This window comes from Microtus pennsylvanicus, chromosome 5, assembly GCF_037038515.1.
Source record: "Microtus pennsylvanicus isolate mMicPen1 chromosome 5, mMicPen1.hap1, whole genome shotgun sequence".
NCBI classification, from domain to species: Eukaryota; Metazoa; Chordata; class Mammalia; order Rodentia; family Cricetidae; genus Microtus; species Microtus pennsylvanicus.
The window spans coordinates 86342408-86444925 of record NC_134583.1 but is presented as its reverse complement, the minus strand read 5'-3'; the positions used below and the strand labels follow the sequence as shown (position 1 = coordinate 86444925).

The window sequence follows — 102518 nt, the reverse complement described above, 5'->3', positions numbered from 1 at the left end:
CGCGGCATATATGCATCGGCATATGAATTTCTCTACACGCCTGCAGTTCATGCCCCGGACCTTTTTTTTTTTTTTAAACCCACCAAACAAACAAAAACAAGACAGGAGCTTGGCGGGGAATAGTTTGCTATCGCGGAGTGAAGAAGCCCAAGTCCCAAGCCTGAGTGATAGATGTTTCTCATCCTAGAGCAGATTGGCTCCAGAGGCCAACACACTCATAGGTTACCTGGAATAAAATCATCTGGGTTAAAAAAAAAAATCTCATCTATGGGACAATTAGGATCTGGGCTTATGGTGTGGTGCATGCCTGTCCTGTGTAAGGTCCTCGATTTTCAGCAGCAAAAAGTAATAGAATAGAACTACTCTTTGGACACCTACAACTAATAGGTGCCAGGCCAGAAGTGATTGGAACCTGGTGCGGAGTGGCCTCTGCGGAGGGACCGCCTGGCAGCACTTAGGGGCGAAGGTTGCAGGGTGCGCTGCAGCTGGGAGAAGTCTGGCCAGCCCCGGCAGGGAGCTCTACCCGCCAGGTGGGGCGCCCTCCCAGGCTGCAGATTCAGGCCCGGCATATAGCAACCGCTCTATAAATACACTGAAGAAGAAAGATTGAAGAAAAGCACTCCTGGTCATGGAAGACTGGTTTTCCTCCATCTTTCCCTCTGTTACCACGGAAAGGTTCAGCAGAGAAAATGAAAGTTCCCCTTTGATCCCGCCCCCAACTGTGGTTAACCGTTGCTGTGTCTCAGCGCGCCCCCATCCCCATTGTTTTAAGAGTTCTGGAGATTGTTGTGTGTAACTTTACGGGTTTTGATTAGTTTATGTGAAGTGACTCGAAGCTAATCGGGGTATTTCATTTGGCCGCACAGTTCTGCTGTGACTTAACTGAACCGGCCTCCAAAGGACATTTCGGGACACCCCACACCCACATGCCATGGGCCTTCTTAAACACCCTTCTCTGAACACCTGTTTCTGGGCGTGAAAGCAGATGTCAAGTGTGACATGTGGGGGGCACCTACTGAGGTGCTATCTGGAAACACTTTCTTCCATCCACCTGGCCTAAAGTGGTGAAGGGGGAAGAACTTCTTATTTTCTTCGGCATTATTCTCACTATCATTATTGTTGTTGAGGCTTGCTGGAGAAGGCGCTCTTCTCCGCCCTAGAAGGCAGGTGTCTAGGCCCTTCACTGCAATCTGCTGCATCTGCCCTTGTGGCTCTAGACACCTCCTGCTGCTCCCTTCTTAAAGCTCCTTTACCGCGCACAGACTGTCACACTCACCTTAAATGCCCTTCCTCCTCTCCCTAGAACCCCAGCGCTAACCGGTCCCCTCCCCAAGGACACTTCCTCCCTTTTCGGCGTCCTGCTTTGCGTCTGTCTGGATTGGCCCTGTGCCCTGTCTGTCCGGAAGGCTCTACGGCCTTGACCGTGGGCCCCGGTGCCACCTGCAGGCCGGGCGGGGCAGGAACAGGGGCGGGGACTTGGTCAGTAGGAGCGCCTTGGCGCCTCTTACTTCGCGTACCTGTGCCCAGGGGAGGTACGGTAACGAGTCAGAATCGCCTGCAACTGGTTTATGCTATGGGAACCTCCTTTTCCTTTAACTCTGTCCCCACTAGACTCTGCTCCGGGGACTGTAGTTCCCGAGGTGGCTATTAATAAAGAGCTTAAAGAACACCCCCCCACACACCCTACCCCACCCCCACGTGCGCGCGCCCGGGGGGGGGGCGGGGAAGCTTCGGCCCTAACCTAAACTCCCTGAGCGCTGAAAATATCTCAGGAACTGGCCGCAAAGCTAGAATAACTTTTCTCAAGCTCTTCTGGTTATGTTCCACATTCTTAGTTTTAGACTGTGCCAGCTGTCCAGGACAGATGTTTGCCCTCTGTGGTGGCTCGCATCTATAATCCCAGCACTTGGGAGACTGCGACAGAAGAATCACGTATGAATTGGAGGTCAGCCTGGGCTACAGTATGAACCTGTGGAAAACAAACAAAAACAGGGTTGGAGAAAGTGACTCAGCTGCTAAGAGTGAGCACTGCTCTTGTCTAGGACCAAAGTTTGGTTCCCAGCGCCCAGTGTGGAGAGGATCACAAACACTGATAACTCCAGTTTCTGGAGCTCTGAGGCCCTCTTCTGGCTTCCTCAGGCACCTGCATTTATGTGTACATACCCTCCCGCACATGTAATTAAAAAAAAAATCTAAAGAAACAAACAAACCAGAGCCAGGGATGTAGCTCGGGGTTAGAGTACCAGTCTAGCTTGCACAAAGTCCTGGGCTCCATCCCCTGAGTCACATGAAGCAGGTATGGTGACTCCAGCGGGAAGCTCAAGGTTATCATTGGCAGTAACAAGTTTGAGGACAATGAAAAGAAGTTAAGCTGATAAGTGCATGCTAGGCAGGTGAGCTGCCACAGCCCTCGTATTGTGTTATTTATTTTTTTGCAGTACCAGGGCTGAAAGACAAGGTCTTACACAGAGTAGGCCAAGCCACATCCCAACCCTAATTATCTCACTTAATACAAACTACAGGGAATTCTCATAGGCCCCACTGACCGCTCCATGGTCAGTCTCCCCAGCTTCCTTTTCCGTTGGCAGCCCTCAGTAGGTTTCCATTTAAGTGTGTAAGGTTTTTGGGAACTTGGCTCTGCGACAGTTTTGAGGTAACTCTATCCCATAATAAAGAATGTTGTAATCCCAGTACTCAGTGATTTCCCCACATCCTCAGAGTCCCCCTGAATTTGAACTTTGAGCCGCTGTACACGTTTTGAGTCAACAGCGGAGGTAGTATTTGTTTAGCCAACGTCACCAGGTCCAATAAGGACAGTGACGATGTCACAAGGATAACAAACCCAGGGCTGCCAATAAATGTGGCGAAAGAAACTTGAAATCCATGAGACTTTTCCTGTTACCCAGTGCTCCTGCCAGAGAGTGCAACTGTCCTGTGAAGATACCCTTCCCTGCTGGCCACCTTCAGGTCAATGGCTTCACTCTGCTTTCCTCTGGCCCTTCCCCCCAGCACCCAGCAAAGGGAAGGTTAGTAGTGATTGCTGTCCCAGAGAAACATGTGAAGACATAGAGCAGAGGCTAGGAGTGTCAGTGTGGGCCCCAGAAGTCATTTGGTAGCTCATGGGCTCTTGTAATTTCAGTTCCACAGGATCTGACGCCCTCTTCTGGCCTCTCTGGTCACCAAACACACACACACAGTGCACATACACACATGTAGACACTCATTTTTTAAAAAGTAATAACCAAAATAAAAAGTGATGAGCTGCCGGGCGGTGGTGGCGCACGCCTTTAATCCCAGCACTCGGGAGGCAGAGGCAGGCGGATCTCTGCGAGTTCGAGACCAGCCCGGTCTACAAGAGCTAGTTCCAGGACAGGCTCCAAAACCACAGAGAAACCCTGTCTCGAAAAACCAAAAAAAAAAAAAGTGATGAGCTATGGCTTCTACAGAGAGCAGGTTATCACCCACAGGCCCTTGGAATTTAGTGGTAGAGATGGAGGATACACACCGACATGGTACGGTGGCATAGTTGTAGGTAGCAGTTTTAACATCTGTGGAGAAAATCAAGACAGGGTAATGGACTGGAGGGAGATGAGCAGAGTGGGTGGGTAAGGAAGACCCCTCTGCAGAGCCTCAGTGACAGGTCTCAGTATTCGGGGAAGTGAGCAAGGGGAATGGCAGAAAATTACAGCAAGCCACTGGGGAGAGACAGGAGAGAGAGAGAGAGAGAGAGAGAGAGAGAGAGAGAGAGAGAGAGAGAGAGACAGAGAGACAGAGACACAGAGAGAGACAGAGACACAGAGAGAGACAGAGACAGAGAGAGACAGAGAGACAGAGACAGAGAGAGACAGAGAGACAGAGACAGAGAGAGACAGACAGAGAGAGAGACAGAGAGACAGAGAGACAGAGAGAGACAGAGAGAGAGAGACAGACAGACAGACAGACAGACAGAGAGAGAGAAACATACTAAGCCAGGCATGGTGATGCACAACTTTAGTCCCAGCACTAGGGAGGCAGAGGCAGGCAGATCTCTGAGTTCAAGACCAGCCTGGTTCACAGAGCAAGTTCCAGGACAGCAAAGGCTCCATAGAGAAACCCTGTCTTGAAAAACAAAACCAAGATATACTGTTAGGTGAATGGCTTATAGACAATTCAGCAGAGAAAAGTGCTTAATACCAAGCGTGACAATCTAAGTTCTACCCCCAGGACCCACATGGTAGAAAGACAGAGCCAATAATCCATAGTTGTCCTCTGACCTACAATATACAACACACACACACATGCACGTGCGCAGACACACACAATGTAATTGAAAGTTGATTTCAAGCTGGGGATGATGGCACACAATTTTAACCTTAGTTCTTGGCAGGGAGAGGCAGGAGGATTGCTACAAGTCCAAAGTTAGCCTGGTCTACATAGCAAGTTCCAGGTCAGCTAAGGCTATACACCAAGACTGTATCTCTAAAGGATATCAGAGAGAGAGAAAGAGAGAGAGAGAGAGAGAGAGAGAGAGAGAGAGAGAGAGAGAGAGAGATATTTCTTTTTATTCCTTTTTTTTTTTTTTGAGATTGTGTTTCTCTGTGTACCCCTGGTGTCCTGGAACTCACTCAGTAGACCAGGCTGGCTTTGAACTCAGAGATCCTCCTGCCTCTGCTTCTGGGATTAAAGGTGTGCACCACCACTGCCCAGCAGAGAATTTCAACAGAGTGACAGCAGCCCCCTGTATGACTGGCTTCAGGTGGCATCTTTGTGAGCTGGTGCTGCTCTAGGGCCTGGACCTCTTCCCAGGCTGTGTCCCCACATCTGCTGAGCTCTGCTATGCCTGCCCTCAGGGCCTCACTCCACACCCTGACTCTGAGCATTCCTTCCTTCTGTTCCCTCCACTCAAGCGTCTTCTGGTCTCCTCTTCCTGTCTTTGTGGGCAGTTATGCATTAGAGACCTGAAGGGAAGGTAGGGCCCAACCAGACTAGTCCTGGCCCTCTAGAGAAGACAAACTCGAGTGGGCAGACTCTGGTCCACCTGCCATGCTGGACCAGCAGGGCCCAACACAGAGGCTACAGCGTCAGCCTCCTTGGAGGCAAATGGGGTGACAGTGAGACTTCTTACCACGCAGTGGCTGTGCGCAGCTCCGCTTAGCTCTTTGTGCTCATCTTTGTTGTATATTAGTATTCTTTTTTTAAATATTTTTTTAATATTTATTTATTATGTATCCAATATTCTGTCTGTGTGTATGCCTGCAGGCCAGAAAAGGGCACCAAACCTCATCACAGATGGTTGTGAGCCACCATATGGTTGCTGGGAATTGAACTCAGGACCTTTGGAAGAGCAGGCAATGCTCTTAACCTCTGAGCCATCTCTCCAGCCCTTATATTAGTAGTCTATAAATGTAAGGCCTCAGTTTTCAAGCCTTCAATGACGTGACTCGTATCATAAGAAGTCATTTGGAGACACACAATCCAGTGGTTTGGGATATACAAACAGGGTGCTATAATCCTTGTCAAAATCCTAGTCCAGAATGTTCTCTCTAAATCTTTTCCATTCAAAAAATCACTAGTCCCCCAACTCCCAGTCCCTGGCAGCCACTAGTCCCCAGATCCCAATCCTGGGAAGCCACTAATCTATTTTGTGTTGAACTGAAAAATAAGGATTTATCTCTTCTGGACATTTCATGTAAGTGGGACCCTATAACGTGATTTTTTTTGTGTGTTGTGGTACATGTCCTTCTTACGGCTGAGTAAAATTCCATCTGAATGGGCATACCACATTTAATTTTTCCATTCATCAGTTGAGTAACCACAGCTCCTGATCAGCCTGCGTGAGCTGTGCTGTTGGTGGGAGTCCCTCTCACTATGACTGGATTGCTGTAGTCTTTCCCAGATGGGAAATAGTCACCAAAGTCCAACCTTGAGGTCACATGTTTCATCTCTTAGGACCCCCCCCCCCAGATAGACTGATGACCCTAGCTTCCTGGTTTCCTTGAAGCCTCTATGGGACTGGCAGCATTCTCCGCCCCAGGATGTATCTTGAACCTTACTGAGGCCTCGGGCCCTTTGACCCCACAGAACTTGTGGGAGAGGGAGCTGGCCAGGAGCTAATTGGCCTCCAGATAAGCTAATCATTTCCCCAGAAGATGGGACCAGCCCTAGCACCACAGAGGGAGGTGAGAGCTGGGGTGACTGTTCCCTGTGGCCCATGGAAGTGAGAGTGGCCTGGAGCTGCCCAGACCACGCTCCACCCAGGTTAAATTAGAGACACCTGTTTGCCTTGTCCCTTAAATGCATTTCCCTTGCAAGCCACTTAATGGGAATCCAGACGACCTGTGCTGGGGGAGGGGGAGAGAAGGTAGGCCAAGCCAGATAGCTGGGGCCTGTGGGGGTGGGGGGTGTATGGGGTGTCAGTAGCCCAGGGGTCAAGGTCAACCAGACTGCTGAAGGAACCAGCCACCTGGGTGTTTACCCCGCAGAGAGTGAGAAGGCTCCCTAGCCCTGTGTGGAACTCAGGGGGTCCCAATGCAGTTCCAAACCCACCCAATGTGCCGCATTGAGACCCCCTGAGTTGAGTTTCTAGCAAGGCAGTGTGCACTCCCTGATTCCTGCTCAGGGTCAGTCTATACCCAGCCTCAGCAGCACTAATCGCCAGCGTCCTGCCCTGAGCTTATGCTATCTATTAAAGACAAAGTGTTTCTATTTCTGTAGCTCAGGCTGGCCTTATGCTATTTGTCAAAGACAAAGTGTTTCTATTTATGTAGCCCAGGCTGGCCTTCAGCTTGCAGCACTTCTCCAGCCTCGCCTCTAGGAATTCTCGAGTCACACGCTTGGTCTGCCAAGCTTCTTTATCAGAATTTTAAATTGTAAAATGAAGTACTCATTGTAGGGGAAGAAAAGCCCAAAATTGAAAACAGAAAAGAAATAAGTAAATGGCTGTGTTTCATTGTCTTTAATTTTTTAGTTTAATAAATTAATTTATTTTTGAGGCAGGGTCTTGCAACTCTCTATGAAGATCAAGCTGGCCTTGAACTCAGAGATTAGCCTGCCTCTACCTCCAGAGCACTGGGATTACAGGTGAGCATATACCACCATACCTAGCCAAAATCATAGAATCTAGAAATGGTTTCTTGTCCTGAGCTGGCTGGCTCCCACTTTCATCTTGAATATACTTGCAGATCTCGAAACCTCTTCCCTTTAGTAAACACAGCTTCCTGTCATTCAGCTTGATACTGGTTTCCAAGAGTGTTCCCTACTATGGCTTTATTTTTCCACAGTTGACTTGTTCCCCACAGCAGGAGGGTCTTCACCTCAGGCCCCTGGGTACCATGGACTCTCAGGCTATGTGCAGAAGAACGTGTCTACCAAGTTATCCTCTTTCTTAGACTGTCGGAAGAGGCCAGCCTAAAAGGAGATGTGGGTGCACGGAGGTGCTGGTGTATGCGTGCTTGCCAATAGGTGTGGGTGTGCAGCTGGTGCGTGCCTGTGACTCGATGAGACCGCCAGACACCCAGATGCAGGTGCCATAATTGCCTCTGAGGGGCTTGAGAGTCAGGCAGGGAGATGTTGCAGTGTGAATCCAAAGACAAGGACAGTCACTCTCCAGGGTCAAGGCAGATAGGCAAGAGGAGGCCCCTCTCATCTGAAGAAAGACCAGTGTCTGTGTCCTGTGTAGGCCTCTGACTTATTGAATGTGGTCCCTTAGTGACTGCCAGCTGGAGGCTGGGGCGATGGCTCCCTCTGTAAAGGACAGGCTGTGTCAGTGCGCGAGCCCCAGCACCAAGGCACCAAGGCACCAAGGCAGAGAGCCAGATGTGGTGGTGTGCTCATATAACCCCAGCACCCGTGAGAAGGAAGAGGATCCCAGGCTTGCCAGCCAGCCAGCCTAGCCTCATTGGTGAGCTCCTGGCCAGCAAGAGACCCTGTCTTCAAAAAGAAGGTGGCCAGCTCCTGAAGTTGACCTCTGACCTCTACATGCACGTAAGTGGGGAGGGAGAGAGAACACGCCATCTGCCCCACATGTTCTGTTCATTCTCGTATTGAGCTTAGCTGCAGCCTTAGAGATGATGCCTGACCCTCTTTGTGTGTACCTGTGAAGGATGCAGGAAGTTAGCCGTTGACTCTCTGTGGCGACTGGCCCTTTTCTGATCCCCTGAAGCCAGATATGAGAGTACAGTCTCAGAAAGGATGGGTACCAAGGGACTGGGTGGCTCCGTGGTGGAATGTTGGTGAAGCACGTACAAGGCAGTTGGTTCCATTCCCAGCATTCCTAGCAAAATATAGCAGGTGCCCAAATGTTCTGAGGAATGAATAACAGACCTTGGGGTCTTTTTGTTTTGACACTATGCCCTGCTTATAGCCCAGGCTAGCCTTAAACTCACTATCCCCCTGTTTCAGCTTCCCAAATGCTGGAACTATAGGCATATGATGCTATGGACAGTTTTAATTTGCGTTTCAATTAGTTATTCATTCATGTGCTTATGGTACTAGGGAGGAACCCAGAGTCCTGTGCTTGCTGAGCAAGTGGCCTGCCTCTGAGCCAGGCCCAGGCCCTTAATTCACATTTCTTTTTCCAGTGCTGAGAGTTTCGCATTTCCTTTTTCTCTCACCTGCCCCATCACTCTGCCTGGTCTTCTATTAGGCTGTTAGTCTTTTTATAGATTAAGCTTAAGAAAGTTTACCGGAACATCTTCAAAACCAAAAAGCCAGGCTGGTGAGTTGGCTCAGGGAGTAAAGGTACCTGTGGCCAAGCCTGACCACCTGAGTTTGGTCCCTGAGGTTTGCATGGTGGAAGAAAAGAACCAGCTCCTGCAAGCTGCCCTCTGACCGCCTCAGGCCTGCTGTGGCGCTCTTGGGCACACAAATAAATAGAAGTAAGAAGAAAATGTAGGGCTTGGTGATGCATGCTTGTAATCCCAAAAGGCAGGAGGCAGAGGCAGGAAGATTGCAGCAAGTTCCAGGCCAGCATGACCCACATAGCAAGTTCGAGGCCCGCCAGAGAGATCCCGTTTCAAAAGAACCACAAAACAAAATGAATAAACAGGAACAAAACCAAGCCAAAGAAGCAGCTGGCCTCGGCCACCTTGTGATCAGCACCTGACACAACCCGTGCATCGACGGCTGGGATTTGCGATATTTGATGAGCCATCAGCTCCACCCCCTTCAGAAACATTCGCTACTGGACAGGAAACTCCTGCCATCAGCAGTCACTCCCACATTCTGTCCTCTGTCGGCTCCAGGTGACCGTTGGTCCATTTTCTGTCCCTGTGGACTCGCCTGTTCTGGACATTCCATAGAACGGACTTCATAGAAATGAAGTCACACAATCTGTGGCATTTGTGTCTGGCCTCTCCTCCTCTGCACAGTTTCTGTACTGTAAGAGCGACGGTGAGCCTATCCTCCAGTGCCTGTTTCCCAGGTGCCAGCATCACAGGCATGTGGGGCTACCGTGTTCAGCAGCAACACGCTTGCATGTGGGAGGAACTGTGTGGGAGGAGATGCACATGCGTGTGTATATGCATGTGGAGGCAGAGGACTACCTCCTCAGGAGCTGCCCACTTTGCTTTTGTGAGACAGGATCTCTCAAGGCTCCTGGAACTTTCTGGCAAGTGAAGCTAGTGGGCCAGTGAGCCCCAGGGATCCACCTGTCTCTACTACTGAGATTACAGGTATGTGCTTCCGTGATTGGATTTTTGTGTGGGTTCTGGGGAGTTGATTAGGGGTCTTTATATAGCAGGTATTAACCCAGTGAGCTATCACCCTAGTACAGGTTTGGGGCTTTTAGTTTTTAGTTTTTGAGATAGGGAAGGGTCTCTCTCCCCCCCCCCTTGTTGTTCTTTTTAGAGACAAGGTTTCTCTGTGTAGCCTTGGCTGTCCTGGAACTCACTCTGCAGGCCTGAAACTCACAAAGATCAGCCTGCCTCTGCCTTCCAACTACTGAGATTAAAGGCATGAGCCACCACCACCAGGCTAGAGACAGGGTCTTTCTATGTAACCCTGGCTGGCCTGAAATTGTACATACAGACCAGGCTGGCCTCTAACAGAGATCTGCAAGCTTTTGCCTCCTGAGTGCTTGGATTAAAGGAGCATGCCACCATGCCCAGATTCTATGTGTTTTTTTGATCCAGGACCTCACTCTGTAGCCCAGGTTGGCTAGATTTCTCTATGTAGCCCAGACTTGTGAGATTTCTCTGTGTAGCCCAGGATGGTCTCAAACTCATGGAAATCCTCTTACTTCATCTTCCTGAGGGCTGGGATTACAAGATCCAGCCCATGCCTGGTTTCCAACCAGTGTCTACTGAGAGCCCATCGCAGGCTGGGGCCTGGGCCCCAGGGGAAGCAAGAAAGCCTCTGGACTCAGTTTGCTGTGTCCCCTGGGTGCTACAAGCAGCTTGTCATTGTATGTGGGCCTGAGACCTCCACCCAGGCACTGCCTGACACAAAAACCAGATGGACATAGGTAAACTCATGAGCGTCCAAGCCTATGTTGGTTCTGACCACAGGGACAGTCCAACCCATGTCCCATTTGAGGGACAGCCATTTCTTTGGCCACCTGGTGTTTCCTCTCTACCGCCCACAAGGACCTTCAATAGGGAGCCCTTTCCAGTCTGCAGCCTCAGAGTGTTCCGCCTCTTGTTTCCTCTGCCTGAGTGTTTCTCCCCACCTCCTCCTGCCATCCTCCAGGTGTCAGCATCCCTACTGCTGTGAGGTAGGAGGGCTGCCTGGCCTGCCATCGTACTCAGGAGGGTCACCTCCCTGTTCCTCCTGGCACTGTTGGAATATGCCGTAATGATCTTCTCATTAACTTGGTCACTGGTTCTGCCAGCTCCAATAAAAATGAAAGCCACTTACAAACCGCGGGTGCTTGGGAGTTAGCTTGGGGTGAAGCACTTGCTGTGGAAGCTTGAGGCCCTGGATTTGGATCCCTGCACCCAAGCAAAAGCTGGGCAGGGCAGTGTGGGCCTATAATCCCAGCATTGGGTGGGAGAGGGAGGTGGATCTCAGAGGCTCATTGGTTAGTGAGAGACAACTGAGGATGACACCCCCGCATCAATCTCTGGCCTCTACATACACCCATCTAGGGGAATGTATCCCCTACACACATGTGTACACACACACACACACCCCACTTTGTTATTTGAGGCAGGATGTCATGCAGACAAGGTTGCCCTCAAAACTTCCTATGTAGCTGAGAGCGACCTTGAACTCCTGATCCTTGGGTCTCCACTTCTCAAATTCTGCGATGATGATGTGAGCTATCACACCCAGGTAGCTAATGCAGTGCCGGGGTTGGGGCCCAGGTGTCGTGCATTCTAGTCAAGTGCTTTACAGACCAAGGAGCATCCTCAGCCTGCAGGAGGGAATTTTAGAAAGTTCACTTCAAGCTGGGTTGGTGGTGGCACACTACTTTAATTCCAGCACTTGGGAGGCAGAGACAGGTGGATCTCTCAGTTTGAGGCCAACCTGACCTACAGAGCAAGTTCCAGGATGGCCATGGCTACACAGAAAAACTCCACCTTGAAAAAAACAAAACAAACAAACACGTTCACTTCAGATATTCTTGGGAGCCACAACACTCCCAGAGCCTTGGAGAATCAATCTTTTCTGAAACAGAGCTTGAAGCGCTGGGCCTGGGGTGGTGTGTGCAGAGGGTAAGAGGGTCGGAAGCCCTCTGCTTCCTGCTGGCCTTGGGCCAGCCCTCCAGGATGATGCGTGCTCTTTGGTTCCATCAAAGAGTTCAAATAGTCGAAATAACAGTGTTTACTCCAGACACAGGCTTGCTTCTGCCTCTCAGCCATCTCTCATGTGTGTTTATTGTCTGTCTGTCTGTCTGTCTGTCTGTCTGTCTGTCTATCATCAGTTTATATCTACAGTCTATCTACTTGTCTACCCACAATCTATAATCTAACACCTATCAATCTATTACTATCAATCATCTACTCACTTTCCACCTGTCTATCTCTCCATCATCTATTATATATCATCAGTTTTTCTATCATCTGACTACCTAGCTATCTGTCCATCTGTCATCTGCCTATCTCCATCCTTCCATTTGTCATCTATATGACCACCTATCTATTTATCCATCCATATATTTATCTATCATCTATCCATTCATCCATTATATATCTACTTATCTACCATCTGTCTACCAATCTACCCATTTATCCAGCTATTATCTATTAATCTGTCATCTGTCTACTTATCATTGTCTACCTATCTATCCATCTACTTATTATCAACCTATCTGTCATCTGTTCTTTTATCTATCTGTGTCTGAAAAAATATTCCTAGAGATTTTCCAGCTCTCTCCTCTGCCTAGAAGTGACCTGCCACTTACATGGAAGATGGAGGGAGAAAGACCAGGAGTTCAAGACCACTCTCAGTTTTATAGTGAGTTTTAGGTGCAATGGGCTACATGAGCTCCATCCTGTTTCATAAAAACAAAACCTTAGAACACTTGTCCCATCAGAGGACCCGGGTTCAATTCCCAGCACTCACATGGCGTTCACACAGCCATAAGTCCAGTCCCTGGGGATCTGACTCCCTCTTCTGACCTCCCAGGACACCAAGCACACTTGCGGTGCACAGACATAAATGGGAACAAAACACACATACACATATATTAAAATAAACAAGTCTTTTAAAAATTAAAAACAGCCGGGTGGTGGTAGCGCACGCCTTTAATCCCAGCACTCAGGAGGCAGAGGCAGGCGGATCTCTGTGAGTTTGAGGCCAGTCTGGTCTACAAAAGCTCGTATCAGGACAGGCACCAAAGCTACACAGAGAACTCTGTCTTGAAAAAATTAAATTAAATTAAAAATTAAAAGCAAAATAAACAAACAAAAAGGAATCATCAATTCAGTCTGTGAGTGTATCGGGCATGTTTCCTGAGAGGATCACCTGCAGTTACAGGCCTCTGTTGGATTTTATCAGGTTCCAAAGACCGTCTTGGGTCCCTCCATACATGACCTTCACCTTCTGAAGAATCTGGCAGGAAAGAGCTAAAAAGTTCTTTTATGTTTTGTAAAAATTATTACATTTGCTGTCTGTCTGCATATGGACATGCACATGGCATGGTGCACTTGTGGAGGTCAGAGGCCAACTCCCAGGAGTCAGTTCTCTCCTTCTACCGTGTGGGTCTTGGGGGTTAAATCAAGGTCATCAGTCTAGGGAGCAAGTGCCTTTCCTCCCTGAGCCATCCTCAAGGCCTTTACATAAGAGTGGACGCCCCTATGTACATGCCCAATTCTATTTCTTTACCCTGAGCTGTGATTCTTCACCCCATGTGACCCAACTTTTCCAACCACGCAGAGGGACATCAAGTTTGGCCACTGTGCTCGACCAGGTGGCAGGCGGGCAGCACTGGTTGACCAGGCCTCCTTGACCAATAGGCACCCCATCTTCATTCAGCTGCATTTAGCCCTGCACCCCCAAGGCTCTCAGCTGGGAGAGGACAACACGCGCTGTGAGGGCCTCTGGAATTCTGATGTATCGGAAGTTTAACAGAAAAGCCATGGGCCTGGAGAGGTGGCTCTTCCAGAGGACCCAAGCTTGGTTCCCAAAAGCCACACCCAGCAACACACGATTCCTGGGGATCAGACAGCTTCTCTTAGAGCACGCATGCACGTGCGCCCACGCGCGCACACACAAACAGAAATAAAACTTAAAAGTAATTTTTTTTTAAAAAAATTTATTTATTATGTATACAATGTTCTGTCTGTGTGTATGCCTACAGGCCAGAAGGGGGCACCAGACCCCATTACAGATGGTTGTGAGCCACCATGTGGTTGCTGGGAATTGAACTCAGGACCTTTGGAAGAGCAGGCAATGCTCTTAACCGCTGAGCCATCTTTCCAGCCCCAGTAATTTTTTTTTTTAAGACAGGGTTTCTCTGTGTAGTCCTGGCTGTCCTGAAGTTCACCGAGATTCCTCTGCTTTTGCCTCCCATGTGCTGGGATTAAACGTGTGCACCACCACACCTTAGATATTTTTTTAAAGAATGCCAGCCATCATATGTGTGTCTGTCTCTTTTTCAGGGGCAGGGCAATGCTTACTGACATTTTCTACCCCAGAGACTGAAGCTGAACACTATCCCCTTGCATTACAGCCATCACCATTTCCATCAGAGCAGCTGTGACTGCAGCTAGAGACCCTCAATGAAGGCAGGCCTGGAGCTGGAGCGATGGCTCCGTTAAGAGCATTGACTGCTCTTAAAGAGGACCAGAGTTTAGTCCCCAGCACCCACATCTGATGACTCATAACTACTTAAAACTTTAGTTCCAAGGGATCGGACATGGTGTTCTGGCCTCTGTGGGCACCGGGTGTGTACATGATGCACATACACTCAGGCAGGCGTGTACACGATGCACATATACACTCATACAGGCATCTACACAATGCACATACACTCATGTAGACAAGTACATGGTACACACACACTCGTGCAGGCATGTACATGGTGTACATACATTCATGCAGGTGTGTACACAATGCAATACATTCATGCAGACACAACACTCACACACATAAATAAATACATTTTAATACTTTAGATTTAGCTTTTTGAGTGTTTGCCTATACGTATGTATGTGCACAACACTCATGACTGGTGTCTGTGGAGGCCAGAAGAAGGCATCAGATCCCCCGGGACCAGGCCTCAGCAGGATAGTCTGTGGCAGAGGAGGTAACGCCCTTCCCAGAACTGAGGAGAAAATGTGAAAGCAGAGGAGAGAAGCCAGAGAGATGGAAAGGCAGGTTTCTCCTCCTCAGCTGTCATTGTCAAGATTTGGAACCAACCACATAGGAGACACACCTCCTCCTTAGGTGAGGAGACCTGCCCTGAGCTGGGATTCCACACCAAAGAAAAGAAAATGAGCTGAGCATCGGCAGTCACCTCTCTCTGCCTCCCGACCGAGGGTGCCATGTGACCAGCCACCTTCTTCTCCTGCCACTGTGACTCCGGGCCATGATGGGCTTTGTCCCTTAAACCCTGGGCTGAAAGAAATCCTTGTATGAGATTCTGTCACAGTAACTAACTGATGTGACCCCCATCCAGGGCACTAGCTTCCTCCTGCCAGGCCCCACCTAAGAGTGCCACCACCGTAGGGCCCAAACCTTTAGTCCATGGGCCTTTAGGGGACATGGAAGAGTCAAACCAGAAAGCTGCTGAATGACGACAGAAAGAAATAAAAGGAAGGGAAGGGACTTGACTTCTAGGTATGGTGAAGAGAGAGGTTATTGCAGATACATGGGAGAGCATAGTCAGGGCAGGGGCATCTGGAGTCCAGAGTGGACATGGTCAGACTGAGCTGGGCCATGTGGGGAGGTGCGGCGTGGAGGGGGGGCGGGACATAAGATGTAACCAGGTGCAGCAACCAAGAGGACAAAAGGTACAAAAGGGAGGGGGTAGCCAAAATGTCTCCATTATATAGGGAAGAGCCTTTGGGAAAAGGGCAGTCCAGCCCCTGGGTAGAGGGTGAGGTACGCCAGCTATAACCTGCAGCAGGTAGGGACTGAGGGATGCTGGGAGAACCTGGAGCCCAGGTCCACTTTGATATGTTAAACAGCTGCTAGTGTTTTACACTATAACCAGGGGACACTGCAGCTCCAAAAGCACGCCTTCACCTGTGAGCCAACTGGCCAGACGCACCTGCTCTGCAGGCTACCGCTGGATTCCAGGGTTTCTGCTTCAGGGTTTGACTTTACAGCACTAGGTGGGGGAAGTGCTCAGCCAGTCAGCTTCTCTTCCCAGAAACACCCAGGTGAAAGAGACAAAGCTTTCCTGCGGGTTTGTTTACACATTCCGGCTTGCACAGCCAGTCCCTCCCAGCCTGGCTTCACGCAGGCTTTGAAGCAGTGGCTGGCAGCTCTTGCCAAAGACTCCTGAGAACTTGTTAGGTAGCCTCTTTATAAAAGGTGTGTGTGTGTGTGTGTGTGTGTGTGTGTGTGTGTGTGTGATATGCGCACGCATGCCTGTGCTTTCACAGAACTGTGTGTGTGAGAGAGATTTGCACATGCATGCCTGCATTTTCATAGAACTTAATCCAATCCTGCTCTTGCCAAAGACTCTTATCCTTGGTCCTGGCCCATTCCACCCAATGAAGCCCCTCAACACCATAAACTCAGGTGTGGCCAAAGGCAGTGCACACACCTACAGCCCCAACACTGGACCGGCTGAGAAGAGAAGACTGATGTGAGGCCAGCCTGGGATATGGAGCAAGACCCCATATCACACAAAACCCAAACAACAGCAGGCTCATTGCAGATTGCAAAAGACAATCCCATCTTTCTGGAAAGGATGGTTTAGGGGCTCTAGGGCCAGAAACAGGAGGAAGAGCCATGTATACCACCTGCCCTGGAAGACGTACAGTAGTCACAGTGGCTGAGGGACAGGGTTTGGAGGGGAAGCCAGGGGTGAGGTGGGCTGGAGCCTTTGGCACAGTCTGTCCATGTGGGCAGGCAGACGGGCAGTGCTCAGCTCAGAGCTGGAGGGAAGTGAGTCCGATGGACCAGCATCTGCTTGCTGTCTGGTCCCCAGCCTCAAATGCGGAATGTGTTCTGATAAGACCAGGATTCCCAGGAGATGGAGGGAAAGCCCCCACAGTGCCCAGGGGTCTCCTGAGCCTGGGCACTGCCCTTTGTGTACTAGGGTGGCATCTTGCTGGTCTTCTGTTGTCTCTTGGTGTGCATGGTGGCCTCACCACAGTGTGATGTCTTATTTTGTATGTGTTCTGTGTGTGGTATATGATTGTGCATGTTCATGATGTCTGATTTTGTATGAGTTCTGTGTGTGGTGTATGATTGTGCATGTTCATGTAGGTGTGCATGTGCCACATGTTGGTGTGAAGGTTGGAAGAAACAATAGAATCTGTTCTCTCCTACCTTCTGTGGGTTCCAGGAATCGAACCCAGGTCTTTGGGCTTGCACAGTCAGGGCCACTGAGTAATCTCACTGGTCTACCCATTTTGGTTTTATTTTTTAGCAGGTTTCATGATACATTTTTGTTTTGTAGCCTTGGCTGGCTTCCATCTCATAGGAATCTATCTACCTCTGCACCCCAAGTGTTGGATTTAAAGGTGGGGCCAACAAGCCTGGATTTCTGCTTCTGCTCCCCACCCATCACCTTTTGAGACAGGGTATCACTATGTAGAAGGCTGTGGCTGACCTTGGAGCTCTCTATATAGACCAGGTTGGCTTTGAACTTAGAGATCCATCTGTATCTGCCTTCCGGGTATGCATCACCACACCCAGCTCTCTGCCTTATTATTTTATTATTTTATTTTGATAAAAGGTCTCCTACTGAATCTGGAGCACACACATTCAGCTAGATAGGCTGTGAACCTTGAGGATCCTCCTGTCTCTGCACCCTGAGTTGTAGGTGAACTTTTCTGCCCACCAGTTCCCAAATACTGACACAGAAGCTCAATATTAATTATAAATGCTAGACCAATAGCCCAGGCTTATTACTCACTAGCTCTTACAACTTAAATAACCCATAATTCTTATCTGAGTTCTACCACGTGGCTTATGGCTAGTTACCTCAGTTTGTGCACATCCTGCTTCCTCTGTATCTGAATTGAGACTCCTCAGACTCTGCCTTTCTTCCTCCCAGCATTCTCTCTGTCCTGGAAATCCTGGCTAGCTATTGGCTAATCAGCTTTTTATTAGTAATGAGAACAACACATTTTCAGTGTACAGAGGAGTTATTCCACAACAAGCGCTGAGATTACTGATATGCTCTCTTGCCAAGCTCTTTAAAAAATTACATCCATCCATTTATCTACCTACTTATTTAGAGAGTGAGTGTGTGCATGTATGTGTGGTGGGCACACGTGTGACAGGGCATGTTTGTGGAGGTCAGCAAACAACCTGGGGAAATCAATTCTCTCTACTATGTGGGTCCTGGAGATAAAACTCAGGTTGTTGGGGCAGTACCCGACTTTTTCATGTAGATGTTAGAGATGTATTATGTAGATGATGTTCAATCAGACCCTTATGGTTGTATGACAGCCAGGGTACTAACTAAGCCATGTCCCTAGCCCCATGCTTTTACTTTAAAAGGACACAATGACCTTTGCTCAGAAATCATTTCCTGAGACAATGTGGTAAGCATTCACCAGCAGCTTGGTCGGAGGTACCCATACCTGTGTTCTTGGATCTCCAGGACCCCAGTGGAGAACTGTCTCCCTGAAGCCATCACCTGGATGGGAGAAGAGGAAGCCGATGTATTGCCAAGTCAGCTGTGCCTCTGCATCATCTCCCATCTCTGCACTTGGAGCTGCTGAGCCATCAAGATACAGGATGGGGCTTACCCAGGATCTGTGTCAAAGGGCACGGCACCTTCTAATGTCCTGTTATCTTGAGGAGCTGCTGTAGGCCTGGGGTGTGGGCACAGTACCTGCTGGAGTGAAGGCTGGCCAGTCATTTTCTCCAGGTTTGCTGTTATTGCTCAGGGTGATGGCCGTTCAAACACAGCGGATGTCCAGCAATAATCAGGTACAAACTGGCTCAGTTTCCTACAAAATACTTTTATTTGTTTTTATTATCAGACAGGGTCTTGTGTAGCTCAGCCTGCTCTGGAACCTGTGATTTCCCTGCTTCAGCATCCTGAGTGCAGACCCGAGGTTATTTTCATGCTTCTTAGATATCCGCTCTGTGGTCACAGCAAACGAGGTGCAATCTCTATGGTGTTAATCCGGAGGATGGTCTGTGGGTTCACGATGACTGAAAGAGAGAACCTTGTCACAGGCTGGGCCTCATCTCCTTCGCAGACAGCTGGTCCCAGCTCACTTCAACAGTGCATGCTGTCTGCCTCCTGGCCATGTCCTCTCCCCCAGTCTTTATTTGATGTATACTGACCACCTCACTCACCCCAGGGGCTCCACCTACAGTTGCAGATGTTGGAACCCCAGCAGCCTGAGGTCTAGCTAGGGTCTGCTCCTCTAGCTGCACTGGCCTTAAAGTTTTGAGGGGAGGATGGACCAACTCACTCTGAGGGCCAAGAATGGGCAAGGCTCCCTCCCTCTTTACACAGACTATGGCACTCCTGACTGGGGTGGATACACGAGACAACATCCCACTGCCTAGGACAGCTTCGCATCTGCCACTCTTACTATTTTGGGGGTGATGTAGGGAGGAAGCTGATTAAGAAAATTTTTTATTATTGCGTTTATTGTGTATGTGCATGCAGGTTGCCACTGTGTGTGTGTGTGTGTAAGTCAACATGGGTAAAATCTCTTCTATGTGGGTTCCGGGGTTGGCGAGTGTCTTTAGTTGCAAGCCATCTCACTGGTCCTGGGCTTGGTTTAAGACAGGACCTTGCTGTGTTGCCCCGGCTGGCTGGGCACTCTGCCTCAGCCTTCTTAGTGCTGGGAACCCAGGTTGAGCACTGTGTCTGGTCATAACCTCTGCTGTGCCACCCCACAGACAGACTCTGCAGCCACTCTGATCCTGGGCCCTGCCCTCGGGGCACCTCTGCCTTGCAGGGATTGGTGTTCTGTGTCCCTCTGTCATGCTTTGAGAACAATATCAAATGTCTACATGAGATCAAAGCAGGTAACAGGATGGGTCACACCTATTAGAGCCTAATAACCAGGTGCTCCCTCAGGGAAGAGGGGCAGTGGCATCTGCACTGAGGGTTCCCTGTGCTTCCCCTCAGGAACTCCCCTTACTCCAGAAAAGAGAGAACGACTGGAGGGCAAGAGGCACTAGTGCTCCCTCTGCCCTGCACGGTTCAGCTGGCCTCAGCCCCACATACCCAAGCCCACTGTGCCATGGAGTGTCAACTATACCCGGCGCATGTGGGAGCCGCTTCCGGTTTTCCAAAACCACCCAAAATACCACTGCTGTCCCCCAGTGTCTCAAGGTGGGTGCCATACTGGGTTCACATCTGCTATGTTGCATTGGGGTAATGTGAGTAGTACTGGGGTCCTCACCCCACAAACACTGGCATGACATCACCCTGGCTTTGCCCAGTTACCTGGCAGGGAACATAGGCTACAACCATTTGTGCTGGGAGGACAGGGCCCCAAAACACTCGCTGTCTTGCACTTACTTTTTTTCTTCCTGAAGTTTTTCCTTTTCCTAAACTTCATGTTAATTCTGGGCCATGATTCTGTCTTTTCAATGACCGTGGCTTCAACACGCACGAGATCCTTTCTAGAAAAGAGGAAGGAAAGGACAACTGGGCGGTGGTCGGAGAGTGCCCCTCCTGGGCAGCGTCAGCCTTACTGGCACCCTGGTGGGCCCCACAGAACTCCGGGTTCTGCAAAGGTCTCACGCAGCCCAGACCGACCTTGAACTCCCCTTACATCCAGGGAGTGACTCTGACTTTCTGATCCTCCTGCCTTTGCTTCCTGTGCAGGGACAGCAGACATGTGTGCTACATATGGTTTGTTCAGTGTAAACATCGTGAAAATAGTAAGAAAGCATAATGTATTTAAAAAGTCTTTTAGTCAGGTATGGCCTCCCACTACTTGGGAGGCAGAGGCAGGAGGATGGCCACAAATTCAAGGTCAGTTTAGTATACATTGTGAGTTCAGTCTAACCAGGGCTATACAGTTAAACTCAAAAAGACAACAAAAAAACCTTTATTTTATTTTTTTAAATTTTGTTTGTGGCGCTGAGACATAAACCCAGGGTCTCAAGCTTAACAGGCAGGCACTCTCCCCTTGAGCTGAACCACAAGCCCTTCAGACAATCTGAAAGACTACATGGCTGCCGGCTATGGTGGCACAGGCTTTAATCTCACAGCCGTGAGGTAGAGGCAGGTGCATCTCTGTGAAAGTGACTTCCAGAACAGCCACAGCGGGCACAGAGAAAGACCCTATCTTGACAAACCAAAATAAAATAAATGAAAGAGAAGCTGCACTGTGATGGACGGCTGGATGCCTCTGGGTCAGCAAGCACCCTCCAGAATGGAACAGGATATTGCATTAGCTCTCACAGTGATGTGCAGTAATCCCCACTGGGCCCCACCACACTGTGTCCAGTCTGTCAATCAGCCCAGGCCCTGCCTAAGCCCAGTGTTTAGTAGCTCATTACCCGAGGAGTGGCTTGCCGAGGAGTGTGAAGTTGTCTGCCCCGACCAGCAGAACCTGAGAGGATAAAATGTAGCATGTTTAATGGCTGGCTCCTCACCAAGGTCACAGAAACCACTGGGAGCAGGGAGTGGGTGATGCCCACAGGCTGAAACTGGATAGGGAACTGAAAATACAGAGAGGCCCAGGGCCCACAGTGCAGGGAGATAAATGACCTCTGCAAGCTGATCTCTGACCCCACCACCCCTGGAGAGGTGGATGCTAAAGGATCAGGAGTAGTCTTGTCCTCACAGCAAGTTTGAGGCTAGCCTGAGATACAGGAGACCTTGTCTCAAATAAAAACTAAATGATCACACTAAGCTGTTGGGGAATATGATTTTAATGTGTGTTACTTTTGTTTCTGCTGCATTTGTCTAACTCTGTGAAGCTGTGATTCATTGCCTGTCTAAAACACCTGCTGGTCTAATAAAGAGCTGAACGGCCAACAGTGAGGAGGAGCAAGGACAGGCAGCGGTAGCAGGCAGAGAGGACAAACAGGATGAGAGAGTATAAATAGACATGAGGAAGAGGAGGAGCAACAAGAGAACAAGGGAAGGAGGACGGCAGGGGCCAGTTACCCAGTCAGCCACAGAGTAAGACTGGAACATTTGATGGTCTAATACAGAGCTGAATGGCCCAACAGCAAGGCAGGAGCAAAGTTAGGTGGGGTGGCAGGCAGAGAGTATAGCTAGAAGGAGAAATCTGGAAGAGAAGGAGGAGCAATGAGAGGACAAGGAGAGGACAAGGAGAGGACGGTAGGATGCTAGGGGCCAGCCAGCCATGGGGTGAGAGTGAAAGTGAGATATACAAAAGGGAAGGAAAAAGCCCAGAGACAAAAGGCAGTCGGGTTAATTTAAGTTAAAAAAAAATAAAGCTGGCAATAAACAAGCCAAGCTGAGGCTGGGCATTTATAACTAAGAATAAGCCTCTGTGTGTGTTTATTTGGGAGCTGGGTGGTGGACTCCCAAAAGAGTAAAGAATAAAACAACAACACTAAGCGGCTCTGGCTGCCATCGTTGCTGCCCACACAGCATCCTGCTGGAACTTCCCGGCCTCCCTGCAACAGCAGATGCTGGAAAGCTTGTTCTGAGCTCCAGTGGCGGTTTTACACTGGTGACTGAAATTCTATGGAGGCGCACTTGGCCTGCTCACCCTCCACCAGCCCTGGTTTCCCCTTTGCTCTGCCCTGCACTGATTCTATTCCCCATCCACCGTGACCGGACTCCTGTTTCTCAGCGATGCACACTTGGTGCCCGAGTCCCTGAATCCACCAAACAACCTGCACCTCACCTTCTCCAGCCGGATCCTTTCTCCACACTGGATGTCCAACTCGTTTTCAATTAGAATCAGGTCCTCAGAGGTCACCTTCCATTGGTGGCTGGCAAAGTGCACAACAGCAAAGAGCCGGCCGTACTGGCCCGTGGCGATCAGCTCGTTCACCTTCCTCACAACCTCTGCAGGACAGCAGATGGCAGTCATTCCCTGGACAGGCCCTGGCCATCCACTTGTGAGGGGTGCTCCTTGCAGCTTGTCAGCCCTGCTTACCCACCCAGTGGGCAGGTTCAGGGTTAGGCTGGTGCTCTCAGGAGTGCAGTTCTGAGGCAGAACCCTCACTTTGTTTTGCTTTTTTTTTTTTAAATCAATTAAGAACAGTGGGCAAGCTGAACATGAATGGCACATGCCTATAATCCCAGTATTTGGGAGGCTGAAGCAGGAGGATTGTAGTGGTTTGAGTCTAGCCACAGCTACACCCCAGGGTGACGATGTATGCAGTCTGAAAAGTGAAAGGACAGTCTTTCTGCAGCTAAGGAGCCAGAATTCTGTCTCTCTGAGCTGACAGCTCTCCCCACTTCATCTTCTCTGCTCCTATTATCACCCTCTGGCTCAAGTCCCCTAGCCCTCAACTTTGCCATGAAAGGCACCAACTGAGCACTGAGACCCCACCCTAGGCCAAGGGCTGGACACATAGGATGGACATGACAATTCCTGTCCTGGAGACAGGCTAAGGCCAGAAGCAGCTCCTCACATTACTGGTGAAGGCTCAACGAGGAAGAGCCTTCAGTGTCCTTGGGCTCAACAGTCACAGAACTGGCCAAACACAGATCAAAAATACTCAGAAAACAACAAAAACATCAAAACCAAATGGGTGCACACACCAAACACACGCAGCCCTCTCCTGGTGGTGGTGCCCTGAACAGTGCAGTAGAGTGAGCACATAGGTCAGCGACAGACATGCTGCACACAAACACTTTGCTGTTCTACACCAGGGTGACATGCATGGATTCTGATAGCTGTCGAAAGTCCTTGCACCAAGTCCACAAGAGCCCTAAGCAGGAATGTATTTATCTTGAAGAGTATCTCAAACAATATTTTAAATGCCAGAAGATTGTCCGCAACAATGGGCACTTCTAACTCTGGGAAACGCAGCTGTGACTACAGCTGGCACAGCTGGGCTGCCTTTCCTGACACATAGCCCAGGATGGACATAAACTTGTGATCCTGAGCGCTGGGATGCCAGGCGTGCACCAACACATGACATAGCTGGAGATGGAGTTGCACCCACTCCCCACTCCCATCACGACTGCCTCGCGCAGATGCCAGAGGACTATTTATCAAATGAGCGTGCACCTTAAATGTTGGGCTCACATGTGCTGTGGTTCAGAGCACTCAGAAACCCGCTACCTTGCTCTATGGCAATGATTAACTCAGTGGCTCATGAGAGTGGACACTAGGTGCTACCCATTCATTTCCCTTTTTGTTCTGGCTTTTGAAATATAGTATAGGCTGGCTTCGAATACTCAGTAATCCTCCTGCCTGGGTCTCCCAAGTGCAAGGACTATAAAGGCCATTCTGCCCGGCCCCTGCAAAGTCTTACCTGCGTGGTGTCTGGTCTCTTCAGCACGGTCTGGCAGAACCACTTCTTCCCAGGGTGGTGAACTCAGGGAGGTCTTAGGGACGTTTCTGAAAAGCCATTTCATAAACTCACATCACACACACATGAAAGGCAGCTTCAAGTGCCCAAGAAACAGTTGTGTGGTGTCAGAATGGTGTGTGAGCACATGCTGCTATGGAGGGGTATGAGACCCACAACACTAATGCTGGCTCTAGATGACCAACGCAGGAGTTCCAGCTGTTCTGTCCCCTGGGGAATGTGCAGACTTCAGACCTAAGCCTTGTCTGTCTATGCTACTCACAACCACACAGAATATTTCGGTGCACATCTGCACAATGAATGGACACTTTCCCACCATACCTGTTCTCAGAGTCTCTAGGAATATGAATTCCATGGTCTGTGGCCAGGCAGTGACCTTGGGGGACCAGGACTAGCTGGAAGGAGCTGTTCTCTAAGAGTCTCTGTTTGGGTGCCATTAGATTCAGTGACTGTGCAGGACAGAGCCAGATGAAGAATACAGAAAGAGGGAGCTGGGAAGATGGAGTTGGCAGGAGGGCTAGACCTGTCACAGGAGAACTGGAAGAAGAGGCCGCTCAGTGAAATACCACTTGGGGGTTCTTCATGTTTTTGGGCTGTTTTGTAATTTGTCCTTCTAACAATCAAAGAAGCTTCTGCTGCTGAGAATATTCACATAGCAGGTTTCCTTACAGTTTTGGCCAAATCTGTATGTCAGATGCTGTTCTGGGAGTATGCATATATGTAACTTATGCATGCATTTATGCATTATTTGTTTGGGATCAAACTCTACGTGTGTGTGTGTGTGTGTGTGTATGCACATTTGTGCTGGAGGTGGAACCCAAGGCCTCAACTATGTTGGACAAACATACTATCACTGAGCTATAGTCCTCACAACCCCATCAAAATGTAGAGAATTTTTTTGTTGTTGTTTTCTTTAATTTTAAAGACAGGGTCTCTCTATTATGTAGCTCTAGCTGTTCTGGAACTTGCTATGTAGATCAGGTTGGTCTCAAACTCACAGAGATCCATCTGCCTCTGCCTCCAAAGTGCTGCGATTAAAAGCATGTGCTAACAGATTACCATTACACCCAGCCTCAAATTTAGAGAAGCATTTTGGTTTGTTTTCTTGTTTTATTTTTCATAGGGTTTTCCTATGTAGCCTTGGCTATTCTGGAACTTGCTCTGTAGACCAGGCTGGCCTAGAACCCATAGACCTGTCTGCCTTTGCCTCTTGACTGCTGGGATTAAAGGCATTTGCCACTACTGCCCGGCTTGAGAAGTTTTAACTTGAAAGTAACATTTCTACAGATGAATAGAAAACCCATCAAACCCACATATTGGTGTTATTACCCTTGTTGATACAAAGTGCTCTGTGAATTGAACCTTCGAGAAGCAGACCAGAGGGAGGCTGTAAGAACAAGAGAAACATGGTGGGTAGTTACTGTGATGAAATACACAGATCTGTTGGTCATGTCTGGTCTGACCTACTGTATCACAACCTGCCTCTGAAAACGTCCAGGTGAGGACTGGTGATGGCTTGCTGGATAAAGTGCCTGCTATATAGTGGGGGAACCTGAGTTGGGATCACCAGCATTAAAATAAAAACCCAGGCACAGCACCACCTGCTTGTTATCCCAGCACTCAGGAGTAGAGACAAAGGGATCTCGGGGGCTTGTTAACTAACCAAGTCAGCCAAAAGAGCCAGCTCCAGGATTAGTAAGGAACCTTCAGAAATAAGGTGGGGAGGGGATGGAGAGATGGGTCAGTGGTTAAGAGCACTGGCTGCTCTTGGAGAGGACAAAGTTGAGTTCCTAGAACCTACATGGCAGCTCACAATCGGCTGTAACTCCAGTTCCAGGGGATCTGTGATAGAATCGGCCTGACTCCATCTTAGGCGTGAAATCCATCTTATGGTCTTAATAATAAAATCCCAGAGTCAAATATAGGGAGAAGTAGAGTGGCCAGCCACTAGAGTTCTTACCTCTGCCAATGCTCAGACCAAAGGGGCGATCCTGTCTCTATAAATCCTCTCTACGAAACCTCAGACTGAATGCTGTCTCTCAGACTGAATCCTCAGACTGCATCCGTCTCCACGAATCCTCAGAAAGCACCTGAGCTTGTCTTCTTCCACCTTATACTCCTCTCTCCACTCGGCCATATTACTCCTGTGCTGCGATTAAAGGCATGGGATCCCAAGTGCTGAGTTCACCTTTGTGCGAGCTCTATTTCTCTTTTAGACAGATTTAATCTATAAGAACCCTTATCTCACCCATGCCTGAACGCTGACCTCTTGAACCCTGCCTTGGGGAAAGCATGAATAAAAAAGTTTGCTTTAATTAATTTGTCCATGATGATCTGGGTTAGTAGTTTTTCTCCTCAAATCTATGGGATTAATATCTGATCTCTTTTAGACTCCACAAGCACCTTTACTAAAACACATCTATAAGACACCCCCCACAAAAATAAACATCAAAATAAGTCGCTTTTTAAAAAAAGAAAAGGTAGAAGACAAACAGTGGTCACCTCACATTGTCATCCGGTCTCCACAATGGCATGTGCAGCCACTTGCACACATACATGCACACAACACATACTCCAAGCTAAAAGCATGGCCAACAAAACTAAAGACACACCACTTAGGTACTAGTTCTGTTTCAAGATGGTTCATCCATGGTCTAAGATCCTAACATCAAAACCACTCACTCCTTCCTTCGACGTCATTTTTTCTGATCCGAGGGTGGCTAGCAGCCCGAGGACAAATGTCCACGTTCAGGCATCAAAACCCTCCACATATAGCGGCTTCTGAATCGCTTCTCTCTTAAGTCCCCTCTATATGACCCTGGGTGGTACTTCTCTGAGCCTGTTTGTATCTTTGTAATATAAGACCTACACACAAGCTTAATAGCGTTTTTCATTATTAAACAACGAATTGAAGCAATCGCGTTCTCATCCCAGGTTCTCGTATTCCAAATCCGATGCACTATTCACCACGCACGCAACCAACACACACCTGGCACCAAGGCGGACTCAGACACAAGTGCGGCAGACGGCGGGCGCACCGCTTCTGTTTTCTCCCTCCCCAGGACTCCCTGGTCTCACCAGCTCCGGGTCCCGAGGGTGCCAGGATGCTGCGGCTACATACAGACACCAGCCGCCCGAAAGCTCCTGGTAACGCCGCGGCCGCTATGGACGCTGCCATTTTTTTTCCACAGTCCCAACCGGAAGCGGAAGTCGCACGAACTCGTGCGTCGACTCACTACCCCGGTGGGGAACACCTGTAAGAGGGGAACACGGGTCCTGCTGGAATCACTGGCTTAGCAGGGGAACACAGGAAACGAGTCCGTCGGGATTCACTGCCCCGACAGGGAGTACAAGTCCGTTGGGTACACTGGCCCGGTGGGGGACAGGGTCTGGCGGGAATACGGGTCCCACGAGATTAACTGGCCGAGCAAGAAACACCGATCTGGGGCTGCACCACCGAGGAGATGGCTTCGTCCACCGTGGAGAGTTTCGTGGCCCAGCAGCTAGAGCTGCTGGAGCTGGAGAGGGACGCCGAGGTGGAGGAGCGCAGGTAAGTGCAGCCTCGGGTCCCTGGGCCTCGCAGCTCTCCTTCATGGTCTCTCGGAGCCAGTCTGGTGTTGGCGGCGGGCTAGGCCGGACCAGTGGGCAGCAAGAGGTGTCAGGGCCGCAAGCTTGCGGTCCCATCTCTCCGGGACTAGAGGCAGGAGGATCGTTTAAGGTCACCTTTGGCAACATTGCCAATTTGCCAAACCTGTGCTACCGGAGACCCTTTGCCACTACTCTTCCCCCTCCCCGCCCCGAGGGGGGGGTGGGAGAACGAAAACATCACACGATCCCCTTTGGGGTTTGGGGGTTGATCCAAGCTAAATGGAGTTGGACAGATTTCTCCGGGAACCGGAGAGGAGAGTGTTCCATGAGCACAGCCTACTAGAGGAAAGTGGATGCAGCCCGTGTTATGGTGTCTGAGGCATTCCTGAAGAGCCGGCTTGTTTCTGGAGAACGTCTACAGGCCTGCAGTAGGCAGAGCCTGCACTTCTGTACCTCACAGTGCCATCCTCGCAGTGCATTGCCTAAGGAAAGACAAAGGCTGGCGAAATAACTGGCCCAGGGTAACCTACATGGAGGCAGGACCTGAAGCCAGGCTGTTTGAGTGCAGATGCGATCATTGGTTGAGAGTCAGCCAGTCGTCATGAGTAAGAAGGTCTTTTGCTGCTCTGGCTGCGTGACTATGGAATTATGTACCCGCCTTTCCCCTACTTCATCTGTAGAAGAGTGAAATTCCCACACCATGTGTTTACTGTGAGACCGAAGTGATTTACTGAAAGTCAAGCTAGAACCTTGAGCCACAGTTAGGGTGTTGGGGGTAAGAGGCAGAGAGGGAGTAAGGTATAGGGGGAGGCCCTGCAGGACTTGCTGAAAGATTGAGTATAGTCAGGGAAGACTGTGTTGGTACGCAGGGAGCAGGTTAGGCAGTACCAGTCCTGGGAGCTGTGGGAAGAACAGGGCTGGAGCGGAGCAAATTCCGAGTTCCTCTGGGGCCTATTTGATGCCTGTAAGCGGCACTCTTTCCTTGCTTACTTTTCCTGCACAAGTGAAAATAGGAAAGGGTGCAGGCACAAACGGTGAAACTGCTATCCTGGCTGTCTTCTAGGTCCTGGCAGGAGCACAGTTCTCTGAAAGAGCTCCAGAGCCGAGGGGTGTGTTTGCTGAAACTGCAGGTATCCAGCCAGTGCACCGGGCTGTACGGGCAGCGACTGGTCACCTTTGAGCCCAGGAAATTCGGGCCTGTGGTGGTGCTTCCCAGCAACAGCTTCACTTCTGGTAGGTGTCTGATGAAGGCCCGAATTGGCCATTGCTGGTGTTCAGATTAAGGCCTGTTCTCTCCCAAAGGCTGGAGAACAGACCCAGATGGAATATGAAGCTCTACAATGAAAATTTCCTACTTAAAAATCTGACAGTTAGCATGGCTGGTATTGTTGTTTGCTGATGGGGTCTGAAATTAATTGTGCCTCCAAGAATGACTTTGAGCCTTGAACTCCTGATCTTCCTGCCTCTCCCTCCCAAGTGCTGAGATTACAGGCCTACACCATTATGCCTGACGTTTGTTGGTTTTTGGAGGCAGGAACGTGATTCACTTTGTACCCCTGGTCCATCTGGAACTTTCTGTGTAGACCAGACTGTATTAGAAGTTGCGGTGAGCTTTCTGTGTCTGCCTACTGAGTTCTGGAATCGCAAGTATGCACTGCCACGTTTGACTGTTAATACACTGCTTTTTGGCTGCCCAGATTGGCAGCTTTCTCTTCGAAGTGCCTGGGATGGAACCCAAGGCCTCTGGCATGCTGAGTCAGCATGCTGCCATTGCATTGCACTCTGGAGTTTTTTGACCACACACCAGGGATGCTAAGTTGTCCTCAGCCCTGAAAACTGAGAACCAGCAGTGCTGCCTGTGTTGTCCTGGTTTGTTTTGTTTTGTTTTTTATGTGCTTTGGTGCTTTGCCTGCATGTATGTCCGTGTGAGGATGGTGGATCCCCAGGAGCCGGAGTTACAGATACAGACAGTTGTGAGCTGCCATGTGGATGCTGGGAATTGAGCCCATGTCCTCTGGAAGAGCAGCCAGTGCTCTTAACTCTGGAGTCATCTCTTCAGCCCTGTGCTGTCCTGTTTTGAGTGGCAGCCTTTGACTTTATAGACTTGTCCCAAGAGTTTTCAATTCCCCTGCTGGGTTTGAAGAAGGTAAGATGAGGGGAATGGGAAAGCAGTGAAGGAACCTGCTGATGGGTGTGAGACCAAGCAGAACTTGAGATCTTGACCTTGTTAAGGGAGCTACATCTAGTCTGCCCCCTTGGAAGATGGGAGCAAGAGTGCCTGCTCAGCCAGCAAGAGTTTAGGCATGAAGAAGTGGGATGGAGCATGTCCACTGCCCTCCCTGAAGCCGTGTGGAGTGACTGGTGTCGTGGGTGGTGGGAATGGGAACTGGGCCTCTGTGTGGAACACCAGCAAGCTGGAGTACTGCTGTGTGGACATTGCTGTTGGCCAAATTCAGGGGATATGGCTATTGTCCGTCTTCTGAGGGGCAGTCTGAAGTCTCAGTCACTTGGAAGTAGCAATCTTGAGATGAGGGGTTCTGCACAGGGTGGGGTATAGGGAGTCTGACACCCAGCTCAGCTTCCACCCCAAGAGCATCCTTGTCATATTCCTCTTGTCTTTCTAAAGTCAGGGAGGAGATGAGTAAGATTCAAGGCACAGGGGAAACTCACACATGGGAGAAAGGTGCTTGAATTCAGTCCCCAGGATTTACATGACAGAAGAGGGAACCAACTGCCTCAAGCTGTCTTCTGACCTGCATATAAGGACCATGACACCCACAGATGAATAAATGCAGGATGATATATATTGTTTGAGATCATATATATTTATTTGAAATATACTGGAAAGGATCACATACCATAATATTTAGCTGGGTTTGTTTTCACAGGTGATATTGTGGGTCTATATGATGCTAATGAAAGCAGCCAGCTAGCCACTGGGGTTCTGACCCGCATCACCCAAAAGTCAGTCACAGTGGCCTTTGATGAGTCCCATGATTTCCAGTTGAACCTGGACCGAGAGAATACCTATAGACTACTGAAGCTCGCCAACGATGTCACTTACAAGCGACTGAAAAAGTGAGTGTTCCAGGTTGAAGATCAGACGGGTGTTTTCTTCGGATGCTACTCATGAGTGCCCTTATCTGTGTTGAGGGAGGGAGTGGCCTGTCTCCTGAGTGCTCTCAGGTGATGCTGTCCCTGAACTGCGGTCCCTGAGAGCTCCTCATTTTGGCTGTGGTTCCTCACAGAGCGCTGATGACACTGAAGAAGTACCACTCTGGGCCAGCATCCTCACTCATAGATGTCCTTTTGGGTGGCTCCACCCCAAGTCCTACCGCTGAAATATGTAAGGAGTTTTTAATTTATTTTTTAAGATTTATTTGTGTGTGTGTGTGTGAGAGAGAGAGAGAACATGTGTGTGCATGTACGTGTGTGTGTGTGTGTGTGTGTGTGTGTGTGTGTGTGTGTGCATGCAGTGCTTGGGGAACTCAGAAAGCCATTGGATCACCTGGAGTTGGAATTGGGGGTGGTTGTGAATTGATCAGCATGGTTTCTGAGAGCCAACCATGGGTCCTTTGCAAGAGCAGTGCATGCTCTTAACTACTGGGTCAACTCTCCAGCCCCAACTTTTTAATTTCTTACCTGAAGTTATGTAGGACGGTGTGTCCTTGGGCTGTTAGCAAGAATTTACATTGAGTTTGAGATCTCTGCCTTGCCATCTTTGGATGCTATTTCCCTGAGTGACTTGGAGACTCTAGGCCAACTTCCCAGAATGCAATACTGAAGAAGTTCTCATTGCAGAACTTGCTGCATAGCCGAGACTGTCCTTCAGCATGTGATCCTCCTGCCTCTGTCTCCTGAGTGCTGTGGCTATAGATGTGCGCCAACACACTGTGTGTGTTATATGTGTGCACGTGTTTGTATGAGTGTGCATCTGGGTGTTACGGGCAGAGGTTGCTATAAGGTATCTTCCTCAATTCCTTTCCACCTGATTTTTCTCTATTTATGATTGTGTGTTGTGTATGCATGTGGAGATCAGACAACACGTCTCCTTCCTGCTTTACATGGTCCTAGAGATTAAACTCAGATTGTCAGTTTATATGACAGTGCCATTACCCGCTCAACTGTCACTGACCCCAGCTTATGTTTGAGTTTCTTTTTTTTTCTTTTTTTTTTGGTTTTTCGAGACAGGGTTTCTCTGTGGCTTTGGAGCCTGTCCTGGAACTAGCTTTGTAGACCAGGCTGGTCTCGAACTCACAGAGGTCCGCCTACCTCTGCCTCCCGAGTGCTGGGATTAAAGGCGTGCACCACCATCGCCCGGCTATGTTTGAGTTTTTAAGGGAGGGCCTCCCACTGAGCTTGAAGCTCCCTGACTAGCTAGGTTGACTGCCCAATGAGTCCCAGGACCCCCCTGTGTCCTCTTCCCAGTGCTGGCCCTGTAGATGCTCTTCACTGTGCCCAGCGTTTACATGGTGATGGAGACCTGAACACAGTTCATGGTTGTGTGGCAAAGCACTGTGCCTACTGAGCAGTCTCCCCAGCACCACACCACATTTTAAAAATGATACTTTTATCTTCTTATTTGTTTGTTTGTATAGGTCTTGTGTAGCCCCAGCTGGTTTTAGTATCAAACTTACTATATGGCCAAGAATGACCTTGAACTCCTGACATGCTCCCACCTCCTGAGTGCTAGGATTATGGGCTTATGTCACGATACCCACCTCAAAAATATATTAGCTTTCTTTAAAGACTGGTGTGTCTTGATGGCAACTGTTATCTAATTGACAAGAATTAGATAGAATGTAGAATGTGCCAGAAACTTGGAGTTTGATAGTGCGTGCTTTGTCTCTCATCCTGCTCTTCTGACGGTTTATAGGCTTGTTGCTGCTCACAGGTTCAGGTCAGCACCCTTTCCATGAGAGCTTGGTGCACTCGTCTGTCGGGTGTCTCTGGTGGACACTGGAATGGAGCTGAGCACAAGAGGCCTTTTGGGTTGGGGTGCCTCAGTGGATCAAGTGCCTGCTGGTGAGGGGGAGAGTCTGTGTTCAGGTCCGCGGAACCCAGATGGTCATCCTGTGTAATCCTAGCGCTCCTCTGAGAAGGGGCTAGAGACTAAGTCCCTGGGCGTGCACGGGCCAGCTGACCCGGCTGCGCAGTGCTGGACAGCAGGCTGTGACCAAGAAGGTGGAAGATGACCCCTGAGGTTGTCCTCCGACCTCCACAAGGATACTGTCTCACATGCACACACACATAACACACACACAGACATGCACACACACAAATGCACATACATGCATGTGTGCACATATATACACGCTTTTTAAGAAAGCATCATTAGTTATGTGAGTCTTCCATTATCCAAAATAAAGGCAGCATCCTTTGTCTCTGCCGTTTTCTGGTCACTTAAGAGAGATAAAGCGATGGAAATGAGTACGCCCCGAGAAACAGAAACGCTTCCTTCGCGTCTGTTGGCAAAGTTCATAAGAAGCAGATTGTCACATCTAAACTCTAGAGCCGTATGATCTCTTTTGTAACTCACTCTGCTGTGGCACCCAGCCGCCATTGACTGGATTATGGCATGGCACTTTCTCATAAAATGAGGGAAAATCAACAGTAGACTGGGTGTTGAATCTTGTTTCTGTAGAAATCTTGCTTTGAAAAGTAGAGGTTGGGGCGGTAGCTCAGTTGATAGACTGCTTGCCTGGGTTCCATCTCTAGCACCACTAACCAGATGTGGTGGTGTAGCCTGTGTCCAGCATCCCAGCACTCAGGGAGTAGAAGCAGGAGATCAGAATGTCAGGGCCATCTTCGCCAACTTAGAGAGTTTGAGGCTAGCCTGGGTGATAGGAGACCTTGGGTTATTTGTTTTGTTTTGTTTTTTTCTTTTCTTTCTTTTTCTCTTTTAAAAAAAAAAAAAACCTCAGGCCTCTGAGTTTTGAGGCTGGCTTGATCAACATAGTGAATCCCAAATAAGCCAAGGTTTCATAGTGAGATCTTGCTTCAAAAAATGAGAAAAAGCAGATCAGCCTGGGGTCCAGCCTGCTCTGTGCACTCCGTATTCCTGATTGCTGACAATGGTGCTTCTCCCACAGCCCCACTCACTTTCTACAACACGGCCCTGGATCCTTCCCAGCAGGAAGCTGTGTCTTTTGCACTGGCCCAGAAAGAACTTGCCATCATCCACGGGCCTCCTGGCACTGGGAAGACTACAACCGTGGTGGAAATAATCCTCCAAGCTGTGAAGCAAGGCTTAAAGGTGGGCAAAGGGCCTTCCCTCCTCATCCAGCCCTGAGCTCTGGGGTGCTGTGCTTGTCACTCATCAGGGTCCCCTCACAGTCCAGCGTGGCTGGTCAGGGCTGGGACAGGGCATTTGCGGGTTGAGTGTTGGGCTGCTGCAGGAGTGCCTGTCTGGAGGCACAGGGAAGCTTTGGGAGCCCTTAAGATGGCTCAGCCTTAGTTGTCAGCCCAGGCTCCCTTGATTTCCATGCTTGCTGTGCTCTTGCTCAGAGTCTAGGTTCACAATGGTACTGTGGAATTGGCCAGGGCCCTTTGAGAGCCCTGCGGCAGATAGTGGGTCAATCAGATGTGCAGTTAACCCACAAGATCCATGTGCACCACGCATGCTCTCCTGCCTTTAGGAGCCATGAAGCACCGTCGTATGCTACTGTTTGCACACATCAGTACGGGGTGCCCTGGTCCTCCAGGCATTCCAGTGTATGCAGCCAGTAACCCCACAGACACCCGAGTTCTGGGGACCAGTAGACCCACTGTGTAGAAAAGGTAACCGGGAAATAGAGCCTGCCTAGTTGTACAACAGTGACTGCATGAGCCAAAAGGTGATTGGCAGGGCCACCTCTCAGAGCTGCAGGGTGACCTCCACAGTCTGTGCCTGTGAGTGTTTCCGCCAGTGTCTTTGTGGATGTTTGGAACCAGCAGGAAAAGCTGACTTCTTGATGGAAAGCAGGTGGGGTGGTTTTAGCTGGTGCCTTCCAGTTCAGTGTGCACTGGTGTTCACAGGGGGTACACCAGGACTGTGGAGTGGCAGTGGAGATGGCAGAACATGTGGGGTAGGAGTTGGATCGATGGGCTCTGCACTCAACAGCTGCAGCTACAAAGGCAAGATGGAGCCCACCAGGGAGATCCCCCATGTTTATGTCAGACAAGAAACTGGTGTGTTTGGTGCTGTGGACAGTGCCCTGAGCCCTGATTACATGCTGGATTTTTTTTTTTTAAGTAAAAAGGGTTTATTTAGTTTTGTTGGAGCTCAGGAAAGAAATACATGGCCAACCATTGCCTTGCCCAAGGCAATGTACAGTGTATAGAAAAGGGACAGGAATGCTGGGCAGTGGTGGACCTTTAATCCCAGCACTCGGGAGACAGACAGGTAGATCTCTGTGGGTTCAAGGCCAGCCTGGTATACAGAGTGAGTTCCAGAACAGGCTCCAAAGCAATAGAGAAACCCTGTCTTGAAAAAACCAAAAATAAGTAAGTAAATAAGTAAATAAATAAATAAATAAATAAATAAATAAATAAAATAATTAAAATGGTGTAATAGGAGCGGAGGGGCTGCGTCCCCAGCACCCCCGCCGCCTGGCTAGCTTATGCCCGAAATAACAACACACAAACTGTATTCATTTAAACACTGCTTGGCCCATTTCTATTTAGCCTCTTCTAGGCTAACTCTCGCACCTAGACTAGCCCATTTCTAATAATCTGTGTAGCCCACGAGGTGGCTTACCAGGGAGATTCTAGCCTACGTCCATCCTGGGTCGGAGCTTCATCGCATGTGCCTCAGAGAACAGAGCTATCGCCTCTGTCCAGGAGAGGGGAGCATGGCGTCTCTCTGAGCTCACTTCCTCTTCCTCCCAGCATTCTGTTCTGTTTACTCCTCCCACCTGTTTTAACCTATCAGGGCCAAGCAGTTTCTTTATTGCTTAACCAATGAAATCAACAGATTGATATATGATACTCCCACATCATTAAAAGGGGCAGGAAGCCGAGCTATGCTTGTACTTGCTCACAGGGAGCTGTCGCAGGAATGCTGGAGTTAGCCCTGTGGGTGCTGCTCCTGTTTTGGACAACTTCCTCACCTCAGAGTGAAGCATCTGATCCCAGATTATGATGCTGGGTAAGTCCTCGACTGTCCTCAGGGTTCCAGTTCTCAGGTCCCAGTAGGGAGCCGTCCGCACCCAACTGCTTCTTCTGACCTCCCAGGACAGGTCCCGTGCTTCTTATGGACTGGTTAGGTCCCAGTCGGGAGCCGCCAGTACCCAGCTGCTTCTTCTGACTCCCAGGACAGGTCCCGTGCTTCTTACAGCCTGGCTGTGACTTTAAACAGCTGACAAGGACTCTCTATGTCAACGCACTGCGATCTCACTTGTACTGTGTAAGCAAGGTAGACAGACAAGGTACAGAAGCCAGAAGTTACCAGTGTATCAGTACACTGCGATCTCACTTGTACTGTGTAAGCAAGGTAGACAGACAAGCTACAGAAGCCAGAAGTTGCCAGCGAGGTGTGCCTCATGGGCTGCCAACTCCAAAAGTTGGGACAGGAGAGTCCATACTGTTGACTGGCTGTAAGTGTAGGGTCCCTTTCCAAAAAACCACCTGCCGCTGGGAGAGGGACTCTTATCTGAAGGCTTGCCAAAACTGACTGAACTCAGTGCTGTTAGTGGCCATTTTACCAAAACACTGGCGGACAAGAGCTGGTAAAGGAAATGGCTTAATTCTGGCCAAAACTGAGGAGGGACAGTTCCCTGGCTTCTCTGACCTTCCTCCACTTGAATCTTTCTCTCCCACTTTCCCCTCTTCCCTTCCCTTTTCCCCTTTCTCTGTCTCCCCTCACTGTATAGCCCAGGCTGGCTTTGAACCCACATTGACTTCCTGCCTCAGCCTCCTGAACACTGGGGTCACAGGTCTGTGCTGCTGCACTAGCAACTTTAGAGTCTTCTGTGCAGTCACGAGTCAGCTGACAGTGTCAGCGCTTGGGGACGCAGAGATGGTGGCTATCTAGGGTCTAGTTATCCAGCTGTGCCTGGGTTGAACACCACGGTATTTACTCTCTCACCTTAGTGCCTACTTTCTGTCCTTTAGGAGTTAATGTTTTGTTTAGTGGGTTGGTAGGTGGGTTTTTTGTTTGTTTGTTTGTTGTTGGTTTTTGTTCTTTTGGTTTGGTTTTTTGCAACAGGGTTTCTCTATGTATCTCTGGCTGCTCTGGAACTCACTTTGTAGACCAGGATGGCCTCCAACTCACAGAGATCTGTCTGCCTCTGCCTCTAGTGCTGGGATTAAAGGTGCGTGCCACCACCACCCAGTTGGTACGTGGTTTTAATAAGGAAGGAAGTTGGTAGAAGCCTCACTGTATGCTTCACCTCCCCAGGTTCTGTGCTGTGCTCCCTCCAACATTGCTGTGGACAATCTGGTGGAGCGGCTGGCCTTGTGTAAGAAGCGGATTCTGCGCCTGGGGCACCCCGCCCGCCTCCTGGAGTCTGCCCAGCAGCACTCACTGGACGCAGTGCTAGCGCGCAGTGACAATGCCCAGATTGTTGCTGACATCAGAAGGGACATCGACCAGGTCTTTGTAGGTATCGTGGAGCCAGTGTCCTTGTCATAAGCTTGTTTGAGCTTCATTCTTAAAGAGTGGCTGTTCTTTCTGCCCAGGTTCCTTCTCCTAATCTGTCTGCTCACTTAGTATTTTATTTTATTTTATTTTTTTTGATTTTTCGAGACAGGGTTTCTCCGTAGCTTTTGGTTCCTGTCCTGAAACTAGCTCTTGTAGACCAGGCTGGCCTCGAACTCACAGAGATCCGCCTGCCTCTGCCTCCCGAGTGCTGGGATTAAAGGCGTGCGCCACCACTGCCCGGCTCACTTAGTATTTTATAATCCAGGGCCGTGGGCGTGGCTCAGGGTGCCTCCCTAGCTGGCACAAACCCTAGGTTCAATGTCAGCACCACATAAAATTGAGCGTGGTTGTTCAGGCCTTTCATCCCAGCTCTTGGGAGGTAGAGTCTGGAGGATTAGAAGTTCACAGTCATCCTGGGTTGCCTAGGGAGTTCAAGACCAGTCTGGGCCACCTGAGACAAACTGGACCACTCTTTAGTGTTGAGCCTCTCTTTAGTTTGGACGGCTTGCTGTGGTGGAGAAGTGCACGGAGCATTTAGTAGGGATCCAGCTGCTTTGGGAGTGTGGAGTAGGTGAGAAATTGGCCTGAAGAAAGTGTTCCCTGGCCTTGGGGGTGGCGCAGGGCAGAGCAGGTGCCAGCGTGTGCACAGCCCTCGCTTTCCTCTCTGGCCCTGGAAGAAAAAGCAACCAAAACAAACATTTCCTGGTGCCTTCCCAGTGCTAGGAAGGTGGGCTGGCTAATACTGGCCAGAAAATACTCAGAAAAGTAAGTCCCTTCTGGAATCGTTGGTCCATGTCACCTCTCATACCAGGGGCACCAGGGCTTGGAGAGCAACGTGGCAGTGGGCTCCAGGGGAGTGGCTCTACTCCAGGATCTCTTATTTCAGTTTTCTGGGATGGGCTGTGTCTTCCCATCAGCAATCCCCCTGCCTCATCTTGGTTCTCCTTGGTGACCTCACCACTGGGGAATGATGGCAGCAGAGAGGATGTCAGGGCAGGAGTCCTCCTACTTTTTGGGAGATTGGAGACTGTATGATGCAGATCTAGGTGTCAGCCTGGGGTCAGATGGTGCACATGGAGGTGGACAAGGATGAGTGTGCTGTAGGGCTCAGGCAGTGCAGGCGTCACCCCTGCCCACGTGTGACAGCGGTGAGTGTGCTGCGCGGGGCTCAGGCAGTGCACGCGTCACCCCTGCCCACGTGTGACGGCGGTGAGTGTGCTGCGCGGGGCTCAGGCAGTGCAGGTGTCACCCCTGCCCACGTGTGACGGCGGTGAGTGTGCTGCGCGGGGCTCAGGCGGTGCAGGCGTCACCCCTGCCCACGTGTGACGGCGGTGAGTGTGCTGCGCAGGGCTCAGGCAGTGCAGGTGTCACCCCTGCCCACATGTGACAGCGGTGAGTGTGCTGCGCGGGGCTCAGGCAGTGCAGGCGTCACCCCTGCCCACGTGTGACAGCGGTGAGTGTGCTGCGCAGGGCTCAGGCAGTGCAGGTATCACCCCTGCCCACGTGTGACGGCGGTGAGTGTGCTGCGCGGGGCTCAGGCAGTGCAGGTATCACCCCTGCCCACGTGTGACGGCGGTGAGTGTGCTGCGCGGGGCTCAGGCAGTGCAGGTATCACCCCTGCCCACGTGTGACGGCGGTGAGTGTGCTGCGCGGGGCTCAGGCAGTGCACGCGTCACCCCTGCCCACGTGTGATGGCGGTGAGTGTGCTGCGCAGGGCTCAGGCAGTGCAGGTGTCACCCCTGCCCACATGTGACAGCGGTGAGTGTGCTGCGCGGGGCTCAGGCAGTGCAGGCGTCACCCCTGCCCACGTGTGACGGCAGTGAGTGTGCTGCGCGGGGCTCAGGCAGTGCAGGTGTCACCCCTGCCCACATGTGATGGCGGAGAGTGTGCTGCGCAGGGCTCAGGCGGTGCAGGCGTCACCCCTGACCACGTGTGACGGCGGTGAGTGTGCTGCGCGGGGCTCAGGCAGTGCACGCGTCACCCCTGTCCACATGTGACAGTGGTGAGTTTAGCCTCTGACTGAAGTTCCCACCCAAGTCCGGCCTGACACTTTCTTGTCGGAGCACCAGCTGTCTGTTGTCATGGTCACAATTTTAGCAGCTAACTGTCCCTTCATGCCCTTTGGTGGGGACTGGCCTCCGGCAGGTGGACTATGTGCTTCCTTCATGAAGATCCGGCTGTTTAGCCCCGCCCCAGGAATTTGCTGAGCTGCATCTCTGACTGCCCGAGAGCGCACAGAAAAGAAATGCAGAGTCTTGTTGGAATAATTAGCGATTTTTCTCCTAGGGCAAGAACAAAAAGACCCAGGATAAGAGAGAGAAAAGTAATTTTCGGAATGAAATTAAACTGCTAAGGAAGGAACTGAAGGAGAGAGAAGGAGCAGCCATAGTCCAGAGCCTCACTGCGGCAGACGTGGTCCTAGCCACCAACACAGGTGAGAGCATGGCCCTCCTGCCACACGGCCTTGGCCAGAGTCTGCGACAGCTGCTGTCCTTCCTGGGCCTCTGGGCTGGGATTTGCTGTGTCTAGTAACTACGAAATCAATGTCTTTCACAGACACAGGCTATTCTGGGCATCTTCTCTTTGTGTGTGTGTGTGTGTGTGTGTGTGTGTGTGTGTGTGTGTGTGTGTGCACACATGGGTATGCATGCCCAAGCACAGGCCAGAGGAAGATGTCAGATGTCCTGCTCTGTTGCTTTCTGCATTGTATCTGAGACAGCATTTCACACGAACCTGGAGCTAGGCTCACAACCAGCAAGCCCTAGCAGTGGTCCTGCCTGCACCCCTGGCAGTGTTGGGCTATAGGCTCTTGTGGGCCACTCCCTGCTGTCTATATGAGCATTGGGCAGTTGAATCAGGTTCTTGTGCTTATGCAGCAAGTGTTCTTACCCACTGAACCATCTTCTGTAGACAGAAGTTTCTGTCCTGCCCGGTCCTGCAGTCGTTCAGTCCCAAAGAAACACACAGAGGCTTATGTTAATTATAAATTGTTTGGTCTATTACCTCAGGCTTATTATTAACTGGCCTTACAACTTAAATTAACCCATAATTCTTGTCTGTATTTAGCCACATGGTTTGGTGCCTTTTCTCAGTAAGGAATTCTCATCTTGCTTCCTCTGTGGCTGACTAGTGACTGTGTCTCTGCCTTTCCTCTTTCCAGAATTCTAGTCTGATCACCCCAGCTATACTTCCTGCCTGGCTACTGGCCAATCAGCATTTTATTAAACCAATACGAGTGACAAATATTTCCAGTGTGCAAGAGCATTGTCCCACAGCAATGTTCTCTGACCCTCTTCCTACTTATTTAGAAGAGGCAACAGAAGGTCTCACTCTGAAGCCCGGTCTGGCCTGGAGCTCACTGTGTAGCTCAGACTGACCCCAAACTCTGAGTGATGCTCCTGCCCCAGTGAAGCTTGAGTCTGTGAGTGCTGGGTTGTAGGTGTGTGCCATCACACTAGCTTCCTTCTCACTCCTGAGTTGCTTTTTGTTGTTGGAGAGAGGGGGTGTCATGAAATCTTGGTTTCTGTTTTGACTCTGTTATTTAGCAGTGTTTTGTCCTTTCTAAATAGTCGGGGGTTCCTGCACTACCTTCCTGAATCTGGCTTTCAGTTTGGCTCCTTGTGTATGATATCCAATTCCAGGTGATGCCTTGCCTTGATTGGTCTATTGAGACACTTGCTTCGTGGTCCAGAGCATGATCAGTCATCTGAAATGTTCTGTGTGTACTTCATGGGAAAGAGAGCTGTAGTTATGAATGTCAGTCAGGGTATTGATCACCTGTTCTGTTGGCTCAGTCACAGAGAGACAGTGTTGCAGATTCAGAGTGTACAACTGTGTGCTTCTCCAAGCTCTCAGCTCTTGCTTTGAATCCACCTTCAGAGATGTGAATGACAGGTCCCATCTCCTTGATTAATTACCCAGTTTACCATCACAAAGAGGTTTTATTTATTTGTTTGGGGATTTGATTTTTTTAAAAAAGTTTTATTTTAATTGTGTGTGGGGTGGGTGTGTTTTTTGTGTGTATGCATGCACAGAACCCCTGGACTGGGGTTACAGAGTTTCAGTTGTGAGCCACCTCATGTGGGTGCCAGGAACCGAACTCAGGTCCTCTGCAAGAGCAGTACAGCACATGCTCATAACTGCTGACTCATCCTCCAACCCCCAACTTTCTGGTGCGTTTTGAGACTGGGTCTCATGTGGCTCCAGACTGCCTCAAACCTGATTTGTCTGGAGATGACCCCGAATTCCTTATCTTCCCGCCTCCGCTTCCCAAGGGCGGGATCACAGGTGTGCACCACCGTTCTTGTGTGGATGTGTGTTCTTCCACTTTAATGTCTGCTAGTATTGTTTTCTTCTTCCTTTTAAATTTTAGTTGAAATCCTAAATAAGATATTTTTATTTACTTATTTTATGTACGTGTGTGTATTTGTTTTTTTTAAATATTTATTTATTTATTATGTATACAATATTCTATCTGTGTGTATGACTGCAGGCCAGAAGAGGGCACCAGATCCCATTACAGATGGTTGTGAGCCATCATGTGGTTGCTGGGAATTGAACTCAGGACCTTTGGAAGAGCAGGCAATGCTCTTAACCTCTGAGCCATCTCTCCAGCCCACGTGTGTGTATTTGTGGGAGTGGACATGTGTGGAGGTTGAAAGACATTTTGCAGAAGTCAGTTCTCTCCTTCCAGCATGTGGGTCTCAGGGTTTGAACTCAGGTCGTTAGGCTTGGCAGCAAGCTTCTTTCTCCACTGAGCCTTCTCTGAGGCCTTGTACATAGTAGTTGTAGGTCATGAAGCAAAAATGAATGAGCCAGCTTGGTTCCCTTTCCTTTTAGGGGCATCGTCCGATGGCCCTCTGAAGTTGCTGCCTGAGAACCACTTTGATGTGGTGGTGGTGGACGAGTGTGCCCAGGCCCTGGAAGCCAGCTGTTGGATCCCCCTGCTGAAGGCCCCAAAGTGCATCCTAGCCGGAGACCATAAACAGCTGCCACCTACCACCGTCTCTCACAAGTAAGACACTTGTCCGCCTGCACTGCAGGCCCCTTAACTCCTTACTGTCCCACAGGACCAGCCTCCAAGCCCAAGCTCTCCATGAGGTCTGGGTGTTCCTCTGTCATATGGCCCTCACCTGTATCTCCTCCCTGTGCTGAACTGGGGTGTCTGCACAGCTGATCAGCTGGAGTGTGTGCTGTGTGAGGGTGAGGGCTGGGTCACCCTCGTCTTTGTGGCCTCGGGTCCTAGCGTGGAGCTGGCTTGTTCCTGTGTTCACTGGAGGCTTGTTGCTCTGAGAGCCTGTGAAGGATGGGCAGGCCTAATGGTGGAGCTAGGAAAACCCCTCTGGGCTGGGCATGCTGGCCTGCGGCAGTTAGCTCCCAGCCTGCTGTGGGCTCTGCAGTGTGCATGTTAGGTACCTTCACCAGGACTGGTGGAGTGGCTCGGCTCAGCCTCTCCTGGTTGGAGGAAGTGATGCTGGCCAGCCCTTCACGTCGTCTACCCTCTCATCCCACTCACTGTTCTGGCCACGCTGCCTTCCCAGATCTCAATGTGCCCCTTGCCTCACTGTCCCCTCTGTCTGGACCACTGCATCCCTGGGCATTGGGTGGCTTTACCCTCCATTCGATGAATCCTATGTGGTTTACTGTGTCCACTCAACTCAGCTGGTACTGTCAGTCCCTTTCACGGTTCGTGTGGTTTCTCTCAGCTTGAATCCTGCCAGTCTCTTATGATTATCTGTCTTATCTGCTTGGCATCCCATCTAGAAAGCCCACTGTGGGCCTGTGTGCAGGATCTGACATATGAGTAATCACTAGCAGACGGGTCTGCTTCCAGAAGCCAGGGCCTTCAGCCCCACTGTGGCCTCCCTGCAGTGGAGGAGGCTTTGCCCCAGTTCCTGGTGCAGTTGAAATAGTCTCTTTTCTGTATGTGTTCTGAGGTCCTGGTGCAGCTGGAACTCTGGTGGAGGAGGGATTGCTTGGAAAGGTGCTGTGGGAACCTCCCAGGGGTGGGTGACCCTAGGTGGGGTGCTCAGGCAAGGGTCTTTTGAAGAAAAGCACCTACAGCTGTCCCTCAGGACCAGGCTTGGTGGAGGAACTTTGATGGGGTAGAGTGGAGGATTCTGGGGAGCCTGAAAGTCCTGATGGGAAGAGCAGGGGTCTGAGCAGGAGTGAGAAGGCTCAGGGTGTGTGCCTGGTAGCTTCTCAGAGTGTGACAGCAGGTGACCCTGTCCTCTAGGGAACTGAGGGTAGATTCTGGGCTGTTCCTGTGAAAATATGGACCGTGTGTGTCCCTTAGAAAAGTTGGGTGATGTCAGTGGCTGTACTGTGCACTTCTGGTTTATAGGGGTATGACAGGCATATGCCCTGCCTTTGGCCTGTAGGGAGACTTTTCTGTCCTGCCAGCCAGCTCCCAAATTGTCACACAGAGACTTGTTAATAGCTTAGACTTGTCTCTAACTAACTCTTAAAACATAAATTAACCCATTTTTATTAATCTGTGTGCTGCCCGGAGGCTCGTTTACCTCATCTGCATACTTCCCATCCTGCTCGCTCTGCATCTCATGGCATCTCCTCCCTTCTTCCCAGAGTTATCTCTGTCTGACTCTCTCACTCATGTACCTCCCCATGCCTAGCTATTGGCCATTTAGCTCTTTATTAAACCAATCAGAGCAACACATCTTCACAGTGTACAAAAAGATTATTTCACATTGACCTTAGTTACCTAGGTAACAGTGGTCCTTAAGAATCAATTGAATCACAGGCCGGAGAGACGGCTCAGTGATTAAGAGAACTGGCTACTCTTTCAGAGGACCCAGGTTTGGTTCCCAATGGCTACATGGAGGCTCATAACTGTCTGTAACTTCAGTTCCCAAGGATCCAATGCCCTCTTCTGGCTTCTGCAGGCACATGTGGGCTACAAAGACAGCAAAAAGTGCAGGCAAAACACCTATACACATAAAATTTAAAAATACATATTTAAAAGTATCAGTTGATTCTCAACTTGAAGGACCACGTGAATTCCTAGGGGCACACTAAGACGGAATGGGGGAGCTTTCACATGGTCTTGAACATTTTAATGTGGAGAGAGGCACTGTGCCAGTCTCCGTAGGTGGGCAGCCTCAGACTGTACCTAAGCTCTAGGTCTCACGCTCCTTTGGATAAAGTAGAAATGGATCAGCTGTAAAGAATGAGTGTGTTTATCCCCAGACAGTGTGGGCCTGGGGAACGCATTTGAATTTGATTGTTTGTTTGTTTTGGGACATGTAGCTCAGGCTGGCCTTGGGCTCACTATGTATGTAGCTGAAGGTGGTTTGAACTCATGACCTCCCGAGTGCTGGATCCAGGCATACTTACTTCACAGCACTGGGACTTCAGTTCTGAAAGGGGCTGCATGGACTCCAGGCTTCAGGGAGGACCCGTATCTGCCTTATCTGCCCTTCAAGGCCACTGCAGGTGGTGGCTCAGGGTTCTTCTCCCATCATCTGAGCAGCACAGAGCCCTCAGATCTGCTTGGACCCTGTCTCCCTCTTGTGTCTTTGCCACCTGCCGAGTCCTGCTGCTCTGAGGGGTGGATGTGCTCGTAGGTGGTGGTGGGTATGTTGAATACTGTAGCCCAGTCCAGCCTTCCCTCCCATCATGTGGAAAGCTGGGGAGGTCCTGGGTCCTGAGATTGAGGACAGTTTTCCCTGCCCTCCCACGGTGTCACGTCTGCACTCAGCACTCTTTTGTTTTTGTTTTTCCTTCTTGGGCACAGGGCAGCACTGGCTGGGCTGTCCCGCAGCCTGATGGAGCGCCTGGCAGAGAAGCATGGTTCTGCTGTGGTAAGGATGCTGACTGTACAGTATCGAATGCACCAGGCCATCACACGCTGGGCCTCGGAGGCCATGTACCACGGGCAGCTTACTGCCCATCCCTCTGTGGCGGGACACCTCCTGAAGTGAGTGATCTGGCCTCTTGCTTCCCCTGATCTTTCAGCCCCAGTTGTCCCTCTGTGGGAGGGAAGTGTGTCTGTCCTGTTAGGGGATTGGGGTGGCAGAGGCTGCTGACACTCACCTTCTAGATATTGCCTGGGTCTCCCTGGCATTGGACCCATTGGGCAACCGTTCTGGTCTTTTTGGTGGGAAGGACCAGTGTTCTTGTGAAGGAGGTTGGTCCTACTTTCTCCCTACCCCTGTGCCAGGGACCTCCCAGGTGTGGCTAACACAGAGGAGACAAGTGTCCCCCTGCTGCTCATAGACACGGCCGGCTGTGGGCTGTTGGAGCTGGACGAGGGGGACAGCCAGTCCAAGGGAAACCCAGGTGAGTCACCAGCCGGGATCCCTGGTCCTTCTCACTCCATGGGCTGGAAATGCGGCTTAGCAGTTAAAAGCATTGCTTCTCTTTCGGAGGACCCAAGGTCAGTTCCCAGCACCCTTATCAGACAGCTCACAATTGCCTTTAACTCCAGCTCAACATAGCTAATGGCCTCTTCTGGCCCTGCAGGCACCCAGGCACGTGTGGTCACGCTTTCAGACATACACATCTACGCATAAGTGAAAATACGTATTTAAAAATGAAGTAAAATGGGTCACTCCGGGTGTCTGCTTTAGCGAGACAGTGGTGGCAGAGATGAGGACAGGCTCCCGATGAACTGTGGGCCTGTCTGGACTCCAAGGGCTAGGGCAGCATCCGTGTGCTCTTCCTGGGCATAGCTGATGCCTGGGCTCCTGGGCCTGGTAGCCTTTCCCACAGTCCTCTGAACACCAACCTGGCTGCTTGGTTCATTTCCCTAAGCCAGCAGCAGTACCCAGGTCCTGTGAAGCTCATCTGCCAGCCTGCTCACCCTCTGGTCAGCTGGCCAGCACCCAGGATGCTCCCTGCTCGTGGCCCAGCATAAGATCTGCTCATAACAACAGAAAGTGTTTCCCACAGCTCAGTAATGGAGGCTGGATAGCATGGCCCTCACTGAACGCTGCTGTCTCTCCTCCCCAGGCGAAGTTCGCCTCGTCACTTTGCACGTCCAAGCGCTGGTGGATGCTGGGGTCCATGCAAGTGACATTGCTGTCATCGCACCCTACAACCTTCAGGTGTGAAGGACCCCTTTGTTTCTTTGTGCCATTGGACTCAGCTGACTAGAGGCTGAGAGGACAGTGTAGTTTGTGGGCATCTGTGACTGCAAAGTCCAGGGCTAGAGTGGACCTCCCTGTGACCAGGTCTAGGGCCCAGAGGACACCGGAAAGAGACTGTGTTTATGCACCTCATATTGCTACAAGCTTGACCTCAGCCTGGTTCCCCGCTGTGACCTTCCTTGAGGCCAGCATTCTCAGGTGGACATAGTCCTAGCGGCCATGCTGATGGATCAGCCTAGCCCAAGTTGTACCCCTGCTCCTGTCTGCTTTGGTAGGAGAAGCTTGCTGCCTGTATAGTGCAAGGTCTTCGTAAACAGTGTCACCCCATTCTGGTTCATAGGAGACCATCAGAGGCAAGGAGATGTCGTAACTCAGAGAGTGCTACCACCCTCTCAGCATATAGCTTAGTGGAGACCCTTTCCCAGCTCAGTCTCCACTGCTCTGTTCGCATGTCTTCCCAGGATGCTCCCTGCCTGCCTGGGCTCTGCTGACCTGGAGGGGTCAATACCACGCTCCTTGGTCTGAACACTGGTGCTGCCCATGCGGGGAGTTCCACATGTCTTCACATCAGCACTCACTCCCAGGCTAAGAAGAGAAATAGGCTAAGGCCTCCGGGACACACAGTTTGCTGCTGTTGTCACTGAAGGGTGCCCACGGCGGTGTGATGGGGTCCCTGACTTGGCCATGAGATCTCAGTCCTGCCTTCTGTTTCAGGTGGATCTGCTCAGGCAGAGCCTCTCCAGCAAGCACCCTGAGCTCGAGATTAAGTCTGTTGATGGCTTCCAAGGCCGAGAGAAGGAGGCCGTGATCCTGACCTTCGTCAGGTCCAACAGGAAAGGTACGTGGCGTAGCCCCCATGGAGCCCTGGGCACAGCCTGGGCACATCCTTGGAGTGAGTGCTGATGGTGAAGACATGTGGAACTCCCCACATGGGCAGCATCAGTGTTCAGAGCATGGTATTGAGCCCTGGCGGGCAGGGAGCATCCTGGGAAGACAGCCTAGTGTCGGGAGGGGAGGGCATGGTGTTCTCAGCAGAGGGAATGGACTCAGTCTGATCAGGGAGCTGGTGACTTGGGAGGCAGACTGGGCCATAGTAGGCCCCAGGTGACGTGGTCACCCTGTCCAGGAGGAACCCCCCTCTTTTGCCCTAGAGCCTGTCTTTTAGGCTTGAGGGATGATTTGATTTTTGTGTGTCTGTAGATTGCCATGCGGTGAGAAGCTGCACCCAGGCACTAGACAGTGAGCTTGAGAGTGGCTTTGGTAGCAGGCTGGGGATGGAGGAGGAGGGAAATGGCTTGGGCACAGAGCTCTGTCCTGTGTCCACAGCAGCTGTTCATGGAGTCCTGAGTCCAGGTGTAGGGAGGAAGCTGTACTTGCCAGGCAGTGGTACATTCTCAGTTCCCACACTGCCTGGACTGCGCAGGTCAGCAGCGGGGCAAGCATCAGAGCAGATGTGCTGACCGCCCTGGCAATGGCAGGCCAGGTAGTGTGTGCAGGGAATGCAGGGGCGGCTGGAGACTGCTGTAGCTCTGACGATGTGACCCGTGTGACTGTCACTGACAAGCGTCCTGTTCCCTGCCTTGGATCTGTCTCTCTCACTTCTGGCCTGTTTTCAGGTGAAGTTGGTTTTCTGGCTGAGGATAGGCGGATCAATGTCGCTGTCACCCGTGCCCGGCGCCACGTGGCAGTCATCTGTGACTCCCGCACTGTCAACAACCATGCCTTTTTGAAGACCCTGGTGAATTATTTCACAGAGCACGGGGAGGTACGCACAGCCTTTGAGTACCTGGACGACATCGTCCCTGAGAACTATACCCATGAGGGTGCCCAGGGCCATGGCCGCACCCCCAAGCCCAGGGACCCTGCCACCTCCATCAAGAAGCCTGCCAGTGAGCAGGAGAGGGGCCAAGAGGCCAGAGCAACCGCCGGACAGGGCCGCAGGAAGCCAAGTGAGAGGCAGCCGGGCTCTCAAGTCCACTCCCAGCCTAGCTCCAGTGCAGGAGGCTCTGACAGAACTGGAGGCCCAGACCACATAGAGCACTTTAGGGCTGTGATCGAGAAGTTTGTGGCCAGCAAGGAGTCCCAGTTGGAGTTCCCTGCATCCCTGAGCTCCCATGACAGGATGCGAGTTCACCAGATAGCTGAGGAGTTTGGGCTGAGGCACGACAGCTCCGGGGAGGGGAAGGCACGGCACATCACAGTGAGTAGGAAGAGCCCTGCGGGTTCTGGTGGTGTAGCCCCACAGCCTCCCTCACCCCCCAGCCCCGCGCAGGCTGAGTCTGAGCCACTGGCAGAACAGCCCCTTGGGCAGTCACATGACCCCGCACAGCTGGATCTGAAGACCCTGCATCTGGAGAGGCTGCAGAGACAGCAGGGCGGCCAAGCGCAGCCAGTCAGGGCTCAGCCAGATGTGGGTTCGAGACCACAGAAGGCTCCACAGAAGAAAAAGAAAAAAGAAACAAAAGGTGAGCCACAGCTTCTCTCAAGGTCACGGTGCCACTGGTTCCTGTCTCCTGCCACCTGCCACCCCTCCACTCAGGAGCCAGTTAGACTCTTGTCTATGTGGATTTTGCTTTTCCCATGACTCCTGTCTCCCTGGCCTGGCCTCTCCTGGGGTAGTAACAGGCAGGTCAACTGTGGGTCCCCAGAACCCTGTAGGAGCAGGAGAAAGAAGCACTGGCATGCTTAGTGCTGCTGTCCCAAGGGGGAAAGGAGGCAGTTGGGGCCCTCTGGGGCAGGGCATGTTCTGACTGGCAGCACAGGGGCAGGTCTGAGAGCTGCAGGCCTGCTGAGCCCACTGTTCTTTTGCCCCGTGCCAGGGCCCAGGAGACTGTGCTCTGCACGCAGCCTGCGCTGGGCCTGCTGTCCCCTGAGTGACCCCAGCCCCCGAGTTGGCACACATGCTCCATCACAGTGAGGGCAGACCTGGTGGGCATGGTACAGGTGCTCTGAACACTGAAGTGGGCCCCTGCCAGCAGGACCACAGGTCAGCTCCCTTTGGGGCATTGTTCCGGTGAGTGCCATTCTCGGCTTCAGAACCAGCTGCAGGGTTGTGGTACTGCTCCATGCATGCCATAGCACTTGTACAATGGCTCCTGTAGTCAGGCCATGTGCTGGCGACCCCAAGATGACCCCTGCCTCAAACAGAAAAGCACTGTGTCTGTGCACTGGCAAGCTTGGACCTACCCACGTCTGCTTTTCCTGCCACCAGGCCTAGGTGGCCTGGGAGCCCCATCTACTCCTGGGGTTCTAGGATTACCTCAGGCCACCATCTTTCAGAGTCCCCAGGACCTGCAAAGGTTCAAGGCCCTGGCCATGGACAGGTAGCTGACAGGAATGATGAGCCGAAGGCAGGAGGGTTGGGTAGCACCCTCCATCAGGTCTGACTGCTCTGCCGGGTCCTAATTTCCTGTCAGTCTCCTGAGCATGCTCACTGAGGACGCTGCCAGCATGGGACGAACCCTTCCCAAGGCCCTCTCTAAGTCACTTGATTCTACTTAGGATGTGGCAGGGACCAGTGACTGGGTGGCTTCATTTTCCCCTTTATACAGTCTGAGAGAGAGAGAGAGAGAGAGAGAGAGAGAGAGAGAGAGAGAGAGAGAGAGAGAGAGAACTGGCAGAGCAGCTATTATTAGATGGGCACAGGTGAGGCAGGGCTTCTGGGAGACCTTGGTCTGGTGTCAGTCACACCTGACCCTAGTGTGCCTAGGTACTGCAGCACCTACCAGCACATGTGTGCATGGAGCCAGGAAGAGACCAGGGCCGCGTCTGCCAGTGCTTGTGTAGGCTCCTCCCAGTACTCTGTCTCCTGTGTTCACGCACATGTGTGTTTTGTGGAGTTCCACAGCGTGTTGCTACTACATCTCTGTGCTCCCGAGCTTTCTCTGTGGCAGAAATGGGGTTTCTTAAATATTGACATTCATACCCCCATCACCCAAGGCTCTTTGTTAGAACTTTTATGTTTATTTATTGTGTATATGTGGGTGCATGTTCCATAGCACACATGGGGGTCAAAGGACAACTTGCAGGAGTCAGTATTCTTCATTCTACAGATGAAACTCAGGCCGCCCGGGTCAGAGGCCAGTGTCCTTAATGAGTGAGCCATCCCACTGCCTTCACCCGAGAAAGTTTTACCTGGCCCTGAGTATGTGGATATATAAAATACAAATCAAACGTTTGCTAGTAAGTCATAACGTTTCATTTTAGTTCTTTGGTGTATGTAGAACTTGAGCATTTGTTAAAAATGAGAACAAATTTGCCTCCAGTCAGTCTAACACAACACAGTTCAAAGATGCAGCATTTGGTAAATTCTGAGACGTGCTGGGCAGAAAGGGCCCCATTGTGTCTGGGGTCTGCAGTTAGAACAAGATGCCTTTGTGAGAACAGGGTCACATACAGTGAAGCAGCCAGCTCCTAACTGTGGCTGGAATCTGCGCAGAGGCTGGCCACTTGTGGTGTGACGTGGCGGCAGTACTAAGCGCGTGTATTGCGTGTTCAGCAGGGGCACCATACAGCACACATTGATTTTGAATAGATTTTTGCTCGTTGTGTGTTCTGGAGCCTTTCACAGGTGCTAGATTTTTCATGGCTCCATCCTGACCCCTGAACACCTACAGTTTAAGTTAGACACTTCATTGTTGAACAATTCCTGCCCCTGGCTAAGAATTTGAGGGGCTTCTACTAGACCCCGAGTTGGGCAGCTTCCTTCCCTGGTGGTACTGCTGTCTGGCCTGGGTTCTGCTTTTGCAGTTGGTGTTTCAGAGAGCTCACCCCAAAAGGATTTTCTGGGTGAAAGGGTGAACTTCTAGGGGCACTCTACACCCTGCCCTCCTCCCTTGAGGCTGGGCAGTGGAGTGGGCAGACTGTCAGCTCTGCGCCATGTCCTCTTCCTTTGAGAATGGACTGTGAGGTGGTCGGTGTATTGGGCAGGCTGTCAGCTTGGTGAGGACTCTGGCTTCCTAGGCTGATGGGGAATCCCACCAAAGACTCTGGGGATGGGGTGTCTGCTGTCTGTAGCGTCTGATCTCCAGCCTTCCCTTTGCCTGAGCACTGCCTCATTCCTCCCCAGGTCCAGCCCCGGCTCTGCCCTGCGAGGAGGACTTTGATGCCCTGGTGTCAGCTGTGGTTAAGGCTGACAACACCTGTAGCTTCACCAAGTGTTCGGCCAGCACCACCACACTGGGCCAGTTCTGCATACACTGTAGCCGCCGCTACTGCCTCAGCCACCACCTGCCCGAGGTGACGGCTCCTCCCAGAGAGTGTGGGGGCATCACACTTGTTGGGGGGAGTAGCCAGACCAGTGAAGCCCTCCCCCAAGCCCATTTTCTGTAAAAGCCAAAGCGGATGCTGCTCATGGTCTTATGGGAACACTCGGGGCACGGGGAGCAAAGTGCGCCTTTGCCAGGGGGCAGGCACAGTGGTGGGAACTCTATGGAGAGGAGCTCTGTCCATCCTGCTCTCTGTAGATCCGCTAACCTAGCTCCAGGCAGAAGCTGGGGAGGGGCTCCGACTTGCAGCCTGAGTGATACCTCTAGAATCCTCAGGATCAGGTATAGGACCTCTGAGGACTTGGGGCAGAGCAAGCTTTGACTACCCCAGGCCACCTGGGCTTGGTGGGCATCTGAGAAAGAGACTGGCATGGAATAGGGGACGCCAACTACTGAGCGCTCCCAGGAGGAAATGCAGGAACCAGGACAGTTTGGGGTTGTTTGGCTGATTCTGACAGGGGTGGGAAGGTGGGCCTGACTGACGGGGAGTACAGGAGTGACAGCAATCTGTCCTTTTAGCGAGCAGAGGTCCCAGCAGAGTCAGCTGGGTTGGGCAGACGGCCTGGGCTGTCAGAGTCGGGTATGAGCAGCACAAGGTGTGCCCAGGGCCGTGGTAGCACCAGACGGGCAGCAGCTTGGGGAGTGGAGCTGGTGGGTAGAAGCAGCTGCAGGGACCATATTGACCACTCTGTTCATACAAGGGGTGCTGTCTCTTATCCACAGTCTCCAGGGCTCCAGCCTCAGGTGTCTGCCACTCACTGGATAGCTATGAAGGATGGACTCGGGGGAGGTGAAAGGCCAGCCTTGGGTCGTCCCTTAGATGTCCATCTGCTGGCTGCAGTCTCCCTTGTCCACAGCTCACCCTGACTACTCTTGTATCTTTTCAGATCCATGGCTGCGGTGAAAAGGCTCGCGCCCATGCCCGGCAGAGGATCAGTCGGGAAGGAGTACTCTATGCAGGCAGTGGGACCAGGGACAGGGCTCTGGACCCAGCCAAGAGGGCCCAGCTGCAGAGGAGGCTGGACAAGAAACTGGGCGAGCTCAGTAGCCAGAGGACAAGCAAGAGGAAGGAGAAGGAGAGGGGAACATGAGGCCATGTCCTCGTACAGGGCTGTGTGGAGCAGAGGGCCAGGCCCTGGGCCCAGCTTCCTCAGAGTCAGCAGTCACAGTCTGGTACTGGCCATTTCTCTGCTCGACCTGGCATGTCCCTGCTCCTCCCATGACAAGAGAGTTGTGTGCAGGGAGACCTGCCTGTTCTTAGACGCCATCAGACTGACTCTGCCCTGACTGGCCAGGCCCCATTATCCTGTTAATCCTGCTCAGATGCATGTCCTGAGGAGTGAGTGCCTTGCTTTGCTAGCTGGCTGTAGCCACCTTCATCCTGTCTTCTTCAGTGACACAGTGGACGTAGAGTCGTAGAGTGTGTGCTCTAGGGATGGGAGGGTGTTACCTCAGGGTTGGGCAGCTCCTAGCCTGTGATTGCCTGGCCTCTGCTGCTTGGTGACTGTGACGGGAAGGAGCTGACCCAGGGCACCTCACTGCTTACCTCAGACTGCGTCCTCTCCAGCGTTCTGTAACAGTTTCTCATGGGAACTCCGACAGATGCATTTTAGCCTCAGGCTCTTGTTTCAAGAGAATATAAATTATTTACAAATTAAAGTGTGCACATGGTGTCTATTCGCTTGTGTCGGAGGTGAGCATCCTTTCCCTCTGACTCAGACCTCACCCTGTGCATGAGGTAATGGGCAGTGGTAGCCCCTCCCCCAGGGCGTCCAAGAGTGATGGTGTGGGTGATGTCTGGCAGCGTGGACAAGGCAAGGTCATTGCTGGGGCAGTTTTGTGATGTGTGGGAGGGAGAGGGTGCCCTCTCAGCTGACTTTCCTAGCAGGGCAGATAGAGTTCCAGATTGGGAGGTTTGGCACCATGTAACTGGACAGTCAACCCAGGCTGCAGGAAGAAGCTGGGAATCCCAAGAATGACTGGGTGGGCTGCTTCCTGGTGGAGCCAGGCTCTGAATCCTCCCTCCATGGGGGTCTTCATGCCCTGCTGTCTGCCAGCTCTCCCTCAGGGTTATTTTTGTTCAAGCAAAGGGAAACATGGCTTTCCTGGCCTGGGGCCTGAGGTTCCCCTCCTGGGAGCCTATTCATGCTAAAGTCACACTGATGTCCCCCAAGTGGCTGCAGACCTTGACCTCTCTGCTATTGCCAGGGTAGGACCATCCTTGCTCTCTGTTGTGTGGCTGTGTCCTGCCTTTGAATGCGATCATGGCCATCTGAAGCAGAGCAGCTGTAATGTGTGCACAAAACCTCAGGAGACTGGGTTCCTTAACAGTCCCCTACCTGAGGTCCCCCAAGACCCTCCCTTTTGAGGGTGTTTAAGAGACAAACAGTTGGCTTGTAGGGGTGCCCTTAGATAATGCAACTGCCCACATACCCCCAAGGGGACTATAGCTGCTCCCGAGTCACCCATGCCCAGGGGACTTCCAGGCAGTACAGAGTCTCCCATTCACTTGGGCTTGGACAGAATCCTTCCTTTGGTCTGCAGTGACCTCCCTCTCTGGGGTGAGATGGTCCATCTCAGAAAAAGTCATGTAATACCGCCTCCCCCTCCGACTCTCATGGTCACCTTCCTTGCTTGCATCCATGCATGGTGTTTGGACGGGATTGTTGGCTGTGGCTGCAGTTACACCCCAGTGCTGTGCTCAGGTAGTGTTGGAACTGCAGGTGGACTGCCATGGGTGCAGTGTCGGGCATTACATGCATCACAAGAAGGGTTAGTTCTGTTCTTCCCAAGATGCAGTGGGAATGCCGTGCCAAATGGAAGTGTCACTCCAGGGCTGTGGGGCTCATCATAGAAGCTGCTTGGCCCCCCTGGCCCATGGGTATGAACCCTGATGGAGCCCCAGGATTGAGCTCAGGAGGCAATTGCCTGGATGACATGGCATCTCCTCAGCCCTGCCAAAATAGGGCAGACTCGGATGGGCCAGAATCCAACAGGACCAACACTTCTGTTCCAGTGCTGATGTGCAGGCCAGAGGAAAGATACTGGCTCTTGTGCTAGAGGCAGTGGCTACCCTGCCTGCCTTCCAGAGCCTGTCTGTAGAAGAAAGGGATCCAAAGAGAGAGGCTGGGGGTTGACCTGGTATTGGAGCCCCTGGCTCTAGCCACCCCTGACCTCTATCCTTCCCTGAATTCTAAACTAATAAGTCCCTCTTGGGTTTCTGTCACTTGCTGTGAAAGGCTTTGCTGGTCCAGCTGTGCCTGCAGCTGTACATCTTTAAACAAAAAATGTTTGTTTGGGAGGTGGGGGAAGAGGGGCGCATGTAGACAGCAGCACGTGTAGGAGTAAGGGCAGCTGCAGGAGGATTCCCTCCTTGTGTGTGTGGTGCACACGCGGATGACAGTACTTGTGGAAGAGTAAGGGCAGCTGCAGGAGTTCCCTCCTTGTGTGTGTGGTGCACACGCTGATGACAGTACTTGTGGAAGAGTAAGGGCAGCTGCAGGAGTTCCCTCCTTGTGTGTGTGGTGCACACGCGGATGACAGTACTTGTGGAAGAGTAAGGGCAGCCGCAGGAGTTCCCTCCTTGTGTGTGTGTGGGGGGGGTGCACACACAGATGACAGTAACATGCCAAAAAAGTAAGTGCAACAGCCGGAGAAGTTCCCTCCTCCCATAATGTGGCTTCCAGAAGCCACTCAGGTCACAGGTTTGGTGGCAGGCCCCATTCCCTTCTGGCTTTTACATTGGTTCTGGAGATCCAAACTCGGGTTCTCATGCCTGAGCAGTAAACAGTTAATCCATGGAACTGTTTTCCTAGCCCAACACATCTGTATCCTACAGGATCTGTGCACTCTGAACATGGTGCTGATCCAGTGTCCCTGTCCACTGAGGAGAGACCAGGTCTTGTATTGCCACTGGGAGCAGCTCCCATGAGTGGCCCTCCTGGAAGGGCTACAGTAGCACAGGCTAAGGCTTGAGATCTGGAGTCCTAGTAATGTCAATACCATCATGCTAGCGTGTAGCTTCTGCAGGTGACTCCCTCCCCCACCTCCATGCACGACGCACACACACACACACACACACACACACACACACACACACACACACACACACACCAAGCCTGTTTACTAAGCAGGGTAGGAGAATGACCATGCCACTCTTGGAAGTGAACAGCCGAGGCTTGGTCCCTGCACGCAGGTCTCCATGCCAGTGCCCACACCAAATCTCCACACCCCACAAAAGCCCTCATGGCTCTTCCTCACCCTGACTGCTGCTCCATTAAAATGCTGGCATCAAAGGTGGCTGAGTTCAAAGTTTCCATGTCTCATCCCAGAGAGCCCTCGTTAGGAAAATGTTTGTGTCTGATTGCTTGAGAAAAAAAAAATGTCTTGTAGCCTCGCTGGGCAAGGTTAGCCCAGGAAATGGAAAAGGCAGCCAGATGTGTTATCCAGCCACTGTGAGCTCTGAGTCGCTGGGACAGCTTCCCAGGAGTGGGTGACTCACACAGGTTTGGATTTGTTAGGAGTGAGAAGTTTCTTGTGGAGGTGCCCAGGTGACCCTGGCTGGCCCTGCTTCCTTGGTGGGCAGGACTTACTTGTCATACTACAGCCCCAGGTTTTCCTGGACTTGTACCTCAGTTTCCTCATTTATAAAATGGGCCATTACAGGGCTGTCTTCATAGGATAGTTGTGAAGGTTAGAGAAAATCTAGTGCAAGCCTCTGGTGACCGCATCTCTGGCTGCCAAACCTCTATGCAGGGGGTTGGGGCAGCCCCAGTTCCAAGATACGATGCTGCCCCTGCTGGCCAAGGATCACCAGTGTGCCTCTGGCATTACCCAGAGGGGTGGCCCAGTCGGCTGCTGGGCACCCAGCTGCTTCAGAAGATTCTGGGCCCAAGTGACAACCTTGGCACTTACAGGGAATTGCAGTCTGTGCCAGGAGCTTGGCAAGAACCGCAGCCTTATTTGGTCTGGAAACTTCTCCGAGTGGAGGAAATACGGAACAGGCTTGTGGACCTCTAGCGGGCAGGCAGAGATGTGGCTTCTTACCAGGACAGGATCTGGACATAGCAGAGTCTCCATCTGACTGCTCACCAGGCCCGACGCTCCTAGCGTCTGAAAGCAGACAAGACTGGACAGACCCTTCCCTGCTTCTGTTGGGCTGGCTGACTTTGCCCTCACCCACTCGATCCCCAGCTCAGCCCTCTCCCTACCCTCTGCTGCCAGGAGTAACTGTCATAAAGCTTCACCAAGGGGTAGTGACCCCAGCACACTGCACCCTTTGAGAGTGCAGGATCCTACAGGAGTTAGTAGATACAGTCCTGGTCACTCCAGCTCATCTCCTCCTCTGCCAAAAGCTCCCTGGAGTGGTCCGTGCTTAATCCCTTTGCCTTCCTCCAGTCCCAGGAACCGTGGATCCACCTTCTGTACTTGAAAGTTGACCTATTCTGGAAACTTCATTCAAGTACACAGACCTTTGCCTCTCAGACATCTTACTTGGCGTCTTGTGTTCGGGGTGTGCCCAGGTTGTGTGCAGCAGTCTTGTCCCTTTTTATTGCCAAATAGCATTTTATTATATGGACATAGCACAGTTTTTTAATTCATCCACCTCTGGGTGGATAGTGGATTACTTCTTCTCCGGAGCTGTCAAGAACCAGAGATGCTCTGAATGTTCACTTTCAAACTCTTATTTTTAATTTTGAGACAGAATCTCATGTAGATAGAGATAGGCCTAGCCTGGACCTTGCTGTGTAGCCCAGGCTGGCCTTCAATTCCTGATCCTTCTGCCTTCCTTCCCGCTTGCTGGAAGTACAGTTGTGTGCCACCATGCCCAGTGGATGAAGGAGTCCACAAAGCCTGTAGCTGCTCCTGAGAAGGAAGGCTCCGTATCCCAGAACTCAGAATCTCAGCTTCGAGGCTGTGGACCCACCCGCATCTGGATCTTGGCACGGCCTAGAGCTGTGGCTCTCCCCTGTGGATAACAGGGCCACGGATGGATGGGGCCATCTGGGAGAAGGAAGAAGCTCAGGTCCCCAGGGTGGAACCAGACACGGGAAGGAAGGTGATGCTGTTACCAGGGCAGCATAACACCATCCCCAGCTGAGCACTGGCCCTAAACACCGTGTTTCATGCTCAGTGGGTAAATGACAGGCATTTTGCCCCAGAGAAGGAAATGTGTCTCTTGTAGCTGCCGTGGGGTCAGGCTGGGCTCAGGTGTGGCTGAGACCATGTCTTTGCCCAGCAGTGCCTGGTGCCCATCCTGATGCCATTTTCCTGGTCAGTCACCCACACAGGCTCTGCTCTGGCCACCAGACCCGAGCCACATACCTCAGCTCACTCTGCTGTCCCAGCCAAGACTTCAAGCTCTCTGTCCTAACCCCCATGTGGCCTCCTCTTCTCCGATTGATCTTCACTCAGCCTCTGACTGACTCTCGCCCATCCCTATCGCCCTCAGTCTCCTAGGCTCTATAATACCACAGTCTGATGCTGCCTTCAATGGTGGAGGTTGATTACTGAGCTTTGTATAGAAGACTGTTTCCTGTGGGCCTCACAGAGAGCAGGAAGGGGAGGAGGAAAGTATGTTTCAGAAAACCCCTGGTGACCACCCTGTGGAGAAGGTTGTCACTCAGGAAGTCCGAGGAAATGACCAGGCCAGATAGATGAGGAGGGCCTTCTGCTGAGTGCTCAGGACTGACAGATCAGCCTCTTGTCCCCATGAGCAGGTGGGGAGGCTGGAAGCTGTGCACCTGTGATTGGGATGGGACTTGCGGTAGGGACTGTATGACTTTTTATGTAGCTCATAACTGCTGCCTGTAAGTCTCAGCCCCAAAGGTGAGTGTGAAGGTTCCAGATTGTTCACTGATGTCAATAAGGTTGATGGCCTTTGGCAATATGGGAGGCTGTGGGCTGGGACAGACAACATGCAGCCTTCCTTGATCTCCCTATCCACCCTGGCTGTTCATGTCTGAAGTGGATTTCCAGGTCCCGACTTAAGTAGAGCCCCTCCTGGTAATTAGTTACAGGAAGCACAGGAAGAGCCGGCACCCTGAGGCTGATTTGGACAAACTCTCACCCTTGGGTTGACATTGGTGTCCTCTAACCCATCCTTGGTAGATGGAACTGGATGTAGTAATGCATGCCTTTAATCGTAGCACTAGCCTACAAAGCGAGTTCCAGGACAGCAGGGCCATTACACAGAGAAACCCTGTCTCGAAAACAAACACAAACAAGGAAGAAGGTGAGGATGGAAGCTGTGCCCACAGGAGGAGCATGCTGAGAAGTAGAAGCAGCAAGTGCAAAGGTCCTGAGGCATGGTGGGTAGGAGGCAGCAGGAAGTGGTAGAAGATGGTACAGGGAGACCATTCAGGCTGCAGACAAGGCCTATGCAGAAGGGACAAGAAAAACCTCAAAGAAGATATTGATATAAATTCACAGGCCATGTGCAAATGGGCCGCAAGCACTCAGGCTTAGCCTGGGAAGGCATCATGTTTACATACTCAAGCACACATGAAATGCCTGCTGTATGCACGGCCTGTGCATGGTGCCAAGTGCCTAGTGGGTTATGGCATATCTCCTGGGAGCCACTGCCCAGCTGCCTTGCTCCTGGTCAGCAGGCATCCTGGTGGGTGGAGCTGGCAGTGCCGTGGCTGGTCCTGATAGAATACATGGGCTGGGAGACCCTCTCTTTTGGCCTCTCCATGCCTTGGCTGTTCCAAAACACAGATCCCATCCTGCCCCTCTCTACTCTCATGCAAGGTAAGTGAAGAGGCCAGCGAAGCCTGTCCACTGCCTGCACAGGCCACTGCCAGTCCCTGTTGTCCCCCTGTGCAGCCATCTGCCCCACTCAGATGACTGAACACAGTGCCAGTTCTTGGCTGCTCTCCTGCGCTGCCGTTTGGCTGATGGTCAGGCCCCGGAGGCCGCAGATGGATGAACCTGCACTGGCCGATACCTAGAGCTCCTCCCCCATTCACTGGTAGATAGCTAGAGCCCCTCACCGATTGCCCTTTCCCAGATACTCTCTCAGGACCACCGAGATCTCTCCATGATCCAGGAACCAAGGGATGAGCATCTCACACAGGGTCCAGCACCTGCGCAGGGATCAGGAAGTCTGGTTGCCAGCTTGTGTGGCTCCCTGGCCATCAGGATATGAAAGCCACCTAAGTACAAAGAGCAGAGGGACCCCAACTGTGTTGTGATCCAGACTCTTCATCATCGGAAGCTTGATGGTCGCTAATGACCTGCCCCCAGCAGACCCTGCTTCGTCTGCAGGTAGCCATAGAGGCCAGAACACACTCGCAGGCATTGTGCTGCCCGGCCCTCAGTGTCCGCATGCCTCTGAACCACCTAGATGCCATGCAAGGCTCCAGGGACTCAGTACACAGAAGGGACTGGAATAACTAGGGGACCTGGAGTAGGTCCATGTAGGCATGGGGACCCTAGGTTCTAGGACATTCTTCACAGACACCGAGTGGGTTCTACTTAGACACCCGGACAAGGCTATGAGGATCTGTGGGACTCTACCCACAGTCGTAAACTCCATGTACAACCCCTTAAGCTGGTCACATAGGCAGGCCTCATGATTCCCTGGTCAAGCATCAAGGAAACTGTCCCTGGTATCCATCTTGGCTGTGGTGTCAATATGAGAGGCCTCTGGGTATCTCCTCAGAAGAAACAGCCCCCCTGGTGCTGCCGTCCCAGTTCAGGATGCCATGGCAGGAGGCTCATGAGTTTGAGGACAGTTGGAGCTACATAGTGATCCCCCAACTCCAAAAGCAGCCATGACAGAAATAGCTGAAGTCCAAAGGAAGGTCATTGCCTTGGAGTCAGAAGAGCCAAGCAGCAGGGTCAGCATGAGACCCAGGTGAGTTCCTTGGAAAAAGTCACTGGCTATATGCTCTGCCTCCCCCTCTTAGCCTGGGGAGCAGAGAGATGGGGGCAGCTTTATTTCTAGGTCAGCGAGGGCCTGAGAAAGTGACAGGAACACAGACAGGGTCAGGGTCAGGCTCACACCAGGGCAAAGCCAAGACTGGGGCAGGCTCTGGTGTGGCACCAGAAATGACAGTGTTCCCGAGGTCACCGTGGGAGGGAAGATGGCCGGGGTGGCTCATTGTCAGTATGTCCAGCAGGAGATCGGAGGACAGAAGGAGCCCTGGGCAGGGATACCCAGGAGAGAGTCCCTGTCTATTGCTTGGCAACTGTATTGGGAGGGTGTGAGCAGGGCTGCTGATTTGGGGTGCAGCCTGAGGCTGGGGTAACTCTGAAGCACTTATGGATCCACCAGAGCCGCTTTGCCAGCCCATCTCCATTGCTGGAATGAAATGCCCAATGCCGGATGCTTTATAAGCAAAGGAGGCACGTCAGCTCACGGGTTTGGAGGATAGTAGCTAAACAGTGTGGTGCAGGATCTGAGGAGGGGATGCTGGGGGGAGTGGTGGGGCCCGAGTCCAGAGGCCGGAGGACCAGGGGCTCTGATGCCGAGAGGAGAAAGCAGACGCTGGGACCCCCAGCTGCAGCTCCAGCAGGAGATGGGGAGAGTTACCCCTCCCTCTGCATAGTGTCCCCACACCCACTGAGGAGGGTGGATCTGCCCTATGTCACTCATCGAGTCTGAAGCTCACCTTGCTCAGAATCCCTCCCAAAAAGGCCCACAGCAATGGCTCACAGGCTACCTTAACCCAACCAGGCCAGCACATGGAACTAACCGCTGCCATCAGCAAAGACCCTTTTTCTATAAAATGTCCTGCACAAAGGTTGGGGCTAGGGGCACTGCTCAGCCAGTGATAGGAGGTAGCAACGCTGAGGAAGGAAGAGAAGTGGGAACATGCTGATGTGAAGTAGGTGGGTAGAGGTGTCTCCCGCCTGTTAATAACATGTCCCAAGGACACCCCTCACCCCACTGAGGGGGTCCCAGCCACACCTGTCCAGCCCAGATCCTCCTCATCCTGCCTCATCCCTGCCCTCATCTGTGTCCCTTCACAGGTGACAGGTGACTAACCTCAAATGTGTGTATGTAACTGGTTGTATGGTGTCCTTCACGATCCAGAGAGTTGGAGGGGCCACAGTGGGCTTGTCTGCCCGGAATGGAGCCTTACACTATTGAGTTAAAGCAACACAGATTGTGGGGTCCCTGCCAAGAGGACCCCTCCCGCCTCAAGCCTCATGACTGACTCTGATGGAATGTTCTCGGCCCCCCACCCATGCTGGCTGGGGGAGCTGGCCTCATGCCTTTCGGTTGTCTTCCAAGATACACAACCACCTCAGAAAGCACACCCCCGACACCCCTCCCCTGGTCAAGGGAGTCCTGCAGCCTGCATTTGTGCTCACAAAGAGCGACGTTTCAAAAGGACAAAGCCTACCTCAAAACAGTTTGGGGCTTTTCCAAGGCTTCCATCTGTTGTTTTGTAATAAAGCAAACAAAGAAAAGTATTATTTTGCCCTTTTGATTTTTTTCTTCCTTCTGTGTGTTTATGTGTGTGTGTTTGAGAGAGCAGCTGGCTATGTAGCCCAGGCTGGCCTGCTCATCACCCTGTCTCGGCTTCGTGGTGCTGAGTCACAGAAGCACAGGACTCCGACAGTGGCTGGGTGTGCACAGGTGCCTGTGGAGGCCAAGGTCGGTGTCAGTGGGTGTCTTCCTTAGTCACTGTGGAGGCCGAGGTCGGTGTCGGGTGGGTGTCTTCCTCAGTCACTGTGGAGGCTGAGGTTGGTGTCAGTGGGTGTCTTCCTCAGTCACTGTGGAGGCTGAGGTGGGTGTCAGTGGGTGTCAGTGGGTGTCTTCCTCAGTCACTGTGGAGGCTGAGGTCGGTGTCGGGTGGGTGTCTTCCTCAGTCACTGTGGAGGCTGAGGTCGGTGTCGGGTGGGTGTCTTCCTCAGTCACTGTGGAGGCTGAGGTTGGTGTCAGTGGGTGTCTTCCTCAGTCACTGTGGAGGCTGAGGTCGGTGTCGGGTGGGTGTCTTCCTCAGTCACTGTGGAGGCTGAGGTCGGTGTCGGGTGGGTGTCTTCCTCAGTCACTGTGGAGGCTGAGGTCGGTGTCGGGTGGGTGTCTTCCTCAGTCACTGTGGAGGCTGAGGTTGGTGTCAGTGGGTGTCTTCCTCAGTCACTGTGGAGGCTGAGGTGGGTGTCAGTGGGTGTCAGTGGGTGTCTTCCTCAGTCACTGTGGAGGCTGAGGTCGGTGTCGGGTGGGTGTCGGGTGGGTGTCTTCCTCAGTCACTGTGGAGGCTGAGGTCGGTGTCGGGTGGGTGTCTTCTTCAGTCACCGCGCACCATTTATGGAGACAGGGACCCTCGGGGAACCTCGCACCTGCTGATTCACATGCGCTGCTGGTCAGCAAACTCTGGGATCCTCCTGTCTCTGTCCCCTCCAGAGCTAAGATTTTGGCATGCACCCTCAGGTCCTCCTTTTTAGCTGACAGGTGTTGTACCCACAAAACTACCTTCCTAGCCTCAGAATGGTTTGCTTTTTAGCACAGGGCAGCTTAGACAGGTGGACTAGGCCTCAGGTACCCAGGCTCCGCTCCTGCTAAGGCCCCTCTCTTGGGCTTGCAGGGCGCTTCCTTTCTCAGATGTCCTTTTACTTGCCTGTATCTTATATCCTCCTCTTTGAAGACCCCAGTGGCTTCAGAGGAGGCTCCTTGGGGCCAGATTAATGTAGCCACCCCACCCTCACTCCAAATGCAATCACATCTTGATGTGCTGGGAGCAGGCAGGGCTTTCAAATGTGAGCTGGGAAAACATTCTTGGCCCATGACAGAGCCTTGATCCTGGGAGCCTCAGGAAAATCCCCCAAGAACAAACCCAGTATCTCCAAGTGACACTGGGATGGATGGGAGGACCTCTCTGCGGGTGTCTTAAGGAACAACTAATTCAATGTCCCCCCTCCGGGGAGTCAGAATCCCTGCTTCATCCTGCAGTTCCAGTAATGGAAGAGGACACAGCTCCTGCCCAAGGAACCAGGTACCACGTGTCTCTTAGGCTGGGGTCTCAGAATGGAGGACAATCAAAGGAGCCCTCGTGGGGATGCACAAATGAACGCTTGACAGAAAACACCTTCCAGTAAATGCAGAGATAGCAGGTTCCAGTCGCATCCACAGCTGGGAACCCCACAGATCAGGGATGGCGGGGCCTCAGGCCTCAGAAAATGAAGGTGACAACTACCACCCAGTCACCACACCCTGAGTAAACAACTGGCTTTAGTCCCAGCTGGCTTGGTGGCAGCTGTGACCTCCGGCTTCTTGTGCCCCCAGGCTTCCCTCCCTCCCCTGTCCTCACACATGGTGCTGTGGTTGGTGTGTGCACAGGCTAGTCACATTCCTTATGCTGCTCAGGAGAGCAGGCTCCGTTCAGCTCCCACAGTGCCTCACCCCAGCAAACAACAGGCCAGCGGTGGGGCTGAGGCAGTGGGAGGAGCAACCCTCTGGGCTCACTTAAGGACCCCGACTCCACTGGGCCTTGGCTGTGACTCAGGAGCTGATGGAATGCAGATTCCCACAAGGAGACTGGCTTTGAAGGGAGCTGGCTGCTAGCCACACCTCAGGCCCAGCCTGCCAAGATCCGTGGCTTCTCCCAAGCAGAGGAGCCCAGGTGTTTTTCAGGGTGGGGGCTGGGGGCCGGGGATGTGGTTCTGACCCCACAGTTGGCTCTGTATAATATGCCTGAGGCTCCCCATCAGCAGATCCCGGTCCCTGGATTTCTTGGTGAGCTTGGGAAAAGTGCATGAGTTTGGTCCAAGTGGACTCTCGTCCAGGTCATCAGCAGCTGTCAGGCCCAGGAGATTCATGGGAAACACGGAAGAGAAGGATCCACCCTTCTCTTGGGGCCCCTGAACTGGTAGAATGGAATCTGAGAAGCAGAAATCCATCATTCCAGCAGAGAGAGAACTCTGTCTGAGAGTCAAATCGTGGGGCAGCTGAGCCCTGGGAAGGAAGCGGTTCCTGAGGACCTGCTCTGGTCACCTGTGTCCTCCTGAGCCTGAAGCCATGTTTGGAGTTTTCAGTAACTGAATAGTAAGTTCCTCTTCCCTCTACGGGACAGTGTCCCTTCCTGTTTCTAGCAGCTCGGCCTCCTAGGAGCAACAGTGGTGTCTGCCTTGGTCATCACTCCGAGCTCCTCCCCTCTCTCTCTGTCCCTGCACACACCTTCTGTAAGGACACCAGCCACTTTCAATTAGCGATCACCCTAATCCACTAGGATCCTGCCTTTGCCAGTTACACCTGCCAAGAGCATAGCAATAAGAACTTCTGGGGGAAGATGGTCTCAAATAGCACAGGCTGCCCTTGAACTTGGCATTTGGGGAGGAAAGACTGGGTTTACTTCCCATCAATTCCTGAGAGGACCAAAGATGTAGTGATGCTTAGAAAGGGATTTGGGGATTGAAGAGATGGCCAGTGGTTAAAAGGGCATCCTGCTTTTTGCAGAGGACCAGCGCTTGGTTCCCGGCGCTCACATTGGGTAACTTATGACAATAGAACTCCAGCTCCAGGGGATCCAACACTGCCCTCTTCTGACCTCTGAGAGCACTGGACACACATAGTACACACAGAGACACACATGCACACAAATAAAAATCATTTTTAAAAGGTGGGAAGCTGGGTAAGCAGGGTGTGGTGAAACACATCTGTACTCCTAGCTGACTTGGAAAGCTGAGGCAGGAGGATTGCTGAACTCACAATTTGAAAGTCAGCCTGGGTAACATAGAAAGACACTTTTTAAAAAGGGAAGGAGAGAGAAAGGAAGGGAAGAAAAAAGGGAGGGAGGGAGGAAAAAAGGGAAGGAGTTAGGAAGGTGCTGTGGCTCAGTTGGTAGAGTGTTTACCCAGCATGCACGAAGCCCTGGTTCTATGCTCAGCTTTACATACAACTAGATACAACTAGGCTTAGTAGTAAAATAAAAGCCTGTAATCCCAACACTTGGGAGATGAAGGCGGGGGGATTAGGAGTTCAAGACTATCCTTAGATATAGTGAGTTCAAGGCCAGCCTGGTCTATAAGAGACCCTGTGTCGAAAAAAAGAAAAATAAGAAAGAAAGGAAAGAAAGAAAGAGGAAGGAAAGAAGGAAGGAAGGAAGGAAGGAAGGAAGGAAGGAAGGAAGGAAGGAAGGAAGGAGCAGAGAAAAGAGGATGTTGGCTGCCAGACCAGGGGAGGACCTAAGTCACTAAGTTGAGGCTTTTTTTTTTCTCTCGCACATATATCTGACACACTCATGTGCTCACAGAGGGTATCTGAGACCATCCTGGTGTTCCCGTGTTGGGTACGGCCTGAGTCTCTCCCTGGCAGAGAGTCTCTGGGTCTCTCTGGACTGTGTGAAGTGGGAGGAAGGAAGAGCCATGCCAAGCTCATTCCTTTCCCCTGATCTCATCTCTTTTTGGCCCAGAGCTCTGCCACAGGAGCCCTGGGCTGAGTGAGCTGGAGACTGGCTAAGTCGCCTGCAAAGCCTCAGGAACACATCTGAGCACCAGGCACGGGAGCTGGGGTGCAGGACCCTGTTCCCTCAAACACTGAACTGTGAAGCCTGCAGCCCTTCTCTCCTCCATCTGGGAGGGAAATTAGTCTCTGCAGAGAGTCCCCTCAGAGGGCAGGGACTCCAGAGTGGATGAGGCAAGGGGGGTTCCTGCAGGCAGGAGCAGCCCGTGGGTGGTTGCACAGGGTCTGCTTGCTGGGGCTGTCATCCCCCCATCCTCTATGTACTTTCCTGGTCTCTTCTTCCCAGAGTAGGCTCTGCAGTGGCTTGGGAGCAAGACCCAGCTCACAGAGAGCACTCAGGGAGGGTTGCTAAGTGAACAGCAGACCTAGGCATTTGAAAACTCAAAAGTTCTCTCTTTCTCCCTGCCTCCCTTCTCCCCACCCCCATTTCTGTGGTACTGGCATCCAACACAGAGCCTCACACATGTTAGGCAAGTTCTCTACCACTGAGTCACCATCTTAGTCCAAAAAATGCTCTAATTTAGCAAACTACAGAAGTGCATTGTGAGGAATTTTTTCTTTCCCCTAGACTAGCCTTTGGGAGTGGGGGTGTCCTTTCAGCTTTGGCTAGGAAGATCCCTTGGGGTTTTAGCTCAGAAATAAGATGAATTAGCGTTTGAGATGTCAGTCTGGCTGCTGGGAGCAGTAGCTGCAGCCTACAGGACCCTCCCCTCCCTGCTATCTGTCCCTGACTGACCTGTGAGTCTGGTGACCAGCTGGAGCTGAAATGGGGGTTCTTGTACCCTGACATTTTGTGTGATCCTAAGCTTCTCAGTTGAGAAGGGAGACATGCTGAGGGAGAGAGTGAAGTCACACAGGTGAAGTCGACTCCAGCTTTGGAGACGAGGGGTGAGATCCTGGCAGGCTGTAGGTTGTGGACAGCAACAGACACTGCGAAGACTCCAGAAAACAGCAAGCTGTGATGTGGTTTTCAATCATTTTAGGCTGTGCATGCTGAGAATTTTCTCATAGATCATCAGTTTTGGTTATTTTCTGACAAGAAAATTGAATTATAATTCAAACTTAAAGGCATGATTGACCCAACTTTGTTCTGTATTATTATTGTTGTTGTTATTGTTTTCTTTTTTTGTTTTTTCGAGACAGGGTTTCTCTGTGGCTTTGGAGCCTGTCCTGGAACTAGTTCTGTAGACCAGGCTGGTCTCGAACTCACAGAGATCCGCCTGCCTCTGCCTTCCGAGTGCTGGGATTAAAGGCGTGCGCCACCAACGCCCGGCTTGTTGTTGTTATTGTTATTTTGATTTTTTGAGGCAGGGTTTCTCTGTGTAACAGCTCTGTCTGTCCTGGAACTCCTTTGTAGTCCAGGTTGGCATTGAACTCATGGAGATCTGCCTGCCTCTGCCTACTCAGTGCTAGGGTTAAAGGTGTGTGTCACCACTGGCCAGCTACTATAATTTTTTAAATTGTTGTTGTTTTTATTTAGGTGCATGTATGTGTTCGTGTCTTTGTGTGTATTAAGTGCAAGCGGTGTCCTCAGAGGCCAAAAGAGGGCATCAGATTCCTTAGACCTAGACTAATGGATGATTGTGAGCTGCCATGTGGGTACTTGGAAGTGAACCTGGATCCTATGCAAGGGCAGCCAGTGTGTTTAACCTCTGAGCTGTCTCTTCATCCTCTTCTCTCTCTCTCTCTCTCTCTCTCTCTCTCTCTCTCTCTCTCTCTCTCTCTCTCTCTCTCTGTGTGTGTGTGTGTGTGTGTGTGTGTGTGTGTGTGGGTACCCACTGAAGCTACAGAATGGCCTTGGATCCCCTGGATCTGAAGTTACAAGCAGTTGTGGCTTTTGTGTGAGGGATGCGCTTGTTGGTGTAGGTGTGTGAATGTGTGGGTGTGAATATGGAGGTCGATATTAGTGTCTTTCTTCCACTAGGCTCCACCGTTGTTTTGGGAAGGCGTCTATTAAGTCTGAACCTCATGCAGGGCTTGCCACACATCAGGGATTGGTTGTCTCCACCCTATCCCTTCTCTGCAGGCCTGGAATCACAGGAATGTGTGACCGCTGTGCCCAGCTTTTTATATGGATCTGGGATCCGAACTCAAGTCTTTGGGATTGTAAGAAGTTGACTGAGCCACCTCCTGGTTCCAAACTTTTTAATACAGGCTTAGCACTAGAGTTAGGAGAAAGAGAGACCCTTGGGAGAAAGTGACATTCACCCGAGATGTGTGTGTGGACTTCTAAAGAGAGTAGCAGATGGAAAGACCAGTGTCCACAGGTGGTCAGAGCACCGCAGGCAGGGAGGGCTATTGTGAAGTCCCAGCGTTAGCTGCACACATTCCTTTGCTGGCTTCAAGTTACATCTTAATGGTTGCTAAGGGCTCTCCTCCACCTTCTCTTTCTCTCTTTCTCTCTCTCTCCCCACCCCCAATGATAAGGGAGATTATAAGGTGACTCTGGTGATGTTTTGAATGGATTAAGCCAGGTAAGGTGAATCTGGAAGCCTGTAGGTTGGCCAGGGGTTTAGGACACATCCTTCTTGTCAACACGGTTTCTGAGAGATTATGAGAAGCTGCAGATTCACAGCTGGGAGGGGAAGGCCTGGACAGTTAGTTTTGGAATCTCCACTTCTTTACTGGCAAGAGGCTTTAACCAGATTCCTGGGTGAGGGTCTTGGTTCCTGTCTTGTATCCTGAAGATTTTTTTTCATTTTTCCATCATACCTCATATTGACCTAAAAGGGATATTATCTGCTGAGCCCCTGCTTCTCCTCTCTAACCTCAGGCACCCAGTCCCTCCGGGTAGCCTCTAGCACTCCTGGACAGCACCCAGCCCTCCAGGAAGACTCCAGCACTCCCAGATAACACCCAGCCCTCCAGGGAGTCTCCTGCACTCCTAGACAGCACCCAGCCCCTCCAGAGAGCCTCCAGCACTCCTGGACAGCATCCAGCCCCTCCAGGAAGACTCCAGCACTTCCAGATAACACCCAGCCCTCCAGGGAGCCTCCAGCACTCCTAGACAGCACCCAGCCCCTCCAGGAAGCCTCCGGCACTCCTGGACAGCATCCAGCCCCTCCAGGAAGACTCCAGCACTCCTAGACAGCACCCAGCCCCTCCAGGGAGTCTCCTGCACTCCTGGACAGCACCCAGCCCCTCCAGGGAGCCTCCAGCACTTCTAGACAGCACCCAGCCCCTCCAGGGAGTCTCCTGCACTCCTGGAGAGCACCCAGCCCCTCCAGGGAGTCTCCTGCACTCCTGGATAGCACCCAGCCCCTCCAGAGAGCCTCCAGCACTTCTAGACAGCACCCAGCCCCTCCAGGGAGTCTCCTGCACTCCTGGAGAGCACCCAGCCCCTCCAGGGAGCCTCCGGCACTCTAGCCTCATCCCTCGCCCTCTGCTCAGCCGTTCCAGTTCCCTGTAGCATCTACTGTACTTAGTGCTGGGAACTTCTGAGAGGTCTGGGCTGTGACTAAAGCTCCCGCTCCCATCTGTCTCGCAGCACTATGTGGCCAGACCCATGCGCCTCTGGCCTCTCCCTTACAGTGTGATGGAAACCACTCAGGCCACTTCTGGACCTGCATCAAGAACAAGTGCAGGCCATCTTGCAATCCCAGCTGCTCTGGAGGCAGAGGCAGGAAGATTATATATGGGGCCCTTTCTGGTATCCCGTTAAATCAAGCTCACTCTACTCAAACTCTGCTAGTCTAGCTACTGTCACCCAAACTAATAGTTTAGAGTTGAAAATCACTAACAGGCACACCTGCCTAATGACCTTCATCCAGAGGTGAACAGATCCTCTGTCTAATAAGCTATAAAACAGGTTTAAAACATAGGGGAAGTCCAACTGTATTTGTTGTTGTTGTCAAACCTAGGCACTAGAGGAACAGAAGCCTTAGCTTACAGCCAGGCTGTGGTGGCACACACCTTTAATCCCAGCACTCAGCAGGCAGAGGCAGGAGGATCTCTGTGAGTTCAAGGTCAGTCTGGTTTACAGAGTGAGTTCCAGGACAGCCAGGGCTATACAGAGACACCCTGTCTAGAAAAACCAAAGAACAAAGACAAGACTGAGCCCCCATGTCAGAGTGTGACCTCCTGGTCGCTCTGTTGGTGGGAGGAAGGCAGCGGCCTGCGCTGGAGTATAAGGCCGATGATTTTGTGCTAGTGTCAGGCTATGCAAAGTCGTGAGGTAAACTTGCCTCTCCGTCTCCACGTTTCTCATGGCTCAAGGCTTGTCTGAACAACAAAGGGAGACCCCATCTTCAACAAAGAGTGAGAAGGAGCTGTAATCCCAGCACTCAGGAGGCTGAAACAGGAGGATTACACAGTTAAGGCTAGCCTGGGCTACATACCAGTCGTCTAGCTGGGGCTACATAGCAAGGCTCGGTCTCAAAACAAAAAGTAAAAAAGAAGGCTGAACCTTCATGATGGCGCACAACCATCTGTAACTCCAGTTCCAGGGGATCTGACGCCCTCTTCTAGCCTCCACAGGCACTGGGCACACCCATGGTACACAGGCATATAGGCAAAAACACCATACACAATAAAATTAAATGATTTTTTTGGAGGGGGTAATCCTTGCTGGAGGGCATTGAGACAGGGTCTCTCTACAGAGTCCTGGTTGTCCTGGAACTCACTGTGTAGACCAGGCCTGCCGAGGATTAAAGGCCTGCAGGGCCCAAATAACCCTTTAAAAAGAAAAGGATGGAGGCTGTGCTCACTGCTGGCGATCAAGCCAGGTATGCAATACCCCTTGATCTGATTCCAAGGGGAATCTTTTTCTCAATTTCAGGGGGAAAACTCAAAAAACTCAAAGCAAACAAACCCCACATGCTAAACAATCCAGGGAGATTCCAGGAAGGGTTCCTAGGCCAATAACTGGGCTGAAGTGGCCACTAAGTTGCCCTTCAATTGGAGGGCAGTGGCTGGAGATTGTTTACTGAATAGTGTGGAAGGCAATACCCAAGATTCAAAGGCTGCAATTAGGTCAGAAACACAGAGGTCTTTTTGTGTCTTTTGTTTTGTTCTTCTTTTCTGTTGTCTTTTATTGTTAATTACACGTAAGAATCATACAGGTTTATGGGGTCCAAGGTGCTATTTCAATGCATATATATATACACAATGGGGTGACCAGCATTTCTGTCACCTCAAACACGGTACACTGGCCTTTGCTAAAGCTTTCCAGATCCTATTGACTCAGGCTCCCTGCTGTCCTTGCCTCCCGCAGAGCTTTGTCTGTTCAGTGACCTCTTTCCATCTTGCCCCTCTTTCCTTCCTCCCAGCCTCTGACTGCCAGGTTCTGTCCTTTGCTGCTATAAGGCCAACCGGTGTAGGCATCTTGAGGAAAAGCCTATGGGCCTGTCAGGGAACTAGGGATACAAGAGGACACCATAGGCCAAGTCAGAGCCTGCGGGTGGGCCAGGGGTCAAGTGGAGGACGAGGGCAGTGAGATGTGGGTCAGAGACGGTGACACAGCTGGCTGACCTGTGGAGTTCTGTTCACTGGTTATCAGTCACAACCATTGCCACCATGACCAAGCAGTTGTAAGCTCCCCCAGAGAACTTCATGAAGAAGCCTGTGGGGGGTCCTCTCAAGAAAAGAGGGTGGGAGAGTCTGAGACTCCTCCCCCTCTTCCTGTGCCTCCCCTCCGCTGGAGATAACCCCATTCCAGCTGCTCTTGGTTTGGGAAAATGCTAGCATGAGGAGGTAGACGGTTAGTAAAGGAGCCCTCCATCTGCACAGCCTCTGAGGGTTGTCATCCATGCTAGGGTGGGACTTTTCAGAGTTGTTGCTGTTTTAGGGTCGCCTACATTTTTATCAGTAACCTCTGATCCACACTTCTGTGAGCCAATAACTCACTGGATCATCAGACTGGGATTGGATGAGATTGTTCCTTGGTCTGTCATCAGTGCCCTGTCTGGGATGTGTAGGTGTGTGTCCATGTCACCCCAGGAAAAGTCACACAATCTGCTGCAGGCACACTCAATGACAAGTGTATCAAAGCTAGCGCTTTGAGCACAGAGTAATGTCACCAGTATACTCCCAAGTCCAAGGTGCTGTGTTATTTAGCTTTAACTGTCAACCCAACACAACCTAGAATCACTTAGGGAGAAAGCCTCAGTGAAGAATTAACTAGATCAGGTTAGCTTGTGGGCATGTCTCTGAGGGATTGTCTTGATTGTTGATTGACACAGGAAGACCCACCCCACTGTGGGCAACACCATTTCCTAGGCAGAGAGTTCTGGACAGACTAAGAGAGAAAAAAGCTAGCTGAGAGTAAGCAAGCAGGGCTGCCTTCAGACTTCATCATTGGTGCACATGGACGGTGTCTCCCTGCCCTCTGGCTCAGGTTCATCCCGAAGTGCCCGCCCCAGCACAGCACCCAGGGAGTCCTGCAGCCGGTGGCTCTTCTGGCTACCCACAAGGAAGTAGATGACTGGGTTGGCGCTGCTGCTCAAGCACGAAGAGAAGCGTGACAAGCAGACATACAGGGAGACCACATTCTGTGGCAGCTCCTCCCAGTAGAGAAAGAACCAGTAGAAGCCCAGGGGCAGCGAGCAGGTGAGGAACACGAAGACAGAAGCCAGGATGACCACAAACAGCCGACGGGGCCGCCGTCTCCGCAGCAGGGTGTTCTTCCGTACCCGGATGAGGAGTATGGTGCTGGACAGGATCATGATGGGCATGAAAACCCCCAGGATAATACCACTGACCACCATGTCCATCATGAAGCACAGCTCCTTACTGGGATGCCAGAACTGGACGCAGAAGAATGAAGCCAGGAAGTTCATCAGCAGGGCCAGTACCCAGAGCACACCACACACTGCCGCTGACAGGTGCTGGGGCTGGTGGCACTTATACCAGATGGGGAAAAGCACGGAGAGGCAGCGCTGGGTGCTGATGGCCGTCAGCAAACTCAGGCCGGTAGTGTAGGCAAAGTACTTGATTCTCCTCACCCCCTCGTAGATTTTGGTGGAGGTGCTGGCTGGGAGCAGGAGCCCTGTTTCCAGGCTGAGCATGGATGCCATGCAGAACAGGAAGAGGAGGTCAGCCACCGCCAGGTTGAGAACATACACACAGAAGGGGGACCTCTGCACACGGAAGCTCAGCAGCCAAATCACCACGCTGTTGCCTGCCATGCCCAAAACACAGGTAACCATGGCAAGAAATGTCACCGAAAAGTAGACCCAGGTCACAGAGTCCATGTTGGGGCTGAAGGTCAGACCTGAGGCCGGGCTGCTGTTGCTAATGTCGTTCATTCATAAGGAAGGAAAAGGGACCTGGGTTACATTCTGTGTTGCTGGACCGTTGGACCTGTGAGAATGCTGAAATTTTCCTTTAGGCATCCCCAGGCTCCCACTGTGGCTGAATCTGGCAAAGGACCAGACAGACACCTGCCTACCTGCTAAATACACTCCTCAGGTTCCACTCCCTCCCGGCCTGAGTGTCTTTTTTTTTGTTGAGACAGGGTCTCATGTAGTCCAAGCTGGCCTCAAACTCCCTGTGTAGCTGAGGAGGAGCTTGAATTCCTGATCCCCCTGCCTCAGCTTCCCAAGTGCTGGCATTAAAACTGTATAGCATCACACCCAGTGTAGTGTCATTGTTTTTTAAAAAGATATTTTCATTTTATGTATGTGGGTGTTTTGCCTGCATGTATGTAGTGTATCACATGAATGCGGTGCCATTGGAGGCCAGAAGGCTATTGGCTCCACCGGAACTGAAGTTATCACGGTGAGTTATCATGTGGGTGCTGAGGACCAAACCCAGTCCTCTGCAAGAACAAGTGCTCTTGACCAGTGAACCATCTCTCCAGCACCTCTTCATCTCCTTTTCCTCATCCTCTCCCTTTTCCTAGTTTGATATGGCTTTCTCCTTCCTCCCTCCCTCCCTCCCTCCCTCCCTCCCTCCCTCCCTCCCTCCCTCCCTCCCTCCCTCCTTCTCTCCCTCCCTCCCTCCTTCTCTCCCTCCCTCCCGCCCTCTTTCTTTCTTTCTTTCTTTCTTTCTTTCTTTCTTTCTTTCTTTCTTTCTTTCTTTCTTTCTTTTTCTGAAACAGGGTATTAAATAACCCAAGCTAGTTTAGGAGTCCTGATTCTCCTGCTTCTGCCTCCCCGTCGCTGGGTAAGGCATGTGTCTCTGCACCTGACCATGACCTGATTCTGTTCCAGGTACCTTTGTCTCCACTCATGGATGAAATTGCCACTCGCTGTGCTCCTGCTTCTGCTTTTGTCTGTCGTTATTGCAATTAAAAAACGGGTTGGAGGTGTGGCTGTTCCTCTGCCTCCAGAGCAGTCTGTGCCCTGCAAGACCTGCTTTCTTTGAAGGCTTGGCAGAAGGCAAAACCATCTGGTCATTTCTGTGTGTGGGACTGGACGTTCAGAGCTCCAAAACGAAGCTCCAGATCCAATTGTTAGTGTATTAGGACTATTCAGGCATCATCTCTGCTTGAGAGCCATTGCTTAGAGTGTGCCATTTGTTAATATCAAAATACTCTTGCCCTTTGGGTTCCCACTTGTCAGTATAAAATTCGCTGTAGTGCTCTCCTAGAGTCTCAGAACATTTTAAGATTTATTTTTCATTTTTATTTTACTTATGTGTATATATCTGAGTGTGTGTAAGACATGTCTGTGGGTGCTCATGAAGACCAGAAGAGGTTGTCAAATCCCCTCACACTGGAGTTACAAATGGATTGTGAGCTCCCTGTCACTCTCAGGTCCTATTCAAGAGCAGGCAGCAGTCTTAACCACAGAGCCATCTCTCCAGCCCCACCCACTATTTTATTTTTTAGATGCATTCTCATTATGTAGCCTTGGCTGGTTTGGAATTTACTATAAATCAGACTGGTCTCAGACTTAAAGGAATCCCCGACTGCTGGGATCAAGGCGTGCACCACCTACCCAGGGACTCAGGATTTTTAAAGCCACAGTTTTCTGCCATTTTTTTTAATTTGCTTGTTTTCTTTCTTACTTTGCCAGAGGTTTGTTTTTCAAGAACTCTTTATAAAACATTTTCTTTTACATTCAGCTGTTTTCTTCTTGTGTGGGGTGGTGTCACGTATTTGGGGGGTCAGAGATGAAACTTCCAGGGGATGTTCTCTCCTTCCACAATGTGGGTTGTCAGGGTCAAGAGGTGGGGGGACTTCCTACCCTTCCTAGAACTCTCTAGACAGAGACAGAGAGACCGAGAAAGACACAAGTGCTTGACTATACGTGCCTCGGCAGGTCTGTGTTGAAGTCTGTTCTTTCCTCTGACCATGTAAATCCTGGGATTGAACTTAAGCTAGCACACTGTGCAGCAAGCCCCTTAACCCTGGAGCCACTCCACTGGCCCAGCCTCAGACTCTCTGAAGCCATTGGGTTTGTGGTCACTGTCACAGCATCACAGGGAGCACCTGCTGCAAAAGCAGAATGCCACGTTTGTCACGGCCACACAGCTGCACTTTCGGAAGTTCCCCCTGAGCTGGGGAGAGGGGAGAATGTGCCCTCACCTGTGAGCCCAGCAGCAGACACAGTGGGGATGTGAGAGGGGTAGAGCCACCCTCAATGGCCTTCCCTTCCTAGGTCTTGGTCAGGGCCTGTGGGTGCCTGTTGGACTCTTGTGGAACCATGGATCATTCAGCTTTTTGGGGGCCTATAGGCTAACTTTGGGGTTCTTCTAAGAACTTTGAACCTGAGGCAGAGCTGAGAACCACCCTGACCCATGCAAGCTGCTGCTCTCCTAGCAGAGGGTGAACATGCTTCCGGGAGACACTCCAGGAAGAATGGGATACTGCTTGTGTTGTGAAAGTGCCACCATGTCCCTGGGATATTTGTCCTTCTGACCTGGGAATGGTCCCTGCTGCCCTGTCCCTTGGCTCTGACAAGCTGATAGCACTGAACTTCCCTTCAGATACGAGTGCCATGTTGTTCATGTGTCTCCATTCCTTAGCTGTTGAGCTTCAAATAAATATTTCTGATTTTTTTCCTGGCCTCTCTCTAATTGCTATTGTTATACACACACAAACACACACACACACACACACACCACACTTACACACACCACACACACATTCACACACACACCACACACACAGTCACACACACTACACAAATTTGCACACCACACATACATCACACACATATTCACATACACACATTCACACACCACATATACTCACACACACTCACACATACATTCATACCATACCACGTTCACACACACCACACAGACACACACACACAATCCGCTGAGCTTGTTCAGTGTTGTTTGCATGTAAGTGATTTGTGGTCTGATCACTTGGTGTCAGACAACCCATCAGTGGGTTCCTCCCTTGGGGAAAGTGTTTTTCTCTCTCAGCATCCCTTAGATGCCTGTAGTTCTTTGTCTAGAGATGGGGCCCCAGAGACTTCCCCTTCCCACGTTAGCATGTCCACTGGTATCTGCCTTGTTCACGTCTTTTTTAGGCAGCCATATGGCTGAGGTATCATGGTTGAAGCGTCCCTAAAAATATGTCTGATTGTAAATTTTTCTGGGCCATAGTAAACAAACAAATAAATAAATTTTGAAAGCATTTTCTTGTGCTGAGGACACGATTCACTGGCAAAGCAATTGCCAGCATGCAGGAAGCTCTGGAGCCATGCTGGAGTGGTAGTGCATGCTTGTAATCCTAAAACTTGTAAGACTGAGACAGGGGGATCACTAGTTTGAGACTAGTGTGGGCTTCTTATAGAGTTCCAGGCTTTGGGCTGGAGAGATGGCTCAGCTGTTAAAGATTAGGCTCACAACCAAAGTCAGAATTCCAGGTCTGGGTTACATAGTCCAGGTCTCAAAGAACAAAATAAAATAAAATAGCAAAGAGAAGGGAAAGAAAGAAGAGAGAAAAGGAAGAAAGAAAAAGTGAGAAGAAAGGAAAGAGCCTGGCATGTAGCTCGGTGGGCGATGTGTTTGCCTGACATGCTCAAAGCCTTGGGTTCCACGCCGGACTTACAAAAGCTGGGTGTGATGGTTCCCAGTTGTCTTCCTAGCACTTAGAAGGTGGAATCAGGAGGATTAGAAGTTCAAGGTCATCCTTTGCTACGTCGGGAGTTTGAGTCTAGCCTGGGCTATATGAGATCTTGTCTCAAAACAAACAACAGTATTTTCTCTGTTCCCAGCCTTATGCTCCAAAATGAGACTGAGTTTAGAGTTCATTTTGACATTGGAATATCTCTCTCTCTCTCTCTCTCTCTCTCTCTCTCTCTCTCTCTCTCTCTCTCTCTCTGTGTGTGTGTGTGTGTGTGTGTGTGTGTGTGTTGGAAGCAGGTGGTCTAGCGGGGGGGGGGGGCGGGTGGAGAGAGCATGGTCAGCTAGCTCTGCCTTCACCTGTTCTTTGTCAACTGAGCATTAAGATTCAGGACTGTCTGTCAGCCTCAGTGTCAGGCTGAGCTCATGGGCTTCCAGGTCTGTCTCTTCCCTAACCTGGTGTCTTGCTCTTCCCGCACTTGCTCTTGGTCTGCGGTTACCTCTGGTCTCACTTCACACACCCCAGATCCAGTTTTCAAAGCCCAACTGGAGAGGCTGAGACACCTGCTTGGGTCTCCGAACTGCCCTGGCAGAGCCAGGCTCTCACTGATTCTAGTGGGTCTTGTACTGCTGTAGCCTCCCACCTCCACCCAGACCATAAAAAGAAACAAACCTTCAGGTGGATCTCTGAGTTCGAAACCAGCCTGGTCTACAGAGCGAGTTCCAGGACAGCCAGGGCTACTCAGAGAAACCCTGTCTCAAAAACAAAAAACAAAACAATACAAACAATAACAACAAAAAGAAAAGAAAAGAAACAAGCCCTTCACCTGCTCCTGGATGTGTTCATCTGTCCTTCTGAAAAGGGTGCTGATTCCTCTTGGCTCTGGTCCCTGGAGGTCTCCACAGCTCCCCTGGACTGGGGGTTTCAGCTGCTTCGGTGCTTTTCTGGCTCAGTGTCTCTTCCACTAAGCAAGGATACCACTGCTCCCAACCTCATAAAAGCCTTGATTTGGGGGATGCCATCCTTAAGGACCTTGGCTCCCTTTGAGAAGTGTGAGAAGGAGCTCCAGATATAAAGGCAGGAAGGATGCCCGCCTGCTCTCTGGAGACCTGGGTCCACAGGAGCCTAGCTGAAGGCTAATGGGCCTCCCGGCACGGCCCCCTACTCCACCCAGGCACCCTCGAGGCTGGGGGCTTTGGAGGATTATGGCGAGGACCACCCCTTCTAGCACCATCCTGGCCGCCCCTCCCTTCCCAATGCCTCAGAGCATTAGGAGTTGCATCATGGGTCTGGGAGTTGGGGTGGGGCCTCAAAGAGAAGGGGTTCTGCGGGCTGAGAAAGATCATTATGGGCACCCATGTGGAGGGATGCTCAGCTAATAGACTTAGCCAGCTGGGCTTGCTGAAGGCGGGGAAATAGAAGCACTCAACGGGAAGTCTGCCATCTTATTCCGGCACTTGTGAGGTGAGGGATTATAAGGTTCAGGCAAATTCACTGCGCCTCAGAGTCTTCACCATAGGTTGGGTATTCCTCCCTGACCTCCAAATCCCAGTGAGACGTGAAGATCACACACCTGCTCTTGGCTCTGGGTGGTGACCCCTTCTTACATTGGCCACTTCCACTTTTCTGCTGGACCCCAGAAGGCAGGATGCAGGCTGACGGAACTGGGGTCCAGGAGTTCCTGGAACACCTGCACTTAGCCACACCTGAACTTTTTAGTAGTCTAAACCTATGCGTTCATGTGTGTTTTTTGTGTGTACGTGTGTACGTGTGTGTGTGTGGGCTGATGAGATAACTCAGTGTTACTAGTGCTTGCTGGTCTGGAATGGTGGTGCAAACCTTCAATCCCAGCACTCATGAGGCAGAGGCTGGTGGATCTCTGATTTTAAGGCCAGCCTGGTCTACAATGTCTTGAAAAACAAAACAAAGCAGAAGGAATGCTTGCTGGAGGATCTGAGTTCAGTGCCCAGAATCAAGAGTCTTACACTAATCAGCAACTCCAGGTCAAGAGTGTCTGATGCCTTTTTTTCTGGCCTCTGAGGGGAGCTGCACACAAATAATATGCAGGCACACACACACACATGCACGCACACACACACACACAAACTAAATAAATCTTTAAGACGAAATGGAACACCAACTGAAAAGCCACCCTTCTCCACCTTTCCACAGCAGCTTTACAGGCTCACACGCTGGTGCCTGGCCTTTTCCATGGGAGCACGTGGGTGCTGGGAAACAGAACTCGGGTTCCCACACCTGCACAGCGGGAACCGTACCGACTGACTGACGCATCCCTCCAGCCCTGGGGCTCATATTCTAGGTCAGAACTATTTTAGCTGTTATTTATCGCTTATTTACATTATTTTTAAATGTGTGTATGTGTGTCTATCTGTATGTGGTGGTGTGCACTTGAGTGCAGATGGCCACGGAGACCAGAGGTAGCAGATTCCCCTGGAGCTGGCTGTGACTCAGCTGCTGTGGGTGTTGGGAGTTGAGCTCAAGACCTTGGAAGAACAGTCATGCTCTTAACCACCGAGCCACCATCCTTCCTGCTCCCTGTGCTTGAATTCTTAAATTAAACCCCCTTTTCCACATCGGCACATTTTTGGTTTAGAATCCTTAACCGATGGCCTGGAGAGACAGCTCAGGAGTTAAGAGCACGTGCCGCTCTTGCAGAGCACCCAGCTTTGGTCCCAGCACCCGTGTCTGGCACTTTACAGCCCCTGTAATGCTAGCTCAGGGCAATCCATGCTTTTTAGGGCACCTGCCCGCACATCCATAGCCCCTCCCCCATAGGCACATTTAAAAAAATAATCCTTAAAAAAACAAGAAAAAAGAAACTTCAGTCAGTTCAATGCCTCCTTCCCAGGGCTCCTCTAATGGGAAGGAGAAGAAGCTGTTTCTAGAGCAAGCAGGAAAGAAAAAAAAAAGATGAGGGACTTAGAGAATGTTACTTGAAGCTGGTTCAGCAGTCTTGAAGCCAGGGTCCCTTCTGGAATTTTCTGGATAGGGATCACTAAATTTCTTTACACAAATCCCATGCACTACCAAGAGGCATTAACAATGTTTCCATCCTGAGACAGAGAAAGGCCTGTTGACTGGGCTGCTTGACAATCGCGTAAGGCAGTGTGGGCACCCTGGGCCCAGGCACTGGGGGTTTGTTCAGTGGCTCAGGAGGTGTGGATGGATTTGATCATATGTTCATTAAAGTTCCAGTTTAATTAATTACAAAGGCTTTTAAAAAATCATGTGCCCAAGTAGGTGAGTCTTCTGAATTGTCAGGAAACCCCCGAGCTGGCAGCTGACTCATCCAGTTTTCCATGAGTTTCGGTTTTGTAAACGGCTCCTGGCTGTTTCTGAGTTCTCCAACTTTTGGCTCCCTGATGGCTTACAACAGAATGTTTTTGCACTCTGTGGTTCGATGTCAGAAGTTTGCCGGAGCGTTTTCCTTGCCAGCCTGCCAGAAGGCCCCTTCTCCGTGCTTTCATCTCTCCTTCCCTCTAAAGGAGCCCATCTCAAACATATGTGGACAAGATGGCTCAGCGGGCAGAGGTGGAGCCTGCTGACAAGTCTGATGATTACCTGAACGTGATCCCTGGGACCCCTATGATAGAGAGAACCGACTCCCACAAACTGTCATTTGACCTACACATGCGTCACCCACCCACCCACAGATGAATAAGTAAATGTAAAAAGATGGTGAGTGCTAGGGGAAGACCCTTAGTGTTGCTCTCTGTCCTCTATACGGATGTGGATGTATGCACGGATGTGTGCGTGTGTGTGGAGGACAGAGGTCAGCGTGTGGTGCCTTCCTATTTCACCCTCCGCCTTCTTTATCCGAGATCTCCCACTGAACCTGGAGCCTGACGATTGACCTGCCATGGAGCAGGATCCTCCCTCTCTGCCACTCCAGGCCTGGGGTCACAGGCATACCCCACTATGCCGGGCTCTTGACATGGGTGCTGGAGACCTGAATTTATAGCAAGAACTTTGCTAACTGAGCTGCTGTGTGGTAACGGATCCCCACTTCTCCTTCCCTGTGTGTGCTCAGCTGCATGTCACCACTCCTGGAGTCTGGCATGGGCGGAGGATGGTCCTGTGACTAGCAGGTGGCAGGTCTCTACCTTCCTGAGCTTACTCTTGGCCTTTCTAACTTCCCTTGTCCTTCCCTTGCTCTATCTGACAGTGTACCCTCTTCTTGTTTGCTTTTGCAGAGCTGCTGGGGAGCAGGAAGCATAAAAAGCACTGAGTGCTGTCGGCCCTGTGGCCCTCTCTCCACTCCACCCGTCTCCGAGTCACATGCTGGTGGGAAGTCCAGCTGAGTAACAGCCCTCACAGCCGGGCAGTACCTTAATAGGAGCTGGGCTGTGGTGGAGAATGGCTTCACTCCTGCTTTTCAGGGAGAAAAGGCTGCAGTATTTGGGGAGTCCTGCCTTTGTAAAACACCCAGAAAGAAGGTGGCTTGGGAGAACTGTGGGGGACCCTTCATGCACCTGCTGGTCCCACCGCTGCCCAACCTCTTTGCAACCCACTTAAATAATTAAACACCAGGGGAGGGTGGAGGAAAGGGGTGGGTCTCCGTGGTTTCCATCCACTTAGTCCTCTTGCTTCTTCTCCATTAGCACAGAGTAGGGGGTCTGGGGAAGGGCAGAGGAGCTCTAGGGCTAAGGGTTGGTGGGGGAGTAGAGAAAAGCCTCCTCTCCCACAAGACTTGGACCACGGCACAGAATCACCCCACCCACCACTGCAGCATCCCCGGGGTGGGTGCTGTCTGCACACAGGCCCCAGGTTATGAACCCGAGTTGGATCCAGGTGGGAAGGCCCCTTGTAGGGGCACAGCTCACTCCCAGTGTTTCAGGAGTGAGGACGTTTAAGGAGAGATTTCCCAGGAATGGGGATTGACCGAGCTCTGGGGAGCCAGGGGACTCTACGTGGCTCCTCAGCCAGGCACCCCCAGGACTCTGAGTAGTTTCTACCCACATGGCACTTCCGGAGGTGTGGTCAGTGCATGTTCTCAGCGCTCTACTGCAAGGGTAGAGAAGCTGCCCCCCCCCTTGTTTTTCAGAGTCTCTGAGCAAAAGTGGGGAGGGGCAGAGGGTAGCAGACTTTCTCAGCCAGGCACGGCGGGGGAGGGGGGGCAGATAGCTTTGCCTACCTGAAGCTCCTGGAGTCACTTGCTCTGTCCCACCAAGAGAGTTCTCTTTGTTTAAAGGAGCAAAGGTGGCTTGCGGCCTGGAGGGAACCGACCCCTGCAGCTGGGGTGATGGGCCATTTGGGGACATGGCTTTATGGAGTTAGATGCTCCCCTCCAGGGTTAGTGCCACAGTCTCTGCCCTGGGATTGTGTGGCCTAGAATGAAGCTCGGTGAACTCAGGGCGTGTGGCTAGCATGCCTAGCACTGGGTGGGCATGCTGCTCACCCCTTCTCTGCCCCCTGCCCTCCTTGGCTTCTTGTAAAGGAACGCAGCTCCCTCAGTGACACATTCTTACAGGTCACAGATGTCTACATATAGACAGATTCGGGCAGAGCAGAAGGCATCCCAGAGCTGTGGCCAGACAACCAGGAGAGATCAGAGTTAGAGGAAAAGGACTGATGGCCACCCTCCCTGGACTCTAGCTGCCCCTGGCTGCTCTCACTGTGGGACATGGAGATATAGAGAAGACACTGGGCACTGAATCTGCTTCCTCGTTGCAAGATTTAAAAATGTGTATTGATATATACTTTATTATCTGTTATAAAACTTCCTTTGGCTACACAGGCCACTGTGCAGGATGACAAATGGCACCGTGGTGGCAGCCCCCAGGGGACCAGAATGGAATCAGAGTCCTCTTTGAAATGGGCACTGGAGATTGGGTACTAGTAAGGAGCTGCCGCAATGGACCACAGTGACCTGGAAGACACCAAGAGTGTGGTCAGCTGCCCAGAGCTGGCTGGGGGTGTCAGAAAAGCAGTCAGCTACCCAGAGCGGCAAAAGGTCCCTTCCTGTCTCTCGTGGTTTGCCAGGGTCAGACCCTACCCCGTTAAAGTCACCAAATAACTCATCAAAGGGACAGGGACTTGTCTGCAGGTTACAAGGCATGTAGACAGGATCCTCTTCCAGATAGCACCATTCTCTCAGCTTTGCTCAGATGCTGCCTTGGGAGACTGAACAACTCCTTGCAGGTAGAGCTGAGGCTGGGGGCCCAGTAGTGGTGATGATGACCAAGTCATGTTTGGGGAGGGACAGCTGAAGAGGCAGAGGTGGCCTTCATCTCCCTCACTGTTGAGCTTCTGTTGAGGAGGGACCCCACCACACCGGTAAGGGCAACTTTGGTACAGTGACTCACAGAAGCAGAATGGCTGGGGATCAGAGGCCACAGGGTCAGTCTCTCGGCCACGCCTGGCCAGAGGCAGATGCTTTGTGCTAGAGGAAGCTCTTCTCCCTGGTGGCACAGGGACAGCTGCCCTGCTTCTGCCCTTTGGGCAGAGCGTCTCTGGAAGTTACTGGCCGCTCTCTGCTGCGGCCTTGCCCTAGACACTGGCCTTTCACGATGCATTCCCAGAGGGGCACTGCATCTCCATGGTGACTGTGTTAGGTGTGGTGCTAGCAGTGTCTCCGGGCTCTGCACCATCCCGTAGAGCCCGCTGGAAGACTACCCTGAGAGGTTCCCACAGGCGCTGAGACTTGTCCCTCCCAGCCAGGAAGTAGACAATGGGCTTGGCGCTGCTATTGATGCAGATACACAAGTCAGTGACGTACTCGGGGAAGGGGGCGGGGATCTGGAAGACCCAGAAGAGGAACCAATCTATCCCCAAGTAGATGGAAGACACAAGGAAGACTGAGACAATAGCCAGGACCACATGGTTGAGCTTGGCAGAGCGCTGGCGGCGCCGTGCCCGGCACTCTACATGCAGGATGAGTGCCAGGCAGGGGAGTACCATGAGTGGGCAGAAGAGAAAGAACAGCAAGATGCCCAGGGAGATGTCCATGTCGCGGCACGCTGTCCCTGAGGCCTCGCGGCCCAGGAACATACAGAAGTAGTTGTGGATGCCAGTGACCAGGAAGGACAGCAGCCAGAGCAAGGCACAGACCCCAGCAGACAGGCGCTTGGGCCTCCGACGCCAGTACCAGGTGGGAAAGATGACGGACACACAGCGTTCGGTGCTAATGGCTGGCAGGAGGCTCACACCGGCGAAGAACGCACAGAGCCCCACGATCCGGGACACTCTGCGCACGTAGTCTGGGAAGGAGCCCAGGAAGGCCCCCGTGTTCAGGAGGGCAATCACAGCCTTGCTAAAGAGGTAGATCCCATCAGCGCTGGCCAGGTGCAGGAAGTAGATGGAGAAGGGTGTCCTCTTGATGGAGAAGCCGAAAAACCAGAGGACCAGGCCGTTACCCACCAGGCCACACAGGCAGAGCAGCAGGAAGATGTAGTTTGTGATGGCAGGCGGAGGGGGCGTGGCAATCTGCTCAATAGTCAGGAAGCCTCTGCTGTAGAGCTCCTGAGCCTCGCTCACACCAGGACACATCTGTGTGGGTGCAGAGGGACACATCTGTAAGGCTGCCTGCACGTCCCTGGGCCTCAGCAGGCCTGTTCCTGTACCTGCTTTCTTCTGCTACCCTGGAGGCAGGGTCTGCCAGTTCCCTGGCTATGGAATGACTGACAGAGACCAGAGCAGAAAGAGCCTCATCCCAACTGATGTGAATACTGGTTCTTGATTCTAGAGTCTGCAGGACGGTATCACCACAGGGTGACCAGACAGTGGCTCTGGGCTGCCCAAGGGTCAGCTGGGTCCAAATGTCCAAGTGCAAGACAATAGCAAGCAGAAGGTGGGGTGATGGCTCAGTGTATAAGGTTCTTGCTGAGCACTCTTGAGGACTAGAGTTCAGATCCCCAGTCTCCCTGTAAATGTCGGGTGGGCACAGTGACCCTCCTGAGGTTTGAAAGGCAGAAAGGGGATTTCCCAGAGCAAGCTGGTGAGATTAGCTTACAGGCAGCTTGGCTCTGGCTTTAGTTGAGAGCCCTAGACTCTGGATAAAGGGCCTGGGAGGGATCCGGAGACTCTGGATGTCAGCCGTAGGCCTCCACATGCACCAACACAGCTGGACACACACATTCACACAGACTCATACACCATGCGCCCACTCACACACATTCTTTCTTTCTTTCTTTTTTTTTTTTTGATTTTTTTTGAGACAGGGTTTCTCTGTAGTTTTTTTTTGGTCCCTGTCCTGGAACTAGCTCTTTTAGACCAGGCTGGCCTCGAACTCACAGAGATCCGCCTGCCTCTGCCTCCCGAGTGCTGGGATTAAAGGTGTGCGCCACCATCGCCCGGCACACACATTCTTTCTTATACAACACTCCCCACTACACACCAAGTGCACACATACACCACTCTCACACACTCACACTCACACATCCACTCATACATGACTCATATCACAGACACACCCCACATCCTTATAACTCCCATGCCCCCACACTCACACACAGCACACACACTCATACAACACTCACACCTACCACATTCACACACATCACATACTACACACATTAACACACACACCACACTCACACATATATCACATACTCACACACACACACCACACATTACAAACACTAACATTCACACACACCATACTCACTCACACACCTCTCTCTCTCTCATAGACACAGACACACACACACCAACACACAGAGGAAAAGCTAAGCAGTTTTTCCAGAAGGGAGGAGACCAAAGAGACAAGACATGCAGAGATTAGATGTGGGAAGAAACAGTGACTACTTAGGGTGGTCGGGACAGCAGGAAGGTGATGACATCAGTGTGGGATGACAGGAATGCCCTGTCCTCAGACGTGCAGTCGCTTTGGAGGGAAGGGGTCCTAGTATCCACAATTTATTTGCAAGTAATAATGGGGAGGAAGTTCATCTATGAAAAGGTTCAGCCTTTTCATGTGCTATGGCATTCCCACATGCACACACATACCACACACACAGCACATACACAGCACACACTCACACACCACACCACACATGCACTACACATACAACACCACACACACACACTCACACACCACATACACACCACACACACACGCAGACACCACACACACACCACACACCACATACACACCACACACACATGCAGATACCACACACGTACCACACCACACACACACCACACAAACCACACACACACACCTCACATATACCACACACTCACACACCACATACACACCACACACACATGCAGACACCACACACACCACACATATGACACCACACACACCACATACACACATACACACACTCACACACCACATACACCACACCACACATACATACATTGCATACACCATACATACATACACACACCCCACACATATGACACCACACACGCACACACCACATACACACACACTCATACACCACACACACACCACACACCACATACACACTCACACACCACATACACACACACACCACATATACACAAACCACACCACACATACATACACGTACACCACACACACACACACACACACACACACACACACACACACACACACACACAGTACACTGCCCCCCCCCAATTTTTAAAGAGGAATGGAGATAAAGTTTGGTAGCAGTGCTTGCCCAGCATGCGGGAGCCTAGGGTTCAATCCCCAGTACTGAATAATAGATCACGGATGGTAGATGTGTGCGCAGTCTGTTCTTGCAATTCTCTAGCAAGTTGTTCCTTTAAAACACGGAAATACTTATTCCTAAAGAAATAAAATTCCTGGTAAGGGGTGTGGGGTGGCCATAGCTGGAGTAGGACTCTCCCAGAGTTGGACCAGAGGGCATGGGGATATGAGACAGCTGCCCTCTACTGGACCAGGGCTGCCTTTGAGGGCTCCAGGGGTATCCGGGAGGGAGAGGCTTGAGGAGGTGGTCATTCTTCAAGCTTCAGGGAGGGGCTCAGTATTTCCAGCTGGGCAGGGCAGAGATCAGCGCAGCTGAACACCAGTGCTGGCCCTGAGGGCTGAGCTGGGGCATAAATGTGTGAGGCTGGGTCAGAGCTCAGAAACTGAGAGCAGAGATGTGGCAGCAAAACCAAGGACACTCTTCCTAGCAAAGTAAGAGGCCTCTGTGCTCCAGGCAGGACCTGTGGACGGCGTGATAGTGCCTCCCTTCGATCCCAGGGAAGCCAGTCTATACGTGACAACATGAAAGAGTTGGATATTTCTGGGTTAACATTTAAACAACTGTGGGAGCCAATAACACGAGCCAGCTACACGTTATTCTGTCTCAGCTCTGTTTTGTTTTTTATAAAATTTACTTATCTTTATTTTATGTACATTGGTGTTTTGCTTACAGGTATGTCTGTGTGAGGGCATCAGATCCCCTGGAATGGGGGTTATAGACAGCTGTAAGCTGCCATGTGGGCATTAGGAATTGAACCCAGCACCTTTGAGAGAGGAGCCAGTGTGCTTAACCACTGAGCCATCTCTTAAGCCCTCTCAGTGTTGTTTTGATCCCTCTCTCTCAGTGGCAAAGTTGTCCTGTGCACACTGCTTCCCTTCCCTCCTCCCTGCAGACATCACTAATCTATCCCAGGACTTTCTCCCTAAGCCTGGTATCTGTTTTTATGGTTCAGAGAATTAGGAAGATTCTAGCTGGGCCCTGAGAAAATGCTTTGTGTTGCTATTCTCCAGTGAAGAGAAGTGTCCTCTGTCCTAGCTGTGTCAAGAGTTGTTTAAAAACTAGGGGTGCTGGCTAAACTTGGGGAGACACTGTTTTGTCAGGACAAGTTCTTTATGGGGTTCTGCTTACTACCTGTCCACCTCTAAGAATTCACCGGCTAACATCTCCTGCCCACCCTTAACCCTGCTTAGCTTTCCTTCTGCTCCCCTTTCTGGGAGTTGATCATTTGTTGCTCTGGGCCCAGATGCCTGCAGAGCCCTGTCCCCTAAGGACCAGCTCAGCACTGGGCGCTGGCCTGCTGGGCTGGGCAGGGCCCTCTGTGCATCACCCAGCTGGAAAAAGTCTACAGTCCTCCACTGGGTGTTGGGCAGGCACTAGTGAGTCACTAGGCAGGAGCTGCTATTCACAGCCCTACACTACCGTGTGAAACACAGCTCTGGAGTCTGCTGCTGCCTCCCTCTTCTCTAGGGACTTTGGGATGCCCCCTACCATGCCCAGGCACTGCCTCCTGGGCTGCCGCCATTCCACTGTGGTCCCTACCGAAGGAAGGAAAGGACCAAGGACACGGTGGGGATAGGGGGTGAGGGTGGGAGTGGGGAAGGAGTCAGTTATCCTGATATAAGTCTTGGTTTTCTCTAGTCTAGGAGGAGCTGGAATAAGGAAATAAGTCAGAGGGGTTCCCAGCTTAGGAAGGGAAGTCCACACTTTTCTAGGGAGAAGCAAGGGCAGGACAGAAAGTGATGGGCCAGCCCAGGACATTGTCCAAGCTTTAGGGGAGGCTAGCACCATCTGCAGGTTTACATCCATGGCTCATGCTCCCAGACTTGGGGCAACACTGGCCTTGGGTGGCTCAGAGTAGTACACACAATGGACATGGGGCCACCATGGAACCAGCAGAGTCTGACCATAGTGAATAACGATTTTCCCATCTCTGTCGGGAAACGGGGAGGAAGTGAGACCTTCCAGAGCTAACAAGCCATGACCCAAAGACGGCATGGAAAGAGACTTTCAAGATGCCCAGTGCCTGCATTTTCCTCACTGATGACGACACTGGCCTCAGAGAAACCAGTTAACCAGGGTCAGGCCACAGAGTCCAGATATGTCTGCTGCCCACTAGCACCCAGAGCTGGAGGGCGGCCTGGAAAGTGGACTGTGACCCCCTCCCAACTACACCCGCCCACAGACCCAGACCTGCCCACGGCACTTGCCTTGTTCTGGTTGGTGGCATGAGCCTCCCAGGAGCAGTTTCCGGCCATCTTCAGGACTGCGGGGTCCAGGCTCCTGTTGGGAGCTCACAAACCTATGTCCCTGCCTGTCAAGAGCCTAGAGAGAAGGGAGAGTGAAGTCAGCACCAGTCCCCTCAAGAGCCTCCATTTCCCAGCCCACCAGCCCTAGTTCCCTAGGCCTTCAGGCCTGTGGCTCTCACCTCAGAGGAAGGGCTAGCCTGGCTCCCTCTGAGATGGGGGCTTAATGCCTGTCCTGCCCATCCTGTCTGCAGGCTCGCATTCAGACCCTGCCTGGCTCCTGGAGCCCCACTGCCACTCCCTGCGGAAGATGCTCTTTTCTCTTCTCATTGAACTGCAAGGTGTGTGGGCCAGAACATTTCTAGAGACTTTCATGGTGGGCTCCCTTGCATCCGCGTCTGGAGCACCTCCTTTGTGTTCTGATAGAGGTCTCTCAGTCAGTCCTAGAAACGGGTGATAGAAGGCAGATTCTTTCTGGCAGAGGGGCTTCCTGGAGGAGCAGGCTTTTGTCTGGGTCTTGCTTTATCATGGTCCTCATCTTTACTCTGGAGTGGGCGTGCATCCCTCCTTTTCGTAAAAGACAGGGTCTCAGGCAACCCGGGCTGCCCTTGAAGATGACCTTGAATTTCTGATCCTCTTGCCTCCAACTCTAGCTTACCGGGATTGTGGGCTGAACCACCATACCTGGGCTCCAGCCCAGGGTTTGGTGCATGCTAGGCAAGCATTCACCAAAGGAGCCACATTCCCAGCCCATTATCCCCTTTTGATGGAGCACTTGGTCCCAGAGAGCACTCCTAACGAGGGCACACAACTTCACAGATCTGTGTACTTCAAGACCCTGTGGCTGCCCTCCCCCCCCCCCCCCCGCCCCCGGCAAGGTTCACTAGGAGGAAGCAAGTCGAGAGATTGTTGAGGTGGCCCTGGGTGCCAGACTGGATGTGGGGAAGTGGGGCTCAGCCTCCTTCAGCCAATCCAGAGGCCTGGGGATGTGTTGGGTGACAAGCTAGGGCGGGGACCCTGTTTGGACTGGTCCACCCTAGCAACAGCGAATCGATAAACCCACTCCGGGGCTCCTGGAATTGCGCACCCCGAGCCTGCACTCTGCCCTTCAGGCAAACACCTACCCCTCCCACAGAGCAGGTGGGACGTTTGAAGCCGACTCAGGACACAGCCTGGCTACAGGCTATTAGACCCTCCCCTCCCAGGGATGTGGGCAGCGCCCTGCTCCACCCCTCATAAATTCCTTCCTCGAGCAGGGCGGATCCCCAGTTGCCACGCGCGCGCGTGGCCACTGCCTCCTCCCTCCTGGGTATGTGGCCCTGGTAGCTGCGCCCACCATTGGCTGCCGAGGGTGTACGGTCCCCGCGAGTGACACGCCCCCTCTTTAACTTTTAGCCACTTTGCTTAGCAGGGGCCAAGGAACCGGGTGGGGTCTTAAGCACACCCTCAGGCCCTCATTCTGATTGGATGGTGTACAGAGGCACACTCCCGACCAGGGTTCGCAGAGCCCCTGTCCACCACCCCCCCCTTATCCTGTCGGCCCTCTTGTGTGCATGCTCCTTCTGGTACGTTTGTACCCCGACTAACAGTGGCTCATCGTGGGGCCTGCACGGGCATCCCAAGTGGGGAGCACGTTTTACGCATGCCTGAGTGATGTTTGTGCAGAGAGCTTGCAGATTGCTGGTTCTGCAAAGTGTGCCCCCCTCCTACCCAGGTGTCATTTCGTTGCTATGCAATGGTGCTAGCCCGGGTTTTCCTGGCACCTGCACCCCCAGAGGTAAACACCCCCTGCACCCTCGGTTGCTGTCACTCTTCCAGACACGTGCTACTCCCACTTTCTCCCCAGTGATGTTCTGACCCAGGGAACCTTTCATCCCACCAGGCTTCAGGCCAACTAGACACAGGCCCTCTGGGGCAGGTGAGTATGTTCCCTGATCACCTCCGTGACTGCTTTGATCTTTACCCCTGGTCCCTCTCCTACCTTAGATCATTTGCAAAGTGATCCTCTCGCGCAGAGAGACCCAGAAGCCAAGTGGACCCCAGATGGGCCATATTGAAGACATGTGTGCTACATGTACGGGGATGCATGTGAGTGCACGTGCTCACCCAGGATCTGAGCTGGGACAGAACCAACTTCACTAGGAACTCAAAAGGCCACCATGTCTGTATTCTTGGTTCCTCCCCTCAAAACGGTGGCGTTCACCCATCCACCTGCTTGGCCTGATGGGGATACAGTCCAGCCCTAGGATAGCTCCCCAACTCATTTCACTTCTACTAAACCACAATCTAGCCTCTCCCCTCATTCCTTAGCTACAATCTGGCCTTTGCACAGGCCATGATTGGGGCCAGTCTGCTGCAGTCCCCAGATACATAGAAAGTCTGTGTTTCTGCCTAGGGCTCAGATCCCTGCTCACAACTTGACAGAAGAGGCTTCTCTAAGGGGAATGACGACTTGGCAGACCCCCAGCCAACCGCTTCATCTGAAGCCAAGGACAGGACCAGGACTGGCTAGAGCAGGAGAAGGTGAAACAATCGGCTGTCTGACCTCATGTGGCTGATCTCCAAGGGTCCCCAAAGAGCTGTCCACTGCAGTCCTCCTGGCCGACGGCATGCCGGAGAGCAGTGGGAACCACAGCTCCGTGCTTGAATCATTGCCCACTGGGTGTTCCCTTCAAACTCTTCCAGAAACCAGGCTTGGATGTAAGGTTGAAGAAAGGATAGGGAGCCCCCACCCTCACGGGGACAGGGTGGGAGCTGGTGTTGGAGGATGTCTTGGGGCTAGGAGTAAGGCCTGCTAAGTGAGTGTCAGCGGGTGCCACACAAGGCGGGGATCTCCTAAAGCCTTCCAGTATCCCTGGGATACTCTGCGGGAGGGGTGGGACAGGTCTTCAGACTGGGGACAGCTTCGCTGCAGGTCTTGGGGCTCCCTTCACAGAGAGATGGGGCTTCTGCAAGCTGCTGTCATGACAATGCCCATTTCCCTGACTCTAGGACCCCAGTCTCATTTGTTTGCTCTGCCTAACCTTTACCCTGCAGCCCCTGTCCCCAGTCTCCCTCCCTCAGTCCCTGGGTCCCAGAGTGCTACCTGTGGCTGTCCTGATCTTCCGAAGCCTTCCTTTGTGAAGATCTTCTCCCAGGACTCTGCGCTTGCTGACCCACGGGGCAGCAGGCTAGCCAAGTACTGCCTGGAGCCTTGGAAAATTTGGGCTCAGGGTGGAGGACGAGCCCTCACCCGCCTGGCCTGTTGGAGATGGCTTTGGAAACAGAACCCGCCCCAAACCCAATTCCAGGCCCAGCAGAAGGGGGAAGGGAGGGTGGGAGGAGGAGAAAAATGAGGAGGAGGAGGAGGAGGAGCAGGAGGAGGAGGAGCTGAATAGTGGTGAGGCTAGGGAAAGGAATGCCCTGTTCAGGAGCCTGCCCCCCCCATCCCCACTGGGAACTCATCTCTCGCTGCCTGGTGACGTCACACTGGCCCGAGCACTGGGGCCGGAGTCCAGATGTTAACACCTACCGTATCCTGCGGCTTCAGAGAGCTGCCCCAGTAGAGGGAGCTCCAGGTTGCTCACTCGGTGGTGCCTTTGGCCTGCTTCCAGTGGGCATTTCAGGGCATGTGGTGGTAGTGGTAGTGGGGGTGGTGAGGGGCAGGGGCAAGGGAATGTCCACTCCCTTGTTTGAACTGACTCAAAGCCTGGCACAGAGAAGCCAGGAACAGCCAGCGAGGGACTCCCGTGGAGAGTGGTGGAGAATTGGCAGAGAGAAGGTCACATAACCCAGATGGCACCAGCTCTCCCCTTGCCACCCCAGAGTCTTCCTTGGGGCCTCCTGGGGCCTATGGAACCAGGAATTCCCTTCTCTCTAGCCCTAATAACAATCAGATGTCGCAAATGGAAAATCACAGCCCTTGCTCACTTGGGCTGAGCAGAGAAGTTGGCGAGCTACCATCCCTGGTGCGTGCGCTCCTCAGTAAAGATGAGTCAGCCTCCCCCAGAGAGGGGGTCCTGGAAAGAGTTAGTGGCCAGGGCATGGAGCCCAAGCCTGGGTGGGTACAGAGGGAACAGAGGGTTGACCATGAGGGTGGGGTGCTGAGGCCTCCTTCTGCCCTGGACCAACTTTCTCATGACCCAAGAAGCCTGAGGAAACGAATGCCACGCTTTCCTATGGGAGTGGACAGCGCCCAGGCTGGGGGACGTGTGCCTTGTGGGCATCCTGCAGTGAGCCCAGAAATGGATCTCTCTCTGCACCTGTGTTGAGCTGCCTCTTTCTGCCCATGGAGAAACCACTCTGTCCTTCGGCCGGAACAAGCCTGAGAGCAGGGAGCCTTGGACGGGTGCCTGCGCGGGACCAGCTGGTGTCCTGGGTCTTGGCGGGGAAAGGGGATGGTGGTGGCAGGGATTTTCTGGGATTCTGGAGGCTGGGAGAGGCTGGGCAGGCAGCAGGGAGGATGGTGATCCAGCGTCCTCCTCCAGGGCAGGCAGCTGTGTCCCAGCTGGGCCACTTGTTTACACTGAGAGGACGGGGGAGGCCGAATCCCAGCACCGTCCAAGTGTGATTGCGCTTGGACACTTAAAAGGAATTGTGTGAAGTGGGCAGAGGCTGAGGATCCACGGCCTTATTTGGTATGGAAATGCGTTTCTTTGACAAACAAGAGAAGAGGTGCTTGCTGGAGGGAGCTTGTCTTATCCTGAGTTCGCGGAGTCCCAGGAGCCACTGACCCTGTCCCCTGGGGCTGCTGTGGACGCACAGAAGGCCATGACCCCCACCCAGAAGCACCTGAAGCTTCCTTCTGCAAGTGCTGCAGGCTGGACAGTCTGGCACAAGCACCACAGACTGGCGTTGGTCACCATCATCCCAGGGTCACAGACACACCTTCTATCCTCATATTGCAAGGGACTGGCAGCTCTCTAGGACCCTTTCCGTGAGGACATCCATCCCCTTCAGGAAGGTTCCATGTTTATAACCTAGTTTACCTCCAAAAGACCCAAGTCCTATCACCATCCCCATTGGGGTAACCATTTTAGCATGAGTTTTAGGGGACACAGGCAAGTAGTCTACAGGAACCACTTCTGTCTCCCGGTAGAAATGGTGTGAGGCTGTGTGGGGAGGCGACCCAGAGGCTGGGTTCCAGCAGGGACAGCAGAGAGGACCTTGCCCCATGTGGGAGGCCCATGGCTGCGTCCCGTCCTGGAAGACCCTGGGAAAAGTCACATCTTACCTTGGACCCGTGTTTTCTTCTGGGGCGGCAGTGAGGGGTTGGATAGCTGGAGAACCACCCCTACTGGACCTCAAAAATTCTGTGCCCTGGGCTTAGATGTGACTGGTGTCAATCATCAGGGCTCAGGACGAAGACTTGAGATGAGCGGAAATGGGCTGGCAGGCATGGTTTTTTATCTTTCTTAAAATGTATTGCATTTTTATGTATTTGTCTTGTGTGATTGCTGCGTGCAGCACTACCGTGGAGGTCAAGAGACAGCTTGAAGTCAGTTCATTTCTTCTGCTGAGTGGGTCCCAGTGACTGAACTCAGGTCACCAGGCTTGGTGGCAAACGCTTTACCCACTGAGCGATTCTTGCTCTTAATACCCTGTCCACGTGCATTGAAAAGCTACATCCTGGCCCCTCCCAGTAAAAAGGAAAAAAAATTAAATTAGTTAACTTTTAAATAGGGTTTTATGTAGTCCAGGCTGTCCTCAACTGTGGAGTCAAGGCTAACCTTGAACTCCTGATATTTTTGTCTGTACTGCCAGGTGCTGGGATTATGGGCACACACCACTACACCCAGTGGGAAATTTATTTTTAATTGTCCTCTGTTAAAGTTCACACAGAGGGACTTAGCTGTCTATGCTTTTCCCTCTCAAGGCTTCAGGATTGGATCCTCCTCTACTGAGGGTCCCTGGGGACAGGAGTGTAAACAGAGACGGCTCATTTGTTTCCTGGCCACTCAGGCCCAAATAATCACTGTTTGGCCAATCACTCAGGCATATTTTTAACTAACTCTTACATCTTAAATTAATCGATTTTTATTAATATATGTATCACCATGAAGCTGTGGCCTACAGGTGAATTTCTGGTGGGCATCTTTTTCTTTCGGCAGCTACATGGTGTCTCCTGACTCTGCCTACTCTCTCTCTCTATCTCTGTTCAGATTTCCCACCTGACTTTGCTGTGCTAAGCCATTGGCTGAAATAGCTTTATTCATCAACCAATAACAGCAACAAATATACAGAAGGAAATCCAATATCATTTCATTTTATTCATCAACCAATAACAGCAACTTATATACAGAAGGAAATCCAACATCATTTCCTTTCTGTCTAAATAAAAAGAAAGATTTAACTTTAACATAGTAAAATTACATATAACAAAGACAGTTATCAAGCAAGAATTATAGTCACAATATTTAGTCCATTTACATTTGGCAAATTAAGGAAAATATAACTAAGGAAAATTATATTTATAACTATCTGTCTTCAATTTTTCAAAGACCCCCAGAAGGATATAATATTATCTAAGTAAACAGGAAGTGCAACTTCCAAAACTCTAGAATTGACAGAGACATCTTGCTGTCTGGACAGTCACCCAAACTTCTATAATGTTGGGGCATCCATCTTCAGCCTATAGGCCCATAGTATCTCACAGACATTTTCATGAAGCAGGAAATTTGAAAGGCTGTTTTACCTCTCTTGGCAGTTTGTCAGTCACTTTTTTCAGTATCCGGCAGAATGTCTGGCAGTTTCTTCTGTGAAGCAGGAACCCTGAAGGGCATCCCATCTATTGGAATGTTCAGCGGTCACTTTTCTGTGGGTCCTGCATGTCCAGTCCATACAGCATATCATCAAGCAGTCCAGGCAAGAGCAGTTTCTTGCCCAAATGGCTAACCAACTCCATAAGGAGCCTCTTTGACGCCCATCATCCTCTTGAGGTAATTGGTGCTGCCAGGAGCAGACATGTCTCACTGCGAGAAAAGTCTAAGTTATTAAGACCTTTAAAATTCCATGTTCTGTAGGTCTTTGAAGTGTTGAAGATTATATATCTAACTGAAATATATCTCTATATATCTAGAAAACCTAACTAACACAACTACAAGTTTGGCTATTTTAAATGACTATCTATTAATCTGTAATTTTAATTATATATTACATTTTTAAATGAGCTGTCTAAACATCATACCTTAAATAATGGTAGAAACATATACAGTATAACAAAATTGACCTTAAATTTGTATCAATAAATCAAGATCCATACCAATCAAAGTATTCATCTCTATATCATATCCCTCCCTTTTTTTTTAGAAATTGACTGTGACCATTAATCCGCTATAGTCAACCCCCTTTAAATGAAAATAAACATTTATAAACAATCATTTTGGGAACTTGGGTGTAGTTTTTTCCAAACTGCTTTCTGCTGTTTGTTAGGCAAAGTATTTTTAGGGGTTCATAGGGACCTTTTTGGGGATCTTGTTCCATCAAACCACATTAGCTTTGAAGGAATACACAGGTTCTTATATTCTGTGGAAATAAAAGTAGAACCTCTTTTTCAAAGCAACATATCCTTAGACCCAAATTTTGAAGTCAAGATACCTTTATGTTGGTTTAACTTAGCAGCCTGTACAATGAAATCTCTCTCTGTAGTTAAGAAATTCTAAGAAAACACAATTATATATGTAATCCTGACCTCTGTGCATGTTTCATCTTCATTGGCTTATTTTTTTACCCTTTTGATCTATGACTGTCTGTACTCTTTTATATTACTTTTACTGTCTCTTAAAAGACTTTGTTTTATTTTTTAAACCTATTTTTTAACTTTTTTTTGACAGGGTTTCTCTGTAGCTTTGGAACCTATCCTGGAAGTAGCTTTTGTAGACCAGGCTGGCCTTGAACTCACAGAGTGCTGAGATTAAAGGCATGTGCCACCACCGCCTGGCTAAACCTATTTTTTTATGTACATTTATCCAACATTGTGACCCATTTAGAGGTCTTTTTTATCTGAATCTGTCTTTATTGCTTATCTGTAATTATTTTTTGACCAGGAGCACTTTTTTTTTGTTTTGTTCAAACTCACAGTCAGCAAACAGAGTCCACCTGAGAAAATGCTGCTACAAGAAGCCGTGCTTAGCTCTGGGTTTTGTTTTTCCCAAGATCTCTCGAGTTTTATGTGGATGTAGTTGCCCCGTGTTGGGCACCATTTTGTAGGCAGAGACCACTCATTTGTTTCTTGGCAACTCAGGCCTGAATTATCACACAGAAGCTATATTAATTACAACACTGTTTGGCCAATCACTCAGGCATAATTTTAATTTTTTTTTGTTTTTTTCATTTTGTTTTGTTTTTCAAGATGAGGTTTCTCTGTAGCTTTGGAGCCTGTCCCAAAACCTGGTTGTGTAGACCAGGCTGGCCTTGAACTCACAGAGATCCACCTGCCTCTGCCTCCTGAGTGCTGGGATTAAAGGTGTGTGCCACCATTGCCTGGTTTTTACTAACTTTTACATCTTAAATTAACCCATTTTTAGGGGCTGGAGAGATGGCTCAGAGGTTAAGAGCATTGCCTACTCTTCCAAAGGTCTTGAGTTCAATTCCCATCAACCACATGGTGGCTCACAACCATCTGTAATGGGGTCTGGTGCCCTCTTCTGGCCTGCAGGTACACACACAGACAGAATATTGTATACATAATAAACAAATAAATATTAAAATATTAACCCATTTTTATTAATCTATTTATCACCATTGAGGCTATGGCCTACAGGTAAACTTCCGGTGGGCATCTTTTTCTTTTGGCAGCTACAAGGTGTCACCTGACTCTGCCTACTCTCTCTCTATTTTTCTCTGTTCAGATTTCCCACCTGACTTTGCTCTGCTAAGCCATTGTCTGAAATAGCTTTATTCGTTAACCAATAAAAGCAACACATATACAGAAGGACATCCAACATCACAAGTTCAGGCACAGGCGGCATCTCTCAGTGTGCTTCTGTTGTTATGATTGACTCTGATTTATGGTAGGATGGGCATAAACTGCTAACCCAGGCCCTTCTACAGTCAGCCGCACAGCAGAGCACTCTAAATCACCTCCACACTGTGGGTATTTACAGAGACCTGCGGGGTACCAGGTTCTGGGCTTTGGGTAAATGAACAAGATAGCTGAGGCTCCTGCCCTTTGGAATGAGCCAAGTGGGGAAGGAAGCTGGTCACAGTCAGACAGATACCCTGGGATGTGAACCTGCTTTGCAGAAGCAATGGGGCAAGGCCCTCGAGATGTGGATGGTCTTTTGAGCACGAGAGTTCTGGGATCAGGGAAAGTAGAACACATATTGTGCTGCATCCCTTTTGATAGTGATGGGCTGGGTCAGGTGGGGTCTGTGTTGAATGCCCTCCTCTCTTGACTTAACCCTTGAAGAGCCAAGGTTCTCCTGGGGAGAGCTGCCTCCTGTTCCCTAGGATGACCCTTGAAGTGCTTTGCTTTCAAGCCTCAAGATTAAAAGTCCTCTCCCAGGTCACTCTGGCTTTCCTGGTTTTGAGAGAGTGCGGGATATCTTTCTGCAGTGAGGTTGGCTGCCCAGTGAAGAAGAGTGCAGCTCTGGAAATCCAGAAGCCTCTGTTTCCTTCTGTCCTCCATGTGAGAGACCATTCTTTCACTTGTTCATTTGTTTGTTTGTCTACCCATCCACCCACCTCTCCATCCATCCATCCATCCATCCATCCATCCATCCATCCACCCACTAACATATTCATTCATTCACCTGTCCTCCTTCCCATCCATTGCTCCTTGTAGTCATGGACTCACCCATCCATCTACCCACACATTTATCTACTCACCCTTCTGTCCAACTGTACACTATTACATTTGTTAATTTTCTGTTGCTGTGCTAAAACACCACGGCCAAGGCAACAAATAGCAGTGTGGCAGTTTGAATGTAATTGGCCCCCATAATCTCATAGGGAGTAACACTATTAGAAGGTGTGGCCTTGGAAGAGTAGGTGTGGTCTTGCTGGAGGAAGTGTGTCACTATGGGGGTGGGCCTTGAGATCTCATATATGTTCTAGATACCACCCAGTGTCTCAGACCACTTCCTGCTGCCTGCAAGATGTAGGACTTTTAGCTCCTTCTCCAGCACCATGTCTGCCTGCACGCTGCCATGTCCCACCATGATGATAATGGACTGAAACTCTGAACTATAAGCCAGCCACCCTAGTTAAATGTTTTCCTTTGTAAGAGTCGCTTGGTCATAGAAGTTCTTCATAACAATAGAAACCCTAGGCAGGGCGATGGTGGCGCACGCCTTTAATCCCAGCACTCGGGAGGCAGAAGCAGGCGGATCTCTGTGAGTTCGAGACCAGCCTGGTCTACAGAGCTAGTTCCAGGACAGGCTCCAAAGCCACGGAGAAACCCTGTCTCGAAAAATATAAAAAAAATAAAAAATAAAAAAAAACAATAGAAACCCTAGCTAAGACAAAAAGAAAGAGTTTAGATGGACTTACAGTTCCCGAAGGTTAGAATCCATCATGGGGGAAGGGAAGGCATGGCAGCAAGCAGAAGACTTGGTCACAGGAGCAGAGAGCTGAGACCTCACATCATTAAACACAAGTGCAAAGCAGAAAGTACAACTAGAAATGATACGACGCCTCAGATTCTCAGAATCTGCCCAATGGCATACTTCTTCCAGCAAGACGCACTCCCTAAACTCCCCCATACAGTGCCACCAACTGGGAACCAAGTGTTCAAATAACAGAGCCTACAGGGACAGTTCTTATTCAAACCACCAAATCTATCATCTGTCCATATACACCTCTCTTGCCCATCCACCCATACACACACTCATCCACTTATCTCTCTGTCTATCTGTCCATCTATCTATCTATCCACCCATTCATACATCCACACACTAACATATTCATCCCTCACTCATCCATCCTCTAACAGACAGTAAGTGGATGAATCCACACATATATGCACCAAACCCATGTGTTTGTGAGCAAATCCATCTACCCATCTATCTGCCCATCCACCTATGGATTCATTATCATCTGCATTTGACCAGTGAACATCAACAATGTTGGTTCTGGTGACAGAACTGTAGAAAGTCCAGAAATGTAATCAGGGGCTTGAACAGTAAACAAATGAACACAACAGTTCTAACTAGGGGTTTGTGCCATGAGGAAATCAAGCTTGATGATGAAAACATGTGGAAGGGAGAGGGAGGTAGGCTAAATAACAGTCCCCTGATGATGCTGATGTCCTCATCAGATCCTGAGACTAAGTGGCCCGACACATAGACAAAGGGACCCTGCAGGTGCGGCAAGTTCCAGTCTTGAGGTGGCGCGTCATGACAGATTGTCCAGACAGGTCACCTGAGTCCCTGTGAGGGGACAGAGCACCAGCCCGGTTGCTGTCCATGCATCATTAGTGTTCTCTTGGTTGAATCTGTAACCATTCTGGCATGCACCTAGTGTGAGTCACATCTGAAAAGCCCGCAGAAGCTTTAGTATTCCTGCTAACGTCAACCAGTCATTCCTAAAACTCTGGAATACCTGGCCACTGTCCTTATCCAAATCTTTGCAATTTGTGTGGGAATCGGGGTCCAAACAGGTCTACCTTTAACCGTGGGGTCCTCTCCTGCATCTGTGCCATCACCCCCTCTCTTCCCATCTCCTGCCTCTCTTCCTTCTTCGTCATTCATTCTTTACTCTCCTTCCTCCCTTCTCTTCCTCTTCCTCCCTGAACACTTTCTTCTCTTCCCTTTCCTCTCTTCTCCATTCTATTCCTTCCCTTCCAATAGGGTTTTATTTTGGGGATGAGGTTGCATTTTGCCAGAATTCTTTCCCCAAGAAGACACGAGCAAATGCCTACTCCCTCCTTATAAGGCTCCAGGGGCAAACCAAAGCAGGACACCACCTAATCTAACTTGGGGAACCAGTGAGTCTGTTGGGCATACTTAAAAGGGCATGACTGAGGGTGGGACATGATGGTGCACACCTTTAATCCCAGCACTTTGGAGGCAGAGGTAGGTGGTTCTCTGAGTTCAAAGTCAGCCTGGTCTATATAGTGAGTTCCAGGGCAGCTAGGGCTTTGTAGAGAGACCCTGTCTCAAAAAACAAACAAACAAAAGCAATAAACAAGACCAAATGAAAACAAAGAGCATGGGTAAGGAATTACTTACAGGGCTGTGGGTGACCCACAGCATCTACAAAGGGAGTCTCACTCAGTGCACATGATGCCTGCTCTATAGCCCCGCAGGTGGAGCCCCCTCTTCGGTTAGCCTCCCACAGTCTAGATATAGTAGCACTGTCCATGGCTGCCTGGAGTTGTATCTGGGAGGGCACCAAGGAGGAAGACCCGCTCTGAATTGCAACACCATGAATGGGCTAGAGTTTGGGGCCAGATAAAAAGGGAGAAAGAAGAAAGCCAGCTGTTCTGTCACCTTCCATCACCGTGATAAAACCCTGTGGCCAAGGTGACTTATGGACGGAAGTTTGTTTGGACTTATTGCTGCAGAGGGACAGAGTCCATGATGCTGAAGCAGAGACAGTGAGTGGCAGGAGCAGGAAGCTGAGCACTCACATCTTGAACCACACACACAACACAGAAAGAGAGAACGAGGAATGACTTTCAGGGTCCATCTCCAGTGACACACTTCCTACAACAAGGCCACACTTCCTGAACCTCCACAAACATCACCACAAACTGGGAACCAGACTATGAGGGGAGGTTTCTCCTTCAAGCCAGCACACCCACTAAGCACCAACACCCATTGCTTTCTGCACCGTGGTCCACTCAGACACGAGCAAACAGCCTCACGCTTATGCTGTGCTCTGGCAGCAAGAATTTGAGCCGTCATCTCTCTAACATGATAATTCTTCTGAGACAATGGCTTGAATTATAGACTGGACCCTCTCACACTGGAAGATAAACCCATCCTCCCCTAAGTGTTTGGTTAGCAGTGTCACCCAGCCCCTGGCACCCCTTTATCCAAGGAGTCTGGGACATTTGGCTGGAAGCTCCACCCCAAGCCCCCTTCCCCTGGGAGTTGCCGCAGGCCAGACTCCACCTCTGAGAAAGTCTGCCAAATGGTGACCCCTCCCCAGAGAGGATCAGACCACTCCCACAGGCTATTTAAACTGCCCCCCCCCCCCCGAGAACGAACACATGGTCTCCCCGATTCTCCTTGCCCTCTCTGTGTTTTCCCAGAGGGCCACCCGGGAACGCTGGCATCCATTAAACCTGGACTTTTTCTAATTAGGTTTGATTTGGTCTGATTTGGATTATTGCGTCGGCGGAGAGGCTTATGGGGCTGGAAAAACTTTACACTAAGCTTTGTCTTAGTACTGAGAAAGTCCTCAGTGCGGTGACTGATACAAGTACATTCACAGCAGATCCAGGAAAGAAACACGTGGAGCCATGGCAGCCTTGGTCCCATAATCCCAAGACACGTCTATCTCCTTCCCAAACGGAGCCCAACTTGCTGTCTGCGGGAGCTATGCCCCTGTGGGCTTGGCACCTGCCTCTTTGGTGTTGTTGTTTGTTTGTTTAATTTATTGTGGTCATGGACTGGGATGGAACTCAGGGTCTTGCACGTGCCAGACAGGTGCCCCACCACTGAGCTGCATCCCCCAGTCAGAAAGGGCACTAGGAGCTTGTGGCAGCTTTGTGTTTCACGGTCACAC

At 51.2% G+C, this 102518-nt stretch overlaps 4 protein-coding genes across 4 annotated transcripts; 1 reads left to right on the top strand and 3 right to left on the bottom strand.

Annotated features, from left to right (window-relative positions):
• Positions 1–18492: 18492 nt before the first annotated feature.
• Mrpl21 (mitochondrial ribosomal protein L21) lies at positions 18493–27226 on the bottom strand. Its single transcript, XM_075972940.1, has 7 exons — positions 27073–27226; positions 25324–25381; positions 23938–24023; positions 22353–22516; positions 21028–21080; positions 20039–20142; positions 18493–18708 (listed from the first exon to the last, which is right to left on the bottom strand). The coding sequence occupies exons 1-7, from the start codon at positions 27170–27172 to the stop codon at positions 18644–18646; spliced, it is 630 nt and encodes a 209-aa protein (XP_075829055.1). The 5' UTR covers positions 27173–27226; the 3' UTR covers positions 18493–18643.
• Positions 27227–27250: 24 nt separating this feature from the next.
• On the top strand, positions 27251–53255 carry Ighmbp2 (immunoglobulin mu DNA binding protein 2). Its single transcript, XM_075972939.1, has 15 exons — positions 27251–27544; positions 28646–28815; positions 30471–30660; positions 30831–30928; positions 33675–33838; positions 36962–37162; positions 39491–39638; positions 42044–42218; positions 44958–45140; positions 45384–45502; positions 46175–46269; positions 47026–47149; positions 47928–48776; positions 51380–51549; positions 52466–53255. Exons 1-15 carry the CDS (start codon positions 27459–27461, stop codon positions 52667–52669), a joined length of 2976 nt encoding a protein of 991 aa, XP_075829054.1. The 5' UTR covers positions 27251–27458; the 3' UTR covers positions 52670–53255.
• Positions 53256–72272: 19017 nt separating this feature from the next.
• Mrgprd (MAS related GPR family member D) lies at positions 72273–73235 on the bottom strand. Its single transcript, XM_075974941.1, has one exon. It carries the CDS (start codon positions 73233–73235, stop codon positions 72273–72275), a length of 963 nt encoding a protein of 320 aa, XP_075831056.1.
• A 9398-nt stretch (positions 73236–82633) lies between these two features.
• Mrgprf (MAS related GPR family member F) lies at positions 82634–92159 on the bottom strand. Its single transcript, XM_075972938.1, has 3 exons — positions 91951–92159; positions 88830–88944; positions 82634–84463 (listed from the first exon to the last, which is right to left on the bottom strand). Exons 2-3 carry the CDS (start codon positions 88875–88877, stop codon positions 83480–83482), a joined length of 1032 nt encoding a protein of 343 aa, XP_075829053.1. The 5' UTR covers positions 88878–88944; positions 91951–92159; the 3' UTR covers positions 82634–83479.
• Between the last annotated feature and the right edge of the window lie 10359 nt (positions 92160–102518).

Excerpts from the sequence above, each read along its gene's own strand:
- Mrpl21 (XM_075972940.1), bottom strand. The coding sequence starts at position 27,172 with ATGGCAGCGTCCATAGCGGCCGCGGCGTTACCAGGAGCTTTCGGGCGG. Across the intron at positions 21,081-22,352 it reads AAAGGATCCGGCTGGAGAAG|GTTCTGCTGGTCGGGGCAGA; the intron begins GTGAGGTGCAGG and ends TTATCCTCTCAG. Across the intron at positions 18,709-20,038 it reads AAACTTCAGGAAGAAAAAAA|TCATCGTGAACCCACAGACC; the intron begins GTAAGTGCAAGA and ends TCTCTCTTTCAG.
- Ighmbp2 (XM_075972939.1), top strand. The coding sequence starts at position 27,459 with ATGGCTTCGTCCACCGTGGAGAGTTTCGTGGCCCAGCAGCTAGAGCTG. Across the intron at positions 46,270-47,025 it reads TCGCACCCTACAACCTTCAG|GTGGATCTGCTCAGGCAGAG; the intron begins GTGTGAAGGACC and ends CTTCTGTTTCAG. Across the intron at positions 51,550-52,465 it reads TCAGCCACCACCTGCCCGAG|ATCCATGGCTGCGGTGAAAA; the intron begins GTGACGGCTCCT and ends GTATCTTTTCAG.
- Mrgprd (XM_075974941.1), bottom strand. The coding sequence starts at position 73,235 with ATGAACGACATTAGCAACAGCAGCCCGGCCTCAGGTCTGACCTTCAGC.
- Mrgprf (XM_075972938.1), bottom strand. The coding sequence starts at position 88,877 with ATGGCCGGAAACTGCTCCTGGGAGGCTCATGCCACCAACCAGAACAAG. Across the intron at positions 84,464-88,829 it reads ATGCCACCAACCAGAACAAG|ATGTGTCCTGGTGTGAGCGA; the intron begins GCAAGTGCCGTG and ends GCACCCACACAG.